Source organism: Aythya ferina (genome assembly GCF_964211825.1).
Source record: "Aythya ferina genome assembly, chromosome: 1".
NCBI classification, from domain to species: Eukaryota; Metazoa; Chordata; class Aves; order Anseriformes; family Anatidae; genus Aythya; species Aythya ferina.
Window position 1 is genome coordinate 177,541,370 of NC_140296.1, and position 144,179 is coordinate 177,685,548.

General features: G+C 36.9%; 1 protein-coding gene and 1 long non-coding RNA gene across 3 annotated transcripts; one reads left to right on the forward strand and one right to left on the reverse strand.

Moving 5' to 3' along the window:
• Positions 1 to 18,309: 18,309 nt before the first annotated feature.
• LOC311429848 lies at positions 18,310 to 79,251 on the reverse strand. Its single transcript, XR_014688408.1, has 3 exons — positions 79,052 to 79,251; positions 20,115 to 20,151; positions 18,310 to 19,600 (listed from the first exon to the last, which is right to left on the reverse strand). It is a non-coding gene; the product is annotated as an uncharacterized lncRNA (long non-coding RNA).
• Positions 56,325 to 70,093, forward strand: LOC311430064 (uncharacterized protein). Of its 2 annotated transcripts, XR_014688530.1 has the most exons (5): positions 56,325 to 57,148; positions 59,395 to 59,545; positions 62,520 to 62,742; positions 69,211 to 69,305; positions 69,758 to 70,093. XR_014688530.1 is itself a non-coding variant. In XM_084506447.1 (4 exons), the coding sequence occupies exons 2-4, from the start codon at positions 59,433 to 59,435 to the stop codon at positions 69,226 to 69,228; spliced, it is 354 nt and encodes a 117-aa protein (XP_084362573.1). In that variant the 5' UTR covers positions 56,325 to 57,148; positions 59,395 to 59,432; the 3' UTR covers positions 69,229 to 69,395. The 2 variants fall into 2 exon arrangements, 1 of the variants encoding a protein (XP_084362573.1); XM_084506447.1 differs by lacking the exon at positions 69,758 to 70,093 and having other exon boundaries at positions 69,211 to 69,395.
• Positions 79,252 to 144,179: the final 64,928 nt, after the last annotated feature.

The following is a 144,179-nucleotide window of genomic DNA, read 5'->3' on the forward strand; positions in this document are numbered from 1 at the left end:
AGTCATTTTAATAATTTATTTGCTGTACCATCTCACAGAAGCCATGATCTTTCTGTCAGCACCTTGTTTTTGTAACAGCATGTTGTGGTTTAACCTGACAGGCAGCTAAGCACCACACAGCCATCCACTCTGCCCCACTCAATGGGACGTGAGAGAATTGAGAAATAAAAATACATAAATAAATAAATAAATAAATAAATAAATAAATAAATAAAGTAAAAGTGCATGGGTTGAGATGAAGACAGTTTAATAGGACAGAAAATGAAGAGAAAATATCAACAGCAAAAGAATATACAAAGCAAGTGACGCACACTGCAATTGCTCACCACCTGCTGACTGATGTCTAGCCCAGCCCTGAGCAGTGCCCCACCTGGCCTGCCACCCCGGTCTTACTGTTCAGCCTGAAACCTTACATTATGTAATATCACTTTGGCCAGTCCAGGTCAACTGCCCTGCTTCTGTCCCTTCCCAGCTCCTTGTGCACCACCAGCCTCCTCATAGGCAGGGCACAACAAGAAACAGGAAAGGCCTTGGCTCTGTGTAAGACCAGCTCCACAAGACTCAAACAAACATCAGTGAGACATCAGCATTCTCATCCCAAATCCAAAACCCAGCACCATACCAACTACTAGGAAGAAAACTAACTCTATCCTAGCCAAAACCAGGACACAGTGTCTGTGAAATATAATGAAGTATTGTTTTTGTGGAGAAGATTCCACACCATCAGGACGAGGGGGAATGGGCTTAAATTGCGCCAGGGGAGTTTTAGGTTGGATCTTAGGAAGAACTTTTTACCGAAAGGGTTGTTAGACATTGGAACGGGCTGCCCAGGGAAGTGGTGGAGTCACCATCCCTGGAAGTCTTTAAAAGACGTTTAGATGTAGAGCTTAGGGATATGGTTTATTGGGGACTGTTAGTGTTAGGTCAGAGGTTGGACTCGATGATCTTGAGGTCTCTTCCAACCTAGAAATTCTGTGATTCTGTGATCTAATTGTAGGCTTTTATATTGCAGAGTAAATGTGGACTAATTTCCCTAAATTCCTCTGAAAAAGCGGGAATCCTTCTGCAAAGAAGTATTCAGAGGTGATAAATTAGATTTCCCTGGGAGACGTTTTTTTTTCTGTTACGCTTATCAGATAATGAACACATTGACACATTGAACTATATAAGACAAACACTAAAACACATAGTACCTAGTGGTAGGCAATGAAAATACCTTTCCTAACAATAGGCATACATAAAAGTGGAGCTGCAGTGAGCCTCTTGGGACTGTCAATTTCAGTTCCTTCCCATCAGATGCAAACATGCCATGCCTTTAACATATTGATCAGCTCCATTTTATAACTAATTTGTATTTTTACTCTGTTACTTATAGAAGCTTACTACAGTCATAAGAAACGTTCTTTGTGCAAGTTTGTGGTGGTGAAAATATGGAAAAAGTGACCTCATTTAAAACATCTGTGGAGAAAGTGTTTGGAATATATTGAAATTAGAAAGCTAAATTTGTAGGGAAAGATTCTCTTTTATGTAATACACTACTGAAACAAAGTAATATTACTGAGCATTCTGAGAGTGTTCTTCTTACTGGGACAGGACTATTTCACTTAACTTTAGACATCTATTTCACTTAACTTTAACTTTTCACTTAACTTTAACTTTTCATCTATTTTACTTAACTTTAGACATCTAAAAATTTGACATTTATTCTTAGCTGGCCAGTATGCTCCTTCAGTCACTATAGAGGTTATGTAAAGCAAAAATAAGTTGCATTTTTGCCTTTTAAATGTCTCCATAGTATCAACTTATATGGAAAGTCTCTCTCTTTACAAAAGAACATATATCTCTATACAGGAAAAATATATGAAGAGCCTTGTAGGCGCTCTTAGAAACCTGACTTTCAAACAATTGAAGTTAGATAAACCGAATGCCATTATCATATACCAAGACAATAGTGTCTTGGGGCAGGGGAAGGAGAGGCAAATATAACACAACTATTAGTGGTTAAGAGAGGTTTCTCAGCACATACCACAATCTCATTCCCTACTGCAATCTTCTCTCCAATAGCTTCCCACAGACAGTGGAATTTATTCCTAGATTTTGGAGGTGAGTTAATCACTCTGGGAGACATAATTTCAATTAATCCAAATATTGTCCTTAGACAGCAAAACCACAAAAGTTTATCAGTGGGTATTGCAACATGTAACAGTATTGGTCCTGGTATACCAGCGCAGAAATTCACCTTTTTAGGTGTATATGCTGTAGTAATGTGAGAAAAATGCTGCAGATCCTTATTAAATGTAGATTCCTTATTAAAGAATGAGGTATCAGGGCCCTGACAGCACCAAGAGGCCCCAGTGGCTGACCAGCCTCCCATAGAGAGTCCCACCTACACCCCTGTGCAGCAGGGGCTGCAGGGTACCAGCTTGCATGCCATAAGGGGCAGCCCCTGTGCCCTATCCCAGACATCCTAAAAGGTTCATTGCTCGTTTGTCATTTAGGTAAAAAACTTTAAATGCATAGGTTCTATGACAAGACTGTGTTTATTCATACGATGCTCATTTCCTTTGTCTACATTAAAATGAAACATTTCTGCAGTCATCAAGACACTGCAAGATTTAAAAACCCCATGAGTATCACTCTGCTCAGAACTTTGTTCTGCACTTGAATCCCTTGGGCAGTAGCATAACATTTCACATAAATGTTTTGTTTATTTACTTAATATAGAAGTACTTAGCAAAATAGACATAAATACCTTTGTGGTGAAAAATCACTGTCTAAAATGCCCTCTGGGTGGCTAGTAATAATTGCAGTTAAGAAGAGAAGCTGATCTGGGGCTGGTGTGGCAGGCAGCAAGGGTCTCAGGAGCTTCACCTTGCATCTAACTGCCATTTTCATTCTTCAGGAATGAGTAAGTGAGTGTATGTGCTCCAGGGAGCCATCTGTAATGAAATACTCCTCTACAGAAATTAACGGAGTATATTGAAACTAGCCACTGGAAGCTAAAATACTAGGGACTGTCTGATATTCTTGGGAGTCCACTTGCAAAAATTATCAGTTTTGGACCTCAAGGATACCCAGTAAATGGGCTTATGGAAGGATTACCTTATGTATTGCATTTTCGTGCCTAAAGGCAATCCTGTCTCAGGATCTTTGCTTTCACGTGGGTCCCTACTAACTACACCAAAGCCATATAAAGACTGTACATCATGAAACAGCATCAGACTGCATGTAAGCAGAAATGAGTAAATGCTTCAACAGGTGCCTGGACATGTGACTCTTGGTTTATGATACATTAGTGATCACAAACAGACCTGAAGGCTATATCTATGCTAGTGAATAAAATATGACAATTCTTGGACACTAGAACCAATGAGCACCGCATGACCCATGTCTGTGCCGTTAAAATCTCATTACCTACAGCACAGAATAGTCATGTGCAAAATAACCTCATCAGTGGTAATTCCTGAACAGTGCTGAGGAACTGCTGGGGAACAGGTTAGTTGACCTAAAACAAAGCTGTACAAGGGAACATCCTAAGAAAATCAAAGTGGCCAACAAGCAACCTGCTGCAAGAGGGGCTCCTCACCAGGACCAAGATACAGAAATGGATCTGTCAGCTGCGTCTTTTATTTGCTGTGGAAAGGGGGAGTTAGCATGCAGGTGTGGATTAAAAGAAAGAGAGGTGAATTTGACAGTCTGAAATGCATATATCAATGCATCATAGTTCACAGTCATGGCCTGGAAAGAGATCTGCAGAGGTCGCCATCCAATGAACCATGAGTATGTGTTCATTTAAGTCAGACCACTGCACCAGTTCATGTGTGAATCTGTTTACTGGCATAAGTACTGGAGTATAACTGAGACTCTTGTAACAGCTGCCAAATATCAAGGAGAAACATCCACACCACTACTGTGAGCCCAGGAGGTGCTGTTATACTGAATGATGGAGACAGTTACATGGCAAAATGGCACTAGTTTCTATGTTGTGTTTTTTTTTTTTCTTAAGTTACAAAGCAAGCTGGAAATAAAATTCCTCTCCGTTTTTTTGCAGTGACCATTAAAATCCCTTTTCCATGAAGTGCAGAATATTTTAAAAACTGTTTATAAAGATGTGTTTAAAATTATGTATTTCCTGTTTCTTCCATGTACATGTAAGTTTTTGACTTCATTCAATTATTCATACTCATATTGATATTTGAATAAGTTCCTTGAATTTTATGACCTTTTAAACTCTCACTTTCTTTTTAATTAGTAGCATTAAACCGATCACTATGGGTGGAACACTTTTCACCATTCAGTCTAGTGAGTGCAAATAAAACAGCAAGTAATTAAAACTACTTTTCTAAAATACTTTGCAAATTTGGTATGGGTTATTTCTGCCCAGCAATGGAGAAGGGATAAAGTCTGTTGTTTTTATGAAGGAAGTTAAAAATCACAGAATTTATGTAAGGGAATTGCAATTACTTAGAAGAGAGAGAGAGATTAACTTTCTTATTTTTAAGAATGAGTACTTTGAACTATTTACTAGAGTTCAATCTTATACATGGCTATAAGAAACTTCCTATATATATTTTTCAGCTACTTAAGGGGATTGGAATTTTAAACAATAAATAAACTATTTACTATAAACCCATAAACCTACTATTTACTATAATAGAGTTATCTTGTCACCCACTTGACTTCCTACCTGACTTCTAGCAATATAATTCAACTGCTTCTGATTTATTATTAGCATCACTTCTGAATTGATTGTATATTGCTATAAACACATACACACACACACACACACACACATAACTACACCAATAAAAGGTTTAATTATATAAAAGAGTAATTTGGATATAGAACTTGGATCATTTTCAACAAATGTTTTGTTGTTGTTGCCATTGAAGCAATGGTTGTCCTGCAGTAATGCATAAGAGGTATTTCAGAGGTATTTAGATTTAATAAGATGTTAATATAATTAAGGCCTAATCCCCCCTCCCCTCCCTTGCTGAAATCAGTTACAAAGTTTTCAATGAATCCTGAGGCTCATGCTTCAGTTGGATCATGACTCCTGAATCTCTCAGTTTTCCTTCAGCACGAAAAGGAGAGGCAACTTTATCTCTTCAGTAAGTTCTTTCTTCCTCCCTCTTTTCTTCCCACTCTCTCTCCCATTCTCTCTCACCTTCGTGAATATTATTTATATTCTTTCTTTGAGATCAAGTACAATCTAAAAGACCTTGAACACAGAGCTAAGGCTGGCCTGAGTCACTCTTCTGATATACTGAAAAGACTGACTATATGTAAAGCTTATTCTTCTGTATTTCATGAATGAGTAGCTTGTCCACCACCAGCCCTCAGTGTGATACTTATAGGAATGTACAACCTAAGAAATAAGAAAGTAATCTGTGTTTTGTTTGTAAACCAGACAATTGCAGTATCAATACCAATTATGTTTTCTATTCTGAAATCTCAGTAGAAATTAATTTAATATTATTAAACAACAGAAGATAGATTATGCGCAAATATCCTATGTTATTGTGCTATGTTTGCACAGATGCAGACATAATTCAGGAACTTGAGAACTTGTTTCACTGATAGATTATTATTATTAATTATTATTCTTATTATTATTTCTGTAATGACATAAAGCCTATTATAGGACTTTACATGGCACTTGTATGAAACAAGTTATTCCATCAACTGGCAGTATATTTTTTGTGCAATACTAAACTGTCGTCTTTTTGTTGCTGTTTATCCTAGATAGTTTTATATGTTTTGGTCAGCAGAAATGAAAAGGCATTTTCTTTGTACAAAACAGGTTTCTCAAAACCATGCATATTCTCAGCTGTACTCTTTGGAGCTTCTGAGCACCTTAAGTGAATAAATCCAGTATGCGCACAGAATTTTGGTAATAATAAAGTGAAGTTTAGACTAGAAATTTCAAACAATACTTACCAAGTCTGAACTACATTGCTTAAAATACTGAACCTGAATAAACCAGTCTACACTTTCTCCTTGACCTGAGGAACCTGGAAACTGTAGTGAAGCCTCAGGACAAGAGTAAACCAGGTTGATACAGGAAAGCCAAGAATTATTGAGTCCCAGAAGAGCAGGACCAGAGGTCACAGAAGTTGACAGCCCATGGACTTGCTTCTGCAGCCATTAGTGGCATTATGAAATTCAAAAGGAAATCAAAAAATGTTTGGTTTGCAATCAACAACTGGAAGAAATAATTCTTTCCCATTTCAATATTATCTACAGGTTTACTTTCAAGCAATGTTGTTACCTGTATTATCATACTACCTAGAAATACAAACGAAGAATTAGTTCCCAGTCTGCTGTTCTGCACAGGCACAAGACATGGATGACACAGCCTATGCTCTTCATGACTGACACACATAGTGGTCAGGACAAAACAGTAAGTCATCTTACACTCACAGTCTAATATATAATTCCATGCAGTTAAACTGAGCTTGCAGAATTTCATACAAGTCAAATACCAACATCATATGCAAGAGGCTACTAAAAGTTTCTTATACTTATTTGAGATATATCCCAACTGCACTGAATCTCTAGCTATAGATAATTACTAGCAAATATGCTTGCAAAATTCTTGTGAATCAACAGATTTTAAAAGATGAGTGTATCCACTTCATAGCTTTTGAACTTGCAAGTAGCTTCACATCAACTTCTATCAATTATTTTTTGTTATACAATGGTTACAAAAGCAGCTGCCATTCATAATGTATGATATTTGACATTTTAAGGAATATAGAATTGTTATAGAAGTGTATCTGTAAAAGCTGAGTGGGTACTTTGCATTATGTCTTTTTCTACTAGCTAATAATTCTAATAAAGAATAAAAAGCATGCCAAAGCACAGAAATCATGTACCTCCCATGAAAATTATTTTAATTGGTGGAATTTTGACATGTACTCCCTGATAGCTAACTTTATTTCTAGATTTCTGTATTTATTTTTTGAAAGGATTACTCTTTTTTATCATCTTATTCCTTACAATCTCTTTCTTATTCAGTCAAGAGTTCAAAATAGGAAAATTCAAAATAAGGTACAATTCTGCATAAAGATTAAAAGATAAATGGAAATAACTTCTTAATAGTGAAGTATATGTAATGAAGTCTTCGTGCAATCTTTCAGTTCAGTTTTATTTATATCATTGTTATTTGTGCAAAGCACGGATAGGTTGCAGGATGTCATACAGGTGTACTAGCGAGAATATTTTGCAGTCATCCATTTCCTCAAAACTACTGACTGAAATGCATGTATTGTTTCCTGTGAAAACATCAGTAAAAGCAGATTCCCAGGTAACTGATGAGACCAAGTAAAAAGAGGTAAACCATGTTTACAAGTCATCTGCTCATCATCAGCATTTTACATGCACTGTCACAGTGTTACTCAGTACAGAAGCAAGCACAGAGGTCAACTGGAAAACAGGGAAAACAAGAAGCTGCACAATAAAAACAAAAAACAAACAACAACAACAAAAAAAAACACACAAAGAAAATGTGATTATTCATTTTAAGAAGTTCTTTGTGATTTTATTCTCAAGAGAAGTTGCTTTCTGTGTGTTCATGTGTGTACATGCATGTATATTTGCATATGTGTGTGAGGATGCTGCATCAGATCATCTGGCACACTGTACTCATATGTTAGGACAAAGTGGGAATGAAGCTATCACATGATCACAGCTGTTTTTCTTTGGCCTCTGTTCCAATCAGCTTTGCAAATTAAACAGTACTGGGTCACATGCCTCTGAGTGGAAAACTTTGAAGGAAAACAGTGGGGAACTTTCTGGATTGAAGGCACCGATTTCTGATCCAAGAAGATTTCTACTTGTTCTCAGTTGCCTAGCTTTTCCTTCATGCCATATTGGGAACTTAGATACCTAACATAGGCTGTGTATTCCCATCCAGTTAATGGTAACCAAAAGTTAGGTGTTAAAATTTGAAATTTTAATGAGCCCCAGTTCTGTGCTGGAGCAGGTCTCAAAAGGTCTTTGATATTTTAATATCAAACTGAGATTACCCTACAAACCTTATGCATAAAATAGGCTTCAAGATACATAGCACAATTAAAACCAAGAGATTTCATCATGTTTCTGTGATTTTTGTGAGTTTTGGCCTTCTGATAACTTAGGAAATTCTTATCAGGTGAGAATTAGGGATCCCTGTGGATGCCTAGCTATACTTTATCACACTGCTCTCTCACTCCCCACACCTTAAAGGAACATGGGGAAAAATACGATGAAAAATGGCTCAACTGTTGAGATAAGGACAAGGAGATCATTGGAATCACCAATTACCATCATGAGCAAAACAGAATCACTTTAGGGAGATTAATTTAACTTATTACCTATCACTAACAGACTAGAGCAGTGAAAAATTAAAAGCAAAGAACATCTTCCCTCCATCCACCATCCTCTACCTCCTCCCCCTGAGTGGTGCAGGGGAACAGGCAATCAGGGCTGCAGTCAGTCTCTAACACTTCATCTCCACCACTCCTTCTCGGTCCCTCTCTGCCCCCGCTCCCCATGGGGTTCCTCCCATGGGATGCCATCCTTCCCGAACTGAGCCTGTGGGGGCTGTCCACAGGCAGCAGCTCTTCAAGAACTGCTCCCACATGGCTCCATACCACGGGGTCCATCCCCCACGAGCAAACTGCTCCAGCACAGGTCCCCAAAGTGTGGCAGCTCCCCCCAGACCCCTTGCTGCTGTGTGGGCTTGTCTCTACAGGCTGCAGCTCCGGCCCGGGCCCTGCTCCAGCGGGGGCTCTCCATGGGCCGCAGCCTCCTCCAGGCCACATCCACCTGCTCCACTGGGGGCTCCTCCACCCATGGGGGGGCTGCAGCGTGGAGATCTGCTCCATGTGGGACCCATGGGCTGCAGGGGGACAGCCTGCTCCACCAGAGGCCTCTGCACAGGCTGCAGGGAACTTTTTGCTGTGTGCCTGGAGCTCCTCCTGCCCTCTGCTGCACTGACCTTGGGGGCTGGAGGGCTGGTTCTCACTCCTCTCTCTACCAGTTGCAGTTGTGCAGCAGATTTTGTTTGTTTGTTTGTTTTCCCGTTTCTTAAATCTCCCAGAATCCCAACCAGCATCTCTAACTGGCTGCTCTGTCCAGCAGCAGATCCCTTTTGAAGCTGTCAAGAACTCTGTCTGATAAGACCTCGGGCTGATCCTGGGCTCTGCTCACAGAGGCCACCACTGCAGCTTCCCTGCTAGCAAAACCTTGCCAAGAAAGCCTGGTACAGTACCCAATAGTACACAGCAATTTCCAAGTGTATAGTTAGCAGATATAAGCATTTAATATGCAGCTGGGCTCCTAGTATGTGTAGATCTGGTTTTTCATTAGAAATATAATCTTAAATTGTTGCTGGAAGAGATTTCCTAAATTCTCCAATAATCAAGCAAAAACATAAGTCAGCTTCAGAAAGAAGAAACTTTCTCATTGTTGCAATATCAAGCCTATTACAGTTGTTAACATTTTCCAATGAGTTTTCCTGTGCTTGTATGAGATTTAAAAACACACTTTAAAAACATATATATACTAATTATTTTTCTCCACATGCACTTAAAGCAACTATTTTTGCATTGTCTTTATTAATAACCAGAAATGTTTAAGTGGTTTAACTTCCAATATGCAAATGAAAATACAGATACCTAAGACAGTCATTTTGGATTTATCGTTGTATATGTAAGTACATTTCAAATAACAATAAAATTAGAAAAATGTTAAGAGTTTTTAATAAAATACACCTCCTTTTAGAGAGTGTTCTACTTTCCCCTCAGGGAAAGTTTTAAAAAATCCCCTAAAATATTTTATTTGTTTCAGTGTAGTTAGACATTGCAAAATATAATTAAAATTCATTTACCTTATGTAAATGAAAGTTAAAGGAGATGGAGGGAAAAAGTCTACCTTCCTTAAGTTATTTATGCAGATATTTAAGATTTAGTCTTAAGTCTATACTTACCTTAAACACATTCTCAAATTCTGAACTAAATAAATGGTGACATTACCTTATTCCTCCACCTCCATTTCTATCAAAATTTTATTTGATTGTTACACTACTTTTGTGTACAGCTAAACCCAATGATTGTCCTAAATTGTATCTTTTCAGACTCTTTCTACTTGCCTGCCTTTGTGCTGTACAGGAGGAAGTTTTGTCTGCATCTGTCAGCTTTGTTGATAAATTATTATAGATTTTAGCTCCAAGGGGTAAAATAAGCTAAAACAGCATAGGTATCATGGTCACCATGATAAATAAATGTCCTGGAAATAGCTTGAAACATCAAAAATGTGTAATCTAGACCTTTCTTTTTCCTAATATTATAAAGAAAATGTAGTACTAAAAGTTTTCTCAACTTTTTCATTGCTGTATTTGCAATGATCTACATATAATATTCTCATTTGTTGATAAGCTTTCCGATAATTTTGGGAACTAAATTCTGTGCAGTTTATTGCTTTATTCATGATAAACCTACAAATAAATTCATTGTTCCAGTCACAGTTCTAATAGATCATTTAGGATTTATTTTTTTTCCTGCAGAATAATACAACCAGCTTGTGGAACTTAAGATTGTATTGTGGATTTTATTCTTTTTCTTGACATTTTACATTAAAAAATAATGTTTAGTTTAATGTAAATTTAAATTCTACTGACATGAGTGATTTCTAGGTTTTCCTTTCACGATTAAAATATCTTTCCAATTTTTCCTTCTTCCTTCCTTCCTTCCTTCCTTCCTTCCTTCCTTCCTTCCTTCCTTCCTTCCTTCCTTCCTTCCTTCCTTCCTTCCTTCCTTCCTTCCTTCCTTCCTTCCTTCCTTCCTTTCTTTCTTTCTTTCTTTCTTTCTTTCTTTCTTTCTTTTTCTTTTTCTTTTTTAAACTCTTGTGCCTACTTTTGCTTTACCTTAAGTCAGTCTTTTCTGCCCAATTTATTATTTATTTTCAGTATTTTTTAGTCACTTTTTAAGCACATCTGTCATTGTAACATGTCTCCCACTTTAATCTTACTTAATCTTATGTGCTTCAGGGCGTATACCTCTTACTTATGATTAGAATAAAAAATGAAATCATAATGGAAAGACATGAAGAAATAGCATGGACCATACTTCCCATTTATCATCTCTTTTGATTCCAATACATGCATTAACTGACAGGATGCAGAGATGCTCACTATATTGCAGCTCATACAGTGTCCAAGTGTGTTAGTACATAGTGGACCGTCTTTTGTAATATTCTCTCTGTTAGTGATAAAAAAGATGATTTGCCTCATTTGCAACAGCAAAATCAATACTATCTTATCTCTTGTATCACAGTTTGACATGAAGTGGGATGTAGTTCTTTCGCTTTAATGAATGTCACTGAAAGGTGTAAACAAGAAATCAAGTTATATATTTGGAGACAGAAGAGAAATATACATACAGTCTTCATTAGTTGTAAGAGATGGAAATCTTAACCAGGATGTTATAGAATCCAAATTGTCACATGATATGAGTTCGTATTTCTTCACTGGTTGCTATGTAGTCCCAAACATACAATTTACTTGTACATGTATACTTATTACTTGTGCATTTATTTCAAAGTTGAACTCTCCTATCAGTTATAGAAGGATGTATTTTCTCAGGGAATGTGAAGACATCCAATTGTACCATTTCACAAACAGCCTTTTCCTTAATGCTCATTTGTGCTCAGGGAGAATCTGTTTTAAATGTATAAAATATACATTTACTTTTGCATTGTCCTGGTTTCAGTTAGGATAGAGTTACTTTTCCTTATATTAGCTGGTATAGTGCTGTGTTTTGCGGTTAGGATGAGAATAATGTTGATAACGCACTGATGTTTGAGTTTTTGCAGAGCAGAGCTTACATAAAGTCAAAGACTTTTCAACTTCTCATGCTGCACTGCCAGCAAGGAGGCTGGGAGTGCACAAGGAGCTGGGAGGGGACAGAACCAGGACAGCTGACCCAGACTGGCAAAAGGTATGTCCCATACCATGTGGCATTGTGCTGAACAACTATATGGGGTGGCTAGACAGGGAGGGGGGATAGACCATGCAGGAATGGGCTAGGCATCAGTCAGCAGGTGGTGAGCAGTTGCATTTCACACCACTCCCTTTGCATATATTATTACTATTATTATTGTTATTATTTTGTTTCCTGATCTGTCCTATACCTGATTATGGTCCTATGGTATCCAAGCCATACTATGATTCTATGATTCTGAGATTCTGTGATTAAACTGTCTTTATCTCAATCCACCAACTTTTATTTTTCTTTCCTATTCTCTCCCCTGTCCCACTGGGGGAGGGAGGGCAGTGAGAGAACAGAAGTGTGGTGCTTAGCTGCCTGCCAGGTTAATCACAACCATATATTAAACCACAACATGTGTGTATAGTTTGTGATCTCATGTGTGTTGGTAGGAGTATAAAGATGCAGTAATATGTTTTTGAGATACTATGTGGGAGTGTAAGTGGAAAAATTACCAGCGAAACTTTGTCTGGTTTGCCCTCCCACTTAAATCCGTATTTTTGTAACACCTATAATTTCATGTTAGGAAATATATCTCTGATCCTACTAGAGTTAAAAGGGCTCTCCAAAAATGGAGAGCACTAAATGGACTCCTAAACATTCTGAATAACTGCAATTTAAAAACAAATTCTCTCCAATAACTGCTTTTCTTTCTGCTATAACAGATGGTGCACATTTCTGTTTGGACCAGAAAAATGTCTTGTTAAGGAGCATTTCCATGGTTTTTTTTTTTTTTTTTTTTTTTTTTGTTTGTTTGTTTGTTTGTTTTTATACTATTTGTAAATTAACCCCAATTGACTTGATGAGATGATTTATACTGATCAGCATTACACCCAGCACCTACCAATGGGATGGGCTAGGATGAAGACAATGTTTTGGGATTGTTATTTGTGAAGAAAGCCCATTTCATAAACACTCTAGTACCTTTCCAGCTTCCCCAACCCAAGTTCAAAATTTTTTTTTTTTTTCCCAAACATTAGTGTCCACAAGAGTCTGATAGAGAAAATTCTTCCTAAGGAACACTTTCAAGACAAATCGAACAGTCCATCAAATGATACATTATGTGGGTCAGCAGTAGGTAGGCTGAACTGCAGCCCAGAAACACACAGCACTATGATAATTTCTGTTCTTCAGTTGTCAGTTTGCTACACTGCAAACATCTAACTGGATGACAAAATAAGTATGCCCAAATAGACCAGAGGGAATGTCTCAAAAGCTGGCATACAATTTAAACCAAAACAACTGACTGTCCCAGTTGTTCCTAATTCACTTTTCATAATCATTCTTCTTTTAGTCTACTTAAACATTTTTTATAATGCTTGTATAGTACTACATGGGATGTACAGGTATTGTATATTAGGGAAAATTCTATTACAATATCTCTTCCATCCCTTTTATAGTGTTCCTTCTAGAAAAACTAAAAATATTTTCCGACTTTACAATTTTCTTCTCTGGAGGAAGAATGTTATTATGTAAGTTTGATACTTAAAAAAAAATAAATAAATATCTAAGTGATGAAAAACGCTCTGCTATTCCAGAGGAAGCAAATTAGTATGAAAGCATTATAATTCAGTTTTCTGTTTATCCAAGTATCAAAGGTGATGCTTTTGCCATTTATGAGCTTTATTTTGAAAGCACCATGGTATGAGTTGGTCAAATAGAAACAGATAGAGTAGCCTGACAGATAAGGGTGAAAGGTAAATTTGGGTATCATGTGACATGAGGGGAGCTATATTGCACCCAGTTCAATGGCATGGTAATGGTAATGCAAAAACCAGTTATAAATTCCTGAGGTTATTAAGACTTTCCACCAAAACCATATGTAGGACTGTATCTAGAGAAGATAACATCTCCAGTATGCCAATAACACTTCTTACTGCAGTTATGCTCTGTGTCTTTCACATTTTATTAACATAGCTTGCTGAGTAAACACCACGCCATCCTTTCTCTAATGTCAGTCCACTAATATTCCTCTACTCATGCCCCAGCCCTAAACCCACCCTAACTACCTATGAGTACTGTAGAAGTGGAGAAGGTGATTTAATTGTCTGTTTTTTAATTGTCTTCTTCCCAGTTTTTTTGAACAACTATCAATGCAATTCTCCGTTACGGGAGTACAATAACATCCTGAATACCTGTTCCCCAATTTCTTGAGCATTTCTGATTCATAAAATAAGTCTACAGTTGTTCAAGAAAGACATCAGTTGGAAAGTGAGGTATAGACATACTCTATGCCCACTAGAAGAACTTATGCAGACATAGATATCTGTATAACTGATTTGCTCCATTGAACGGGGAGCCTGCAATAGGATGAAACAGGCACAAATGTATCTTCTGGACTTACCATCTTGGCATAAGTACCTCATGGCCATTGGACCTATCTGAAGCAAAACAGCTTGAAGACCTCTGTCACTTGGGACTTCATTATCAGAAGGGGTGAAGGGCAGAACAATAAAGTATATTCCAAACCAAACAAGATTTCTTTTTATCCTTCCTTCCATAAGGATTAGTAGGTAGGCATACTATGTAAAGCACTCTTTTTTTTTTTTTTTTTTTTGGGGGGGGGGAGAAGGGGAGTCTCAGAAATAAGAAAAGAATAATGGAATAAAATAATACACTCCTGGTGATTCTACTTCCAGATATTTTACTTCCAGTAAAATATGAAAGCATGTCCTTGATATTATCTCTGTTTGGAGATTTGACCTTGCTTACTATACGCTTCCTTTGAAAGAAATAAGATTTTGTTTAATCATTCATCTGTTTTTTCCCACTTAAGGATGAATTACTAAAACAAAGTTTCAGGGGCAATGATATGAAAAAAAACGATTATTTAGAAGGAAAAAAAATGCACAGGATTCTAAAAAGAAACTATTCAAACATTTCTACATAAAGCCAGTTCAGAACATTACTGGGAAAATTCCTTATGCTGGCCAAGACTCAGTTCAGCATGACAAGTAATAAATCCTATATAATATTTGAGCTCTAACCTTCTGTTAAAGCCCCCCTCTAATTACCTAGATATGTCAGGCGGTAAGTCTTGCCACTCTGAATGAATCTGCCATCAACAGATTTCTCTTCTTAATTTTTATTTTAATAAGTAAGCCATACAGCAGCTGTGAAGTTGCTGATAATGAATGTTAGGAAATAGGATTACTCAAGTGAGTTAAATCCTTCTGTCTTTTCTTTATACACTATATAATACTCAAAACTCTTGTCCTGAATAGATAGAGAACAAGTAACTGGAACTTACATACTTGATCTGTAGGCCTCTAGCTGAGTCATTAAATAGTTCTCAGTTCACTTGAGAGTAGTCTGGTCTTGTTTTGACTTGATATGGGCTAGTTTTAAAATCCAGTCACCAGTTTGGTGACTCTAAATATCTACAGGCCCTGCAGAGCCCTGGAGTTTGCATGGGGCCACTTCAAACACTTTCTGAACTGCTAAGTTGGCTTCACTGTCAGTCCATTGTTGCGAGGACATTTGTTGTCGACGGAAGGAAGACACAGACGCTCAATATGAGTGATCAGTGAACTTCGATTTATTGGATAGCTCAGTTGTCTTTTATCTAATTCAATATAATTAGCTCATACATATTGCAAAAGCTAAGCTCATGATTGGTTAGTGCATTTCTCTATTTTATCAGCCAGTTTCTCACTCCCATCAACCGAAATAACACAGTTAGTACTTTCCCAAACCTCCAACGGATATCGTGTCCTTGTGCCTGATTAGCTCCCAGACATTACATACTTTCTCAGACTCATATGAGCTGCGTTCGATACTTTCTTAGTATCGAACCTCCTAGTTGCTCAACATTCACATGACCTACTTCACTTAACCATTCCTCCACAGTCCATCATGCTTTCTTCTGTTGGAGATATGCTGTTGTTGGCCCTTTCTTTCCAAGGCTGCTTGATAATGGCACTGGACTGGATCTACTGATACTGTCACTTCAAGTGACAGTAGATAAAGGAATCTTACATAGATAAAGGAATTTACAGAATTCACAGAAATTCACAGAATTTACAGAATTTACAGAAAGGCAATCTTATACAAATGAAAGCTGTGATTTCTTTTCTCTGTTATGTTATGCAGGGATAAGTTCTCTTTTTATCAGCAAAGAGATCATAGAAATATGACGTAAAGTTTGCATTCTTAACAGTAGCTAAAAGTAGAACAAGCATAAAATAAATGATATATAATTCAGTTTCATAAAAATTCCTTATTTATTTATTATCAAGAATCAGATAGTTTGGTAAAAATCTCTCCTTTGATAAAATGATCTTTGTTTCCATATTGACCATGTCCTGTTTAAAAATGGGTATTGAATCAACATAGCAAATAATAAATAACTTACAATTCACTTATTGACTGACCATGAAGGGTATTCTTTAGTGAAAAGATTTCAGTGAATGATGCTGTTTCTATTGAGATTTCACACATAGTACATTTTTACTGTCTGTATTAGATAAGGTTATGAAACCATACTAGATATATTTAGGAGAATTGTAACTAATAAGGAGGAAAAGTGGTCAGCTGAGTTATGAGTCACTCTGAAACAAATGGTCGCCACCTACCAAAATGTATTTTAGTACAGTTTTATAAGGGTAATACTAAAGGGAACAAAGAACTAGATATATCCCTACAAAAGAGGAGACTGCCTCAGAAAGCAGAAAATTCTTTCCATTCATAAAATGACTCAAAATCATCACTAGATGTCCTTAACATGGCCTTTCAGCCTCATACTGGAGCAAAAGGGCTAATACTATCCATGAATGCATAAAATAAAACTGATATGTCTACTTCCAGTGTCCACTTCCAAATATGGAAATACTGAAGATTGTTCAATGAAGGGACATAAAAATGCTCTGGGAACCAGAAAACCAGTCTATTATTAGACATAAAGAGCTCAATCAACTAAGCGTATCTGGAGAGAAGGTTAAAAGGTGATTTAATCAAAATACAGGTGTTCGTTCAAGTAAAAGAGATGTGATAGCAGGGTTGCTGTCTTGCAGACAAAGGCATAAAAAGCCCCAACACCTGGAAGCTGAACTTGGATGAATTCAGCTTTGGAAAAGAGATGAATTTTAGAGCAGTAAGAGTAATTAGTGTAAAAATAGATGTGAGAGACACACCTGCACATAGACTCTTTGAGGTGCAGTCTAAAGATTGTGCTTAAATCCATACAGCTTCTAGGAAAACCGAGAAAGAGACGGTATTTGTCCTTTCTGTGTTCCAAGTCAAAGATACTTCACTATTACTTAAGGGAAGAGTTAGATGTCTGTATTTTGAAAGAAACAGAGGGGAAAAAAATAATATTCCCAATATTGACACTTAGTCAGGGGAAAATTTTCTTGAAGACATATTCTCATTCTATTTCAGTCACAGATCTCAGGGAAGAAGAGATAGTAGTTATCCACCTTCTCCAGTGCATTTGATCAGTATTGAGAGATGTCAAGCTTACATTTAAGAATCTAGTTCACTACTTCTTTTCAACTTCATATTCCAGCCCCGGGAACTGGGAAGGCAACAACATCTTAAGCAAGGAGTGTGAACTGACGATGCATTTGGTCTGTTGAAAGCAACCAGGCAGCAGTAAGTGATGAAAGATTATGCTGGGGTGCTAACTTTTGAAAGCTTTTCATTGAAAGACAAGTTAAATGCCACCTCTTTTCTTCAGAGGACAGTTACATTGTTACCGTGCTGGCTTTGGCTGGGATGGAGTTAATTTTCCCCGCAGTAGCCTCATACTGATGTGATTTACACTTGTAGATAGAATGGTGTTGACATCTCACCAATATTTTTGCTATTTCTGAGCTTGCACAGCATCAAGACTGTCTCTCCAAACTCCCCTGCAATGACCAGTGGGCTGGGCAAGGTGGGCAAGAGGTTGAGAGGGCACATAGCTGGGAGAGCTGACCTAGAAGATATCCCATACTATATGATGCCATGCTCAACAATAAAAGATAAATGAAGTGGCAGGAATGAAGGGGGGGTTGTTTTTTCTTCTGAAGCAACTGCTACATATTCTGAGACCCTGTTTCCAAGGAAGGAGCTGGATTTTGCCTGCTGACGGGAAGTAGAGACAAAACTTTATTTTTTCATTTTATCTCAATTCATAAGTTTATTTTTTTAATCTAATTTTCTCACCCTGTCCTGCTGAGTAGAGAGAGTGAAGAGAGCAGCTTGGTGGGCACCTGGTGGGCACCAAGGCTAACCCACTGCAGTTATGAGCAGAGTATTTTCTAGTGGAAGGAACAGACAGATAGCATTCAGTCTAGCACAATAACTGGAAATTTCCTTAAGTTTCATCTATACCACAAATCTTAGTGCTGTTTTGATTTATTTTATTTGCTATTTAATTCAGAAGGACCAATGTGAGGGTATCTACCTTTGTTTATAGACTTTTTTCACTCCAGATTTGGGTGAATATTCACAAAAAAAGCAGGGATGTAACTGAGAGAAATGCAGATTAGCAATATTTATGTAATTTGAGCATTCATCCATTTCCTATATGCATAAAACAGATTAATTTACCTGTTCTGTTTTATTTTCATTATGCTACAGTTTTTTTGTACGGGACATAAGGTTTTGTTGCATAAATCGAATATGGGGGCACGTCATTAGACTCAGCATAGATATCTACATGTTCTCTCAATAAAAAGTAATACACAGAAATTAATAATGGCAAAAACAATAGTCCTGAGACTACTGGACTTCTCTGCAATCTTTACTAGCAGGTATTTCTTATATTCTGATATGGTATTGTTGGAGAAGATGGACCAACTCTACTATCTCCAGTTGCTCATACAGACCTCAGTGTGACAAAGATAATTGCTCCACTTCCTTGACCTCCCATCCCTACTGAATCCTGAAAGGATTTAGATATATGTTCTTCTTTATTTTGGAGAGTTTCACTCTCCAAACAGTATGAAATACCATGTACTTATCTGAATCCTGTTAAGTTTCTAATTATTACCTGATGAATTGGTACTATTGGTACTACACTGTAAAGTCCTAAAGCTGTCCAGTTGTCAGACTGGTAAAATAAGCTTCAAAACTTACTTTCTAACTATGCAGACTATCATCAGTCTCTGAAAGACCTGTTGCAGTCAAGCATATTTGGAAGCTTCGCCTTTTCTTCCTGGACAGAAACTAAGCACATCTTTCTGTGGGAAAATCTAAGCATTATTATTATTATTATTATTATTATTATTATTATTATTATTTTGTTTGTTTTAAGTTTGGGCTATAAAGCAGAGACAAGGTAACAAGCGTCAAAGATGACCATTATAGATGATGAAAGTGCCCCACTAATTCAAAGAAAGAAAGGAAACTTTAAACACAACAGCACATGATAAAACTTAAAAATACAGTAAAACTCATCTTTTGATTTCCACTGTGTCTGTGTCTTATGATTCACTGGCACAGACTGGGATCTGAGAAGATGGGAACTTTTCCCACTGCTGAAGAATTTATCCTTCATATGGATTCTGTCATGCCAAAGAGCGTATGAAATCTGCCTGTGACCTTTCAGTCAGTACTGCTGTCCTCTATCATTCCACTGAGTTTGGCTGAAATTTGCAAAAGGTCAAGAGTTATTGTTGAATGTTATGACACAGTAAAAGCGATGGCAGGAGGAAGAAGAGCACAAACATATTTTCATGTTTCTAAATGACAATATTCACAGAAATCTATGACAGATATTTTTTCCCTCCCAAAACCAAAAATATCAGAAACCCTGTGCAGTTTACTAGGGACTTTGATGTTGATTTAATTTGTGAAATATGAGAGTGATGGAAAGCTGTATAAAAGGCTAAAAATCATCAAATTTCTTTTTCTTCTTAAAGGCTGACATATTTCACAAGCAAACATATTTCCTTTACCAGAAATTGTTTTCCATTTCTCCCAACCACAATTACCAAAGTCTTTATTGTAATTTCTCCTTATGAGTGCTTTTCTCAAATTGAAAAATGTCAGATTTCACAGATTTGGAGATTACAATAAAATTGTTCTTGGTTTTACTGCTGTGGTGACTGTGTATTTCAGCTATTCAGTTGTTTGAATAATTATTTAAGAATTACTTACCTTATTTAGTTATGACAGACATCACTTTGTTGAGTTTCTGCAACAGAGAAGATGATGGTAAGAAAAGTAAATTTTCAGATATATACTACTTGAAACTAATGATTATTCATCTGAAAATAAGTAGCCTTTTTCAGCAACTGAAGATTATCCTGCTGTTAATATTTATTGATTCAAAATGAATCCAGTATTAGCAGTTGGACAGAAAATAAAGTTGTCTTCTCTGTGCAACAGCAAAGTTTTCACCTATTGTATGCTTAAAGAATTACAATTTTGATTTTGGAATTCTTCCAAAAGATAGTTAATTAGCATTACTTCTATTTGCATAATATTGCTCTCAGTCATATTGCTTTCTTACAGTGCTCGGATCTAAATTCAGAAGTTTACTCTAACAGAATATATTCAGTTTCTGCCTTTCAGAATGTGAGTTTTTGCCAACCATTTGCTTCAGTCATTTATTACTCATTTTTTATATGGTGTGGTAAGTCACATGACTGTTGTGATATTGTTTCTGCCTAGTAACACAGTGTTAGTAACTGCCTAGTAATTACCTAGTAACACAGAATGATTGATTGTTAGAGAAGGAATTTCATAAGAAAATCTACTATAATTTCTCAGTTAATTAATATTTTCAGAATCACCTGAATTCCAAGGAATTATATTCCAGGAATGAGATAGGACATGCCTAACAATTTCAGGAATCTAATATATAGCTAAATTGTTTTTTTTCTTCACATATACATAAATATACTATGATTAGCATATTTGTACATATTAAATCTATGAAATTCAACAACTTGTTTGTCAGTAAAAGATTACCCTGAAAAGCTTCTTAAATATAGCACTAGGCAAAATCCTTTATGCTTTGCCTAGAAACAAGATTCAGGAAGCATATAGCTGACATCCTCTTGTTTTTCTTCACAAGGGCAGGAAGGTGTTAATGACTGTATGTCATTCTTCTTTTTGTGCTGCATTTTTAGTTCATTTATTTTCTCTTAACCATGAAAAGCAATTATGTCCAAGTCTTAAAACTGTGTAGTAATCACTGTCACTGGTTCTAGGTTCTTTAGAAAGATCAGAGTGACAACATGTAATTTGCTGATTAAAAATAATTAAAAAATAATAAATTTCTGCTTCAAATGAAAATAAACATTGTGCTAGCACCAACTGTATACTGAAATAATTTTTTATAAATGGAATGTTTTTAAAACAGCTCAGGATCATGAAGAAAACCAGCATTTTTTCCTGAAAATACAGACAGTCATATACAAAGGAGTGAGAAAGAATACTTTTAACTTCATGTTTTTTTCATGTTGACATTCTGTATGCTAAAAAAAAAGATAGTGTTTTATGAAATATGGGCATGATTGTCCCCTTTAAAACATTCATTTTACTACACTGTACATTCAAAAAATCCTTGGAAATTAAAATCTGCCCAATACATCTCTAAGTCTTTCAAAAATAATTATAAAGAAAAGCTGTTTCAAAATGAATTAAGAATTTCTACTTCTGCTTTCAAAAATTTAACAGGTTGATATGAAACATTGTTTTAAGATATTTATATATATGTACAGATTTTTCAGCAAAGATGAGTCAAGGTAACAATGTGTCTCTAATTGTAAGTATGGAATTGTGCAAAATAAGGGCAAAGTTCCTCGCCAATACTAAGATTCTGATTTGATATCATTTTGCATTGGTTTTATACAGGACCAAGAGATTATATTATAATCATATCATTGGACCCAATGTCAAATTTTGTTGGTAAACTAAGATTTTATATGTACACAAGCATTAAGTCTGTCCATTAAAAGAACTGGATGCTGTGCATCTAAATGTAGCCTGTAGGGAAGTGGAAGAAAATAAGCTTTTTTATAGATATGCTCCTTTACAATTCAGAATATATCTTTTTAAGGTTTATCTACTTTTTATTTCACATCTATTTTTATTTTAAAATATGACGTTTGTAAATTTTAATTTTTAAGTCCAAGCAAATAAAACTTATAGAGCCATAATGTTATGTATCTGAATGTACAGATGCATTTCCGTTTGATCACATATTTTACCCCCTTTCTGATTTTGGAATACTGTTGAACATTTACAATCAGATTTGTCAGAGGAGTGCAGCTAAAAATTATTACATTTCCATGGAAAATATGTACAGGACCATGCTTTTTGGTCTGACATACCGGTGTCTGAGAGGTGAAGTGTTTTATAAATTTACACAGAGGTCAGCCAGGCAGCCATCACTGCATAGTAACTGGTTAAATTAGTATGAGAACAATTGGCAATCCAAAAAAAGAGTACAGAAGAAAGATTAAAACAGTGTTATAGGAGAATATAGGAAACTTGACACAGGAAAATGTAACATTGCAATATGAAATTCACAACCAAATGAAGGCATGCTTCATTATTTCTTTTATTCAAAAAGTTTCTTGTTCAGTTTGTAAGGTATTTTATTTCCTGAATTACAGGCAAATTACACTTCAGAAGCTTTTCTGGCAATATCAGTAAATGTATACAGAAAAAAAAGTATCTTTCTGATTACATACAACATTGCTTATTTCTAAAACTGCAATAACCTGTTAAAATGTTTTTTGTGAATTAATATTTGGAAAAGAAATGTTTACATGAGACTTGTTTAGCATGGAATTTTATTCATAAAAAGAGATAGAGAAGTATGAGGCAGCTAGTACATTAAGTCAAAACAGAAATGATAGATACACTCTCCTGAACTGTATTTCAAATGATAACCATTAATGAATTCCTTGATTCCTACTTCCCTTTCCCTTCATGTTCTTGTCCTGATGATGGTATAGGCAGGATACCTTGCCTCTTTGTCCTTGATATATTCCCCTGTAGTCATTTTTGTCTCATTTTAGTCAGTTATTGCATATTAATTTTTAAACCAAACTCATTCTGCATAGAAACCCCATCTGCTTCTGTGGCAGAAGATATTGTATTCATATGACACCTATGACAGATGAGAGAAAATACCAGGAGCTGGAAGGACCTAGAATAGCATATCCAGTCTATGTACATGGACATGTCTGAATATCTGTCCTTTAGAATAATATGATTCTGCATCTTTGTTTACAAGTTTTTCAAATTCTACAAGTATGGATTTGAAATATGTGAATGCAAGCTGTATAGATTCTTGCCAATGCTGAAATACTTTTCAAAAATAGCTAAAGAGCCCTTCTTGGAACTAGTCAGTAGTCTAGTGAGTTAATATTTGGAAGGAATCAGATCTGAGAAGAATAATATGTTGATGTAAAAAAGTTCAATGAGAGTAGTTATGCCTTAGGGAAGATTTAATGATGATTAATCATCATAAATTGTATTTAGTGTGCTATTGTCAGAAGAATATTCTGTAGAGGTGGAAATACAACTATCTGATGAACATGTTGTTTGTAAAGTCATTTTTACAATCAAGAGATCACTTGCTCTCCTATCCTACTTGCACATGCTCAAGAGAACAGAAGATCAATACCAACAAATAAGATTAAATATTGTCCAAACAAAACAAAACAAAACAAAACAAACAAACAAACAAAAAGATGCAATTCTTTTTTTACAGTATTTTTAACATGATAAAAGCAAGACAAATTTGGGCATATTAACTACTTTCCATAGGAAAGCAGCATTGAGATATTATATTTAAGAGAAAGATCTTTTTATTTATTTATTTTTATTTTTTAAATCAACTGATGGCCTTGTGTAGTCATTCTGCTGACCTTTTCTTAGGCTGGAAGGTCAGAAAATTATGACTCCATATTCCATTTAGTCATTTAATGGATAGCATGAGATATATAGATGGCCATTGGAAAGAGAAAATTTCTTTTGAGCTTGAAGATAGCCCAGATTTAATTTAATAGGAGAGCCACCCTGGGTATTGGATTTTTAAGTATGAAGAAAAAATCACTTCCAGATAAATTATTTTGAATTACAGTTTTGGCCCCAAAATGTTGTGTGGTTTTATATTATCAGTTGATAAATCTTGTGATAAAACATATCCTGGGCTTTAATAAAAAGTCCTAACCTAAATGAAATCCAGGACAAAACAACTTTAACCTCAAGAAAGAGAAATAAAATCCTACGGGTGACATGAAATTGAGTTGTTTATGTAAGGATTTTTATACGTGTCAACCTCTCTTTACAACAGATAGAGACGTAGGAATTTAATTTGCCTAATCATTGCCATCTAAAGACATATTAAATGCCCTAATGTATCTGAAATATTTCCACAGGACAGCCAGAAGACAGGATCTATGTCAGGACCAGGCTTTTATGGAAAGGCCTGGGCAAACATACGTGGACACAACTGAATTGAGTCTACAACTCCATTTATTGCAAAGTGATATGGCCCTGTAGGGCAACCCAACTGCAGGTGATTTAGTCTAGGACTGAATCTTACTCTGTATGTTTGCAACAGAATAAGATGCTTGTTCTCAAGAGAGGTACCTAAGCGTTCCTGAGACAATTTAGCTTCTCTGGAGTTAAGAAACAATGGAACACGTACCAAACAGGTAAACACCAAGAAGATAACGGTAAATGACTGCAGTTTAATTGATTGTCCTGACTTCAATGTGACAAAGCCAGCACTGGATTTTCATTAAAATTTACTAAAGAATCACAAAGGTTACAAAGAGTTCAGAGCAATAATACACTCTCATTACCAAATTCTTTTTATATGTTTAACTGTATTCATTTAGCATTCAGTTAAAAAGAACAGCAGGGTTCTCTTGAACCTGTCACTTGTGATTTATTAAGTTCATTTTCTATTCATTTGTTTATAGATCAAATACGGGAAGAAAGACTCAACAGTATTGAACACATTTAACAACAACAACAACAACAACAACAACAAAGAACTGGATATTTAACTTCACATTGTGCTATGTTAGATGTTTTTAGGAGGAAGACAATAATTAAATTTAAGCAACTGGTTTGATCAAGGATAAATGCTCTCTGCCTCTGAAATGTCTCTGAAATCAATATGCCTATTTAGAGCAAGATAATAGCCCCTGAAAAAAATATAGCATCATCTTGCTGTTGGACTGAGGTTTCTCTTTTTTTGTGGTTTGCAATAGTGAAAAGTTGAAATCAGTGCACATGCTGAAATTATCCCTTGGCTAAAGAAGCAAAAATAAGTGTTGAGTCTCACAGCTACCACCAAAGAACTTCTGTCTCTTACCAGAATTATTCGTAACTTCAGAGCAGTAGCTGGAAAGACTGCTAAACTACCATTTAAATAACAGTATAATTTATGAAAATTAATGAAAAGCTGTTCTTAATTTTTACAAGGATTTGTGTGTTAATGAAAAATACCCTTCCACAATGATTTAAAATTTTCATTACTATGAAAATATTTTGATATGGAAAAGTTTTTACACCTTGAAAAAAAAAGTCTACATTTGTATTTGAAATGTCTGAATATCTGGACATTCTATAAAGTTTTCATAAGAAAAAATATGTAAGATTTTTTTTTCTTTATTATTTCTTCATATGCTCACTTTCTCAGTGCTGCTTCTAACAGTGACTGGGTTGGAGAAGATGAACCTACAGGTACAAAGAATTAAACCCTCCAGCAGGCGAAGTTGACAGTGTAGACACACTATTACAGAAACATATCTGCAACTTTTCAGAAGGTTCAAACAGGCATTTATTGATTGGGTATTAACACACTGTATTTCTTTTGTTGTTCACTGGTAGACTTTTCTTTCTCTGGTTTGATCTTGGATATATGTTTCTTGGTTAAACTGGGACAGTAAAATAATGAGACGTCAGAGCAGGTGTTGTCATTATGAGATTATTCTGCCTGTATGAAGTATGTTTGCAATTTTCCCATGATTTCTCTGAACCATTATGGAAATGCAATCTTCTCAGCAATGACCAAACAACACTTTAAAACAAATACTTTTAGTAAGCAAAATAGTCTTAACATATCACCTTTATTATTGTCACGTCTTTATTTCCGCAGAGAACTAAATCCTGTATTCAATTAGAAAATAAGTACGTATTCTGTTATGATTATATGCTATTATATGACTAGTATAATAACAGATCATTAGAAATACCCTTCATAATAGGCTGCATTAAAACTAGAGTATGGGGGAACCTAGATTAAAAAAAAATAATAATTATATATATATATGTTTTTGCAAGTTCTGGGACTGTTGCCAACTTTTAACAATAATTTGAAGTATTATCAATTTTCCATGATAGACAAAATTAACTCACATTGGATGCCACAGACAATAAAATTCACCTGAAAATAAAGCAATCAAAATATCAAACTTTTCCCTTTAAAGCTAGATTTCGTTTAGTCATAAATAACAGAGATGGTTGTTGTATGTCAGCAACTCCAATATTAATTTCCACTTGACAATGGCTATGCATAGAGCATAGCTGCTATGAAGAAAAAAGGCAAGATATTAACTCAATTTATGTTCAATGTTTACATTGATGGCAATAACAACTTATGTACATGGGACTTATTGAACCTGCTTGCATTTCAGGGTTTAGCTCTGCAATTAATTTTGTTTCTGGAGCTCAGAAAGCATATTCTTTTATCAGTGACATGTTTGCTAAGCCTGTGACCTTCCATCATCTCATTGGGTTAAGACCTGACAGTGGGGCAATGCCATCACTTCCTGGCTAGCAAAAGTGGTTATTGTATTATATTATATTATATTACATTACATTACATTATTTAGTACACTCAGAACAAGACAGTAAGTTCATGCTATCAAAGGCAGAATATTTGAAGAAGATATTTGAGTTAACTGGAAAACACACACATGCACACAAAACAACCACCACAAAAAAAAAAAAAAAAACAACCAACCAAAAAAAAAAAACAACCAACCAAAAAAAAAAAACAAAAAAAACCTGCATTAAGTTTGCAGTAGATTTTGGTATATAGGTAGACTTTCTTTCCTGCACAATGTACCATAACAGAGAAAGATGGAAATTGCCTTACAGTCGGCGAACAAGTGATCACTTGTATATACACTGTTGACTAGTGTCTCCTCATGACACTTTGGATGTTATTGCTATCCCACCAACACACATCTCTATCCCTTCAGAAACTTCTACCTCCCATTATATTTATAGTATTTTATTATATTATATTATTACAGAATATATATATATATTCTACAGATATATATAGATATAGAGAGAGATTTATAGATATAGATAGATAGATATAGATACATAGATAATATTATAGATTGGATTGGATTGGATTGGATTGGATTGGATTGGATTAGATTAGATTAGATTAGATTAGATTAGATTATAGGCAACAATTTTCAACAGTCCATCCTTGCGGGCATTTTAAAGAATAAACTGAGTCACAATGTTGCTAACTCAACTACTCACACTTCGAGTCACATTTAGAATTATTCAGATATGTCTTTGTTTGAATGTATATTTGTGGCTTTTATTTCTCAATTTCCATGAGATTCATAGCTCACTGTACAGTCACATGTAGTGTAATGCTTTATTAGTGTTATAAATTTTGCAGACAGGGAAAAACGCTTCAAAGAGCAAGAGCTAACTGCACAGAAGTATAAAAAAAAATATGTTATGTAGTCTTGCTGTTTGTCTCAGTTTGAATTGCACTGTGACAGAAAAGAACACTCTGTGATTAATTTAAAAAGAATTAGTCTCCTGGGGAAGTTATATTTTTACTTACCAAATTGCAAAATATACAAAACAAAGAATGTGAATGTAAATACAAATGCAAAATGTACGGTCTTCAAAATACACAAAAATGCAGCGTGCAGTGCTGTGAAGATAAAAGAATTCTGTAAAAAAGTGAGAGTTCATGAAAATAAATAGTCTTCATGAAAAATGAGCAAGGGATGTATCATGTCTGAACAGTACATTCTGGTTCAGGTTCAGGTTATATGCAGTGATGAATATGCTGTTATTACAGATATTATGAAATTCAGTCATTAGAAATAACATGAACAGCAATACATTGGTTGGAGAGCTGCCTGGCAGAGAAGGACCTGGGAGTGATGGTTGATAGTCAGCTGAATATGAACCAGCAGTGTGCTCAGGTGGCCAAGAAGGCCAACGGCATCCTGGCTTGCATAAGAAACAGTGTGACCAGCAGGGTTAGGGAGGTGATCGTCCCCCTGTACTCGGCTCTGGTGAGGCCACACTTCGAGTACTGTGTTCAGTTTTGGGCCCCTCGCTACAAGAAGGACATCGAGGTGCTTGAGTGGGTGCAGAGAAGGGCGACGAAGCTGGTGAGGGGCCTGGAGAACAAGTCCTACGAGGAGCGGCTGAGGGAGCTGGGCTTGTTCAGCCTGGAGAAGAGGAGGCTCAGGGGTGACCTTATCGCTCTCTATAGGTACCTCAAGGGAGGCTGTAGCGAGGTGGGGGTTGGCCTGTTCTCCCACGTGCCTGGTGACAGGACGAGGGGGAATGGGCTAAAGTTGCGCCAGGGGAGTTTTAGGTTAGATGTTAGGAAGAACTTCTTTACCAAAAGGGTTGTTAGACATTGGAACAGGCTGCCCAGGGAAGTGGTGGAGTCACCATCCCTGGAAGTCTTTAAAAGACGTTTAGATGTAGAGCTTAGGGATATGGTTTAGTGGGGACTGTTAGCGTTAGGTCAGAGGTTGGACTCGATGACCTTGAGGTCTCTTCCAGCCTAGAAATTCTGTGAGATTACAAACTGAAATCCAAGGGGGGTAGTCACAAAATAACAGATAAGATTAAGCAAAAACATGAAATATAACAAATACGAGATTCACATTGGGTTACTGGATGAAATGTGGAGTATGGTTAGAATGTCTCAAACTGTCGAAAGATGTATGGAACAAGAAAAGGTAAAAAATCTTTAGTTGTTTTTACAGATGCTGCTAAAGTCAGTCAATGTTGTGTCTATCAGTTTCTGATTAAGGAAGACTAAAATTTCAGGGTAACTGCACTGGTCTTTACTACTGTAGCTGATATTATGTCAGCAGCAGGATGGTCATTTTAGTATTCAGTAAGTTTTGCTACATTTCTCACAGTATTCATAGGAAAGTTCCTTTCACTTGAGGAGTTAACAGTTTTGATTAATACTTCAGCAGCTTCTGACTGTGTGGTGACACCGTAATATATAATTATCTTTGAAATATGACTCAACTCCCGTAATGATATAAGTCAGAGTGCACAGTCCCCTTTTTGTATCTGCTAAATTGTCAATGGATAGTTAGGAACATTTCGGCTTGCATTAATTTCTCTTTTTCGTTTCAATAACTAAACATTGATGTGGTAATGACAAGAAATATTTTGCCCATTATCTTCAAGACTATATTAGGTCTCAAGTAACTTGCTTAATAGAAGGAATTCTCTGTTTCCTTGACTGTGTAATTCTATATTTTTGAATGTTGTGTCCATAGTATTTAAATCATTAACTCAAAAATAGTTAAAAGAGTTAAAAATGGGAATCCAGAGCATTGCTAAGTTTCAAGCTTACATTTATCCAGTTGGATTTAGCCTAAATAGTTTAGCATTTGTTAATTATTTTTTGTTAATTATTTTGTGTTGTTTACACTCAACTTCATTGCATAGGTAGTCTAGGTCATTCACATTAGACACTGAAACATAGAATAGCTTAGTTTCTGGTCAAGTATACATGCAACAAAATATGTTATTAGGTTGTCAATAATTTTGCATTCTCAGTGCCAGTTTTTACATCATGCTGTGGTGCTTTTCATTGCCATTTTTTGTTTGAAGATGTTTAGAAGTCTGTTAGTTCCTGGGTGAATTTACCTTTGTTTTTACTTTTAAAATGTTATATTTTAGCCCATATTAAACTGTGTATGGTTAAACCATGTACCCAGCATGTTAGCCTTGTCTGAGTTTTAAATAAAACAGATCCAAGGGCTTTAAAAATAAATAAATAAAAATGGTAGTAACAATAATGATAACAATAGTAACAATAATAAATTATTTAGGTTCTGTCCTGGCTGAAAGCTTGATTAAGCTTTGAAAAGTAATTTCTGTTCAAACTATAAACTAACTAATGGTGTCCTCAAATTTTCTAACCCAGTCTAGATTAGGTCTAAGACCTCTCTCTTTCCTCACATCTATGTATACAAACAAGGAATGAAATACAACCATTACAACCATTCTGTAAAAGCAGAAGAAAAGCATCTGATTCTTCTCACCTCCCTCCTTTCCCCTTTTTATTAATGATTATTTATTAATAATCATTAATAAAAATTAATGATTTATTTTTTTTTTTTTTTAGTCTCAAGAAAGAAAATTTCATAAACTCAGCAAAGAGAAACTCAACAGTAATGCCTTCTAAATTGGAATAATCAAGATAGGACAGCATATGGACTATAGTACCTAAAAAAATTAACAGTTTTAAAATTATGTTGACTGCTTTTAACTTGATGCCAGTAATGGCCAAGCACTCTCTGTTTAATGAACACATTTATTTGGAATTCAATCCTGTATCTTTGAAACCTTAATTCCTTTTTACAAAACATTAACCAAGATAGCAAAGACAGAAACAGTACAGAATCCCTTTAAAAAGAAATGTGGACATAGATGAGTAGGTGATTGTTACATTAAAGGTTAAAGTAATTGGGAGTGATGCCCAATTAGTTGTTGTAAGTCCAATCGTGTTTAGTGTACTGAACTATCATGATAACGGATTCACAAATAATGTAATACACCTTCAGTCTAATCACGTTCCATGAACTACCATGGCCACACTTAAAGGGTTTGGTCACGTTCAGTGAGAAATACCATGTCTAGATTTAATGAATAGTGCAATTTATTAAAGCAACAGGTACACAGGTTCTTTGGATTGCCAGTGATAAATTCACTACCTACAAAGCACATACAAATACCAAAAGTATAAGTAACTCAGCCTGGCTCTAAATGCATTAAATGGTATAAAATGACTGTATAGAGGTTTCTAAGTATCCCGGGAAGGGATCTGGCATAAACAAGTGTTCAAATCTTACCCAAAGTTATCCCAGTGCAGGGGAAGAGAGGCTCAGCCTGTCAACTGATCCCAGAAGTCAGAAGGTATCCTTCATGATGGTACCTCTTAAGCCAATTTACATTATTTTCTATCTTTTAGGTGGAGCTTGAGTGACTCTAGTCATGCATATCTTGGTCACGATTGGTGCATAATTTTCTCACTTTGGTTTAAAGGAATAGGCTCAGAGAAATTCAGAGTGTATGCTCAGTGAGGGGTGGTCACAGCTTGGAGTTGAGTAGCTTTAGGAACAGAGGTAGGTTTTGGTATTATAATGACACTATAATGACCAAAGTTCACCAAAGTAATTTTGTCAAAAATATGACAGGCAGGCATAAATATGCTATAAGACATAAATAAGGCAAAAATCGGGGTAGCAAATGTGCAATTTATCAGTTTCAGAGTGCACAAGAACAATCTAGTTCCCATCTTATCACAGAATCTAGCCTCAGTGTCACTACTCCACTCCACACTCTGTACTGTTCCTCTTAGCATCTGCACTCCAAGTTCCCCCAGTGTGATTAACATTTAAGGTTGGAGGCCTAGGGAACTTCTGTGTAATGTAGCTACACTTCCACCCTGGAGGCTTCTTCAGTGCTGTACCTTTTCTTTTAAATGTGAATATTAGTTTAATTTCCAATTCACCTTGGACAATTATTCCACAGTGATCTATTCACCTTATGTGGAATCTAATCTGATTTTCTTGTACTTGTTGAATTCCTATAGAAAAATTGGTCCAACCTGTCCTTGCTCCTCTGAATCTCAACCCTGTCCTCAAGCATCCTAATGCATCCATTGTTTAGTATCATCTGCATACCTGATAAAAGGTATAAAAGTTTGTTTTGTTTGGTTTGGTTTGGTTTGGTTTTAATCTTTCTTCCTTTGTATTCTGTCTGAAGATAAGTAAACAAAATAGGTCTGATGATAGATAACTCAGGAGCTTTAGCTCCTCAAGTGTGCATCTCTGGATACAGCTAAGCAGCCTCAGGATACAGCTCTGTCCCTTAGAGCTGCTTTTACATGATCCTACCTGTCAGTACCTTGGGAAAACTGAAGCCTGATGCCATCCTGGAAAGTAGAGACTGCTCTCCAATTTACCCTAACCATTCTGGTGACCTGATAAATACTTTTGTCAGAAATGTGGGAGAACCTCCATACAAAGGTATTTTCAATGTTTATTTTCTTTAAAGGAGTCTTGAGTCATAAGGCATTTTAACTAGGAAGTTTATCCTTCCGGTCATCTAAGCTACTGATGGATATACAGGAAAGTGTAAGCAACTGAGACCAGTCTTCTCATGCAACAAAAGATAGTGTGGAGTTCATGACTGGTACAGCAAAATCCTCCTCCCACCTCTAGTATGAAACTCAAACTCCATTCATGGGTCATTTAATATCTGTGTGCAGAGATAAATATATTTTAAGTACCACTGAGCCAAAATTTTATGTAACAAAATTTCCTTTCCATTTCAGACAGCCTCAATCTCTTGAAACTTGCATTATGCACATTTTATTCTGCTTAATAACTGCAGCTTCAGGTCACAAACGATTAAAATAAACCTCAGTAACTTCCAGTTCATTAAGGCAATCAAAGTACCAGAAAAATATTTGACTACTTCACAAGGCTTAGAAACTTATATTTTTATGTTGCATTTACTTTGAACACAAGTTAGTGAATGTTGAACATTTCACAATGAAAAAAAAAAAAAAGAAAAAAAGAAAAGTTAATTGTTCATTACTGATTTTTAAATAATAAAATATCCATGTTCTGATATGTACATACTCGTATGTACATATTTATGTTATGAACATAAAATATGTTCTGATATGTACATATTCACACACGCGCATTTAGCTTGGTAGCCCTCTTTTTAATTTGAAAGCTAGTCCATTGGAAGACAGCATTCCTTGTAATCTTGAACTTGGCTCAAAGGTTAAAGTAGCTTTATATATTCTGATGTTACCTGTGCTACCATCAGGTTCCTAAACTCACAGAATATTCTATTGTAAAGGAAAGAATAAGGGAAGTAGAAATACAAACTCAGAACACAAAGTATGCCTATGTAATTACTATAGTTAGACCATACAAATAATTCAATGTTAGTTAATAACTTCTCAGAAACTGTAACTGGCTAGAATCAAGTAAGGGTTTGTAGAACCTTTGCTTTCAGAGATACTAAAACATCTTTTTTTTTTTTTTTTCAAAAGTGTATGCAAAGGTTTGAAATAAATCTACCACGCAGGTAAGCACAGAACAATCCTTATGCCACAAAGTCATTTTTGCAAGCAGAAGGAAATTTGTTAGGTTCTTTTCTAAACACTAAGGTTAATCTTGCTATCACATGATTACAAACTTCCTCCTCTGTTACTACCAAATTCTCTGTTTAAATATCTTTTTCTCATAGGAGACAGTCACATATTGAAACATCAACCAAACATCCAAGAAAAAAGCAAAAGTAAAAACAACCAATCATAAAAATTATATCTTTAACCTCTATCTGATGAGTCATGAAAATTTCATTTGAATGTAAATCATGTCATAAAACTGTATTTTCAACATACATATTTAAATAAATAAGCACTTTATATCAATTGAGGTTATTTACCTCAGCACTTCAGAAAAACTGAAGTAAGTGTGGCTGTTCTACAGCAAGATGCTTTGGCAGTCTTGGTAAACCTATATATTGGAATATGGTGGTTTATTTTTAGAAAAATGCAATGGAGTTTAACAAATGCCCAGGACAACTATCGTGTACTGTGGTAATTTGAAGTAAATCTAGTGTTTAAATGGCTAAAGGAAATGAGAAGATGTATTTTCAAATAATTATCTAATAGAAAAGAATAAGCATATAAGAAGTCATTAAATCTTAAGAAATAAGTCTCAAATTTATTTCCATATACTACATCATTTCATCTTTGCAGAAGAAGGTATCTCTGTTCATCGTTTAAGTAATCTAACAGTGGCATAGGAGAAAAAGACAATATTATGCTGTATGCTGTTTTTATGTTTATTGCCAATTAATGCTGAACAGTGTCCTTCATTAATAAGTTTGTAAATGAAAGAACATAATCTGTTCTGAAATATTCATAGTAATATCAGAATTTGCAGCACTATGAAAATTAAGGTGATAGAACAAGCAATGTTTTCTCTTTCTCATTAAAGGTGAGTTTTCAAATTTAGGAGCAATCAGTTTGCCATAAGATGTCTGTGGTATACACAAACACAAGAAATCTGCTTATCAGCATTTGTATCATAGTGAAATATAGAATAATGATTTCAAGATAACACTTTTCACTTGTCTTTTGCAAGATCAGAAAAACCATTCAATGTGTTATTCTTTTCATTCTTATACTGAATATAAAAGATTCTTCAATTGTCTCTGAAAAAAAAGACAGGGATCTCCTGGAAAGAGTCCAGTGGAGACCCACAAAGATGATATGGGTCCTGGAGCATCTTTCCTATGACTATGAGGAAAGGCAGAGAGACCTTTGTCTGTTCAGCCTTGAGAAAACAAAAACAAAAACAAAAAAAAAAAATGAGAGGGGGGTTCTTATTAATGTTTACAAATATATTAAGTGTGGGAGACAGAGGAATTTGGCCAACCTCTTTTCAGTGGTTTGTGGGGACAGGACAAGGGGCAATGGCCACAAAATGAAGCACAGGAAGTTCTCCACCATGTCAAAGAACTTCACAGGGAGGGTGATGGAGCACTGGAACAGGCTTCCCAGGGAGGTTGTGTCCTTCTCTGGAGATATTCAAGGCCTACCTGGGCAACCTGCTCTAGGGAACCTGCTTTGGCAGGGGGCTTGGACCTGATGATCTCTTGAGGTCCCTTCCAACCCCTACAATTCTGTGATTCTGTGATTGTTCTCCATTAGCGTCTTCATTGAACATGAATATGGCAGTGTGATATGGCATCCACACTATACTGAAGCCTCATTCTAAAAGCTTCTTAGTTTTTCTAATGTAGGTCTCTATGAAGAAACCAAGGGGAATACTGTTTTATTTCCCTGTTTAACTTCCTCCTTTGTATATAGATCTTACCACCCATTTTCTCACTACTTTATCATCTCAAAAATTTTTGAGAAACTTACAAGACAAGTAAGTCTCTCTCTCTCTGTGTCTCTGTCTCTCTGTCAAACTATAAAAGACTAAAAAAACAGTTATTAAACAGCATGTTTCTGTACAGTCAATTATCTCTTTCCACCAGACAGGCTGTTCAGCTTTGAGTGAATTTATTAAGTTAAATGTAATTTCGAGCTCTAGTAACATTTATCAAAACAGGCACATTTATCAAACCTGGATCTCCTAAGTAACTGGACAGCTGCACTAAGCACTTTGTCAGACCTGTATCTGGTGGTTGAGGAAAAGGCTAACGTTTTTTTTACCCTTCCTCATGCACCACCATCTGCTGCTTCCCTGCTGTGGCACAGTGAATTCAAACATTCTCCATATAGCGTGAGGCTACTAGCCAACTTCTTAGCAATGTGTGTCATTGAAAGAGTAACAGAGAGAACATGGCACTGTGCAGCACACTCTTCATCCCGTTTGCAGCTCTGTCAGACAGTGGGATAGTTCAGCTCTTTCATTCTGCTGCATTCAGCCAGCCTTAGTAGTGAACACCTGGCAACTGGAAGAGCTAACTACCTTTTTGTCCTCTGTCTGTTTTGCCCTGTCATTAAAATGCTCATTTTTAATAATGACTTTGTGAATTTTTGGAACAGTTATTTTTACTTTCAAAACTGTTTTCCTTTTTTTACAAGAGTCCCGTTTTAACTCTAGATGAAAAATCAATTGTTCATCTTTCCTGTCTTTAACTTTTCCTTCAAGAGAAATAATAATGAATGCTAATGCCATTTGATAATAAATAAAAAAAAAAAAACTGGTAATATTTGCATTTTAATAATAACCCAATACTTTCCTGTAACATTAAACATTTATCCAATGCATTTTCTTTAATTTTCTTAGTGGAGTGAAGTTTCACATATTCTCCTCTGTCTCTGTGGAATAATTGCTACCAGTGGAACATATTCTGCAGTTTGTGAAACCCTCTAAGTGCCCTCAGTCACCATCTGACAGAGGAGAAATAAAGCCTAATTTGATAGCAAAGGATATCATGCCTGGTAGGCTACTTAAACTTGTTTTTCCTAATTTGATAACAGGAATTCTTTTTTTTTTTTTTTTTTTTTTTTTTTTTTAAGTGGCTAATGCTAATTTATTTAATTGTGGAAGAAAACGTGTTTTCCTTTCTTTTCTATTAAGTTTTACTTATGTTTTACTTCCACTAAGTTTTACTTTATTCATATAGGTTTCCAAATTTCTCCAATTTGATTTTTCAATCTGCCAATAAAAATAGGATAAGAAATATGAAAGTTTACTTAGCAGTGTTATTTTTTGTGGAGTTAATGACTCATCTGACAAAAGATTCAAAGCATTTCCAAAAATAAAAAACCTAAATTTTCACAAAGGAAAAATCTCAATGTAGGAAATAGCTTTTCAGTTATGGATGTTTAATCTTGCAGTAAGAGAGTGAGGTTAGACAAAATAGTAAAATTAATAAAGCACTTTGCAATGTCGTTCAAGTTCTTTCTATGCTGAAGTAAAACAGTTGCCTCTGAACTGTCATTGATCCTATGCTGCAAGTCGACTGAAGTCAACTGAAGTAAAAGAGTTTCTTATAATGTCTTCCAGTAGAAACCTTGGTCCATTTGTTTTCATTTGAGCATACTGGAAATTAAATTTTCACTAAGCATGTGTGTCAACCATTACTATCAGTTCCTGTGTGTCTGTAAAATATTGTAAATTGTATACGTACGTATTTGTATATTACATTTGTAATTTGTATTTCCTATTTGAAATAGAGTAAAAGGTCATGATATGTTACTATACACTACATGATAATGTATTCTAGATTTAATACTCATGTTGTGCTGTTCTACACCAGGCCAACACCACTGGTGAAATTTCTGACTTATTCTAACCTTAAGTTTAGATCAGAGGAAAATTAAATCCAGTGAAACTACTCTACATCTATTTTACCGATTGACTTGACAGAAGAAAAAGGGATATTTACAAATAGAGTACTTCTGAAGTCAGACAATGCTTCGATAAATCAGCTAGATCGTTGCAACCTTTTTTCTTACAAGTTTTCTTTCTGAGTTTTATCCAGTATTCTTTCAGATTTTCTGAAACAGTCCTGCATCCATTACTCTTTTTTCCTACCAATTGTCAGATTTGATCATTTGTTAGTGCTACTGTTTTTTATCACAGACTGCTATGTAGTGACAAGCACCAGTCTAGAGATGTGGTGGTTTTACTCGGGTGGGCAGTTGAGCTCCACCACAATCACTCTCTCACTCCTCTCCCCCTCCTCAAAGAGGAAGAGGGAGAAAATACAACACAAAGAGCTCAAGGTTTGAGATGAGAATTATTTAATTAAAGGGAAAAGGAATGGGAGAAGAAGAAACAAAAGAAACAATAAGGTTGTGGGGAAGCACAGAGAGAAAGAAAAAGAAAAAAATGTTATTCTCTACTTCCCATCTATGAGTGATGTTCGGCCACATCCTGGGAAGCAGGGCCTCAAAAGGTGTAGTGGTTGTTCAGGAGGACAGTCCCCACTCCCACAAGAGCCCCCCTTTTCATTGCTGAGCATGACATCAGGTGTTATGGAATATCCCTTTGGTTGGTTTAGGTCAGCTGCCCTGGCAATGTCCCCTCCCCATCACTTGCCCACCCTCAGCCTGCTGGCTCTTGGGGTCTTAGAGGGAGTCCTGATGCTGTGCAGCAATAGACACAACACTGGAGTGATACCAGTGCTGTTCCAGCTACAAGGGCAGAGCACAGCGCTGTGTGGGCTGCTGCAGGGAAAGATGACCATCCCAGACAGACACAACACAAAAGCATGCAATTAAAAAGTTGGCTTCTGTAAGATACAGAATGAAAGTCCATATTTTTAATTTTTTTTTAGAAACAAAATAATAGGTGAAAGAAAAGCAAGGCTGATTTTTATTTTTATTTTTTTGTCAACAAAAGTCTCTTCATGGTTTGAAGTTTGTGCAGTTACCATGAACCTTAGTTTAATAAATTATTCCATCTGTTTTCTCTTTCTTATAAGATTATAAAATCTTCAATTTGGTGCTTGTGCTTTCTAATAGTTATGTAGATGCTACTGCATGCAGTTAAGAAAAACAAAAAATTTAATTTCCCCCCAAAATTGTGAAGAGACCCTAAAGTTAGCCCCTAACTTCTTCCTTAGGTATTCAGTGTCCATTTCAGTTACATTGTAACTTCTCTTAATGTGATGTGCAATCTGAAAATATAAATATTGTCTATCAGTCTCTTACAGAAAATAATCTGGATAAACTAATTGCCTACTGCATCCTAGAAATGTAATCTACACTTCATTTCTATGGTGGCATTTAGGATGCTAGTTTTCATCTCACTATACTACAACTCAAAAAAAAAAAAAAACAATTCACAATCATCCATTACATCAAAAGAACAAAACACTTGTTCCAATGACTTAATTACATACAGATGTAAGTTAAAAATACTTGAACATAAATCTTCATCGGACCTGGAGTACTCCACAAAGAAATTGCAAGTGGGGGTAAATATAACCTCATCACATGCCTGGATGCACGCACACAGAAAATAAATAAATAAATAAATAAATAAATAAATAAATGAAGACCAGAACTACTATACTACAGTGTTCATAAAGTATTCCTAAGTAAAAGGGGAGATATTCAAGAATGAGTAAATAAATGTGGCCAAACCTTAAGAGGAAGCAAACAACTCAAAATTGAAACCCCAAACTACATTAAGAACAGGGAAGCATTTCCTAGCTTTAAATTGGGATTAATCAAAGAAGTATCAGAACACTTGCAGATCTGTTCAAAGTCCAAATCCAAATGCTGTGTCTCAGTCCCAGATAATTATATACAGTGGTTGATCAGCACAGTTTCCTGTAAATGTTATGAGCTAAAATATTGGTCAGGACTACAGTCATTGCCAAACCCATTGTATGAAAATACTGAGAGTATAAATATCTTTATGGCCTTTTATTTGAAGTCTATAAATACAAAAGAACTTTATAACAGAAATGATAATTAATTGCACAGTTACCTTTCTCCTGGGTAGGTTTCAAAAAAAAAAAAAAAAAGACAAAGCAACAGAAAGAAATCCTTAATGTCATTAAAAAGCTTTTCTCTCATGTTGCATATTGCCTTTCTGCCTGCCTCATAGCCTAGCAAGATTAAAAAAAAAAAAAAAAAAAAAAGAAAGTTTTAACAAAAGATTTTCCTTCAATTCATGTGCCCAGTTGTCCCTTCTGAATCTCACTGCTGAGACTTCTTAGCCAACCTTATGTCTTATGTGACAAAACTTACTTGAAGTCTTCAGCAAACAATACTAGAAATAACGGTTTGGTCTAAAAATTTCAGTTTATTCTGTTAGAATCCATAAGTTTTAAAAAATTTATTAGCTGCACTTTTGTCTTTCATATTGAAAAATTCAACATGTTCTCAAAGTTTCAGTTTCTTAATCTGTCAAATAATAATAATAGTAGTAATAGTGGTAGTTCTTATTTCAGTGATGCTGTGTCAGGGAGCAGTCAGGTAAGGCTGCTTCTCACAACTCTGCTCCAAAAGCATAGGGTGAGACCTAAGGTGGCAGGGCAGTGACCCCACCAATCAGGGTGTAGTCATGCAGCATACAGCAGAGTACAGCCAGCCCAGCGATCTCCTGGCAGGTCTGGGGTCACACTGGGAAGTCCAGTTCACCAGTCACATCCACCTCAGCAGGTTCATGGCCATGCACATGCATAGCTATAGCACAGGAGGACTAGGATTCAAGGCAGTTCCTGAGCAAAACTGGGGAGCTCCTGTCTCCCACAGTTCTTTCTCATAACATTGTGATCCAAAGACACACAGCTGCACCATTTGTCTATAACATAATTTTTCTTAGTCTTTCTTCTTCAGAATGTCCACCTTCTGTAAATGTACTCAACAGAAGTAGATGCCTATGCTTACTGAAGACTTACAGTACCATAAATCTTTACATATGCACTGATTCTCACAAAAATACATTTGCTTTAGGGGGAAACACTTTAGCGTACTTTTGAACCAAGAGTATTCACTGGGTTCCACACTATATCAGCCAAATTGTTTAAAGATCTAGAAAGAATATTACATTGCATATCTATTAGTTGTTCTCACCTAACAGATTACATTTGAGACATGAACTGAATAACCTATTAATGTATTGATATTTACATGACCAATTTCACGGAAAGAACATCACACTACACTGCAATAGACTTGCCTCATGCTAAAGGAATCATATATTTTGTTTTGTTTTTCTCAGAAATGTGCTTATTTATTTGTTCTCTGTGAGTTTGTGCAGTATTTAAAAGATGTTGCACAACATTCTTATCAAAGATTAATTCTATACAATTTCTTGCATTAACATAGTGATTGGAATTCTTGGAAACAATGTTTCCAAACAGATGTGTACCAGATCTAGTCTTAAGTTACTGTCTTAAGACTTACATTTACTGCTAATACAAACAGGGATGTATTCATTAAAGTTTTAAGTAATTATTCTTAGGCTGGATGTAGGCATCCTTCACCCAGCTGTTTCAAGAGATGAACAAGAATTTAGAGTGAGTAAAAAACGGAGTGAAAAATATATATACTCATTAATGAGTTAATATGGCATTTATATATGTGAAATATGTAAAAATGTTATATACAAAATTATATATATTTTATATATATATATATGAATTTCTCCATGAATAATGTAGAAACCCCTATGGAGATAAACTGAATTAAAAAAAAAAAAAAAAAAGTATTTAAATCAATGTTATATAAGCAATGTAATATAAGCATAAGGAGAAGAAAAGACTTAATGTTCAACCCAGTCATTTAAAACAGAAGCATAAGTAAACTTGGTATGTATTAACAAAGCACTTCACATCGTAAATAACATTAATTTGCCTTATTGAGATGTCACACCATTTTAAACGCTCCAGTGCATCCTGCCTCACTTCCAGCTGTTTCTCCAGAAGGGTGCACCCATTCTGTGGATGCCAGCTCCATATCTTTAAATTTAAGTACCCTAGTATGTTCCAAATGGCAATAGATACCTGTGACTGATGTAGTAAACATAACAAAGCAATCTCAAAAAATGTATTGAAAGAAAACTGAAAATAATGAAAGAAAGCCCCCTAAACTTCCTACTTAGTATTCAGGTGAATTTAATATATAATATTAATATAAGATTGTCACACAGACTTGTAGTCAATTTCCACTCATATAGAAGGATTTTCTAGCTTCCCCTGAAGTATCTAGCATTTGCTCATGTGATGGAACACACAGATGGACAAAGCTCAGATCATATCCAGAGCAAATACATGTATTTCCATATTCTGTTCTTGTTTTCTGTTTCTTCTCCTTGAGATGCCTTTTCTAATTCATCAGGTTATGGTTACAAAAATAAAAAATAATTTTAAAAAAATTGCCATAAGGGTGGGCAATTAGAAGTTCAGAGAAAAATTCTATGTGTGGGCTTGGACTCCGATACAGGCAGTACACCCCTATACTGAACAGTAGACAGCTGAAGAGTGACTTTAATCATCTCAATTAACCTCAGCAAAATCTCTGGGAAGTCTCTTATGGATGTTGGTAGCTAAAACAATTTTTTTCTCAGTGAGAACGAAACAATGCACAGAATGAAAAGAAACATTTTTTTCAGCTTCTTTTTCTGTTAACTTTTTTTTCTGTCACATGCTTTGAAATGATAAACCAACATAAACGTTGTTATGTCTGTTGGGAGAACACAGAGGTAGATGAAGGATATAATCAATCAACTTCTTTTCAGAAAGAGTAGTCAAGCACTGAAATGTGTTGCCCAGGGAAGTGGTGGTGTCACCATCCCTGGGGGTGTAAAGGGACGTGATTTAGTGGGTGACATGAGTAGTAGGGTGATGGTTGGACCAGAATCTTGAAGGTCTTTTCCAACCTTAGTGATTCTATGATTTTAGAATACCATATTATGTTGTTCATAGAATATCCTTCATGTTGAAATGTCAATTCCAAGCACAAAAATATGAATTTGCATCATAATGATGCTCTAAGATGTTCTTTGATCCACTGCCCTTCAATATAAATAAATTGGTTCCACTAAAACTAAATCATGAGATGCCTTAAGATATTCTTCACTATTGTTTCCATGAGGAAACGTAGGAAGTGATAATCCTAATGGACTTTGAGTAGACCTCAGAGGTGTCTTTCAATGATTTTTATGAAAAACTGTGTTCAGATTCTGCTGAGTTTGTTTTCCAAGAGGAAGGATCTCAGATACCGAGTATTCATACAAAGAAATTATTTGGTTAGGAATATGGAATCTCTACAGTATCTACTGCAATGCCCTGCATATAATTAGAATGTGAGTTGTTTGTTTGTTTGTTTGTTTTGTTTGTTTTTTTGTTTGTTTGTTTTTTAATGTGCAACTTATTACATAAATGTAATGTACACATGAACAGTGGAAAGAAACTACCATGTGCACTTTTAAAGATAACACACTTTTTATGGTTCTCAATCCTCTCCATTTTTATCCATAAATTTTAACTGTATTCTTAAGAAAGAAAAATATATTCCATATTTCAGAATCACCCATGAGAACACCCTATGCTGTATTGGAGTACAAGAAATTATCAAAACTTTGTTTTCAAAGCAAGTTTTAATAGAAAAACATAAAAAATAAAAAAATATATATATCAAATTATAATCAAATTATGTGGTGTCCTTTTCTTATATTGAGAGCTTGACAAACGCAGTTGCTATTTATTTCAGTTCTGTTTTACTGGTTTGGAGTGTACAATCTCTAGTGATGTTCTTGTTCTTTATCTCTCTTACCATTTACAGACGCTTTCTGTATTTCTCTTTTCCAAACAGTGATTTGTAAAATCTATCTGGACTTCACTGAAAGATAACAACAAGGTATCCTCTGTCTTTAGGGAAGTGTCTGTATAGATTTAGAAGCCTATATGTTCAAACAGTGTAAAAGCTGGTATAAAAGAGCCAATGGTGTCAAGCTAAATTATATTTAAATATTTTAAAATTTATTTCTGTGATAACATTTAGATGTGTATATAGTGCCATGAAATATGTTAGCTTTCAAGAGATTTGTAATATTTTAGATAGCATAGAGATGTTGACTTCTATCTTATACTACTATTAAACAGGAAAATTATTGTTGCAGTATTTAACTACTGTCAAAAGTAATTGTCAATAACAGAAATTGAAGTTGCCACTGAAGAGTTACTAAATAGCCTTTATACAATAGAATTTCATAGGTGGGTTTCACTGCAATATGTGCAGTACCTTAGTCTGGAGACCTTAGTCCAAACCTTAGTCTGGAGTAGCCACTGAAAGTTTCCTTTAGAAGCTGTGGAGAGAAATGAACAATTACAGGCTGCAGTGCATCTCATTAGAAAACTGAAATTTATGTCAGGTGAATTGCCAATTCCTCTTTATATTTCTTCAGAAACTATAAAGTATGAATGGCTCAATTGTAGACTACCCCAGGTAAGCATTTGGTGAGAGAAATTACAGTTGTGCTGGTTTACTGCTTTGGGCCTCTTTGGGACAGCTACAAATATCGGCATGGAAAGATTAGATTACATAAACCCAGAATCCAACCTGATTTTCCATACAATTTTAGTCAGTTGAACTTACTAGGATCACTCATATACATTAAATTAGGAAGATTTTGAAGAAGTTTTTAGCTCAGTAGAGTACAATATAGTATATGATTCTTATTTAAGGAGGAAAAATATTAACATTGTTGTGCTGGTGTGAGAAAATGAAGTTTAGTCCTAGTTAATTTCCTAGTCAGAAAAATATAAAGATCAGCTAGCTATTTTGTTCTATAAGCCTTTTATGCACTGCATCACAGGGAGCATGAGTTACATACTGTTTTGACACAAAGTTGTGTCAAACCTATTTAAACCTCTCCCTAAACAGGTCATCCATTCTTAACTCAATGCTAATTCTGTCTTTTAAAATATCAGATAAATTACATTTTCTGTCACATAGCATTAAGCTCACAGATTTTCAAATGCACAACAGATTCTGAAATCTAAAGATATTACACACGGAGGATAAAAAATCTGTTTTCCAGAATCCTAGATAGTGATGGTGGGACTTAGTTCAAGATTATGAAACCTAAACTTTCACATCTACTTTTGGGTGTCTAGGGGTGAAGTAAATTACATCAAAGTCTAGGGGCTCCCATTATAGTCTGTGGAGTTACACTCAGTAGCATCACTGAAGTACAGAGATACTCAGTTGACTGGTCACCAGATGTTTTCTTTCAGCTGAGGTGTGTCTTCTCAGCTGACTTGATTGTATTGACTAAAGAGGCAGTTTAGTTGCCTAAGATAGTGATAGGCTAGTGATATTTAAGATGTTTTGACTTGATGTGGTCTTTAGTTGCCACATCAGAAAAGCACAAGATTCCTATTAGTCCAGTCATATCTACCAACTCCATGCAAATATCTCAGGGCATCAAAAATGTCTCTAGCAGTGTATATTCATGAAATTAGGAAATGTTCTAGATCTTCACTGACCCCAATTGAAAATTAAACAATACCTCATATATTGACATCTACAACACAGTTAAGCTGCCCAGATACAAATATTTAACATTGTATTATTCGTCTTCAGATATCTGAGATATTGAACTATTGCTGGCAGATGACAAAAAGACCTACAAAAGACCTGTACTCTTCTGTAATGGTGGACAGAGGCCAGATAGGGTGCCCTGAAAATTCTCAGGCTGTACCTGTATCTCAGCTTTGTGATATTTCACCTTTAATATCCAGTAAAATCAATCTGTCATTCAAGACCGAGATGATATAAGATGGCAAAAACTAAAAGAGCATCATTTCAGTCATGAATCACACAGGTCTGGTTAATATAGTAAGGAGAAAGAGAGAGCACATTGTCCAAACAGTTATGACCAAGGATAAGCTATTAACGGAAAACACAGCTTCAGATTTTGTAGATTCACCAAGCATAAATAAGACCAACTATATATATGGAAACTGCAGTGATAGGTTGAGAGCTTCTCCACCATTTTCATATATACTTAGCTTAACTGATATCAGCTGTCCTGCCAGTCTGAGTCCTTTATGTCAAGGACACAAGCAAATGTTACAACACTGGGTAGTAGAAAATAAGATTACATCAACAGGTATATGATTGCCATGAGTTGATATAAAAATAAAATGGTTTAATGAGGTATATAAATGGGAAAGCTAAAGCATTTAGTGATGGGGACATGGAATAAGAAGGAAAGGTAGAAGGAAAGGAAGACCACAATAATCTGACACTGTCGTCATTCTTCTGCCATGGGCAACAGATGAAACTGTGAAGGTAGAAGCCAGGGCAGCTTTGTAATAATTATCTATTCACAATATTCCACTCCAGCACATGTTTACAATAAACCATACTAATCCAGAACATTGGATTTGCTATAATATTTTCCCTTGTCAAAAACAAACGAAACAAAACAAAACAATCAAACAAACAAAACAACATATATAAAAAAAAAAAATAATAAAAAAAAATGAGTTTTTGGAAAGTCAAGGCCATAAGAGATTCTGCAGATGTACAGAAAAATATTACATCTGAGAGTACCTCTGACATAACTCAACCCAAACCTATCACAACAAGCCAGGCTGAAGGTTTTGTTTTTACTGACTTGCAATTTAGAATTCTGAAGTGAAATAAAAAACTCCATAGCATCTTAGGTGTGTGTATATTTTGCAAGCAGGCTAATATGTAGGTGGCTGGATAGCTTACTTTACTGCATGGAGTATATTCTAGGCAAGAACTCAACTGGTAAGGTTTCCACACTAAATAGGTTTCAGTGATACCAAAAACTTCTTCACAGGAAAAATAACATTGGCTTCTCAGGGAGAAGTTACAGTACAGATCGACTACTACTCATACCCCCAGAAATTATAAAGTCAAACAAGAAATTGACACAGATGCAGAGCTAAGAGTTGGTTGAGAAACAGTATGTTAGAAGACTAAAGTTAATTCTCTTTAGAAATCCAGCAGGGTAATTTGAAGGTTTTTCAGTATGCATTAGATATAGATGAACTGTTTATAAATGCTTTTAAAGCAAAGGAGATTTTAAAAATAAAATAAGATGCATATGTTGTATAAAAACCATGCCAAATATTCTTGGTTATTCTGGCAATGAAGAACTAGCCTTTATCCCTAGGGGAGAAAGTCATTGGCTCGCACAAAAATCGAAGATATTGTTCCAAAAAATCTTCAAGAATTTATAGAAGGGAGATAAGGGAATACAAACAAACAAAAGCCAGATGCCAAGCCATATGCCAGATGTATTCCCTGCAAGATCTCAATCTTATATACCCATAATATGTAAAAAATAGAACTGATCTGGAAGTGACACTGTTAAATAAGAAGAAAAGATGGTCTCCAGTGATGCTCTGAATATCAATTAATGTTGAAAGAAAATGGTATTCATAGAAAATAATATTATTCCTAATAATATTTAATATATTATTAATATATTGGTAATTATAGTAATTATATTATTAATATATTAGTAATGATATTCCTAATTAATAGGAATTAATTTTCCCAAGTATACTCTCTACTACAGTGGTTAATCAACACATATCTTTTATTTGATTCTGACAAACAGAAATTACTGACTCTATTCTGGATTGGAACTCAAGAATACTGTCCATTGTTCAGATGCTGCTGACAGTAAAGTTGACTTAACTGGTAACTGGTAACTTAACTGGTAACTATTACAGATTTTTTTTTATGAACTCAACATATTTTAGGAAAAAAATAATCTTATTAGCAAGATTTTTTTTAGCTTTCCAAATTTGAATATTATTATATCTATTAAACATTTGAACTTTATAGTAAGCAGTTCAAATTTTGTTAAGCAAAATTCTAGCTGACTTAAAATATTTAATTTTTATTTTTTGCTGTACCTCTCAGTGGAACATAACTCCTCTCATGTATAAATGCAGATCATTGCAGATCTAATCAAGGGAAGTAGCAATTTTTGTTAAATAGTTTAGGTGCACAGTTTAGAATGCAGTGCACTCACTAAAATTTTGTAGTTTGGGTCAATTGAAAATAATTTGCAAATGTGGATAAAGTTCTGCAAATATTTTAGCTAAACAAAGATAACTTCTATGGTACTTTAATAGTTTTTTTTTTCTTTTTCCATTTCTTTTTCTTTTTCTTTTCTCATCACAGCCTACAGCTTCCTCACAAGGGGGAGTGGAGGGACAGCTGCTGATCTATTCTCTTAATGACCAGCGATAGGACCTGAGGTAATGGTGTCACGCCGCTACAGGGGAGGTTCAGTCTAGATATGAGAAAGAGGTTTTTCACTGAGAGGGTTGTCATGCACTGGAACAGGCTCCACAGGGACGTAGTCATGGCATCAAGCCTGTCGGAGTTTAAGTGTTTGGACTGTGCTGTTAGTCATATGGTCTGAATTTTTGGGCAGACCTGTGTTAGACTGAACAATCCTTATGGGTCCCTTCCAACTCAAGATATTCTATGATCCTGTGATTCTAACATAACAATCAGGCCCAGTCAACATGGATTCAAGAAAGTCCTGTCTCAGTAATTTGATCTTGTTCTATGATAAGACCTCTCACTTAGCGGATGAAGGCAGAGGATGTATTTCTTTCTTAATTTTAGCAAGGCTTTTGATACTGTCCCTCACAGTATTCTGGACAAATTGCTCATCTGTGATATAAACAGGTTCATGGTCAATGTTGCTCAATGGTAGAGCTCACATGGGTCTACATGTGGCTGACAGCTGATCGCTAGAAGTGTTCCCCAGGGCTCAATTCTAGTGCCAGTCCAGTTTAACGTTTTTATCAATGATCTGGATGTATTGTCACTAAAATTACTGATAATACTGAACTGGGAGTTGCAGTTGACTACTTCAGGTACAAGAAGCTTTCCAGAGGAATCTAGATTGGATCACTGGACAATCACCAATGGCATGAGATTTAACAAGAATAAATGTCAGATTCTGCACTTTCAGATAGAGTAATGCCAGATGTAAGTACAAACTGGGAGATGAGTAGCTGGAGAAAAGGACCCGAAGGTTCTGGTTGACAGCAGGCTCAACATGAGTAAGTGGTATTGCCCTGGCAGCCAAGAGGGCAAGCTGCATTTTGGGGTGTACTAAGCACAGCATAGCCAGCCAGTCAAAAGAGGTGACTTCCCCACTATATGAGGCCTTGGTGTAGCCTCACCTGGAATATTGTGTGCAGTTCTAGGCTTCAAAACATAAAAAACATGTTAAGATACTTGAATAGGCGAGAAAGCTGATAAAAGGCCTGGAAGGCATGTCCTCTGAGGAGCATCTGAGGACACAGTGTTTGTTAAACTTGGAGAAAAGAAGGTTAAGAGGTGACCTCATTGTTCTCTTCAGTTCCCAGAGGATAGGGGAGTGGAGACAGAGGTGCTCACCTTTTCTTCCTGGTATATAGCAATAGGATGCATGGGAATGGTTCAACACTGCGTCAGGGGAGGTTCAGACACTAGGAAAATCTACTTTACTGAAAGGTTATTTAGGCATTAGAACAGACATCCTAGAATGATGGCTCATGTCTGTCTGTGTTTAATAGGCACTTGGATAATGATCTTAATTATATGTTTTCAATTTTGGTCAGCTCCAAAATAGTCTGACAGTTGGACTCAATGATCTTTGTAGGTCCCTTCCATATTCTATTCTATTCTATTCTATTCTATTCTATTCTATTCTATTCTATTCTATTCTATTCTATTCTATTCTGTTCCGTTCTGTTCCGTTCTGTTCTGTTCTACTGAGAAAATGAGAAGAGATATTGATCCTGCACCAGACATTACAGCATGAGCCACAATTATACAACATGTAAGAGATCAAAAGTTAAAACCCTTATGGGATTGGGGGATAACTAATTATCTCACTTCCCAAGAGTGAGATAATACACTCCAGTGTACGTAGAGATGGTTTTCTTTCCTATCGCAGCCGTAGGCTTTGCTTTAAAATAATTAAATATTTTCTTCAAAAGGCATGGGAGTCAAAATATGCCATTTATAATAATAGATTACAATAACTATGTGATTATGGAAAAAATATTTTTTTCTTTCCAGTCTGGAAAACATTAAGGTATCCTGAAATACTGAAATGCATAGTAGTATTTATTTAGTATTTATTTTGCAAAGCATTTTTGCAGTATTTATTTAGTAAGCAAGTGCTAATGTTTTTCAACAGCTCTGACTGGTAATTCTTGTCGCAGAACATTAGTCTTTGGTCTTATACTTCTGTGGCAAAAAAAAAAAATATATATATATATATAAATTCAATTCTATCTCTGCACTAACTGGTGAAAAATAGAGAGTCATGAGTCATGACCCTGAATTTTTCAATGAGCTTGCTTCAGTTCGGTTTCTGCAAGGAAAGGAGATTTGAGGAAACCAACAGGAAAATAAATAAATAAATATATAGATAAAATAAATAAAACAAATAAAATAATTATTAAAAAAAAAAAAAAAAAAAAAACAACAGTTCTCCATACCAGCACACTTCAAAGCAGAAAAAAAAAAAAGAGCGAGGCATTTACAACCTGCTGTTAATATTAATTTCTGTACAAGGTATCAGTGTCTTGCAAATATTATAGAACCTTTTACTAAACATACAACTGACAGGTGGATGTGGAAACTTCTGAAATTTTGTGATTCATCCACAGAGTTTTAATGCAACCAACCTTGTACAGTATCTTTAGACTGCAATTTCACAATGATATATTAAATATGAGGTCAAAACAAGAGCTTAAATCTTTATTTTATTTTTTTTCTTTGAAGAAGCTGCGTTCTAGAAGATATAACTTAAAACACTTTTAAAAGTCCCAATTTTCAGTAAGTGATGAGAACTTACTTTAATAATCATCTGAGTGCCACAAAATTCAGGCCAGTTCTTAGAGTTCTTTTTATCAGTACTGAAAAGGCTAGCAAACTGTTTATAGGAGATTAAGTTTTCAGCATTTTTGAACTTACAGATGATACTATACTTGTCCAAAATATGCTACAAAGAACACAGAACTGGACAGCATCTCCCAGGCCAGCCAGTCTCTGGGTCTTGCATGGAGTTATATCTTTTTAATCCCTGAGTTACTTTATCATGATCCACTTAAAAATCAGCTAGTTTCCTCACTTCACTTTTCTGTTTGAAAGGCTGTTCCATAACTTTTTGCTATCACTGTTCTATTCTAAAGATACTTTGCCACAGATAAAGAGCTATTACTGAAAAGATTTTGTGAACAACAAGCTAGCTACCCTCATTTGGCTGCTACGTTCCTTACCAGGTATGACAATTTTCACTTTGTCTCACCTTAGCAGTTTATTTTATTATATTGGTTCGAAGACCTAGAAATATCATAGATTTCTTTTATGGACATTTGCAAGCAAAAGAAGATCACAGAATCCCAGAATCATCTAGGTTGGAAGAGACCTCCAAGATCACCGAGTCCAACCTCTGACCTAACATCTAAATGTCTTTTAAAGACCTCCAGGAATGATGACTCAACCACTTCCCTGGGCAGCCTATTCCAATGCCTAACAAACCTTTCAGTTAAGAAGTTCTTGCTAATATCCAACCTAAACCTCCCCTGTCACAACTATATTCCATTCCCCCTCATCCTGGCACCAGGCACGTGGGAAAATACACCAATCTCCACCTTGGTACAGCCTCCTTTAAGGTATCTATAGAGTGCGATAATGTTGCCCCTGAGCCTCCTGTTTTCCAGGCTGAACATTCCCAGCTCCCTCAGCCGCTCCTCGTAAGACTTGTTCTCCAGGCCCCTCACCAGCTTCGTTGCCCTTCTCTGGACTCTCTTGAGCACCACGATGTCTTTCTTGTAGCGAGGGGCCCAAAAGAACTGAACACAGTACTTGGGGTGCAGCCTCACCAGAGCCGAGTACAGGGGGACGATCACCTCCCTAGCCCTGCTGGCCACACTGTTTCTTGTACAAGCCAGGATGCCGTTGGCCTTCTTGGCCACCTGAGCACACTGCTGGCTCATATTCAGCGGACTATCCACCAATACTCCCAGGTCCTTCTCTGCCAGGCAGCTAAGGAAGATAATGAAGTAATTTCATAAAACTTATCTGTGTGGGTTTTATTGTTTGTTTGTTTATTTCCTCTTTTTGATATTGTGCCTAATGTGATGCTATCTGTTTAAGAAAACAGATGACATTTTCATGCTAAGACACTGAAAAGCATTTTAAATTAAAAATCTATGCTTTCTTGATAGCAGATTGTACAAGTTGTTTCCAGTTTTTACTCTTGTATGTAGATCTTTGTCCTTGACAACAAAGTTTGTTCCTCGGTGCTTAAGAAAGCAAACACAGAAAAAGCTTAGTAGATTCTGAATCTAAAAAAATGCTGGACTGGAACAACTTCTTGAACCAAGAAACAAATCCCTTAAAGAAAGCTTTCTTGGAGTAAAAAACTGAGAACTATGAAAAGATTTTTCCTTTATACACTATGTAAATTTAAGTTCAATTTGGTTAAGCCGGTACAAACAGAAAATTAATATGACATAAAACTTTTGAGGAAGAGTTATCTTCTACTATGATAACAGTGAAAATGAGAAATTCACTAAGGCAAATGACAATATGTTTCTCTACTGTTGGCTTTATCAGGCAAAGTAACACTGTGTGCTTCTTTGAGGTGAGTTGCTTTGGCAGATGGCAGCTCACTGAGATAGGGAAGATTACACCAGGGTAGGCCACACCGCATGTTCCCAGGCCTATCATACTCAGATTTATCTGATGAACCAGAAAAGTGTGCAGAGGCAACGTAGAAGAGAGCCTATAATATTATTCCATAATTTACTACTTTTTTTAAAAAATATTTTTAAATGTAAAGCACTGTTGTATTCTTATGTCACTAGGCCATTGAAGACTAGAGGTTGGGTTTGCTGTGTTATGGACTTGAGAAATTACAGAAATAAAAGGACAAAATTAAAATAGCTTCAGCTTAGTTTTCAGAACACCTGCACTATATAGCTGGTGATATAACAAAGAAATGCCTCCATCTACATATACATATGACATAATATATTTTTCTTTTGCAGTAGTGATATGTGATATTATGATAAACTCATCCTATGTTCATTAGGGCTAGAAATGAACAACATGTATTATGTTGTTAGTGCAGATGCTGCTTGAGAAGCTGTGAAGGAAAAATATGCCTTTTAATTTATATAATAGCATCATAATATTGTTAGCATTGCTTTCTATTCATTTTCCCTATAAAACCTAGGATTGTATATCTTCTTTTTGACTGACACTGTACATTAAGCAGACATTTTCATTCTGCTAACCTAAATGACACTCATTTATTTCTCCTTTGAGGTTACACTATATTTATTTCAGCATTTCTTCTATGTACAGATGGTCAGATTTTTTTTGATCAAACCGCAGAAAATGACAATACATTCAGAGAAATTTTAAGCACAAATGCTATCAGAGAAGTCCATGGGAGTTGGACTTATTAAGTAAACACTTAACATAAATAGTATTATGTGTGCCCTGCCAAAACAGGACTTCTTATGCTTTTTGTTTGTTTGTTTGATTGATTGTTTTTAATTAATTGAAAAATGTGGAGCATCATCATATTAGAAGTTCCAATTAAATACTCAGCCAAAGAAGTAATATAGTTTCCCTTAATTGTTTTAATTCTAACTAGCTGTTTTTTTGTTGTTGTTGTTGTTGTTTGGTTGGTTGGTTGGTTTGTTTTTTTGTTTTTTGTTTTTTCTGTTTGCTTGCTTTTCATACCTAGGTAGACTTCTGAGTCTTTCCAGAGTTTGTGTATGTTACACACACACAAACACACGTGTAGATATACATGTATATATACTATATATACTATATATATACGTATGTACACAGACACAAATACATACACGTTTATGTTTATCTTCACCTATGTCTGTGTGTGGAATAGTTGTTCTCTTCTGAGATTCATTAAATTCTATTAAATGCATTTAACACACCTCCTACTGTCTCCAAATAGGAATATCATAATTATGCCTTTGAAAGCAGATTTATTCCTATACTTCTGTGTCATCTTATCTCTCTTTTTGTGTTGCATATAAATTATGTTCCTTTCTTTGTTTCCATAGGGTTGGGTTGTTTGTCTCCTGAACAGTACTTCAGTGTGTTGTACTATACCCTCTACCATTCACAGACTAAAGTTGCATATGAAGAGGGAAGAATTTATTGATAATTAACATTATGACATTAATTACTTTATCTAATTAACATCTTCACAGAATCACAGAATTACTAAGCTTGGAATGAACCTCTGGAGATCATCTGGTCCAACTCCCCTATTCAAGAAGGGACACCCAGAGCAGGCTGCCCAAGAACCATGTCCAGACAGCCTTTGAAAGTCTCCAAGGAGGGAGACTCCACAACCTCTCTGGAGAATCTAATCAAAATTATGATTAGCCAATTAAATAGATGCTAATACTGATCGTCCAAATTATCCATTTGTTACAGCTAATTTATGTTAATAACACAGCTAATTATTATACACAAACACTCTGATATTCACCCTATTAACTGATTTTATTATCACCCTTCCAGTGTGTTGATAAAGCAAGATGCCAGTGTCCCAAGTCCAAAGGAGTATGATGGTAATTATGGATTTTCCTTTCTCCTTGATCTTGGGTACACCTGTGATTATTTTTGTATGCTTGTCCACATCATCAGCTTACTTGCTTTCTCGTCACTTGTGTGTAATGATTATTTATTTTTTTTTATTACATGTTGGATATTTCTTCTTTGCTCTCTTTGATATCCTAAAGCTGTTTTTGCCCAGCTGCTTATTGACAAGCAATTAAGCATTTGTGATTAGTGTTTACAGTCGAGGTTCTGGACTTATACTTTGAATGCCCCTGTGGTCACCCCATGTCTGCACTCCTTTACACTACAATCCTGTTCTAGTGTCATAGATTGATCTTTCTGCACATCATAGCTACTAGCTATTTTTAGTTATCATTTACATAAACATATGAGTACTATAGTAAGAGTAGGAATTGCCCCACACCATTGGAATGAGGTGAACTTTAATTAAACCATATAATGATTATGTGGTCATTCTCCAGCAGACCAAGGGAAGTGCAAAGAAAGCCTGATAGGTCCTGAGGCTTTCTCTGTTCATATAAAGCCTGTGGCCTGTTTACTAATAATTTCAAGACTATATTTACTGGGTTACAAAGTTACAAATGCTTCTAGAGTTTCATGAGGCCATTACTGATATCAAAATTTTTCTTTGGAATTGAGATGCCTTATGGGAATATGCTATGGCATTTAGCTCAATTAGTAGTCTCCTGCTTATATCAATTTTGATTTTAGGATATTGTAAAATAATTTTCTCAGCTTTTTCTTCCACTTTCTAGAACCTTCATACATAGTAATTGGCCAAAGTCCCTGAGAAGCTAATGTAGTTTCGTATAAAACTCACATTTAATTTTTGTTTCTACTTGGATTTAATAGTAAACCTATTACCAGTTCTGAGGCACTTAAATATTATGCTGATCGCTGCCAATTATAGTCCTAGGGACATATTTACATAGCAGGTGGAGAGATGCCTGTGTTTATTTTGTGTACTATGGCCAAAAGCAAATTCAAGCTGATTCCTTGGGCTGTAAAAGCAATGCAAAGGTCTTATGTCCTCCTTGGACATGATTACATTGTTGAAAGTTTTAAAGATCTCTCAGATAAAAAAGAAACCTGAATTAGGCCCAAGAGATACATGGAATCAAAATAAGCCTAGTGTAATATGTAACTATAAAATGCATCGAGAAAAAGAAAGTATCATTGGAATCAAAAAGCACTGTAATTTTGAAATGCTTTTCTGAAGAAATATAATGTAAAATTGTATTTCTAAAAAGTCTGTAAGAAAGTAAATATCAATTACTGGAAAGATTAAAAATAATACAAAAAAATGTTACCAGAAGTATGTCCTTTCACAAAAAATGTAAATAATGCAAGTCTTTTTTATTACAGTCTGGCACAACAGAATACTAGATTGTCTTATTTGACATTTACTGTTGTATCTACTTACATAATTTTATATTTCAAATACACAAAAAAAAATGTGACAAGAAGAGGAGAAAAGCATTGTTAAGATAGCCAAACATTACTAACAGGATCAGAAGCATGTTCACATAAGCAAGGATGAAAAGATACTTTACATTCCATTAAACAAAAAAATTGCACAGTGATATGCAGGTCTTGCCCATTGTGTGATCTTGAATTTATTGGTTTTAAATACAGTACTTAGTGGAGCCTGTTCATGTTAAATGTGATTTCTGGTTAATTTTGTTGATGCTACCAACAACATGTAATGGATAAATAAATGAGGACTGTGACAGGTATTGCACACCTTTGGCTGCACTAGACAATCAAAAAAGTATCTAATATTGGAAAAAATTTCCTTACTGGATATGATGAAGACCAATTTTTTCTCAGATAAGGAAATTTAATGCTGTCAAAAATCAAGGACAATTCAAGGACAAATGCTCCAGTAGAATAGAGGAAAAAGATAAGCATTGTAGAATCTGTTGTTAAATATCTGTTGTCTGAGTTTAAGGGAAACTCCTCAATTGCAAGTTTGAATAATCTGAAGATAGGAGGCTGCACTGTTAAGTAGAGAAATCCAGAGAGATAAGCAGAGAAAAGGCTTTGGATGCCATAAAAGACCTAATAAAACTCTATTAAATCTAAGCTAATTACTTCCAGCTTCTATCCTAACCACTTGACAAAAGCAGACACCTCTATAAAGTCAACAACATTTGACATTGTGGTGGTTTTACTCCGGTGGGCAGCTGAGCTCCACCACACCCGCTCTCTCACTCCCCCTCCTCAAAGTGAAAGGGGAAGAAAATATGATGCAAAGGGCTCAAAGGTTGAGATAAGGATGGGGAGATCACTCAACAATTATTGTGACAGGCAAAACAGATTCAGAGTAGGGAGATAGTAAGATTTATTGCCTATTACTAACAAGCTAGAGAAGTGAGAAACACTGAGAAGTGAGAAGTGAGAAACAAAGGAAAGAAACCAAAACCACCTTCCCCTCATCCACCCTACTCCACCCGAGTGGCACGGGGGAACAAGGAATGACGGTTGTGGTCAGTCCGTAGTCTCCGCCACTCCTTCTCTTCCCCTGCACTGTGGAGTCGTTCCCATGGGATGCCGTCCTTCCCGAACTGAGCCTGCAGGGGCTGCCCACAGGCAGCAGCTCTTCAAGAACTGCTCCCACATGGCTCCGTACCACAGGGTCCATCCCCCAGGAGCAAACTGCTCCAGTACAGGTCCCCCACGGGTGACAGCTCCCCCCAGGCCCCTTGCTCCTGCGTTGACTCCTCTCCATTGGCTGCAGCTCCAGCCTGGGGCCTGCTTCTGTGAGAGCCCTCCACAGGCTGCAGCCTCCATCAGTGCAGGTCCACCTGCTCCACCAGGGGCTCCTCCACAGGCTGCAGTGTGGAGATCTGCTCCACCATGGTACACCATGAGCTGCAGCGGGACAACCTGCTTGACCATGGTCCTCACCACAGGCCACAGGGACTTCTGCTGAGGTGCCTGGAGCACCTTGTCCCCTCCTTCTTCACTGACCTTGGCACCTGCAAAGCTGTTTCTCACTCCTCTCTCTCTCCCAGCTGCTGTGTGACAGCAGTTTTTTTGTTTGTTTTTCTTTTTTTCCCTTTCTTAAATATGCTCTCACAGCATGTTTATTGGCTTGGCTCTGGTCAGCAGTGGGGCCCTTATCTAACACGGGGCATCTTCTGAACTCTTCTCACAGAAACCAACCCTATTGCCCCCTTCCTACCAAAACCTCGCCACGTAAACCCACTATAGACATGCATCTCAGAAGTGAAATAGATCACATTTGTAGGTATTTCTTCCTCTCTATTTAATAGGAAGAAATTTTTATTTGCCTAAATAGATAACTTCTGTCAAAAGATTCTTCCTTCTGAAAGGCCAAATTCTAGATCTGATTTGTCTCCCATTTCAGGTTTAGTCGCACACCTTCAATGTTTATCACCAAATACAAGATGATTTTCTGGCTCAGTGTTGGTAACTAGTCTGTTTCTAGTTCCACACAAGAACACAAAAGCATTTTTCTGATAGTCTTTAGCTGTACCAAAACTTAACATTGCTGCAGACCTTTGTATGAACTGGACACCTTGGGGAATCTCTGAGCACAGCGATACAGCTGAACAGGCTTAGCTGCTAAAACACATCAGTGACATTCAGCTTGCTTATTGAAATGAACAACAACTCCCATGTCACACCTGAAAATTGTGTGGATGGAGCATGTTGTCCCCAGACAACTGGGCCAGGAAGCTTTTTTAACAAGTCATCAAGAAGCAAGTATCTGGCCTTGTCTTTTCCTTGGACCTCAGCCATTTTAGCCTTGTCTCTAGCACCTGTCTCCTGTCTGGTCCTTTGAGGGGTACCTAGACATGGTCCTGGGCTCTGGACACAGTGGCTATGACTGTGGCTATGCTGTGGCTATGACTGATGATGCACCCCATTACTGCTGCAGGGTTCAGTCCCTGTGGGACTATGCATTTTGGTGGAAGCAGTACCAGCACAGAGGTGATCTTGGCTCTTCCATGAGTGGAGCAGCCCAGCCCTTCCTTCTGCCAGGTATTTGATATCTGTGTCAACCTGACTGATGTGGAAATGGCTTAAATAGATGAAATTGGAATGATTCTGCAGTGATGAACCAGTGTTTATAAGGAGCAAGAATCTATGACTTATTACTTCTCTCCAGAGAGTAATTCTCATGTCTGCCTACAGTAATTTCTATGTTCTCTTTTCCCACATGACAGGAGTATAAGTCTCAAAGCGTATCAATAGATTTCGTAAGTATGTAAGCTGATCAGTTTGTAAGAATATAGAATTTTGTTCCTCCTGCTTCACGAATCACTCCTTAGATATCTAGGCTGCTTTAGAGCAAACTTAAATAACTGAGGAACTCTCATATCCTTGAAGCCTGCTTATCTTTTGCACTAAAATTGGGTCCAAAGTAAAAAATCATGCAGTTTTTCAGTCCCATACATTTTTTATGATCACACTGTTTTAGGTCAGAAGAATGTTGCTGTCAGCAGTGTCTCAAACAGAAGGACAATCTAACATCCAAAGTTCTGTATATAATGCTGATGCTTACAGGGGAAGCTGTTCCAAGTGTTCAGTCTATATTCATCTTTTATGGTTAACAGCTTTCTTTTAGTCTGGCTTCTTATCTTGTTTCAACAAGACACATATATGAAAAGAGAGCATGAATAAGATAACTTCCTCATTCCTGCAAAGAGATATCAGCCCAAAGATTGGAAGTAAAACTGTTAGATGTAAATTAAAAAAATAAACAAAGAGGGGGAGAGGGGGGGGAGGAAAGAAGGAAAAAGAGAAAAAAAGAAGTAAAGAAATAAGCCCTCCTCTACCTATTTCATGATGAAACTTTAACAGTTTAAGCCTCTGTTACTGCCTTTGACACTGTTACTGCCAGCAGATAGAACATTTCTAATATTACGTGAATCAAAACAGAGGGAGAAAGTGGATGCCTTTAACCTTAATCCATCAATTTGACAGCATTTAACATGTCTGTCAATCAAATTTATTCTGCAAAAGTCAGAATACAATATTCAAGGGAAAAAAAATAATAGTTCAAAGAGCAACTTGACAGTCACTGAAACAGGTTGCCCAGAAAAGCTGTGGATGTCCCAGCCCTGGAAGTGTTCAAGGCCAGGTTGGACAAGGCTTTGAGCAACCTGATGTAGTGGAAAATGTCCCTGATCACGGCAGAGGGGTTGGAACAAGATGATCTTTAAGGTCTTTTTCAACCCAAATCATTCTATGATTCTGTGAATTATAGTGTATAGGAAGCCTTGGTTCACCTGAGCTATTAATATATATTTGTTTATGCTTATGTTTTTAATAAAACAGAGATTATTAGAATGTCGTTATTTTATACATTTTGTGGTAGCTCCTTTTGTGTCATCTAAATATTTTTTTTCTAAAGAACGGTCACATGCCTACCTGAGTTATAAGACTGGATTTCCAATACTGACCATTCATATGGAATATCACCAAAAGACAAACTAATGTAACACTAAATTTTCTCTCTTCTAACAGGAGTTAAAAAGCCCATATTTCATGGTCATTTAGGAAACATGGTAACTAGCCTTCTGATTATCACAAGGGACCAAATAGGACTTATTCTTCAAAGATCCTCCTCCACAGACAATACAGGGAAACTTCAGATGCCTCGGCTAAGAGATTACAAGTAAGTGAGAAGTATGTGGCCAAGTCTCGACAAGACATGATAGTACAAAATAACTAGTCTCATAGTTCTTTATATCCTACCAAGACCTGTGTTTTTTCCAAGATTTTGGTGGTTGTATTCTGTTCCATGCAATACCAAATGATAAGGTCAAGAGTCTATGGCAGCTATTGTTATGAGCTTTTTAGTATTATCAGATGCCCTTAGCATTGTTGATGACATTACTGGCCTTGTCTGGTTAGTGGCAATATTTTTTTTTTTTTCTCTGTATTCTTAAATGTTATTTTGGCTTTTCCACAGATTTCTCTGAGGTTCCACATACTTCTGTGTTTAACAGTGTGCAACAGGTAGTTTGTAAATATTTGCAAATTCAGTATCACAGTGCAAAAAATCACTCATTGCTGAACTGAAATTGAAGCTGATTGCAATTTAAACTTTGTCATTCAGAATGATTGCATAAAAGGAGACAGAAAATACCAACAGGTGTATATAACTGCCTCTTGGACTTGGGCATGTGTCTGACTTCTGCTGCCAGAGCTGGACCTCAGAATGAGTCAAACATTCCATTCATAACATTAGCCATGATGATACTGTTCAATATATTGAATTTTGAAGTTGTGACAACTTCTCTCATGTAAAAGTCTGCAAATACCAGTGTTTGTGTTAAAATGTAAGGTAAAAACATATAAAATTACTGATAACTTGCCATGTGTGAGCATCTCAGTTTAAAAAATGACATACTGAAAGTTTGCTTTCCACAAGGTTTCTTTGGCTTGCAATGCACCCACTTTAGTATTTTGTTCCAGTCAGAAAATACTGTTTCACTTTTAGGAGACATAAAAAAAGCTTTTGTCCATATCCTTTGAAATGGGGTTTACTGGTCTGCACTTAGGAGAGTTGTACAATACTTCTGAATAACAAAGGCTGAATTTAAATTAATAGTTTGTTTATGATTGGTAAATTTCAGTTTAGATACTTCTTTTACTGCTATTTTAGTATTTTAAAGTTTATTTTATATGTAAGTCTGGTGCTATGGGACACATTTCTAATTTTGCCTATGCCATTATTCAAATCAGAAGAAATAAAGGAAAAATGGGATTATGATTTTGCATTATCTTGAGGGAAGGTCTTTTGAGATCATCCTTATTGTCCCTGTGAAACATGCAAGATTGCAAAAAACAGAATGCAACATTTAAAAAGCACCTCTGTTTCATGAAAGGTTTCTTACCTAAATGATTTAGTATCTCTACATAATTTGATTTAGCTATTGGATGTGTTCTGTTTTCTGGAGAAAAAAAAAAAAAAAAAAAAAAACACAAAAAAAAACACGAGGGCTTTTTTGTTTTCTACCATATTTGAATGCAAACAAAGTAGACTTGAGACTAATAGCAAATTATTTTTGCACTCATACTTGAAAGACATGCTGTTATTGTGAATATAATATTATTAAGATTCATTATGAAATTACCATAACAATTAAAGTCAGCTGTGAAATACCAGTTCAGGAGTAACTCTCTCATTTTAAAATAATATCATTAGTTCTTGTCATGCAGAGAAATGTAATTAATGTAAACTTCATTTGCATATTCCCTGTTTTTCTTTTCTTTCTTTAATCTTGTAATCACTGCAAGTAATTTTTTAAAAAGGTGACCTTAATAAGTGATTAACATTTTTCTTAAATTCAACCTAACAATTGTTAGTTTATTATTATTAACTGTAAACAAACAAAAACTCTGTTCTAAACAAAAGACTCAAAAAGCAACGAACCTGAAGATAATGCTAAAATGCGCATTCTTTCATTTAGAAGGTTTAGGATAATCACAAACACATTAAAATATACCTGTGCAAATACAACCACATAGTTCACACCTACTGTAATTCTCCTTAAATGGTTCTACTTGACAATTATGATCATGCTGCCTTAGATACTTTCACAAATAAAGCAGAAAACTCTGAGTCTGGGATTAATTATTTGTGTTAGACGTATGGGCTAATTTATCTTCCTTCTTGTGTATAAATTATGAATAATCTTTTTTCTCAAGTATTGTCATTATTCAGGGACTATTTTGTGCAGATCCTGGTGAATAGCATGTTCACAAATTTGTGATTGTAATTTATTGTCATTGTATTTTATAGACAAAATCAAATTTCTGATTTGCATCAGTGTAAAACTACAGAAAAAAAAAAAAATCTTGTACTAGGGAGTGGAAGACTGAACCAACTGAAGCAATTCGAACACACAAGGAATTCTCTGAAACACAAAGAATTTCCAAGGCCAGATAAGCCCAGAATTGACAGTATAAATATTTAAGTTGCCAAATTCATTTTATATGAATATTCTGTGATTGCTATAGAAAATTATTCTCATTCGTACAGTTGCCTTTCAACAACTCATTTGACAAAATATTCAGGAAAAGACTAACATAAAGCAGTGAGTAAAAGTGAAAGGATTCACTGAAAAGTAAATATTCACAGGAAATTATTTGCCCAGCTGGCAGAAAAACTGTGTGGTATCTAGAAGTAATTCCTGGATGTCTGAAGCAGATGTTTTAGCCTAGACCCAAAGGCTTTTTTAAATAAATGCTAATCATGGGGCTTGGGATATTTTAAATGAGTGTTTCCATGTTTCTTCAGTCATAGTTCCTGTGACATGTGGATCCATTACTAAACTAAAAGAAAAAAAATAATGTTTGGATCTAATTCTGCTCTTATATACATAAATGTTAAAGTTATTAATCTAGTAGGCTATATTCATAACTAACTACAAATACTCACATCAATACTTAATTTCACATCAATACTCAATTACTTACTGGCTACTGCCATTAAAGACAACGAAAAATCTTTTTACAAATACGTCAACGCAAAACAGAGGACTAAGGAGAATCTCCATGCTTCACTGGATGCAGGGGGAAACCCAGTTACAAAAGATGAGGAAAAGGCTGAGGTGCTTAATGCTTTCTTTGCCTGTCTTTAGCGGCAATACCGGTTGTTCTCTGGATACCCAGTACCCTGAGCTGGTGGAAGGGGATGGGGAGCAGGATGTGGCCCTCACTATCCACGAAGAAATGGTTGGTGACCTGCTACGGCACTTGGATGTGCGCAAGTCAATGGGGCCAGATGGGATCCACCCGAGGATACTGAGCAGAGGAGCTGGCCAAGCTGCTTACCATCATTTATCAGCAGTCCTGGCTATCAGGGTAGGTCCCAGTCAACTGGTGGCTAACAAACATAATGCCCATCTACAAGAAGGGCCAGAGAGCAGACCCGGGGAACTATAGGCCTGTCAGTTTGACCTCAGTGCCAGGGAAGCTCACGGAGCAGATTCTCTTGAGTGTCATCACGTAGCACTTGCAGGGCAAGCAGGCGATCAGGCCCAGTCAGCATGAGTTTATGAAAGGCAGGTCCTACATGATGAACCTGATCTCCTTCTATGACAAAGTGACATGCTGGGTGGATGAGGGAAAGGCTGTGGATGTGGTCTACCTTGACTTCAGCAAGGCCTTTGACATCGTTTCCCACAGCATTCTCCTCAAGAAACTGGCTGCTTGTGGCTTGGACTAGCGTACGCTTCGTTGGGTTAGAAACTGGCTGGATAGCTGGGCCCAAAGAGTCGTGGTGAATGGAGTCAAATCCAGTTGGAGTCCAGTCACTAGTGGCGTTCCCCAGGGCTCGGTGCTGGGGCCGGTCCTCTTTAATATCTTCATTGATGATCTGGACGAGGGCATTGAGTGCACCCTCAGTAAGTTCGCAGATGACACCAAGTTAGGTGCGTGTGTCAATCTGCTCGAGGGTAGGAAAGCTCTGCAGGAGGATCTGGATAGGCTGCACCGATGGGCTGAGGTCAACTGCATGAAGTTCAACAAGGCCAAGTGCCGGGTCCTCCACCTGGGATGCAATAACCCCAAGCAGAGCTACAGGCTGGGAGATGAGTGGTTGGAGAGCTGCCAAGCAGAGAAGGACCTGGGAGTGATGGTGGATAGTCGGCTGAATATGAGCCAGCAGTGTGCTCAGGTGGCCAAGAAGGCCAACGGCATCCTGGCTTGTATCAGAAACAGTGTGGCCAGCAGGGCTAGGGAGGTGATTGTTCCCCTGTACTCGGTTCTGGTGAGGCCGCACCTCGAGTACTGTGTTCAGTTCTGGCCCCCTCGCTACAAGAAAGACATCGAGATGCTCAAGCGAGTCCAGAGAAGGGCAACGAAGCTGGTGAGGGGCCTGGAGAACAAGTCTTATGAGGAGTGGCTGAGAGAGCTGGGCTTGTTCAGCCTGGAGAAGAGGAGGCTCAGGGGCGACCTTATCGCTCTCTACAGGTACCTTTAAGGAGGCTGTAGCGAGGTGGGGGTTGGTCTGTTCTCACATGTGCTTGGTGATAGGATGAGGGGGAATGGGCTTAAGTTGTGCCAGGGGAGTTTTAGGTTGGATGTTAGGAAGAACTTCTTTACCGAAAGGGTTGTTGGGCATTGGAACGGGCTGCCCAGGGAAGTGGTGGAGTAACCATCCCTGGAGGTCTTTAAAAGACGTTTAGATGTAGAGCTTAGTGATATGGTTTAGTGGAGGACTTGTTAGTGTTAGGTCAGAGGTTGGACTCGATGATCTTGAGGTCTCTTCCAACCTAGAAATTCTGTGATTCTGTGAAATAATTTAAACAGGTATTGTATTTCGATGATAGTTGATCTTTGAAGTCAAATGCTGCAGTCTTAAACTGCAGTCATATTTTATATATATATATATTCTGCAACAGTATTAGATTATTTCTTAATCCTATTGGACTTTTAACAAAGATCTAAGTGGAGAAAAAGCTTTTGAATGGGTTGACCGGTTATACTTGAAAAAGTAGTATATAATTGCTTCCATGTTTTAGAATGAGATGTTTTTTGTGCTTGTGTTCAATATATATGTATATATATATAATTGAAAGTGTAGTAACATAGCTTGTTTAAATTTATACTGAATTACAGAAGACTTTCCCACAGGTCCTGCTGGCTTAGTGTAACAGATGTCACTAAATTATCTCCAACAAAAATAGGTAAAGATTTATCCACTGAACAGCATAGACACAAAAACAAGGAAAGAAATCAGAGTTTGACATGCTCAAGTAATTCAGACTATTAAGAGATTATCGGTTTTTCTCTTTGCTATCATTTTTATTTTGAAGCCTTTTCTACAGAGGAATCTTAATTTTAAACCCAATGACATTGCTTAATTTACCATTATTTCCAATGTTTACATAATGACAAAAATGTATGTCATGCACAAGGGCTTCTATATGCATTAAGAGAAATTATGTTTCTGGTAAGTCTGTTAGCAGCAAGAAATGTGTTAACCAAGGTGAATGCTAGAGAGCTGTAAACTACTGTATGCTCTCTAGCTTAATACTCTGGCTGATGAAAAGCTGATATTGTTGCCTACTATGGAAATGAAGTTTCCCTTGACATTGAAAAAGCTGTGACATGCTGTTCTCCAAAATGGATTGGGTATAAAAAGCCGAGTGTGGTGTTTCTCACTGGGTGTTGTGACAGTGTGCTCACCATACATACAACCCAACCTTTCACCTGACCCTTCGCAAGTGATAACCAGCCATGATGGATGCACCTAGTCCAGGCACAAGGTGGATTCAGGCAAGACATATAGCAACACAATAGCCAAGGGCTAACTGAGCATGCACTCACTAAATACATCTGGTATGCGAATATGACTATAATTCAGTCATCTTACTCCATTAATAGGGGACAGCCCAGAGGCCATTAATCTCTCCTGCACAGCAGCAGGATGCATGCTAGGATCTTCGCCTTGAGCAGAGATTCCTCTCAAGGTTATTCCTTGACGTTGAGAGATCCCTTACCTGCAACAGATATTCAGTATGTGACTAACAGTACAGTTTGTAATCTTAGCTAAGTGATATAAAGGATTGATTGTACATATAATCTTTTAGACTTAAGCCATTGACCAAGGGTCTATTCTGAACCTCATGGCTCAGTGGGAGGGATCTCCCTTACAGTTTTGTCTGACCTTGTCTTTTATGCAATATATAATCAAATGACCTTGCCATTTGAATACAGTTGAGTCACTGTCTCATTTATGATTAAACTTTGCTAGATCACTACATTATATCAATACATTGCTGCATAATTCTGTTCATGACAGGTGAGGGGAATTTCCAGACAATTTTGAACTATGACTGTTGTGAAATTTTCCATTTCTTGGTGCGATTCCACACTGTGCAGCTGGTCTTTAACGTTCTGATGCCATATTATGAACACATTTTTGTTCCCTCCAATAATTAAATGGCCTAAATACAGAGCCTGTGACAGAGGTTCAGTCACAGCAGAAGAAGAATAGTCATAACATAATCTTCCTATCCTAAACAAATAATTATTAACATATCAGGTACTCTACTAAGCTCACCCTAGAATCCACACAAGAATTACTTCTCTCCTGTGTAATCAGCAACAAGAGCATTCTTCAGTTTCTGTGAAACACGTATGAGAAGTTACTAGGCAATCATAGTGTTTATTGAAGGGTAGGTTTCTGCCTCACTTTTTCCTTTTTTTTAATTTTTTTATTTTAGAATTTAGAATTTTTTTAGAATTCTAGGTGCAAACAGTGAGAACTTTCCTGATAGGACTCACTATAAACTTACTGAGCAAAGGTTTTATTGACTTGAATAAGCATTGCCTCTACAGAGGATATACAATCAAGTTTTATGTTGAAAATCATGAAAAATTATTTTGCTTTCAACAAATTCAGAATAGTTATTGATTAATAGCTCTGAAAAATGTAAGCTTATAAGTGTTTTTAAGTACACCTAAACAAGTTAAACTTTTCAGAAAAAGAATCTTTAGTCTTTTAAAAGAAGTCCTTAGCATTTTCAAGCAGTGTCATTGAAAATGATTCCTTCTGCAATGATCAGGTATCTCAGGAATAGATTTGGCCATATGCTCACTAACAGACCAGTCAATTAATCACACTTTGACATGAATCTGAGAATTATGGTGGGAAGGGAAGGGAAGGGAAGGGAAGGGAAGGGAAGGGAAGGGAAGGGAAGGGAAGGGAAGGGAAGGGAAGGGAAGGGAAGGGAAGGGAAGGGAAGGGAAGGGAAGGGAAGGGAAGGGAAGGGAAGGGAAGGGAAGGGAAGGGAAGGGAAGGGAAGGGAAGGGAAGGGAAAAGCAACAAAATACATTACAGATAGAATTATTTGGTTCTTGTTCATCACCTCACTGGACAATTTTCCTTGTGCAACACCAGCGGAGTTTCTGTAATCTACAGAGTCAAGTTCCCACTTTGCCTGACCACCACCTCTGTTTTGTATATCCATATTACACTAATATATACGTTAAATTGACTGTGTCTAAATATGTCCTGTTATAAATCAGTCTGAGTAAACTTATTTCCTGATAACTTTCTGCCTTTCTACCTTTTTTTTTTTTTTTTTTTTTTTTTTTTTTACTACCATGGCTTTGTTTCACTTGTCAAGCGATCTTTTATGCCTTTACCTTTCACTGTCTCACACCTATTGAAGTACAGTATCAGATCAACAGTGATCAAGCATCTGGTAAAATTTACATCTCTTAGTATGCTACTATAGAGTAAGAAAGAGAGAAGGTGCAATACATGCCTTACTCACTTAAACAAAATGCATACACAAGCATTGTTTCATCCATAGTCAGACCCAAAGAAATTATTGTTTCCCTACATCTCTAGAAAGTACGTTTACGGATACACATCAAATTATAGAATCATAGAATATTTTGAGTTGGAAGGGACCTTAACGATTACCCTGTACCAACCCCAAGCCATGGGCAGGGACACCTCACTCTAGATCAAGTTGCTCAAAGCCCCATCAAGCCTGGCCTTAAACATTTCCATGGATGAGGTATCCACAGCTTCTCTGGGCAGCTTGTGCCAGTGTCTCACCACCCTCATAGTAAAGAATTTCTTCTTTATATCTAATCTAAACCTACCTTCTTTTATTTTAAAGCCATTTCCCCTTGACAAAGAGTCCCTCCCCAGCTTTTCTGTAGGCCCTCTTAATGTACTAGAAGGCTGCTATAAGGTCTCCTCAGAGCCTTCTCTTCTCCAGGCTGAACAACCGCAACTCCCACAGAATCACAGAATCACAGAATCACAGAATTTTCTAGGTTGGAAGAGACCTCAAGGTCATCGAGTCCAACCTCCAACCTAACGCTAACAGCCCTCCACTAAACCATATCCCTAAGCTCTACATCTAAGCGTCTTTTGAAGACTTCCAGGGATGGTGACTCCACCACTTCCCTGGGCAGCCTGTTCCAATGCCTCACAACCCTTTCTGTAAAGAAGTTCTTTCTAACATCTAACCTAAAACTCCCCTGGCTCAACTTAAGCCCATTCCCCCTCGTCCTGTCACCACGCACGTCAGTCCCTCAGCCTGTCTTCATAGGAAAAGTGCTCCAGCGCCTTGATCATCCTAATGACCCTCCTCTGGACTCATTCTAATACTACCATGTCCTTGTTCTTCTGGGGGCCCCAGAGCTGAACACAGTACTGCAGGTGGGGTCTAAGAAGAGGAGGAGAATCACCTCCCTTGACTTGCTGCTACAGTTCTTTTGATGCAGCCCATGATATGGTTGGCTTTCTGGGCTTCAGGTGCATATTGCCAGATCATGCTGAGTTTCTTATCATCCAATATCCCCAGGTCCTTCTCACCAGGGCTGCTTTCAATCCATTCTCCACCCAACCTGTATTTGTGCTTGGCATTACCCCAAACTAAGTGCAGGACCTTGCACTTGAACTTGTTGATCCTCATGAGGTTCAAACAGGCCCACATCTCAAGCCTGTCAAGATCCCTGTAGATGGGATCTGTTTCATCCAGAGTGTCAACTGCATTGCACAACTTGGTGTCATTGGAAAACTTGCTGAGGGTACACTCAATTTCATTGTCATGTCCCCCACAAAGATGTTAAACAGTGCCAGTCCCAGTACTGAACCCTGAGGAATGCCACTTGATACTGATCTCCACCTGGATATTGAGCCTTTCACCCCAACTCTTTGAATGCAACCATCCAGCCAATTGCTTACCCATTGAGTAGTCTATCCATCAAATCCAAGTCTCTCCAATTTACAGACAAGATTATCATGGGAGACATTGACAAATGCTTTGCACAAGTCCAGGTAGATAATGTCAGTTACTCTTCCCCTATCCACCAATACTGTAAATCTCATAATCAGTTTCAAATGTTAAAAGGTAGAAGTTAGAAATTTAAGATTATTGACTGAAACTTCATGGATTCAGTCATCACTAGTTATAAGGAGATTAACAGTATTCCTTCTGCCCCTTCCTTGGAGCAAGGTTTATTGATGTAGATACAGGGAAACAATTTTGTCTCCTACACATTATGTATGCAATTACTCATCACTCCTGATGGCTCATTTTATGGAAATTTTAGTGGACTCAGTATAATATATATACATGTATATATATTTCCAAGATACTCAGATATTATGTAGAAGAACATCATATAAAAATCTAGAGAGAGATGAGTCTACAAAATCTATGTTAAGAAATTCATCTATCACTTCCCTTGTTCTTCATTTTACATCATATCTGCTCTGCTACAACTCTATTATTATTCCAGGCTGCAGCTATGTTCCTGCATTCCTAATGGTATATCAACATTTGTTTGCATTTTCAGGCAGTTATTTTGGAGTGATTAATTTGGGTGTCAGAAAACAAACTGCGGTCTTCCAGATACTATTCTGATCAGATTAACTGTGTCATTATCCACAGGTATGAGGAATTTTGATTCTAGCCCATTGCTCTGTCTAGAAAATTAAGTTGTCACTCCTTTAAGCAATTTATTACAATACAGTATGCAATTGTTTTATTATACATGAAAGCCTGTAATGGGCAGGTTCCCATCAGTGGTTTGCAACTTGATTATGTGCATGACTGTCAAAATAATAAAATAAAATACATGTCACTAGGAAAAAGAAAGGGAAGAAAAAAGTTAAAAAGCTATGGCATAGTATCACTAGGTTTTTGTTTTTGTTGTTTTTATGTTTTCAAGAATTATATCTTCAGCTAATCCATTTTACTGAGATCTGTTTATACACCTCTGAGCAGATAATTTAATATAATTGTATATTTAACAAGTAAATTTGTATTGATTAAATAACTAATGAATAACAAAATATTCAAAAACACATCTACTTGTTTTGAGTGAGACCTCTTTCCTTCAGCTAATGATTCATGAGAGAAGAGAGACAAGAAGAAAGAAAATGTTTGCATGACAGAAACTATTATCTGAATGTACTGTGTTCAAGAATTAAAGATTTGCCCAAGAATATGGGCAAAGGACACTTTGTACTCTAGAACTAGTCCAAATGCATATTCGGTTGTGTTTGAATATCAACCTCCTCAACTTCCTTGGTCAGTGGTATTCTGGTAATCAGGTGGTGATTTAGTAATCAGGAGCTGATTTTGTAGCTGAGGATCTGGAAGGTCATTTTATAGCTGCCTATTTCAGGTTTTTTTCCTCCACAGCAAATGCATGTTGTCATTGCTACAGCCAACAATATTATCCACTATAATGCTAACCTCCTTGCTTTCTAATGTTATGTTAAAGTGGGTTGTTCTTTGATTACTTTTGTTTGTTCATTTTGTGCAAGACTGCAAGTCATTCTTTAGTTCAATAACAATTTCAAACATTTTATTATGCCTAGGAATAATCAAAAATTTTTAGTTTCATAAATAAAATCCTGTTAGAAAGAAGTATTTGTGTTTTTATTATTATTATTATATTATTTTCATACATTATCAACCACATAACGAGTGTCATTTGTTTATATCACTTTGGAGGTTGATCCCCTTTCTATGTAATAGTCTCCAGTATCCACACAGCTTTTCAATAAGAGAGAACATCAAGGATGAAGTATTTGAAATGTGTACTACTTTAATGACCTAAATTCTCCACAATGTCTACCAAAAACAGACAAGTATATAAAAAAAATATTAAAAATATACATTTGTGGACACACGGAACTGTATATATGTATATGTATGATATAGATAAACACAAATGGCATTTGTCATATAAGCGATCTTATTGTGACCTTAGGGTGACCTCCTGAGTGTCAAAGGCTTTTAAATCAGTAAGGGGTCAAAAAGTGGAAAGAAGCAAATGCATTAGAAAAGACTGAAGTTTGAAAATAAATAAATAAATAAATAAATGTCAGGAATGAAAACAAGTTAGAACTACCATGGGACCAAACAAAACAATGAAGAGATTCCTACATCCACATTAGAACTAAGAGAAAGACAAAGTTTACTGCTAGTATTTATTTGAGAGAAATATAAACAGAATGGTGTACAGAAAGCTGATGTATTCAATGCTGTCTCACTTCACTCTCCTCCAAAAGAAAAAAAAATAAATTAATTGTTACCAGACTCGAAGGAAAATTAATTTTAACGTGGTGGCTGGCATAGGCAGAATTTGTAAAACATAGCTTTAAAAGTGTGCATAGATCAGATGTACTCAAATCCACAGGCTCAGATAAAACTCTCCCCAAAGTGCTTAAGGAGCTAACTAATACAATCCTGTAATCATTAGTCATTCTCTTTGAGAAACCAGTGAGCATTGAGAAAGTCCCAGGGTACTGAAGAAGGCCAAACATAGTATTTAGTCTTAAAAGGGAGGTGAAAGAAGAATCAGAAGTTAAAAATATCAATCTGGTTTCAACACATAGAAACAGTCTGTACTGTTTTTTATATCAATCATTTTGTAAGCTCCTGGCTGAAAATAAGATCTGAAACAAAGAGCCAACATAATCATGTCAATAACTGTTTCATTTCCATCTTTGTCAGAATGATAAAGATACTCTGGTGGACAATGTGAAATAGTATGTGATTTATTGTTTGACTTTTGACACTGCCTGTATAGGATATTCTCATAAGAAAATGAGGGACATGTTGTTCATATTAAAAGAAAATACTCCTTAAAAAAGCAGGGCCTTTTCTCAATTCTTCAGTAAAAAAAAAAGTTGGGGGGAGAGGGGGTTGGAGGCATTCAAATGAGAATTATGGGGCTGTTTCAGTGGTGTTTCATTCCATGCCACTAACTTAGGTAAGGTAATAAAAGTATGTGCACTTGAGTCACCCCAAAATAGAAGAAATAATAATATACTTCAGGTGAGGATCAGAATTCAAAATGATCGTTGCAGATTGGAGTGATAGCAAAAATCATTAGGAGACAATTCAGTCAAGAAAACTGAAAAGTACCATTTACAAGAAGGAAAAATCAAAAGTGTCATTGTAAGATAGAGACAAACTGGCTACAAACAGTCATATGGCAGGAAAAGTATCTGTAGGTCAAAGCTAGTCAGAGTCAAAGCTATGATACTGTATCATAATGATTCTCTGAGAAATGTTCTGTATAAAACTCAAGAAATTATTTCCCATAGTGCTGAGAAAGCTTCATCTGCAATACTATATACAATTTGGGAAACTGAACTGATGCAGACAGACTGGTCAGTCTAAAGCTGAGAAAGAAATTTAGAAGATATGATCTATGTTTTGCACAGGACTTTTAATTCTAAAGTAGAAGACCGTGTGGTGAACTTGATAATTGCCTTTTGTTCTGTTCTAAGCAAGATTTTGATCAAGGGTTTTCCATTTCTCTTGTGGCAAGGACAAAAGGACAATCTCTTTGATTATAAGAAAAAAGACATTGCTGGATACCAAAAAACTTTTCTAATACTGATAAGCACTGAAATTGTCAAACTAGGGGAAAATTTAAAATTTGCCTTCCTTGGAGATTTTTAACAGTGGGTTAAAGGATTTAGGAGGTAGATCCATAGATCTAAGAATGGCTGAAAAGGGTTATTCCAGAGTTCCCGCTTTCCCAGATTCCTAAGAGGGAGGACAGCATGATCAGTGAGATGGTTTTCCTGGACTGAGTGGGGAACTGTGTTCACATGGTCCTCAAGAGGCAGTGAGTGTGAGACACTGGAAACAAGCATCTTCTGTAAAACACAGAACAAACTTCCAGTAGTTTCTAACTCATGGAATCATAAACTAGGAGCAGTTTTCTCATGTTTAATACACTTGGGTAATTTTTTCTTCTCTGGATTTTGTGTGTGAACGTCCTTATAGTTTTCAGCTTATACAATATCCAGTGTGAATACATTTCAGAGAGTTGGTTGAAGAACCTCTTAATGATCTTTTTGAGCCTGCCACCTGGCAATTCCATTTAATGTCTCTCAGTTCCTCTCCTGAAAAAGACAACTAACTGTGTTTCCCTGTTCACCATCACAGTGCCACTCTCAGCCATTTCTGACATCTTCTTTCAGTCATTCCTTTTTAGCCTGAAAAGGTCAGTCATGTTGGATAAGTGTTTGTTAGGGATAGCCTAAATTATACTGAAACCTCTCATAGGAGAGAGGATTAGAATAGATTGTTGAAGTTTTTGAAGCCGTTTTTGACATCATCATGTAATGACCTTCCAGTTGCTGGTTCTTATATGCTCTCTTTACGGCAGTCCAAACAATCATTTAACTGGAATGTAAATAAGCTCTTTACTGGGATGTGATTAAGAAAAACAAAATGTTACACAACAGCAAACCGGTGTAAATGGCACATAAATGTCTGTATTTGAACCAGAAGTATAAAATATAACGGAAATTTAGATATTTTAGGACATTCATCCAAATTTCTCTTCTGTGGAAAACAGCCTGTTTGAGATATGATTTTATAATAAGATAGCAAAATATATATATATAATTTCAACAAGAGTTATAATTTTGATAGTTATAAAAAGCTCCCTTCTAATTTTTCCTTCAATACTAAAAAAAAATATATCTTATTCTTGCAAAATTCAGAACTTCAAAAGAATTTTATATTTCATCAAAAAAAAAATTTACAAAATGTTAAGTCCTTTAAATTGTCAGCTGTAAGCTGAATAGAAGCAAGGGATCAGTTTCATGTATAGTAATAACCTATTCAGCCTGCATTTCTGGCATGTGAATTTGCAATATTTGTTACATTATTTGTTAATTTGTTATGTATCTGAAGATGAATATTCTTAATTGCTTAATGAGATATATAACACAAGAATCTCTTTTTCTCCTTTTTCCATATTCTTTTACTGCTAAACTGCATCATTTACATACAGTAAACTTAATGCATTCTGACACGTGGTTATAATACCCTTTATTCAATTAAATGAATGGATTTTGAACAGATATTGGCCATAGTACAATAATCGTACTACTGTCTTTGTCTTAGAAAGAGTAAAAGATACTGGTGCATTAAAACACAAAGATGAACCAGAAAACACCTCTATTTATAGTTTGTCTTGAAAAGAATTGGTCTTAACTGACAAAATGTAGATATTGGCAATAGCATTTAGAGTTTCCCATTGGACTTAAAACACCCAACACAAAACACATTTTTCTCTTGGAAAAAAAAAAAAATCAATCATGGATTGATTGTCTAGAGGGTCTTTCACATGCTCTGTAAATCTTGTCATTCTGGAAAACATAATATTGTCTTGTTATAGCTCTTTGGTTGTTAGACATGGAGAGAGGTATAGAAGAGCCTGTTAGTGCTCCACAACCAAAACTGAGCTGTAGTTACTACTACTGGCTGTAGTTTTGCATATAAGCTTTGAAGTCTTAGGAGTATCTGTAGGCTAAGCTGTATTTAGAGAGAATGAAGATAAAATGGTTTGATCATCATGCAGGATATTGATGTGGTTAAGGCAGCTTTGCAGAGCAAGTTGTTCATGCTTCCACAGGGAAAAAATAAAATAAAATAAAATAAAATAAAATAAAATAAAATAAAATAAAATAAAATAAAATAAAATAAAATAAAATAAAATTAAATTAAATTAAATTAAATTAAATTAAATTAAATTAAAATAAAAAAGGAAATGTTCCCCAATGAACAGATTGTAAAATAGTCACAAAGTAAAGCTTTGCTTCTTACAAAGCAAAGCTTACTTTCTCTACATTAAAAAAATAATAATAATTATTATTATTATTATTATTATGTTAAAATAGCCTTTAAAAAGTTTATAGTTCCTCTGTGCTCCAAGAAGTACAATATCACAACTGCTCGCAGTTACTCTTGAGCAGGTCTAAACTGGTACTGTAATGAGGCTGATAAGTCACTTATTTGTTCAATTCACTACATGTTTTATTGTGCATATGTGAGAGACATCATAAAGCTTACATACAGGCATTAAACTGTGTTAAACTGATAGACTGAATCTGTGTTTACTAGGCTTATCTTTTTATACATTTTCTTGATAAGCTCTTAATAAAAAATACTCATTTAAAAAAAAACTTGAAAAATAATCATGGCTAAGCACCTCATACTCATTAGATATTTAGTTAACATACTTATCTGTTAACGTATCAGATGATAATAAAAGTTATTTTACAAAAAACCTACAATAAGAATTATTTTTAAAGCTCTGTTAGGAAAATGTCTGCAACACTTTTAATTCCCCTCATTACTTTCATTATTTAAATTATACATATAAATGTTTGTTTTTATTGGAAAACTATATTCCTGTAAAATGAGAATCAAATTTTAAACACTTTCTGCATCTTCTCTCTCATTATTACTCCTTTAAGAAATTCAGCCTACTTTACATTTATGTTTTCATTTAAGAAACTTTGTTCTCATTTATTTTGTTTGAAATCTCAACTTTGAAACAATGCAAATGAGATCAGAATGTGACCCAGTGAAAATGCTATGCCATCAAAGGATTCACATTTCATGCTGTGTTATGTAGCTTTCCAAAAGTGACATCTGGCTTCTTGGCAGGTTCCTGAGGCAGCTGTGCTGGTGGCTCAGAAACTGCTGATGGGTCTGCCATATGCAGTACCTGCAGTTTGGCTGCTTCAGGCTTGCTCCAATTCATTGCCCTACTGAATAAAATTTGCTTTGAATTATCTTCTATCTGAAGGTACTGGCATACTATTCCTCTTTTTTTTTTTTTTTTTTAATCAGTGATTTGGTCAGAAAATAGGAGGGTTCCAAGTTCTGCTACATTGGCTTAGCTAGAGAAAACAACCCTTTGATCTAAGAATATCCCTACACTGCCAGGTGCTGTTAAACTGATCTCAAGAACCTGACCAACAGGACTGCACAACTCGCCTACTACTGTTGACTATCCAGACTAATGTGTTTCTCTCTAATCTGATTCTATATAGCTCTGGAGAGGCCCAGAACCATCCTTTTATTTATTTTTTTTTTATTTTATTTTTTTCCCTAAGATAGAATTCCATGTATCTATTCTATCATTTTATGAAATTTTGAAAATAATTAAATGTCAATAACACTGAAAGTATTTATAAACATGAGTTGCATTCAGGGAATATTTGACTGTTTGGAATGTTAATAAGATGAAAAATGGGACAAAAGTTACAAAGACTAAGAGGCATGAGATGACAGAGAGAGTTATGTGTTCCTTAACAGAATGATTTACTCAGACTGTTTTTCCACTGGGAACACACAATGGAACTAAACAGGTACAAGTCTATGGGACCCAATGACATGCTTCCCAGGGTCTGAGGGCTGATGGAGTTGCCAAGCCACTCTCCATCTCTGGAGATGAAGTCATGAAAAGTCATGGCAGTTAAGCAAAGTCACCGGTGACTGAAGATAGGGAAATATCACTAAGATGATCAGAGGGATGAAGCACCTCTCCTACAAAGATAGGCTGAGAGAGCTGGGACTGTTCAGCCTACAGAAGAGAAGGCTCCAGGGTACAACCCTGCAGAGAAAGACTTGGAGGTTCCATTCAACAAAAATTTCAAAATGAGCCAGCAATGTGCACAAGACAGACATCAAGAACAATGAGGCTGAAAGGACACAGCCTCAAAAGGCATATACACAGATACACACAACCTGAGAAACAACAGATATATTTATTGTCTCCAAACTGCACCATTGTTGCAGTAATTGAGCTGTGGTGGGACATCTTGCATGGCTGAACTGCTGTGATGGATTATTTAAGCTACAGATATCTGGATTTTAAAGATCTTTTAGAGCAGCCTCCTGTATTTACAACTACTGTCCATATATGTGTTTGTTTAACATATGTCCATTCTAACATGTTAAAAAGGGAAACATTCAGATTGGATGTAGGTAGAAACTCTCTCCCCATGAGGACATTCAGGCAGTGGAATAGGATGCCTGGAGAGGTTCTACAGTCTCTATCCTTTGAGATTGCAGAGACCTAACTGCATGAAACTCCGAGCAACTTGGTAACTAGCCTTGTTTTGAGCAGAATGATGGACGTGAGACCACCTGAGGACCCTTCCAGCCTGAATTAACTAGTGATCTTGTTATTCTGTAGAGACCATCAAAATACAAGGAGCCACTCAAAACGACTGTGTAGAAAAGCAAAACTGGATCAGCAAGACTTCAGTGAATTGGAAAGGAGCAATACTTCTTTATTGTTTTGTTTGTTTGTTTGTTTGGTTTTTAACTTCTCTCACTTTTCAAACCTGAGTTTTCTCTTTAAAATGTTTTTATTTGTTTGTTTGGCTGTTTTTATTTGTTTTGTTTGCTTGGTTCATTGGTTGTCTTTTTTGTTTCTTTGTTTATGTTCATGTTTCAATAAAATTTATCATTAAAGACTGAACACCCTTTTGATGGTTTCGGTGTGATCATTTCAAGAAATCACAGATAGAAACACCTAAAAGAATTTAATGTCACTGGGCTCTACCATATCCTAACAGAGGTATAATGAATTACCTATAATATTTTTCTGTCCTGTGCATTCATAAGGGTCAACTAGAGTGGGTTTTTTGTCCTCCTTTCTGCTCCTGCAATTGTGCTAGGGAATTATTACCAATAAAATATTCCTTTAGAAAACAGCTAAAACGCCTAAGCCAGGAGTATAGTTAGAGGAGAGAACATATTTTTTTCCTGAAACTAAGAGAAAAGCAGTTTTCTTGTAGTGTTACTGCTTCGATACACATGTCCATTACCTTACAAGTCTTGCCAGGAATTAAACTATGCATCAGAGCTTATTTTCTTTGACACACCTAAGCAGACCATTTGCCTTACCTTTTACTTTTGGTGCAAGGTCCTCTTAATATTTAAATTAACTTTTTTCTGTCTGAAGCCACATATTGTAATTTGCTTGTTTTTTTTTTTTTTTTTTTGTTGTTGTTGTTTATATATATATATATATATAATTCAGCTTTCTTTTATCACAATACCAGAGATGAAGAGAAGTTTAATACCTGTATCCATGGGACTATAAAATCTGCCTGATTGCTTGTGATTGCAGGGGAAATGGACTTGATGAGTCTGACAGCACCTGGCACCATTGCACTCTATGTTTGTGCTTCTTCACCTCAATGACAAATACACTGCTTGAATGCCTATAACATGGCTTTCTTCCTTAAGTCTAGGCAGCCTTATAGAGCAGGGGACAATACTCTCAGCTGGATGAGGTAATAATATATCTTATTTACCTACAAAACTCACAATTTTATTCTATGCTACTTGGAGTTAAAATACAACTTGTGGTGTAGGTAAAACATATATATTTTAAATATGTGTAGGTAAAATACACTGTGGATAAACTTTCATACGACCACCTTTCCTGTACTCCGCTCGCTCCAATGTCAGTATTCAACATCTGAATATGCTATGCTTTTATCTAACACTCTGGAAAATTATGAGACAATATATTATTTTAAATTATTTAGTAGTAATAACGGCTATAAAAATAAATAAATAAGTATATATACTCATTTTTAATATGCAGTATATGTGAATAGTTTTTCCCCTGTTTTAAACTGACTCCTGGTCAAGATAATGGATTTAGGGTTTTTTTTGGAGTTACTTTATATAAACTAAGTCATGTAACTAAGCATCTAGTCTAAGCTAGTCTAAAAGACTCGATTGACAACAACTTAATAGCAGGAGATAGAAAGAAGATGAATAGCATAGTATAGCATAGCAGAATAGAATATCCTGAGTTTGACCCACAATGATCAAGTCCAGTTCCTGGCTCCATGCAAGACCACCCAAAAATATCCAGACCCTATGTCTGAGAGCACTGTACGAACACTTCCTGAACCGCAGCAGGCTTGGTGCTGTGACCACTGCCCTGGGGAGCCTGTCCCAGCGCCCGTGCAGAACCTTTCCCTAACAGCCAGCCTGACCCTCCGTGCCGTTCCCTCGGGTCCTGTCGCTGTCCTCAGAGAGCAGAGCTCAGTGCCTTGCGCTCAGCTCCCCTCCTGAGGAAGCTGCAGGCTGCCATGAGGCCTCCCCTCAGCCTGCTTTGCTCTGGGCTGAACAAACTAAGGGACCTCAGCCGCTCCTCATATGTTTTGCCCTCCACACCCTTCACCATCTTTGTAGCCGTCCTTTGGACACACACAAATAAATTTATATCCTTCTTATATCGTGGTGATTGTTAATTAATCTATTTATTTATTTATTATTCTATAATGCATAATATATACAATAAGTGACAAATATATTACGTTTTATATATTACTTACCTTACATTGTACATGATATGTTGTACTGGGTCTGGCTGGAATGTTAACTTTCCCAGCAGCAGCCCATACAGTGCCGTACTCTGTACTTGTAGCTGGAACAGCAGTGTTATCACACCAGTGTTGTGTCTACTGCTGAGCAGCAGTGGCACAGCATTGGGCCTTTCTCTAACCCTCCTAGGGGGTGGGCAAAAAGTGAGGAGAGAAACATCACCAGGGCAGCTGACCTAAACCGATCAAAGGGATATTCCATACCATGTGATGTCACACTCAGCAATAAAAGGTGGAAACAGGAAGAAGAGGGGAGGGGTGGGCTCTCATTGTGAAAACGTCGGTCCTCCTCTCAAACACCGGCTACGTGCGTTGAGGCCCTGCTTCAAGGACGTGGTCAATCATCGCTCATTTGTGGGAAGTAGAGAGTAATTTCCTCTGCACTTCCATATAGCCTTCATTTATTTTGTTTGTTTTCCTCCCTTCTTTTTATTTTTCCCTTTCCCTCTCCCTTTTCCCCTTCCCCTTTTTATTTCCCTTTAGTTAAATTGTTTAGTTCATAATAATCTTTATTTAATTATTATTATTATTTCCCTTTAATTAAATTATCCTTATCTCAACCCGTGAGTTGTTCTTTGCTTTACTTCCCCTCCTCATCTAAAAGAGGGGGAGTGAGAGAGCGGTTGTGGGGTTTAGCTGCCCAGCACGGTAAAACCACCACATATGTATACATAGTTGTATGCATACATGTCTGGTTATATGGAAATAGGGACTGGAAGAGACAGAATGACCCCTAGAACTCCCTCACAACTACCTGTCTGCAGAGGAGACAGCTTGCCTCCTTGAGGAGACTGCCTAACTGGTCATTGTCTCATTGATTGTAGAGGAAGCCTATATGTCTAACTTGTACATAACTAAAATAAGGCAAGTTGAATCCTACCATTATTTTCCACTTATTCACATAGAGCATTTGTTTCCTAGGAGGGCTGACTTCAGAATCTAAATTCATACTTCTGATGCAAATGATTTACCCCTAACCTGGTGCCAACATAGAGGCACTATTGATTATCTCAGTGTGAAATATAACATATTATGGATATACAGACCTGTCCTTTCTTTAAATGATGTATTTCTAGTTTGCAAGGAACATCTTAGAAGCAAATATGACAGATGGCAGCAAAAGCAAGTAGCCATGCTAAACCTGAAGTCTCATTATTTTTAAACAACTCTAGCAACTCCAAACTGTGGAGTTGTTTTCAAGAAGCTCTTGCAATACAAGAGAAAAACAATTCTTTAAGACTGAAGAATAGGATTCTTTCTTAGCTAAGAACTTTGGCTTTGTTACTGAGGTTTTTTTAGTTTTCATTCTGAGGAAGCCACATCCTCAGCAAGGACAACTCTCTGCCAACATTTATGCTGATCTAAACTGTCTGATGATCTTTCTGGATGCTAGTAAGTGCAGCGTGTTTCAGGACAAGTTTTCTGTCACAGTAAACAACAAGCCTTTTGGCCCAGAAAATTATTGCCAAAATTTAAATTTTTTTATTGACAGTTGTGACACTGCAGTTCATTTCAGCAAGTTATGACATTTCTTGCATAGAGAGTATTCTCCTCAAAGAAACTAACAGTTGGTGGGTAACAAGCATAAAGCCAAGACATGAAGTAGTGTGAATAGTAATCTGATAGAGTCTGATATTATACATCATAAATCACACCCAAAGCTGTTACAGTCACAGGTTATCTTAGACTTTTTGCTGTCTGGGTTTCATAATTAAGAGGTAGTGATTCTTCAAGTAAGGCTTTGTCTTCCCTAAGACTACTTTAAATGAGGAAATGAGATAGGCTCAATGTACAGGAAATAATCAAAAGCTAATGACACATTAGATCAAATGTTGTTTCATGTTTCATTTTCTATGAATGGATATAGTGACAGGTCCACAGAGTCAGTGATACCATGAAAATGATTAATTTCTGTAGCTTCCAATAACTTCCAATAAATGAATATTCCAACAAATAGAAACATAAACATCAAAGAATTATTATTTATGTCTTCAACTGTGAAAAAAAAGACAAGCAAAAACAGTTATCTGAGTGCCAGAAATATATATATATAATAGTTACAGTGTGCATACCCACCTCCACGTTTAATACACATGTACTTTCAGATAGCAGTAAAATCTCTTTTTTTAATAAAGATGCACATAATTACATTGAGAGCTTTCAAGCTATTGTAATAACAATCTACAAGCCAAGCTCTATCTGAAATATAGTAATGACAGTTACCTGTAGCTTGATATATGGCTCTTTAATACAAGACTAGTTATAGTATCTTCAAATAATCTGAACTTTAACAAGTATTCTCACCTAAATTGCCTTGTCATTGAAAAAAAAAAAAAAATCAAACTGCTAATTTCAACAAGGACACATAGAAGCATAGAATCATTTAGGTTAGAAAATACTTCTAAGATCATCAATTCCAACAATTAACCTAGTTCTGCCAAGTCTACCACTAATGTATATCCCTAAGCACTACATATACACAGCTGTTAAATACCTCCAGCAATGGTGGCTCAACAACTACTCTGGGCAGCCTGTTCCAACCTCCCTTGAAACACGTTCAATTAAGAAACTTTTACTAATATGCAACCTAAACCTCCCCCGGTACAACTTGAGGCCATTTCCTCTTGCCCTATCACTTTTTGCTGTGGAGAAGAAACCAACTCCCAACCCACTGCAACCACCTTTGAGGTAGTTGTAGAGACTGATAAGGTCTCCCCTGAGCCTCTTCTCCAGTTGTTTCAGTTCCCTCAGCCACTCCTCATAAAACTTTTCTTTACACCCTTCACCAGCTTCATAGCCCTTCTTTGGACATTCTCCAGCACCTCAATGTCCTTCTTGTAGTGAGGGACCCAAAACTGAACACAGTATTCCAGGTACAGACTCCAAATACAGAGAGACAATCAATTCCCTAGTCCTGCTGGCCAGGCTATTTCTGATACAGGATGCTGTTGGCCTTCTTGGCCACCTGAGCACACTGCTGGCTCCTATTCAGCCAACTGTTGACCAGTACTCCTGGGTTCTTTTCCACCAGGCAGCTTTTCAGAAACTCTTCCCTCAGCCTGTAGCGTTGCTTGGGGTCGTTGTGCCCCAAGTGCAGGACCCGGCACTTAGCTTGTTGAACCTCATATATTTCATCTCTGCCACTCCTTCATGATCACTCTCTGCCCCTGCTCCCCATGGGGTCCCTCCCATGGGATGCCATCCTTCCCAAACTGAAATGCAGGGGCTGCCCACAGGAAGCAGCTCTTCAAGAACTGCTCCCACATGGCTCCATACCACGGGGTCCATCCCCCACGAGCAAACTGCTCCAGCACAGGTCCCCAAAGTGTGGCAGCTCCCCCCAGACCCCTTGCTGCTGTGTGGGCTTGTCTCTACAGGCTGCAGCTCCGGCCCGGGCCCTGCTCCAGCGGGGGCTCTCCATGGGCCGCAGCCTCCTCCAGGCCACATCCACCTGCTCCACTGGGGGCTCCTCCACCCATGGGGGGGCTGCAGCGTGGAGATCTGCTCCATGTGGGACCCATGGGCTGCAGGGGGACAGCCTGCTCCACCAGAGGCCTCTGCACAGGCTGCAGGGAACTTTTTGCTGTGTGCCTGGAGCTCCTCCTGCCCTCTGCTGCACTGACCTTGGGGGCTGGAGGGCTGGTTCTCACTCCTCTCTCTACCAGTTGCAGTTGTGCAGCAGATTTTGTTTGTTTGTTTGTTTTCCCGTTTCTTAAATCTCCCAGAATCCCAACCAGCATCTCTAACTGGCTGCTCTGTCCAGCAGCAGATCCCTTTTGAAGCTGTCAAGAACTCTGTCTGATAAGACCTCGGGCTGATCCTGGGCTCTGCTCACAGAGGCCACCACTGCAGCTTCCCTGCTAGCAAAACCTTGCCAAGAAAGCCTGGTACAGTACCCAATAGTACACAGCAATTTCCAAGTGTATAGTTAGCAGATATAAGCATTTAATATGCAGCTGGGCTCCTAGTATGTGTAGATCTGGTTTTTCATTAGAAATATAATCTTAAATTGTTGCTGGAAGAGATTTCCTAAATTCTCCAATAATCAAGCAAAAACTTAAGTCAGCTTCAGAAAGAAGAAACTTTCTCATTGTTGCAATATCAAGCCTATTACAGTTGTTAACATTTTCCAATGAGTTTTCCTGTGCTTGTATGAGATTTAAAAACACACTTTAAAAACATATATATACTAATTATTTTTCTCCACATGCACTTAAAGCAACTATTTTTGCATTGTCTTTATTAATAACCAGAAATGTTTAAGTGGTTTAACTTCCAATATGCAAATGAAAATACAGATACCTAAGACAGTCATTTTGGATTTATCGTTGTATATGTAAGTACATTTCAAATAACAATAAAATTAGAAAAATGTTAAGAGTTTTTAATAAAATACACCTCCTTTTAGAGAGTGTTCTACTTTCCCCTCAGGGAAAGTTTTAAAAAATCCCCTAAAATATTTTATTTGTTTCAGTGTAGTTAGACATTGCAAAATATAATTAAAATTCATTTACCTTATTATGGCATAAGCATGCTTTGGATTCATACTTTGAGGAAAGTTAAAGGAGATGGAGGGAAAAAGTCTACCTTCCTTAAGTTATTTATGCAGATATTTAAGATTTAGTCTTAAGTCTATACTTACCTTAAACACATTCTCAAATTCTGAACTAAATAAATGGTGACATTACCTTATTCTTCCACATCCATTTCTGTCAAAAATGTGTTTGATTGTTACACGCTTTTTTGTACAGCTAAACCCAACGATTGTCCTAAATTGTATCTTGTTAGACTCTTTCTACTTGGCTGCCTTTGTGCTGTACAGGAGGATGTTTTGCTCCACCGGGGGCTCCTCCACAGGCTGCAGCATGGAGTTCTGCTCCATGTGGGACCCATGGGCGGCAGGGGGACAGCCTACTCCACCACGGGCATCTCCACAGGCCACACGGGAACTTTTGCTGCATGCCTGGAGCACCTCCTGCCCTCCTTCTTCACTCACCCTTGGGGGCTGCAGGGCTGCTTCTCACTCCTTGCTCTCCCAGCTTCTGTTGTGCAGCAGGTTTTGTTGTTGTTGTTTGTTTGTTTGTTTTTCCTTTTCTTAAATATGCTCGCAAAAAGGTGCAGACATTGCTTGTTGGCTCAGCTCTGACAAGTGGAGGGTCTATTTGGAGCCACCTGGAGCTGGCTGTGATCTGACATGGGGCAGCTGCTGGGCTCTGCTCATAGAGGCCACTCCAGCAGCATCCCTGCTACCAAAACCTTGCCATGTAAACCTAATACGGCATCCATGGACCTGGGACCACAGAGAAGCACAGAAATTAATCCCCCGTTTTTACAGCCAGAGCAATCACTATAGATGTACCCACTGAGTTAACCATGTAATTGAAGTGCTCAGTGCTTTTCTTTTTACTGTACTGTAGTGAAGTGTAAATATTAATGGTCTATTAATTTATTGTTACACTTTCAAATAAAGTTAAGTGAATAACTTAACATTATGGTCTTTGTCTTAATAATTAGCATTGACTTATTTTTAACATTTCCTTTTTCTTTCTTTCTTGGAGCAATTCGAGATCTACAAAATGAAAAATAAATTTTTTGAATTAGTCATCAGTAGTTCACATATCATTCTTCCAGAATAGTCACTATATAATAATCGCACTAAATATGTTAACAGAGAGACTGTTTAAACATTTCAAGGTGGAAAATAAGGGCAAAGATGTACAGCCTCACAACACTTTGCAGAGGTTCAACAAAAAAAAAATCCAGCACAGTTTTAAAAAAATATACTAAAGCACACAAATACTGGCAAAGAAAAAAAATATATATATCCTTTTCCCATTCAAATGAGAAAGTAGAAATTGCTATGCACACTAAGGCAAACAAAACACTAAAGCATGACAAAAATGCTTTGAGAAGCAACTAAAAGCAAAAGATTACCCAATACACTTTTAAAATAAAGTATGCTTTTAAAACAAAATGACTGAAGGGTAAAAGGAGATCCTGAGTAAAGGTCATTTCATATCTGCCTCATTTTTAACTGAGCATTTGTGTATACCAAACAAAATCAGATTAGTGGACCTCTAGCCAGGCCCATTGTAGTTTTTGAATCTTAGGTTAGACCATTATGTGGTAAAGTCCTCAAAACCTCCTGAAGGGGAAAGGGAAAGATGATGATCAGGGTGAGAAACAGCCAAATCAAAAGCTCTACAACTCAGCATCGGGTTGAGCACCCAGCAAACTAAAACACCCTAACTCAGAAAAGTATCACTAGTACTATAGAATCTTAATAACTGTACTGAGAACACAACAAATTGTGTTTATAGCACACTAGAGCCAACAAAACATTTTCTGGAATTCCTGTGTTGGGAACTAGCCTTTATCATCATACAGTCGTTAGATCGATTTCCAAGAAATCACTTCTTGCTTAAGAAATCAGTTTGTGTCCATTACCATAAAAAACAATGCTTCAGTTCCTAGAATATGCTCATTTTGACTGAGTAGCTGAATGGCTCAGAGGGTTTTGAACACCTAATTGAAAGAATATTTCATACAAATTCCCTGTGTTACAATAATTTCTCCTGCTAGCTACCTAGTACTCCAAAGCAAATGCTGTTTTTACAGATGTGCAGAGCTGGCAAAAAATGGTATTGACATGTTTTAAAAAATATTTAACTACGGCCTCTTTCAAGACTTCTCTTAATTATTTTTATTTATTTATTTATTTATTTTCCATATAAAATGTCTTTAAATAATCTAATTAAACATAACTTTTTTTGTTGTTGTTTTGTTTTTCTGATGAAGCACATTTTTGCGTAAGAACTCTGTTTTTTTGAACCATTACAGTTTTACACCTTTTAGAATCGTTCCACACAGTTGTTAAGGTAATCAATTTATTTTTTAGGGAAACAGTGAGTGTAGTACAGTCTGGGCATTATATACATTAAATTGATAAAATGTCTTTATGTTGCAGAAGTAACACAAGGTCTTTTGGTCCAGTTCTCATTGGAACTGTTATCAAACTGTGTCCAACTTTGTTCCTTTAAGCATAAGTGTATTTTTCAGATTTATTTTAGCCTCTTTGTGCTCAAATATTTCAAATATTTACATGCATGAATGTAAATATTCATTTAATCTCTGAAGCTATTACTTATTTAATCTCTAAACCTCTGAAGCTATCACTTAGCTCTTTTCTTGCCAAATACAGGCATCATAGAATATATTCAGTATATAATATATATATATATACTTGACATACTGAAACACCCACTGCACTCTGATTGTTCATGTGAATAGATAAATTTTGCATTCCAATTTTGTTCCTTAATTTTATGACATAAATAAACCTAAGTAATTATGTCTTACTGGTACTGTAAATGTTAATACATTCTTTATAGTAACAAATTTTACTGTCATTAGCTGTTGAATGGATTCATTTTGGCAACTAATTGGTTTAGGTTTACTTATATCACATGAAGGTATCAGTACTCAGCATAAGTTCAAAATTGTTTTTCATTTGGATGTTGTGTACCCAAAAGCTCAGATATTAGGAAAATGTAGTGGAAATTAAGTTCAGTAACTCAGATGCAAAGTAGGTGCTATTTAGTTATGTTTTTCGTATATTATTTTCAGTGAAATTAATTGGAGTTATGCAGTATTTGTAGGGACCACTCTGGTCCTTGGAGCTGATGTACATACCAAATGCTTTGATCACAAAATGTGTCTGAAGTACAGCTAGTCTAGCCAAAAGAAACTGTTGATTGCCAAACAGAATTTGATCTTAGGAGACCAAGAACAAAAGCCTTCCAGCACCAGATCTTTGACATTCTTGGCTCTTCTGTTTAAAGAAAATGAAGGCTGAATGCCAACTATTTTCTTCATCATCCTTTTCTTCTTGGAAGCTCATGTTCAACCACAGAGGAAAATGTGTGTCTGGGGTTTAAACAAATTTGTATTCAGATTTTTCAGGTAAGATTTTTAGCATGTTTCTCTGTCTTTTAAAAGCTAGGAAATTATATTGCCCACTTAGGTAATAGAATATGAGGCACAGAAATTTACATTTATATTTTCACTACATTTTTCACCATATACAAGAAATCTGAGAAAAACTGGGGAGACATGAAGTTAATGTATGCATTTGCATGTGTGTTTATCTGTATACATGTATTTTTGACTGTGTAAGCAATTTGGTTACACAAATCAGTTACCTTTTATCTCACTTGAACAGAGCCTTCATTTAAGAACATTACATCTTTTAGACTTACTAAAGTTCTTACATGCCATTAAGACACAAATGGCACCTAAATAAATAAATAAATAAATAAATGTTAGTGCATGCCATCATTTCTGTGCATAAAATTTAGCTTTAAAATGTTGATTTCATCTTAAAATTTTAAAGGAAATACAAAAATAGAATTCATATCAGAGTGGTTTGCAGGTAATGCAATACACTTAAACTAAAGATGGAAGTTGAAGCAAGGTGGAAAACAACCACCTTCATCTAGGAAATTAAAGAAATTGAGAGTATATAAAATAATCATCTGAAAAAAAAAAAAAAAAGTATCAAATTCTGCAGTCCAGCCAAAAACCGAATAAAAACCATTGTTGGCAGTATGTGGAGGGAGAAAATAGTAAGAATGCTATGGAGCTTCCCCAAATTCACGTCCCAGAAGGAATGCCTGACCAGACTGGACCAAGGAGATACTTTCATGAAGCTGAATAAGACATAGTTGTGACTGAAAAGCAGAAACTAGAACTTAATGCCTAAGTGACATTAGTCATTAAATAGACATGCTTATATGGAGGATTAATTAACTCAAAAGAAAGATGGAATGAGAATCCAGCAACACCAAAGCAGGCAGTAAGAATGAAGAAAGTGAGAAAAATAGCACTGGCCAGCTTTTCAGAGGAGGGCTCTCTTTCTAAGGAAGTTTCAAGACAGTAAATAAATGTAATGTGTATGAAATACTGGTGTGCACTCTTCTTTTCCTCTCCTCATGACTGTTTCACAGAATTACGCAGTGTAATATTAAGTGGCAGTAGGTATCACCACAAGCCTCTATGTGGCAGAAGCAAACAGCTGGGTGTTAGTAACAGCATATCAGCAGCTGATCTGTAATGGGAAGTTCCCTAGAGTACCCACTTCCCAGCATTGTAAATGCAGCAATTTACATGTTGCTCAATTACAATGTTATCCCTTATTTATGCATGCAGTCTTTACATGTTTTACATCCATGACTGATTATTTAGATACAACACTACAATAAACATATTAAGAATACCACATGGGTGGGTAGATTAGATTAGATTATAATTGCTGTCATCGCCATCAAAGATCAACCACATAGACTTTGATCAAACAAGAAATCTACTTCCACTTAATTAGCATATCCTCATTCTTCTGTAGTTTATTGGGAGGTCTCCTAGTGCAATTTATAGTTCTTAAGATTTAACACTATGATGAAACCCTGAGAGTGCAGGCTTCATCTGTTCTTCTTTTAATATGCTTCTCAGGACGGTCAGACAGATATCATTATGTTCTTTTTGTCTGGGTTTTGTTTGGTTGGTTGGTTGGATTTTGTTTGGTTGCTTGTGATTTTGTTTTGTTTTGTTTTGTCCAGGATAGTCTGTCTCTGAATCAAAATCTATCAAACAACTGATCTGTCTCAGTGATGGCTTCCATCAATACAAAATTCCCCTCACCCCAAAAAAGAATACTCTCCCAAAAACAACCAAACCACACACCAAACAGGAAAATAAACTCTAGCTTCATCTCAGACGCTTGCAGATGTGAAAGACTTCCTTAGAAGTCTTCTTTCATTAGAAGAAATAATTCAAAATTAATATCAAGTAGTGTCTTTTACACAGAGGTTTGCATGATTATTCTAGCTAGCATGTTAAATCTTTTGGGTCCTTCAAAGTCAGTAACCTCAGCATCTAGGTTTTTTGTTATAAAGTAACTGTCTTCTAGTGGTTCCTTGCTGGACCACTAACCATGTCAAAGAAGTGTTTGCAGAGTTGTCTATAAAAGCCTTGATGAAATTATATAATGTTCTAGCACAAGACCATGTCATACTTCCAAATCTAAATCTTGTCAACTGTTCTAAAAGTTGGCAAAAATATACAATCATTTCTCAGGATGTGTCATATTTTTTCTTCATGAAACCTTATTTTTTAACTCTATGGCTATGGATATAAGCTAGGCATAGAGATTTCTTTAATAGAGATTTACGTGATTCCTCTAATGCTTTTATCTTTGCTTCCATGGTTTCCTCTCTATCACATCCTCCTGTTAGAAAACTATCAAATAGTCTCATTCATTTCATTCTCACATTCCCTATGATGTGTTATGATCCTATGTATGTTTAATAAATTGGTTGTATAGGAGTGAGATATCTCCTCAGAAGGGATGGAAGAGAGCTTTCATATCAGGCTAAAGATAATTTCTGTCTGTCTCTACCGTCACAAACATATACCCTTCATTTTTAACTAATACATCTAGGTAATGTATTTGCTTCATACTAAATGACGCAGTAAATTTGCATCAAATATTCTGTGAAACTTTCCATCTTTACTCCTTCCCTTTCTGTCATAAATATTGATGCATCAACTTGTCTGAACCACAGACCTACCTTGAGCCAAAACTTTCAAGCTGCAATAGTTCATTTAACTGAAGATTTCTGCATTAAAAGATATATATTTTTGATTTTTTTTTTTTTTTTTTTTTTTTTTTTTTTTTTTTTTTTGCTTTGCACTGGTTCTTTGTGTGTTATAATGCATTTAATAGTGTCTACGTTTGTGTAAATATATTGGTCAGATATATTTCAGAAGTATCTGCCTCTTCCTCAGACTCCTATACATGAACTGTTTTTGTGTTAGAAAACACTGAGAAGGTATGGATTTGATAATTTGAATAATGAATATATGCCAGGCTAGAAATTTAATGCTAGATCTAGTGGACTTGATCAGAGCACCAGCTGTATGCTATTGAACTGATTAAGCAGGACTTGCACGCATCTCTCTAGAAATCAATAGAGGAAAAAACATGTAGAGAAAGGCAGTACTATTATTTTCAGAGCAACGTGAAAATTAGTGAAAAGTACAGGAAACTATCAACAGAAAAAGAATCATATTTCTAATATTTTTGGAAAGGACTTTCTTTTTGTTATATCTCTAGAATATTGAAGGTGATGAAACTCTAATAAGGAAATGGGCTTTTTAGATTTTCTAGGGAAGATGTAGTACCAAAACATTTTCAACATTTACATTAGCTAAGCCAGCAAGAGAACTGTACTGTAAAACTGCTCAATAACTTTTGCACAATGCACACAACTCTTTCATGGGCTTAAAGAGATAGATTTATAACTACCATGTGTTAAAATTGCTACAAGTGAGAACTAATAAAATAAATACCAACATCAATAAAGAAAGGTAGGTTCCTGTTGATGTAACACAAAATGATATTTATTCTTTCTAAGTAAAGGTACTTCTTCAACAGTTCACTGTAATGAATTAATTTCCTTTGCTAAATACAGAAGCTTCCCAAGGCTGCTTACTGAAGTAATACAAAGGCCCTCACTATTGCTGAAAAGCAACACATAGAATTACCAGTTTCACCTACACACTATATTGATGACCCTAGCCTAATCCATGTTACATGTTTATTCCCCTAAAAAATTCTGAATATCAAAAACTTGATGTAATCAATCTTATTTTACTTCCTTTGAAATCCAAATACCCAGGGGTTTAAGAGAAAGTTGAGTATGACAGCTAGAAAACCCAAAGAATTAAAACCCTATTGCTCACCAATGTTTTTTCAGTCTTGGGTATCCAATCTTCTTTCTAACCATAGCAATTGGTAAATGTGATACTGCTGGTATTTTAGTTAAGTTAATATGAGAGGCTCAGGATTTTAAAATATGAATATTCATTAGAAGCTGAGATAACCACATATGATAAACTTTGAAGCCTTACTATAATTTTATTCCTGAAAACAATAAAAATTGTAGTACTACCTACCACTCGACACAATAAATTATAACTTCTAGGGGCCTCTGCTTTTCCAAATTAATGGTTTTGTTTTCATAGCATTTTTCATTCAGTTGTTCAAATTCTTCTTCTTAGATATATCTACAGTTGTTTTTTATGATAAATATGTGAATCTCCTACTGTGAAATCATTCTTTTTCTCACTCTCTCTTTTTGAAGATAGCATAATTTTTTTCTGCCCAGAAGCAGACAATAAATGGAGGAAAAACAATGCCCTAAATTCATTGTTTCTCTTTCCTCATTCCAAAATTCAATGGAATAGTATTAGGCTCTGAATTCTTTTGCCTTTATTCTATATTTCAGTTACAACTTTCCTACATATAAATTCTTTTCTCCACACCAACTATATAAACTTGTATGGAAATTTTAATAAATTGTATAAAAACCTTAATTTCAATAACAAAAATAAAGATATTGGTGATAACGCAGCAGACACTGTCCTACCACTTGCTAACTCCGCACAGATAAATGCAATAATAGATAAGAACCCAAACTCTATCCTATCCACAACAGCATACTACACAAATGCTCATTAAATAAATAAATAATCCCTTTAACAAATAAGCACAGGATGCTGACAAATACAGCGGAAGTCTGTCACTTCTCAGTGACTACAGATTGAAGCAAAGGCTTTTAGCACGCACTTTAGGACAATTAACATTGTACAGCAGTAGAAATGAATACAGCTGAAACATTCAAAATACGCATTTTATGCTTTATGAGCTAATTGAAAGTCATCTATGCATGGTTCCTCAGCTCTTTTTCAGTGTTTGTGAAAAGATAAATAACTAATTAAATGTGCTGGTAAACAAGACCAGTAGCTGGCATTGTTATGTAGTGGTTAGTAAGATATGATTAAAAAATCTGGATTTCTAATTTCAGTTCTTGGCTTGGTCACTGACATTTAATGATACGTCATTTGCTTTGGTTCAGATTATCTACCTCTGAACAAGTAAAATAATATTTCCCAAGGCATAGTGCTTCAGAACAGATCAGGGAATTAACTTATTGACATGTATGGTGTGTTACAATCCTTGTAAGTATACAGTATACTGTTAGTGTGAAATATTATTATTCTAGCGAGGGATTCCATTGACTGATGGAAGGATGCACAGCCATGGAGAGCTCTTCAAGTCAATGCCTCCCATGGGTAACTATGTGGCCACAGTGATCATTAATAACTTTTTGTTTGTTTGTTTGTTTTTAATCTCTACTTGGTGAAATAATTCTGTATTTTTCTTTTGCTTGCATTCATGATTGAGATCTTTATTATTTCTAGAGTGGACGGCCCCAGAAATCACTGTCACTGTGCACATAACAGTCAAAGCCATGGTGTAATAGGCAAAATTATCACTTAGTGTTCATCACTTAAGGGAGAAGAGAATGATTATGAAAATGTTTAAGAACTGAACTACAGTCAGGAGTAATCAAATCAAGCCAAACAGCATAAAAAAAATACCAGTATAAGTCAACATTTTGGAAGTACTCCTGATTTCTCTTTGCTTGGAACAGTGGTAGTTTCCCAATGCAGTTTTATATACAGCAAATTCTGACTATTTGAAGTTTTGTGAAAGGTGGTTGTTGACACAGGCCTTTTGCCTTTTCCAAAACCACACACTGATCTTCTGGCCAATGATATCTGTAACACTCCAAACAAACAAGAACATAAGAACACTAAATAAGCCTTTAAAAAGGAAAAGAAAAAGAAAAAAAAAAAAAAGAAAGAAAGAAAAACTAGAAGCTTTACCTTTGAAGTGTATCTAAACTGTACTGTCTACATGGTGCAACGCTGTGTAGTGTTGAAATACCACAGAGGTTTCCAAATCCTTTGACTCTGATATAAAAATAGCTCCAGACGGATTTATTTGTGGAACAGAAACTTCTTTGAAGCCAACAACCCATAAATAGCTCTTTATTACCCACAGAAGGATTCTGTTGCTTAATCTGTCTTTAATGAGGAAGTTCAGGTATCTCCAAGAGTTATGTAATTTTGACAGACTTCTAGACAAACCCAGTATTTGGGGTCTTATTTTCTGGATATATATCAGGATGTATGATCCTGATACACATGTATGTAAATATTACAACATCTATGTATTTACATATTGCAAGTATACTGTTGACTGAATTTTTACACCATGTCGCTTATTGAAATTTTAGGAATGTAAACAATTTGTTACTTATGCAAAAGTGCTTAATATTATAATGCCTATTAATACATTCCTAATATCATCACTCAAAAGCTGCTTAGTTATAATTTTCAGCATTTTGATCTTATGCTAAATGGAGCCCTTCATAACAAAGTAGATCACAGGTGATCACAGTAGATCAAAGGTGATCTTCACCATTACTGCTGAGTGTTCAGACCATAGGTTATTCTTTCCATCATTCCTGTGTTGTGTTGTTTGAAAGTGTTCAAGGTTACCAGAAGGAAGTAATGTTTTTCTAAATTATCAGGTAATGGAATCGGTTTTGCTGTCTGCACAGATTTTCTCTTCTTTGACCAATGGGGTATGGATTACCTTCAGCCCACTAGCTAGAGTGAGAAGATAAAACAAAATCCTCATCTTGCTCAGAAAAGCCTGGTAGAAAAGGCACATCAGAAATGATGTGCAAACACACAGAAGTGCGAGTACCGGAAAGGGACTGTCTCTCCTCAGTAGGCAATTTGTGCACCAAGAGATGCAATACTTTAAAAAGAGTTATCGAGATGGTGTATGCTCGATTCCTTTGTATTACAGAAAGTGTGCAGTACCTAAGAAAATGAGATTTGGTCTTTTCAACATACAAGGATTGCAGAGAATTTTATACTTTCATAATTATTGTATTTCTAGGAGAGACAAAAAAAATAAAAATTTTCCCATTACACTTTCAGTTTACCTCTTTCAGGGATACAAATCAATGGCATACATACTTGTTATGTGTCGCGTATCATTGCTGCAGTTGCTTTACTTACAGAGTTTTACTGAAATAGGAATTATTGTGCACAGAATATATCAACAGAGTTTGAGATCAGGTCCACAGACAAAGATAAGATTTTGTTTTGTTTTGTTTTTGTTGTTGTTGTTTTTGTTGTTTTTTGTTTTTTTTTTTTTTTCCTGAAAGAAACTACTTTCCTGTCAACAACCCTTTTAGGATTGTTTTGTACTGTGAGAAGAGGGAAAACGGAAAGTATTTTAAAATAAGAATATGGAAATACATTTATAAATAGGAAAAGGGGGAAAAATAGGAAAATGTAATCAAAAATCTATGAAGTTGTCAGGGATTTTTTCAGTGATTTCCCTGGTCATTAGTTCAAGCCCCGGACAAACAAAACAGAATTAAAAACAAACAGACAAACAAACACAACAACAAATGTAGAAAGGAATTAGTGACGTAAATGACAAGGCAAACTAATAATTCTAACAATGTAATGTGGACACTTTCTTACAGTCATATGTTTATCTGTAACAGGTAGGAAATACAAGTAAAAGAAAGCTTTGGTCTGTAAAGAAAAACATAAAAATTAGCTCACGACTTATTCAACTACTTGCTAAAAATATCAGAGAAGGGTTTTTGGACAATTCATCACTAGAAAATTGGTTGTCAGTGAATACAATAATCTCTTTCAACAAGAACAATATGCTTATTAAAAAGTGTAAATTGCTTCTACAACACACAGTTTTATCCATGTTAGTTTGAAAATACTAATCTTTCATGGGCACTTTTCTAACAATTACTAAATTAACTTTACATAATATATTCCAGACTATAAAGATTTTTAGAATTATTTTTTTTAAGTGAACAAATATATATTAATTTATAGTAGACAGTATTTGCTTTAAGAAGTAAAACTCACAAAATGCATTAATCCTTCCTGTCTGTGGTTCATGCCTTCAAAATTGCAAGAACTTTATTTAATTATTCAAAATCTACATTAAAAATCAGCATGGCCTGTTTAAAATTATAAACTCTTCCAGTGTAAATAAGAGGATAACAAGACTTCCTCAAAAGGCAGCAAGAGACAAGTTTTCTCTTCTATGTTTTCACCCAGCTACATGGAAAGGCAGAAGCTAGCACAGGTGAAGCCAGCATTTTAGGTGTGGGAGACAGTTTCCAACAGTAGCTGAAACTAGCCAGAGCAGCAGGGACAATCCAGGCTCATTTTAGGATCCTACACTCCCTCCACAACTACCACCCACAAACAGAAATTGTAGCTTGCTGTTGGCAACTGAATCTCTGCAAATTATTTTCCCTCCACTGATCCCTTACCTTGTACCACTTCCTCCTTCACCCCCTGGATCGTCTCTTCCTTCCTTAAGATGCCCTTTGTGTTACTACCTACAGCGTGCATGATTAGTAGTTATTCACAAAGCATTATTAAGATAATTCACTTTCCCCCAAGAGATACCCTGAACTAGAAATACAGGGAGGGGATGGGAGGGGAGGGGAGAGGGGCTTTTATTTGAAGCTGTAGTAGTTAAGACTGACTGTATTTATCACCTGGGCCTGATGCTGTCATATGCACTGTGATTTGTAGCTGTGTATTGATTGATCTACTGAGCTGTGACCTGTAGAGTTAATATGTATATTTTTGTACTGAAACAGCACAAAGCCTCTGAACATATGTGGGACTTTAATGCAGTTCTGTGATGATAGTTCATGGCATTTCTGTTCTTCTGAGAAGTCTACTATTTCTGGTGAGTGTGTCTGGTAGAACTGTACTAGTTATAGGTCTACAAAGTACCTGTTCTTAAAACAGATCTGTGCTTCCCTGAGCAGATTAACTACTATGTATCCTTACAATTTATGCTCTTCTGGGTAAAAATCCTTGTACTCATTCACATAAGATAAGGTTCAGTCACTCTATTCATCACATTTTCTTGTCTTCCATGTTTTGGCTTCTTTCTTTATATGCTGAATTTGAAGGTTTTAGTATCTTATTTATGTGCTTATTAACCAGCACAACACGTGGGGATTCTGAGCATTATTAGAATAAGAATGGAAGTAAAAAGGAATATCTTGCAATCCTGGACAGAAACCTTTAATTTCTTTATGATTTATATCCATTTCATGTCTGGTTCCATTAGGCACATCTGGAAATTCTTCTTTTAAAGTATTTCTGTACTAAGAAATCAAAGGTACTTGTCCAGCAAGCAGCTAAATGCATACCATGAGCAGGCTATGGATAAGAAACTGGTAATTAAATAGTATAGGTGATACAAAATGAATATATAAAGCACTTAGTGGTTCATCAGACATACAAACTAATGTGTATCATTTGCATTAAATGCCACACTTCTAATAGGTTTAGTGTTAAGTTCCAAGCTGATTTACTGGTAATACTTATTACCAAGAGATTTACTGGTAATATTCCAATGTTTGTTTTATATCAATGGGATTGTGTCAAAGGAAAAAAAAAAAAAAAAGAGGCAATTTTTCAAGGCTTTACAGGCTAGTTTAGTTTTACATGGGACTAAGCAAAGGACTGTAGTCTGGTGTTAATTCCTTTGAATTGCAAACTTCCTCTTTGGAGGAAGTATTTTTCTGTATGATGGCTGACTTTTTGCAATAATTTCAATCGAAAAGATGCTTAAGCCTCTCAATGCTTGTTTGGTTACTTCCCAGCAGTGTTCATGCAGACACCATTGTATTCATATTCAAGCTCTTTGTGACTTAAATCTTAAATTTTGTGTCTAAGCTACAGAAATGTTTTCAACTAAGGAAATGTCTTATTGTTCCTTGTTTTAATTTTTTGAAGACAAACAATTTATGGAACTTAAGTTTCTGAAGACAAAATGCTGGAGCCCCTTATTTTGTAAATATTACTGGCACAGAAACCCTAGAGAACTGTATACAAAGATTAAATGAAAGAAGCTAACATTCTGTTTCAGGAAGGAAAGACTGTTATATGTTTAATTAGAGAACAGAAAGTAAAGAACAATATTGTTTCTCTTTCTCATGGTCCTGCCCAAAGATATGGAAAAGATGGAGTCATACTTTGGTTTTGTTTTAAAGCCTATGAACAGTGAGTGTCACAACTCCATGGCAAATAGAGGTTTTGCTTGTAGCACTGGTTTTCTACCAGGTTGGACTTGAATCAGGTCCAGCTACTGCAAATACCAGTAGAGAGGAGTGTTGCAGGATGAATTTTCCTTCTTCAGTTCCTTGAGCTCTATAGCAGACACTGGACAGAGCCTGTAATGCCATTTTACTACTTTGCGCATCCATATAGCTTTAAAAAAATAAAAAATAATTAAAAAAAAAAAAAAAAGTGAGAAGGGGGACTGGATTAAATACATGGAGATCAAATCTTTTGGACAGTTGCCCATTTTGTCCCTCTCTAGCACTAAAACAGAGGCCTTGAAGAGATGGTATTTGGAGGTAGTCTGTTTTCTCTCTTTTAGCAATCCTTTCTGACACCTGTCATCAGCTAAGGAACATCAGCTGCCTCCAGTGAAAGCTATGTAAAATACTGGTTAACCTGAAACATAAATCCAAACTGGAAAAGACATAAAGAAGGGTTATTAAGATGATCAAGGGACAAAAAAGCCCTCTGAGAGAAGACTAAAAAATGTGTTTGTTTTGCTTAGCCAAATGTGAAGACAGAAAGTATGTTATGCACATTACAGTGTAATCACCATGTAAATTAAACAACAGTGTGGGAAGCTGGGAACAAAATGACCATATGCAATTTAAAAGAAAGGTTCTAAAACTCAGAGGGAAGAGGTTTTCATCTGAAACAATTTGACAGCATGGGAACAAAAATATTCCTGCTGAATTTTAAAGGCGAGTTTATGACTAAGATCATAAAAATGCTTCTGTTACTAGAAGACTGGGTTTGGCAATCCAGAAGAGTCCTTCTAGTCCTCTTCTTTATGTTTCTGTGACTCAAAGGAAAAAATGTTTCACAGAAACTGAGAGACCACAATGTGAACAGCAGCTCTCACCTTTCACCATTACTGCTATGGAGAAGAAAAGTAGTAGTAGTACTGGGGGATTGTTCAGCCACCAGGTCTGGCAATGTAAGCACATTTGCTTAGATAATAACAGACTCAGCTAAAGTATATCTCCCTCAAACTTTAAATCTCTGCTTGGCAGATTATAAGCTTCGTGGCATTTTTGAGAGGCAACAAGCAATTCCAGTTACTTAATATTTTATCAAATGAAGAGAGACGTTTCTTTAAGAGAGATACTTTTAAAGTATTGCCTGTGTATAATTGTCCATACATCAGAGATAGCAACTTGTTATTACAGCCAATGGCACACTAATCATTTTCTGGTAGCAAGGAAAAGCAAAAGCCCTTCAAACAGACCTTTCATGAGAAGACTTAATACAGCAATAAATACAGACAGAGGAAAATGTAGCAGATCAGACAATAACATTTAAGTGTAATCTTATGCAAACTTGAATTCTGCTCTGCACTAAAAACCTCCCAGTAAGCATACTTTCCTACTAGGTAGAAGGAAAGAGTCTTAAGCAATAATCAGGGTTATGTGAGATCCATATTCCCAGTAAAGAAGGTGATAGACTTTTGTGATTATTGCAAAGCATAAGAAAACAAATGGAAGGTTCCTTCTGCAGAATTTGTATATCTTACCCTCTTTCCATTCATTATTAGTTACTCTCAGCATTATGTCACTAGACAAGAAGGAAATGGTCCAAACCAACATAGAATATGAATTCTAATTTTAAGTTGGTAGAATTCTAATTCTACCAACATTTAATATGAATTATTAAATTAAAGGAGATATAATTAATCCATTTAAAAGGATGATGGAATATTTTTTTTTCTAAAATATATTTCCTGAAGCATTCTGGGCATTCAAAAGTGTTTTTTTTTTTCTTTTTGCTTGTTTTTTTGTTGTTGTTGTTGTTGTTGTTGTTGTTGTGTTTTTACCCCTATTTTGTTGTTGTTTCTGTTTTGTTCTGAATAGAGATATTACAGGTTTTCAGTCCCAGGCAGAGGCAATTCCAGCTTCTAAATCAACATTTCCCTAGATTTCCCCCTCTGTACTCATTGTCCCCTTATTGTTCTCTGTTATATGCTGATAATTCTGTTTTTAAACTTATCTTTGTCTGCATTTAATGTGCCTTCACTGCAGGGAGTACTTATCATATTTATCATACCACTGGAATCAAAGATTATAAGGGTAAATGCCTGTAAGGGACATGCTACGATTTAAACATTGGCTGTCCCGTTATTTAATGACAAGCTTAGGAGCAATGTGTGCTGTATAGCTTAGGTCCCTTAATGATCACTGCTCTAACAATGTGAAACTGCCTCCTAAATAGGCGTAAAATGTGCCCAATTGGAGGCCCTTCAATCCAAGGGGAGGCCTTCATAATCATTCAAGTCAGTGCCAAAACCTAATAGATTCAGTGGAATACAAATGGATCCTTGAAATTTTTGTGAAGACTGAAACTAAAAATAAAACATGCCTAGGGGTATGAATGAATTAAAACAGAAGAAAATATTTGCAGAAAGATAACAGAAGACTTCTCTTGTATTGGGAGCTAACAAGGACTGCTCAGCCTAGACTTTGCCTTACAGATGAGAGCTATTAACTGGCTGAGTCTGATGACTCTGACCACTCAAGGTAGAATAATTTTCAGTTAAGATTTTTCACCCTAATTCTCATGGGATCACTTACCCTACTTACATGCTTTTACTGAAATATGAAAACAAACAGATTTCTTTTTTTTTAATGTAACCTTTTACAAAATTATTTTTTTCTGAACAGAAAAAGAGATAAATTAGATGTTTCTGAAAGCATTTTCAGACATGATACAATCAAAGCAAGCAATTTATAATAAGAGTGGGAACTGGAACTGAAGGATAGCCTATGGCAGACTGCACAAAAAATGAAACAAAACTTTTCCAAGTTTAAATTTTCTTCACAGTTCAACATAATTAAATCCTTCAAGATTTCCTAGGCTATAGTCTACTGGATGTTGCCATCTTCCACTTGCTAAAATATTTCAATAGAAGTACTTCAGGAAACCTCTTTCAGTAAGTATTTAATTAAATTGTAACATGAGGGTACCAAGAGGTATTACCAATAGGATGTTCTTTTAGTTTATTAAAAAATATAATGGGCAGCACATATAACAAACTTCAGTGATTTCTCTACATTAAGACTTTCCCATTATGCTCTCATGCTTCCAAAGTCCTTCACTGAAAATAATGTAGTCTTCTTTTAGTCTGAGACATGCAGCAGTTGCTGAAGTCTGACATTCATAGGTCAGATCACCAGAAAAACACTGAGTGTTACTGACTTTGTTTGCTAAGAACACAAAACAAACCAAAATGAAATTAAAAAAATAAATAGAAACATTACCAATCATACCACATTTTAAAAAGTATATATTTTTATGCCTCTTTAATATATTAAACAAATGAAAAAATATTTGTGTTTACTCTTATTAAACGTTATTAAACAAAAAGTGTTCACTTCTAAAATTAAAAAAAAAAAAAAGAAAAAAAAGAAAAACACTATCTGAAGTTTCGAATACCTGAAATAACACATGAAAGAGAAATACCTTGCTGCTGACATGACATGGACAATCAGTAATTTCTTTCACATTGTGCAATGGTCTCATTGTGTTTGCTTCATTGCTGTCCTACACTGCCAGTGCATGCATTTACACCTGCTCAAGGGGGATGATAGACCATAACCTTGCACATGAAAGAATTTCTACAGACAGAATAGACACCTGGAAATACCAAGAAAATATCTTGGCCTTTCTCACATTGTGTATGCCATTTCCATCTCCTTTTGAGTCCCAAATGATGCCAGTCCTTTGTGTTCTCTCCCATTCTCCAGCAACCAACTCCTTCCTACTTCTGATAACACTGTTGTTTTTGTCAGCAAATTGTAGCTCTTAGCAGAAATCCAGCAGATTTCTAGATATTTAAAAAATAAATAAATAAATAGGCAAATGGCCTGGAACCATATTTCTGCCAACAGTGGCAGCTGTACCTATGCATTCCCCAGATTCTCCAGACTCCCATTTCCTATGTGATTTTTTTTCCATGTGATTTTCACATTTACTACTTCTCTGGGTCTTATGTCCCTCTCTGTCTTTATGTGGTCACCTCCCCAGACACATTAGGAATTAATAGTGTAGACTGGAGGTGTTCCCACCTTCAGTTCTCATTCTCCTTGCAGCCTGAGCATAACTGATCAAGAAGCAGAAATGCTGATGCAGCTTATGCTTGCTTGAAAAGGGAGAAAGCAGCCAAGTGTTTCAAGTCCATATTAGCTACTAAGAGGAAACAGAGCTACTCATCAGACAAAATTAGAAGGAATATCTAGCCATGAAGGAAAAAATGTGTAAACCAAAGACCCTTGGAAAAAAAGACCTATTGTCTAGTCTCATTTCCTATAGAGATGCCTGCATTTCACATGAATTAAAAAATGCAAAGTCAAACATCATGGACATTACAGGCAGAGAAGAGCACGTTACAAAATTATTTTGTGTTGTGGAGAAAAGGTGGAATTGTTCTTCTGCTTGTGAAGTTTTAAACAAAATACTGTAGATAAATATACATATATATATATATATATATATATATATACACAAATGGGGGGAGGGGGAGGTTCTGTGGAATTTATACTCTTCAGAGAATATATGGCAGCTGTGCAAAATTTTTGAAAATCACTTTATCAAATTAGATACCTAATGCAGAAGGTGGGTAAAACATAACTTTATCTCCATGCATGGATCACAACGTCACTCATTCTTTCTCTTTAGCAGGGTTGCTTTTTCCTTTCTTCCAAGGTTATTTTCCTACAGAAGACAGCTTGAAGGAAGAAACCAGTTCATGGTTCCATTCCCACCAGAGACTCCTCAGAATGACTGCTATGAGAACCAATGATGGTTGTCCTATCCTTATTTTTGATACTTATGAAAGACACTTGTGATCCATAAATATCCTGGTTTCCTGCCAAGAAGCCATGAAATAAGGATTGTTCAGCCTGTCATGAGCATTTAGGCTTTCTCCCACTATATGATAGGAACTTCTGTTCTAAACAGGGATTTTCTGTTCTGACAGTGGATGTAGCTCTGCAGGTCTCGGGTTGCTACGAGTGCCTGGGTCCTCCCATGAAGCTTGAGCTGACAGTCATCTCTTCTGCAGAAGGTGTATTGCTGTTGATGAGATATGTCACCAGGTCAAAGAGTTATGGGAGGAAATAAGCAGGCTGTGAAGCGGTCATGAAGATGAGCGAGAGATAGATAGCATATTCCCAGAGACCTTGCAGCTTCAGGAGTCTCACACACACGTATACAACATTGTGGTGGAGATGCAGGTGGGCTCTGTGCCATGTGAATAAAAAAAAAAAAAGGTCTAGTCTATAGATGATGAAGGCTGGAATGTGTCACTACTTGTACAAGGAGAAAGGCTTTTGTTCCTCTTGAAGACTTGGAGTCGATGAAGCTTGGGAAGTATGGACTGGACAAGAGATGGTGAGGTGGACTGAGAACTGGCTGAATGGCAGGTCTGAGAGGGTTGTGATCACAGAATCTAATGGGAGACTTGTGTAGTGGGTTTATGTGGCAAGGTTTTGGTAGCGGGGGGCCAATGGAGGTGGCTTCTGTGAGAAGGATCTAAAAGCTGCCCCATGTTTTGGAAGGGCCTCACTGCTGACCAGAGCTAAGCTAATAAGCGATGTTGTTTTGCACCTCTGTGAGAGCATATTTAAGACAGGGAAAAAATGCTGCGCCACACAGCAGCTGGGAGAGTGAGAGGAGTGAGGAACAGCCTCGCAGGCGTCAAGGTCATTGAAGAAGGAGGGGGAGAGATGCTCCAGGCACCGGAGCAGAAGTCCCCTGCGGCCTGTGGTGAGGACCGTGGTGAAGCAGGCTGTCCCCCTGGAGCTCATGGAGTACCATGGTGGAGCAGGGTTCCATGCTGCAACCCGTGGAGGAGATCATGGTGGAGCAGGTGGACCCGCACTGACGGAGGCTGCTGCCTGTGGAAGACCCCTGCCTGAGCAGATCCCAGGCTGGACCTGTAGCCCATGGAGAGGAGCCCATGCAGGAGCAGGTGACCTGGCAGGATCTGCTGCCCATGGGGAACCCAGGTTGGAGCAGTTTTCTCCTGAGGGATGGACCTTGTGGTACGGACCCATATCTAGAGCAGTTCTGGAAGACCTGCTGCCTGTGGGAAGCCCATGCTGGATCAGTTCATCAAGGACTGTATCCCGTGGGTGGGACCCCACAGCACAGGGGACGAGAGTGACCGAGAAGGAGCGGCAGAGAAGAAGTGCTGTAGACTGACCATAACCCCCAGTCCCCCGCTCCCCTGCGCCACTCGGGGGGAGGAGATGGAAGAGGGTGGATGGAGGGGGAAGGTGCTTTTGGTTTCTTTCCTTTGTTTCTCACTTCTTTAGGTTGTTAGTAATAAGCAATAAATCTTACTGTCTCCCTATGCCGAGTCTGTTTTGCCCATTACAATAATTACTGTGTGATCTCCTTGTCCTTATCTCAACCTTTGAGCTCTTTTCATCGTATTTTCTCCCTGTTCCTCTTTGAGGAGGGGGAGTGAGAGAGCAGTTGTGGTGGAGCTCAGCTGCCCACTCGAGCAGAACCACCACAACTGGTAAATAGCAGTGACCCCCAGAGGTCAATATTAGGTCCAGTATTGTTTAACTTATTCATCAGTGACTTGGATGAAGGGATAGAGTGTCTCCTCAGCAAGTTTGATGATGATACACAACTGGAAAGAGTGTTTGATACCCCAGAGTGTTGTGCTACCATTCAGAAGAATCTCAAAAAGCTGGAGAGAGTGGACCCTCCTGAAATTCAATGAAGGCAAGTGCAGGGTCCTGCACCTGGGGAGTAATAACCCCATGTACCAGAAGAGGCTGGAGGCTGACCTGCTGGAAAGTAGCTCTGCAAAGAAGGACCGTGGGGTCCTGGTGGACAATGGGTTCACCATGAGCTAGCAATGTGCCCTTGTGGCCAAGAAGGGCCATGGTACCCTGGGCTGCATGAGGAAGAGTATTGCTAGCAGGTTGAAGGAGGTAATCCACCCACTCTACTTAGCCACGGTGAGGCCTCACCCAGAGTGCTGTGTCCAGTTCTGGGGTCCCCAGTACAAGAGACATAGAGCTCCTACAGCCAGTCCAGCAAAGGGTTACTAGAATGATTAAGGGACTGAAGCCTCTCTCACATGAGGAGCGGCTGAGGGAGCTGGGTCTGTTTAGCCTGGAAAAGAGAAGGGTTGGGTGGGATCTGATCAATGTGTACAAGTATCTGAAGGGAGGGTGTCAAGTGGATGGGGACAGACTGTTCTCAGTGATGCCCAGCAATAGGATGAGAAGCAACCAGCACAAACTGCAGCACAGGAAGTTCTGTGTGAACATTAGGAAAAAAATTCTTTACTATGAGATTGACTGAGCACTTAATCAGGTTTCTCAGACAGGTTTTGGAGTCTTCTTCCCTGGAGATATTCAAAAGTTATCTGGACACAATCCTATGCTCTAGCTGACCCTGTTAGAGCAGGAAGGTTGGGTCAGATGATCTCCAGCGGTCCCTTCCAACCTCAACCATTCTGTAATTCTGTGAAACCTATATCTCTTACAAAGCATATGAAAAAATGTAATTTTCTCACTAAGTTAATGTTCTATTGAAAATACCCTAAACTGTTCCATATTAATAAATTATGTTACTGAATAAAAAAGGCTATCTGAAATGAAGCTTGACACAAATAAATCTATTAATATCTACTGTGTGCAGGTAGGTGCAAGAAATAAATGTTATATCACCTCATTTGTGATTGGCAATCAAAAGTAAGATTAAATCAAAGTGTCAAAAGTTAAAATTAACCTTCCTAAAGGATTCAGTTATGCATCCTTTATACTGTCAACATCTAAGCAAGATTCACCTCTCCCATGTACAAAGAAAAAGTACAAAACCAGAAAACCACTCATTTAACAACTACTTTTATGTAAATGTATATCAGCACATGCAGTCATGCACAAGAACATACACACCCAGTGATAACAGCATCTATTCCTGTCACAAAGACAAAAATGATGTCATTATTAACCATCTGCACTTAAAGTGCATTTTCCATTCATACACAGAAGTTATTTGTACTGACAATTACAGTACAGCCCTTCTAAAAGCTTCTAATAATTTCTAAAGGTTTATAAGAAACCAGACATTCAAGGGAGTCGTGTTCTCAACATCTGATTTCTGAAAATTCTTCCCAAACTTAAGGCTACCTTGAGAACTTAAAAGAGGCAAAGATCTATTTGGCTAAAATATTATTATTTACACTGTTGTGTAAATTTTATTGGAGTATCATTTTGCATAGATCAAATAGGATTTTTTATTATTATTATTCTCTTCAGTGGTATTAGGGAGTTTAATGAAGATTCAAGAAAAGATTACCTAAATCCTACTGAATTTGATTGTAGCAACTTGTGTGACATCCTAGCACTTCTTGACATTCATCACTTTGCTTTTCTGTATTTCAAACCAACAGCTGTATCCAGACAAATATATATATATATATAAATAAATATATATATATATATAAACCAAAGTCAGGAGAATTGTTATAAACATAAAAGTTACACTATATTATGTCAATTTGCATGGCAAAAGGGTGTACAAGCACTATCACAAAGTCAGGAATAGGGCTCGTTAAGTATTGCAAAATGTTATCTCTGAATATTAATTGATTTTTAAAATTAATCTACATAGTTTCATATCCTTTTCAAGCATGCTTCCTATTAATATTCTAGCAATGAAGTTTGCTGCAGGTTAGAAATTCTTTGTAGATCAATGTTTTTCCTATTCAAGGTCTGAATAAATAAATTGTACTAGGTGAAATATTCATGGGAAGACTTTTAGAATTCTATTATAAAAATCAGTTTGTTATTCTGAACACACATAGAGAAAACCTAGATTTGGATCCTTTATTGTTATGCCAATCACTCTATAGTATTCAACCTATATACATGTAGTGAACAGACAGTGCCGAACAGCAAAAGCATCACTTTCAGGAAAGTCACTCATGATGCATCCACTAATTTTTTTTTTCCCCATCTTAGGAACTGCAGCCACCACACAGGCTCTGAACAAATCCTGGTGACAGTACCCAAAAGCCTACCCACGTAGATAAAGGATACCTCACTGTATGTACCCAGATGGAACTGATTAGATTAATTAATTAGAAGCTAGATAATAAGTTAACACTTAACTCAGAAAGCAATGAAGAGCCCCTCAGAAGAAAGATGTTACTCTGATCTCTAAGACCATGTCGATGCTGTGGTCTGAGGTGAGGAATTACGATGTGTAGAAACTGTTATACATGAAGTCTCAACTCAATCTGAATTTAGTAATATTTATACTTATAAAAGGTATAAAAGCTATAAAAGCTATAAAAGCTATAAAAGGCAAGTAAACAGTGCTGGGTGTGCGGGGAGTCTACACTCCACCAACATGCACACACGAACATCAAACATTCTAAATATATAGAACATTGTTTTACATACTAAACCCGAGTATGCCTATACATACGTACAATCAGGAAAGGTAACAAACAATCCTTTAAGTTCCATGACTTAACAGTCTCCATTTTCCATTCCTTTTGAACAACATTTATCGCTTTAAGTTGTCAAGCAACTCGGTCTTCAGGCCTTATGTATCCTGTTCTTCCCGGATCAAAGTAAAAGCATATCCATCTTGTTTTCAAAGCCAATGAGGCCTGGGTCAAAAGGCACGTTCAGGTCAACAGGGGGCGTAACAGCAAAAGCTTTTGATGGCTGTAGCAGCAGAGGGGCCGATGGCGTAGCAGTTGGATCAGTAAAGGAGCCTGCAGCTCCCTCACTGTCTGGCAAACCACACGTTTCTGACTGTGGCCCCACATGGCTCTTTAAGGCCTCAGAGATTGCTCGCCAGGTGCCGAACAATCCCACTGCAACCTTGTCGTTTTTAGTTGCAGAGTCCCACGCCTGGACCTCAGTTTGGTCCCATATTTCAGGCTCATAAATTGTCCAATTGTTAATAAGGAGAATAAGCTGTAAGGTTACCAGGACAGTCTTTGTTCCTAAGGATGTATAATTCCCCATAATGCGCAACTGCTGACCAGCGAGAGGCAGCTGTGTGCACGGGTCCGCTTCTCTCAGCTTGAGCTTCTCTCCAGCTCCAGTGCACCTATTTCCAGAGACTTTCTGTATGAGCTTCTCTGAGCAGTTTGCTGAGTTTGGCCGAACCTATCTTCATGAGGCAATCAAAGTGCCTGTTCCCGTCCTGGTCTCCATTCTGCCAACCTGTTCCTCTTCACTCCTTTTTCCTGCTTCTTTATTGATCATATCTTCATCACATCATGTTGCCTTCCTTTTTTATCTTGAGGGCAGGCTCCCCTCTTATACCCTTGTCTCCACAGCAGTTCTTTTCAAAACAACTTTTCATTGGTTAAACAACTTTGAATATAACAACAGCAAACACCCAGAAACTTCCATGCCTTAATGACTGGAGAACAAGAAACCCCAGACTGTATGGAGTCTCCTGAATCACCCTTCTTTGTTCCCTCTAAACTCTTTTATATTACTGATGGCCTCATTGTTAAGAGTCTAATGTTATCTCAAACCCATGGCCACACGCCCAAATCTCCCCCTTCTTTATTAATATCAACCATTTTCTCGACACGAATTACCACTCCATATATAACAAAACTGAGCTGTCAGCCACACTCAGGGTGAGCCTCTTGTTCTCAGGGGTCATCTGGACAGGCTGGTGTAAAGCGCACCAGAGTGGCTGAGCTGTGATTTTTGCCTGGTCTGTGTTTGCAGGGCAGAAGTCATCATCCACCTGCTGTATTTGTCCTGCCAAGCAGATCAAGTTTAGATTGTGTGTCAGCAACAGCACTGATTGTGCTTGAGCAGCTGTCTGCTGTACTATCCAGAAAACTGTTTCATGACAGAAGAGCAGGTGAAACACAGATAAGGTCTGCAAAACTGGACTAAGTGTCTCAGTCCACAAAAGGCTTAAGAGAATTCTTTTGTCCCTAAGCCAACAGGGACCCAAATCCAAAATACCAGAAGAAAATCCTAGTTTATTGCTCATAGGAGACTGTAACCAAGATTAAGGAATCAGAAGGGCCTAATCCATCACTATAATGGATTACATGTTGCTAAACTGGCAGCGTCTCCCTACATTATTGTGGAAAATGTGTAGACTCAAACTTGCCATTTAGCACAAGGACTCATGAAATCCAGTCTTAAAACTTTACTCAATTGCATACTCAGCAAAGCTTTAGATGGTTCATTTGAGGTAAAAGCACAAAACAATGCAGGTATCTGAGCTCTGCCTGTCTTCCTTTGTAGGCCCACAGTTCAGACCTTGATATCCTTAAGAGACCAGCTTAACTGATGTGGACTTCATCAGACTACACCTAGGTCTTTTCAGAGTAGTTCAAATCTGAACTAGTCACTCTCAGACCTCTTTTAGTCCAGCAAAATTTGTTTTGAAAGTGTCTGTTTCTATCCAGTGACTAGCATAGGATGTCTAACTAACTAGGGCCAGTTACACTTAGTAACCTGCTAAATTACAGGAACCATCATCTCTTAATGCTTTTGCTACCTACCTTAAGCAGTTTCCTGTTCAGTATGCATCTGTTGAAGGCGTTACTCTTTAGTGACAAAATAAGAACAAAGACAGGCAACAAAGATCCTTGACATCAGGAGGGGGTTCTTCACAGAGAGGGTGGTTGCACACTGGAACAGGCTCCCCAGGGAAGTGGTCACTGCACCAAGCCTGTCTGAATTTAAGAAGAGATTGGACTGTGCACTTAGTCACATGGTCTGAACTTTTGGGTAGACCTGTGCAGTGTCAAGAGTTGGACTTGATGATCCTTAAGGGTCCCTTCCAACTCAGGATATTCTATGATTCTATGATTCTAAGATGCTGAATGTAGGACTGAAATCACAAAGCAGCTTTGCATATAAAGGCAGGTGGTTAAAACACGGCTGTTAAAATGCCCCTTTGTTTCCATATTTCTCAGTTCATGATCTGTAAAACAGTCATGATGCACTTCTCTACCTTTCAGGAACCTTGCCAGTATAAATATTGTAAAGAAAGCAATGCCATCAAGCAAGAAAAACTCTGATAGACATGGTAAGTGGAGACAGACAGTTAGTAACAAGCCATTCTCTATCAATAAGTCTGTCTGCATTTCATAAATTAAAATTAAAAGCCTTTTCAGTCTTCAGTAATTTGAACAGTCCTTAAGAGGATAACAAAAAAAAAATAAAATCTTTTGTATTTTTTTTCCATTTTAGTGAGTTCAATCTAAAAAATCATTCAAGCCCAGGTCCCTAGAAGTATTTAAGGGTGTAATGCATCCTGAATCAGACAGAGCTTCCTTTGAGGAAAAAGGTCCAAGTTATTTTTTAGACATGTTCAGCAGAAAAGTAACTTAATAATTAGCAATGTGTTACTTATCTAACTGTAATGCATTGCATTGAAAAAAAAAAAAAAAAAAGTGTTAGCCATTTTGCAGTTAGCCATTTTTCTGGGCATGATTAGATTCACTAAATGTTTATATTAAATGTTGCAATATATTCATATTTACCAAGCTGAAGGCATGCTGTCAAGGGTTGCTGCAATATCAGTTGTCTAAATGCCTTCTCTGAAGCATGTAACAGAGATGGAGAGGCTGAGTGATTTGCCAAAGGTCACAGCATGGTCAATCCATTTTGAGCTCTTACACAAACAGACTTTTTCCAAAGGCAGAACAGTGCAGTTTTCTTACAATATACATTATTTTCCCAATTTGCCAGAAATGTGTTAGAAATCAGGATCAAGTAAACAGTTTTTGCCTAGTTTCAGAAAATGGCTAAAGGATATGTAGGCAAAATGCTACACTGGAAATGAGTAACTGCATGGCAGTGTGGATACGGGAAGTGAAGACACTCCTGGGACCACAGAGGTCAGGCCAGTGGCTATTGCTGGGGTGAGAGAGACAAGAAGAATTTAGGAGAAGGGAGAGAGTGAACTCCCACCAAAGCAGGTCATATCTCTAACAACATGAGAATAAGACCTCCAACTGTGTGTGCCTAATCTTAATGTATAGAATAAAAGTATACTCCTTAAATCCTCCCAGTAAGTTTGCAGCACTTGTTTCAGTAAGAGCACTTTACACCTACAGCGTTTTGAGGTGTTGTATTCCTGCCTACTTTCAGTTGCCTCGTCCATTGTATTGTAAGTTTTCTGTCCTGTGTGTAATCTCATCTTCTGGCATTAATGCTTCCTTTTGAGAAGACGCAGAATTCTGGAATATTCCCTCTCTCTGGAGCTGCCAAAAGTTGCGGAGCAGTAGACTTTAAGGGAAAAGGTAAGTGACTCTGAATTTCTCCAGTACATGATCAAACAGAGCTTGTCAGGAAAAAATCAAAATGAAAGCTCCATGAGAGAAAGAAGATAGGTAAAATATATTCATAAAATGAGTTACATATTTTACAAAACTTCACAAATCATTCAGAAGTTTCTACAGTGAAAAGGAACTCTGATTCATCTCAACAATGTTGGCAAGTTCTTTTCTTTTCTTTTATTTTTTTTACTTTTCATTAAGATTCTGTTAATTTTACTGCTTTACATATTTCAAAAGCAAAAAGGGCTGTTTGAGGCCTTTCCCTCTTTTATAGCTCAAAGAGAATCAGGAGTACCAGAGGTTTTCTCAGAGATTTTCTTGTCTTAATTGACCTCACAGGTCAATTCCATTCACCTCTAGAGTTTAAAAACCCTGAAGACTGAAGAAAAAGAAAAACAGAATTCTTCAATTCTGTGATATCATGCAGGAATCACAGTTTCATGTTCAGACATAACTAGGTAATTTTCTTCCAAAAGAAAGCAGTTCAGCATATCATGCTTTCCAAAATAAGTCCACTGCTTTATTCGCTAGTAACTGCTCTTTTTGTTTTATCATTGGCAGTTGCAATGCCAAATGATTTCAAGAGCTACAAAGCACAGATGTGTTAGAAGAAAACATAGGATGGCCTCTTCATGTGGTCCAAATGCAAAAGGTTTGCTTTGAAATAACATTACTTATGCAACTTCTTCAACAGCAGAAATTAAAACCAGCTTGTAATGTACCCATTACACTTACCAACAATTCCTGTCCTAAATTACTCCCTTTCAATGTCAGTCAAGTCAGTTAAATTCTAACTCACAACATTAAGTCATTTATAATGCTAACCCAAGATTTTTGCTTTCAGGAGGGTAGCTGATTCTGCAAAGCATTAAAAAGCTCTACAGAAACCATGAAGATCTTTTCTGGCTGTTGTACCTACTGCAGTAAGTACCTCTTGATCTTTTTACACATACAACAGTCTACTCTCCTCCCTCTACCAGAAGGGTCCCATAAAAGAAATCGTGTCTTCATTAGTCCCTGTTAAGATATTGAAACAGATGGCAAACCTAACAGGAATTAAGTATACTTTGAAGGGCTAGGCTCCTTACTTTATTCTTACTCACATCCAAAAGTGTCAGAAAATAAAACACAAAATTTTGGTGGCAAGCACTCTATTGTAGCAGACCGAAAAATTGTCTCTTGTGTTACATTGTACTGGTTGTGATTAAGAAAAACTGAGCCCAAGCTGCAGCTGGTGTTTGACAGAGTTGCCAAAGTGCAGTGTCTGGCCCATTGAAAAATAAATATTGCTGATAGGTCCCCACACAGTAATCTGAAATTATTGCCCTGAAAATTTTGGAGATGATAATGTGAAGTGAGCAAAAAATGCTTGGCTGAAACCAAAGCACAGTGAATTTTCTCAGGAGAAGAAATCAGAAAAGGGGCCACAGCTTCATTCGTTAATCTGACTGCACCAAGCCACTTGGTACAGTCACAGCCAAACTGTCTCTTCAGCCTTTTCCTTTTCTCTCCCTTTCCCATCCAGGTAGCTTGTGAAGTTTCACACCCAGAGAAATGGATTGGAGAATGACCAATGAAATTAGTAATGTCATTTGGTGCTTATTGTCACAGAAGAGACAGCATGGTGTTGGCTTCTTCTGTGTCGACAGCAAACAAAATTCAATTACTGTTTGGGTATGATCAATTATTGCCAAACTACCTGCCAAGTCTATTTGCTCTGTTGGCACAAAAAGAGCAATTCCTCCAGAAAGGATGTCAAGTATTCCCGTGGTAAAGAGAGAAGGCAGGAAGAGGAGAAATAGAGTGTTAAGAAAAGGTACTGAGTGACAATAAGACCATTTTAGGCCATGGTTTTGCTATGTATAGCCCCTAAAGTGTGACAAGGAAGGCAGTGTCAGAACAGATCCCAGATGGAACTGAAAAGGCTATCAGCTGTGCTTCACAGGCGCTCCACAGCACCCAGATAAAAAAATGCCTTGCAGCTGGTCAGTTGAAAAATCACTGCAGTGCTCAGCATAAAAATGTCACTGATACTCTATCACTACCACTACAATTTGCATACACAACAAACTTTCTCTGAGCCTTTTCAATTAAACCAGGAAAGATAAGCCAACTGCCTGTAGAAAAAGGCATTCATGTGTACTGATGCTTTTAAGAGTCTGACTATTTCTCTATTCACTATCACAGGGCTACCAGTCTACTCTACTTACCTATGCAAATATCTTTAATCTTTATTTGTTAAATGACATAAAGTAGCAAACATCTAGTAGGGATATAATTATATGTGAATATATTTTAGTAATCTTGCAAGTGGTGATTGCCATGTAGATCCTGCAGATTGAGAGAGTGACTTTGTTACAGGATTGATGAATAAAGATACCAGTGAGAGTACAGACAAAGATGGGAAAATACAGGTACTTGCCTATTTCTCAATTTGAAATCAATGAAGGGTTTTGATTCTGTATTATTTTAAGGTAATAAAACCTGTAGAACATAAGCTAATCCATACTTTCTCAGGTCATTATATGCAAATTATTATAGTAGAAGATCCCCAATCTGAGAACTAGTTCTATTGCAGTTGATGCTCATCTGTGTTTTCTGTGTGCTTACCAAGTATGAAAAATTATGTGAAAATTGTAGGCATGTAATCATGCTATATCGTCTGATTTCAACCTGTGACATATAGACTTTAGAAAATGTCAAGGTGTATAAGTTAAAACCCAGAAAAATATTATTTATTGTACTGAAACTCTGCAGAGCATAATGCAAGAAAAAATGAGCTGAAAGCATCATTAAGCAAGTAGTAAATAAAAAGGCAATTTAGCAAGATCAATTATGTAGTAAGTGGAAATAGACCTACTGTTCCTTTCACTTTCAGTTTCTCACCAGCCCCAAAGTTGTCCTTCCTGTGTTCTTGCTTCTGCCAGGCAATTATTGGAAAGATACTAATGCTGCGAGGCCTGGAACAGGCACGGATGCAGTGATATTAGGGTGGGTGATCTGTAAAGTCCACGTTTTCTTCCACAAGCCAATGACACCTTTCCCACCTTTCTGACTGCAGAAACAGGTTTGACACTCGTGGTGTGGCCATAACAACAGGTTTTGCTTTTCTGATGTAGACTACAGTGTTCAAATGCAAGTTGTGGTGGTTTTACTCATCTGAGCAGCTGAGCTCCACCACAATCACCCTTTCACTCCCCCTGTTCAAAGGGAAAGGGGGAGAAAATGCAATGAAAAGAGCTCAAGGGTTGAGATAAGGAGATCACTCAAAAATTCACTCATGGGCAAAACAGTCTCACCACAGGAAGATTAATATAATTTATTACCTATTACTAAAAAGTTGGAGCAGTGAGAAACTAAAAACACCTTCCTCCCATCCACCCTCTACTACCTCCTCCTCCTGAGCAATGCAGGAGAAGGGGGGCTGCAGGCATCCCTCCTATGTTATTCTGTCCTTCCCGAACTGATCTGCTGGGGCTGCCCACAGGCAGGGTTTGTCTCCCACAGCTCCCCAGCATACAACCTCATGGCACTACTTGTATCTTTTGTCAGGTTTTCACAGGTAATGTCATATCCATCACTTTCTTAAACTATGTCCAGTGTTTTTCTACAATCCATTCAGTTACCTTAGACATAGCACTAAAGAATTCAAACACTAGGTATGGAATTACATGTGAACATTACATTGTCTGTATTGTGTTGTATATGTATATTGTATAATGTATTTCTGTTTGCAGAGGATCTCAAACTCCTCTACTGTATTGAGCAGAGAACTCCAGTTTGTATTCCTGTTGTGTGTTTTATTTCCATTAAACTTCTAGGTCAGGCTTTATGTCAGTTAAACAAAAATACAGGATAAACTATAATATAGGAGCTACTGAGAATTTATTCAACTGTACTAAAGTATAACCTCATCCATTGGTGCTATTATTATGGTACATGAGTTAATTGCATTTGCAAAAGGTAATAAAGAAAACAAGCTAATGCTTTAACAAAGCAATGACTTTTATGGAAATATGTTTCAGATAATCAGACCCCACTGTAAATCTTTTAAGATTGAAATAATTCAATTTCCACTGTAGTGCCTTGAAAAAGAAAATGATAATATGCAACAATGTAATGCACTTACCAAAATAGCAGAACATCCATGCTGGGCCAAACAAAATATCTGTAGATGTAGAAATTTTAAAATGTAGATATTTTATATAGACTTTAATAGTAGACAAATTATGGTTGCCTTTGCAAAGTAAGTATGAAAACAGCACAAACAAATGACAATTCCTCATTTTCAGCAATTTAAAGCTTAGGGATTTCCTGGATCCAACCTTGTATCTTTGTTTCTGTGTATGTTTATGTCAACAGGCATTGATTAATTTATTTTTTTTCCCATGAACTAACTCTTTAGGGGGTAGGATCAAATACTTTCACTATTGCAGCTTGTGCATAATATGATAATGTCATGTTTACGAACTTCTGCAGAGTCTAAAGGGATCCTGAATCCGGGGGAAAATAATACAGTACGTTACTGCATATAGTAAGTCATTTTAAAAGAAAAAGGCCTCAGAGTAATACCAACAGTAAAGGGAAATTTTTCAATTGCCTTTTCAGTTCCAAAATGTTTGTTAAATTTTTAGTTGCATAACCGATAACACACAACTTAATCTAACATTTTATGCTGCTTGCACAATGTAAAATAACTATTCATTGTCTTTATTAATTCATCATATGGTGACAGAAGGAAAAAATAGTTCATTTGAAGTTATTTTTAAAACTCCTACAGTAATGGTAGTAATTTCTTCCCTCCCCCCCCCCAAAAAAAAAAAAATAAAATACATATATATATATTTTATATATATTATATATGAGTCACTAAATGAAAGATCTTTATCCCAGAGATCATTTGCATTGGAAAAGGCTTCTAAGATCATCAACTCCAACAATTAACCTAGCACTGCCAAGTCTACCACTAATGTATATCCCTAAGCACTACATATACACAGCTGTTAAATACCTCCAGCAATGATGACTCAGCAACTACTCTGGGCAGCCTGTTCCAACCTGCCTTGCAACTCTTTCAATGAAGAAACTTTTACTAATATGCAACCTAAACCTCCCCCGGTACAACTTGAGGCCATTTCCTCTTGTCCTATCACTTTTTGCTGTGGAGAAGAAACCAACCCCCAACCCACTGCAACCACCTTTGAGGTAGTTGTAGAGACTGATAAGGTCTCCCCTGAGCCTCCTTTTCTCCAGTTGTTTCAGTTCCCTCAGCCACTCCTCATAAAACTTTTCTTTACACCCTTTATACCCAGCTTCATAGCCCTTCTTTGGACATTCTCCAGCACCTCAATGTCCTTCTTGTAATGAGGGACCAAAAACTGAACACAGTATTCCAGGTATGGCCTCACCAGAGCTGAGTACAGAGGGACAATCACTTCTTTAGACCTGCTGGCCATGCTATTCTGATACAATAGGATGCTGTTGGCCTTCTTTGCCACCTGAGCACACTGCTGCCTCATATTCAGCCAGCTATTGACCAATAATCCCACGTTCTTTTCAACTTGACAGCTTTCCAGCCACTCATCCCCCAACCTGTAGTGTTGCATAGGGTTGTTGTGCCCCATGTGCAGGACACAGCATATAGCCTTGTTGAAGCTCATATGGTTGGCCTTGGCCTCCAGCCTACCCAGATCCCTCTGTAGAGCCTTTGTACCCTCAAGCAGATCAATACTCCTGCCTAATGTGGTGTTGTCTGCAAACTTACTGAGGGTATACTCAATCCCCTCATCCAGATAATTGATAAAGATATTAAAGATAAGTGGCCCCAGTACTGAACCCTGGGAGTGGCACTAATGGTGATGATCTTCCAACTGGATTTAACTCCCTTTACCACAACTTTTGGGGCTCAGTCATACAGCCATTTTTTTTACCCAGTGAAGCATATGCATGTCCAAGCCATGAGTAGCCAGTTCCTCCAGGAGAGTGATGCTGGAAACAGTGTCAAAGCTTTACTAAAGTCTAAGTAGACAACATCCACAACCTTTCCCTCATTCACTACATAGGTCACCTTGTCACAGAAGGAGATAAATACCTTAGAATAAGAAAACAAATAATCTGGGATAACATGGAAAAGAGGAACAAAATTAAGTGAAATAAACAGGAGACACTGAGCCCCTCCATGATGGCAGAGTTATAAAGTGATGGCTTGTGGGTTAAAAGTCATTACATACACCCCCTACATGCATACACACTTGAAGAAATACAGAGAAAGAGAAAGAGAGATGCTGAATATAATACAATAATATTCTTAACATTATTAAGAATACAGATGTAAACATTCAAACATGAAGATATTTACAGTGTTATGGTGAGTTTTACTTATTTATACCTCTTGTTTTTTTCTAAAATAATAGAAAAATATTAGAAAGAAAAAAAAAAAAGTGGGAGGTAAATGTTTAGTTGTAGGATCCTTTCCTGTTTATCGTAAAATAATAACTTTGCAAATAGAGGCAGAAGTCTGTGGTGATAAGAAAGATGTTTTCACAATTAGGGCAGCCAAATAGTTCTTGTTAGACTTGTAATAGGTAAGTAGTAATTATCAGGTCCTCTTTACCAATGGTTTGACTTGAAAATTGGATCCGAAGTGCTCAGCTCTCACAACTCTGACAAAGTTGAAGGCAACCCTGCTTTACGTAGAGCTCTAACAAGTCAGGTCCTATCTGGTATCTGGGATGACTTGCTTAGGGAAGAGCTTGAAGTTGTCCTGTGTGCAATAACAAAGCTGGTTAATTGAGGTCCCTGACCTTCCCTCACTCCAACTGTTTGAAACCTCCCCCATAACACATTTTATTACCCACTCAGTTAAGCTTATTCAGCTGTGCGTGTGTATTCATGCTGTGAGCCATACCAATGAAATCATGGGTATTAAATAATAATAACACCTTTTTGGTGGGCATTCAGTTTTATCTCTTTGTTTCTCACCCTGCTCATTTCCATCAGCAAGCTTGCAGTGCAGCTTCACAAACTGCTGAAGGTCGGGGGCTGTGATTGACTGAGTGCACTGGGGTGGGAGGCAAACCAGTATAATAGTTGAGCCACTGGAGAAACTGCACAGCTTAGAGACACCTCACAGCCCAGCTCTGGCAGGGATGTTATTGACACTGGAGCCAATTAGCCCTGCTGGGCTCCAAGCAGTCAGATGTGGTGCCAGGTTAGCAACTTCTCCTTCACACCCACCAGTGCTCCTGCTTCTAAGGAGACAGTTCAGAACAGTTCAGAGACACCCACACCAATATCCTGCATCACTAGCGCACACAATGCAGGGTTGGCTTTCATGTTTTTCACTCTGCAAGTGAAAGTTGTTGGTTTTTTTTTTTTGTTTTTTTTTTTTTTTTTTTTTTTTTACCCTGTAAAAAAAAGTTTTTTTTACAACTGTGCTGCCAAGCCTGAGCTTGCCATGGAGTCAGTGCAGCTCGGCCATGAGGTGCTCTGCCTGCTACAGACAGAGCCTACTTGGATCCATGCTGGCTCTTACACATCTCCACACCCATGAAATGCTTAATCTGCAACCCTGATAATCCATCCATGGAGAAGTGGAAGCTGAAACTTGGTTAACTTTTTTAAAGCACAAGCACTTAGTAACACTGTAGAGATGGATGCATCATGGGAGATTATGGTCAGCCACACTAAGAAAACTGAAATGAAGAAAGAGTTTCAAAAGCAATACAGAAAACAAAACATACCTTCATTTAAAACATGCATGAAGAACATGTTAGGGTTGCTTGTGCTGGCTGAACAGAGAACAAGGGAAACAGATATGAAAAAAAATGTCTAAGCACAAGGACAAACTGTTTAAATTGATGGACTACAGTCAGAGTGACATAAGTCATAATGACAGATAAAAAAGATATTCACCCTGGAGAACAAGTACAAGAGAATGTTTTAAGGCAGAGACATCAGGATTTGTAAATGGGTTATTTCTGATGGGGAAAAAAGTGTAGACCTGTGAGACAGTAGTAACACCCAAGGAGAACGGGACAGAACGATTGGAGATGCTGGCAGTTTCTAAACTGGTTCACTAGAAGTTAGTTAGTTAGAAGCTAGTGTGTCTAAATAGCCTTTAAAATTAAAACAGCCCGATTCTGAAGGTAGTGAGCAGTGGACATTCCTACAGATTCTGACTGAACTAGCCAATATCTGGGACTTCTGCATCTGGCTAGGCCAAGATATCAGTAAGAAAATTTTGAAGCCTTTCTCAGGTTTATATATTTTTGTTCCTAAGCTTCAGTCATGTTTGCATAGAGAAAATTTTATGTGGTCTTAAGAACAGATTCTTCTATCCAATAGGCAGCCAGAACTTCTCTTTCCATTAAATCAGTACAGTATCTACATTTAAGATTTCTATGGTTATAGAAAGTTCATCAAGTATTGTGCCAGATGTTGAAAGTTATGGACTAGTATTTTGAGGAGATACATTATTCTCATGCTTAAGGATCTCTTGAACCAACAAATGAAAAATATGTGGTCAGTGGTACTAGAGGCCATCTTGCCAGTTATTAATGGGATTTTGTTTAAAGCCGTGTGTATCCATGGCCAACAGTATGCAACTCCCTTTGGTAATAATCTGAGATTATTTTTTTCTGTGATATCTGTTTTAAATGTGCTTGAATATAATTTGATATTTTGCTTTGGGGTAAAAAAAAAAAAAAAAAAAAAAGTTACTGAATGTAAGAATATGATCAAATGGTATTCTTGTCAGAAATAACGAAGTATCATACTAAATACTTCCGAAAGGCCCCATGATACATTCTGCTCCCATGTACATTCACTCTACCATCACAAGCACAAAAAGCTCACACATGGTGAGTCACTCTATATTTCTATGATCACAGAGAAAATTTTCTACAGATATTCAAAAACCTTCCAAATTACTTATTTCACAGAAGTAGGTCAAAATAAGTAGAGATCGAAGACTAACATTTCTGCAAGTATCTAGCCATTCAGATTTTATCAAGATAATACCAAAGAGAAACATTCTGCATATTAAGAATGGGTTATCTTTTTGTAATAAAGATCTTAACATTGCTATGTGTAAAGCAAAGTCCTTTTCTCTGGTGACCTCTTTTTAAGTGTCTGCTCTTGCTGTCTTCAGTTCCTGTTAACTCATGTTGTACAAGATCAGTATAGGATCTTCTGAGTCAGTGAAAATGTTCATCAGATCTGCATTAAGGTGAGAGGAAAACAGTGAGAGGAATGAACTTCCTCTGCATGTTGAACCCTCTGCACATTTCTTCCCTGTCTCAAAAATATACTAATACTGTGCAGCTAGGCGATATCAAAGAGTCTAATAGTCAATCTGCCTTTGGATGGCAGATTGGTATCTATTCTTCATTTCTTGCTTCTCTTAAGAGACTTGATTTTCAGGGGTTTGCTTTTTTGATTGTTCTTTTTCATTTGGTTCATTGGTTGGTTTTTATTGTTTGCTTTTTGTTGTTGTTTGTTTGTTTGTTTGTTTCTGGTGCATGAGATCACAGGAATATATACTGCAGATTTGTGTCTACCTTTAATTTACATTACATTATTCGTTGACTGTTTCATTCCCCATTCACATTTTCTTATAGAGCTAAACCAGTCCACAGTTAGTAAAACCAGTTAATAGTAGATTTTCCTTGAATGCACTCACCTTGGAAAGATGATATTCCTTGCTTCAAATAGATATCACTGCTGGTCAGACACAATCCTCATGTCAGAACAAGAATTTGATGTCCCAGGCAGATCCAGCTGTGGCTGCATCATGTGACTCAGACACAGTACCTACAGAGGAAGACTCCAGTATGAGAGGTTTTATTTATTTATTGTTAACTCTAAGGCATTCAGATAGCTTCATGATCAGTGTTTCATAAAGTACACAGAGACATTTAGAATCAAAAAAGCCAGCAATTTGTCTTTTGGCAGGTGTGCACTTAGCAATGAAAATAAGTTTTGGTTTCAGTACAGTGATACTAAATTTAAATGGAATCACAGTTAAATTAATTACAATTTATTACAAAAGTGATTAAAATTTTGTTTTTATGTGTTCTTGCATTTATATTTTCACAGTAGTGCTTATGGAAATTTACCTATACAACTCCTGTTACTGCACTGAAAATTTATTCCTTGGTGTATTATCCAGTGGTTTCACTAAATAAATCCTTGAGTTTTATGGGCTTTGGTATTTATTTATTTTTTTCTGCTCTGTATCCATTTTATTTTTGGCTGCTGGGAATTAATTTATAAAAGAAAAACTACATGGACAATACCTCTTTTGCCCTGTAGCATGCTTGGATGTTGAAAGTCTTTTACTGCAGATTTCATTGTTTCAGTGGGTTTAAAAAATAAATAAATAAATAAATAAATAAATAAATAAAATTTAGCATTCCATTGAAGGAAAATCACAAGATACAAGAGACGGAAAGACAGAAATCTGGCTCTCCTAAAAGCTTAAGCAATACACTTTGTTAAGGCCCCTGGTGCCCTCTCCCAGGTTTATTATTGATCTGATAAAGTGGTGAGGGTCCATAGGATTCTTGGATGAACTGATCTGGAGCAGCATGTGTGTGCATGCACACAGGGAATATTGTTTACTCTATTGCTGGGTGCTGGGCAGCATCCCTACTGAGTCTGTGTGTGGCCCACATCCCACAGGCAAGCCTTCATACATTCTGTGAGAGCTGGCTGTAAAGTTTCAGGCGCAGTCCTTGGATATTACAGTCTTATGTGGACTGTCTGGTGTTTATTCGAAATAAATAAATAAATAAATAAAATAAAAGTGTACTCAATAAATAATAACATTATACTCAAGAACTCCATTTAATTAGATATGGAATTGAATAAAATCAACATAGCAGCCTCCACAGTATTTGTTTTGTTAATAAATTCCATTTGTTTTATTCTATTCTTCTCATTTTCAGCTTCAGTGTAGTACTGAATGCCTTTTGTTGGGTCTCACTTGTGACCTAACTCATTTAATTTCCTGAATAAGCTACCAAATGAGACACCTCAGGCAGCTCAGAGCTATTTTTACCAGCCTGTCTAGAGATGCACACACACAGAGCACTTCACCAGTTACTTTTCAGTGGCAATTTCAGAGAGTTTTTGTATCCATAAAGGCCATACGTGTGATTCAATTTTAAAAAGATTTCAGAGCACTGATCTTGTTATGACCATCAAGATGCAGGCAAGCATCTGTTGTAACTACACCTTAAACTGACTTTGCTTCCTTTGTAACTCTCACCAGTTTTTTTTCTCGTGACATCTCCTTGGATCTCTGGGAAGGGACTCCTCTGCCAGGAGTAACAATGCCATGACTGACATGCTCCTGACAGTGGGGAGGATCTCCCCTGTGGTGAGGGGGCTTATAGACACCTTTACCCTTTCACTTTTTCTTCCCTGCCTACACATCTGCCAGCAAGTTTCCTTCAGACTGCATCCCCACGCTGAACAAAGCAGGGAAGCAGCCAGGCCAGGCCTGCATTTGCTTGTGGCCTTTTCTCTCTCTTGTCTCTGCTCTGAACTCTCAGCCACCTCGATGTATTTCAACACTAGAAGTCTCATTTACATGCATGTTTCACAGCAGCTCAGCATCACCCTTGCATTTCTCCAGTTTCCAGTGCTGAAACTGAATGTGTTTGCTTAAGGAGCAGAGAGCAAGCGTTTCCAACAAGGTTATCGTTCTCCACACAGGTCCTGGTGCTCCTTGTTAGAGACAGGCAGACAATAACGCACTCTCTGGTTCCCCGTCTCACACAAATACGTGTCTCTTGGTACTGTCACATGCCATTTGAAGCAGTGAATTTTCTCCATGGTTCTCTTGAAAAAAAATATTTTCACTGATTTGTTTTATCTTATTTATCTTATTTTCACTTATTTGTTTTAATTAAAACTAAATTGTTTTATCTGGCACGTTTTTAGAGATTTTCTCATTTAAGGCTTACCTTTATGTGGAACTCCTGTCCTGTGTTATCATTTCTGACTGTTTTATAATAAATGGACAGCATATTACCAAATTCATCCTTCAGGACAGTGTCTCCATTTTCTTTAAATCCCACTCAGTGCAGCCTGGATAATAAAATCAGCTTATATTGCTATACAGTGCATAACTATAACATTTATTAATCCCAAATATTAATTTTACTATTATAACACTAGATATCAGCATCCTAAGCAATTACACCTGAATTTTTAAACTATTATTTTTCCAGACAACATAATTATTCACAGGTTATTACATAGTACAGAGGATTTGTCTTTGTCAAATACATTTTTATTTGCTAGCTTTAACCACTGTCAGTAGATCTGATCGCTACCATGCAGAAGAATAGAAAAAAGTAGATAAGTGAATGAATTTCCTTTTCATCCTGAGCTTGAAAATTCTTCAGGCAAAGCTATTCAAAGTACAGATAAATTAAAACATAATTTGCTCTTTTCTTTCACTTCCACATTAATGCCTGTGTTCTTTGTTTAGCCCCTATTATTCATATAATGGCAGGTTCTAGGTCACTGCATATAGGCAGCTGATATTCAGCAACTGATCTTAGTGGGGTTTAATTGGTTGTCTGTGAAAATTGTATGTTTCTTGAATAAAGAACAAAATACATTCCTACCAGCGAATCCTTGTTTTCCAGAAAAGCAGCTAGGGTGAATTTCAACAAACACAATGATCAGTCGTGTTGTTTCTAATTTAATTTTTCTTTAGATTTAACTCAATTTTTAATAAAATTTATGGAAATAGCTGCCATGGACCTCAGGGATGAATGCATACAATCTCTATTGCTTTACTTGGAACTTGTTTGTCAGATTTTTTTTTCAGGTGTTTAGATTCTCTACTATGATATGATCTCTTGAAAACTCCAGTCTAAAGCTGGTATAACAAAACAAAACCAAAAAGGTCTATACAAAGCACAGGGGTAATTTAATTGCAAAAAGCCAGCATAAGCATATTTATCTTTCCTGACTCCATATTCTGGAACGCCTCTGGAAGAGATAGTATCTCGATAGGATAGACTTTTTTTGATGGCAGGGCAGCACAGGAATAAGAATAAGAATAAGAATAAGAATAAGAATAAGAATAAGAATAAGAATAAGAATAAGAATAAGAATAAGAATAAGAATAAGAATAAGAATAAGAATAAGAATAAGAATAAGAATAAGAATAAGAATAAGAATAAGAATAAGAATAAGAATAAGAATAAGAATAAGAATAAGAATAAGAATAAGAATAAGAATATAATACAATATTAAACAATAATAATAAATAATAATTAATTTCCCCACATTCTTTTTTTGTTTGTTTGTTTTTGATTTATGTTTAACCAAACATTAGGCATTTTAACCAACTTTATTTATAAATGTGTCATCATTATCACAGAATTTCTAAGTTGGAAGAGACCTCAAGATCATCGAGTCCAACCTCTGACCTAACACTAACAGTCCCCACTAAACCATATCCCTAAGCTCTACATCTAAATGTCTTTTAAAGACTTCCAGGGATGGTGACTCCACCACTTCCCTGGGCAGCCTGTTCCAATGTCTAACAACCCTTTCGGTAAAGAAGTTCTTCCTAAGATCCAACCTAAAACTCCCCTGGCACAACTTAAGCCCATTCCCCCTCGTCCTGTCACCAGGCACGTGGGAGAATAGACCAACCCCCACCTCGCTACAGCCTCCTTTAAGGTATTTGTAAAGAGCAGTAAGGTCGCCCCTGAGCCTCCTTTTCTCAAAGCTGAACAAGCCCAGCTCCCTCAGCCACTCCTCGTAGGACTTGTTCTCCAGGCCCCTCACCAGCTTCATCGCCCTTCTCTGGACTTTTTTTTTTTTTTTTTTTTTTAAATTTTGGCCCCTGGGCAGGCGCTGGGCTGCGGGGGGTTAGTGGGGACAACGTGAGTGAGGGGGATAAATGAACTCTGAAAAGCTGCAGGCTCGATACGAAAGAAATTTAAAAGTTATAAAAAATACTGAGAGTCTCAGAAAATAACGCAGGTACTTGGGAAGGAGGAGGAGGAGGAAGGCAGAGCTGGCTGGGAGGGCGGGGAGGAAGGGCCCCAGGGAGAGGTGACGAGGTTGGGGGAGAGCAGCTCTGGGGCAAAGCCATCTCGTGCCCGCCCCGAGCAGAGGCACTGCGGTGGTGCGAGGATGCTCTGGGGAGGCTCGGTGCCTCCCGGGGATGCTGAGGAGGAAGAGGGGCGGGTGGTTCAGCCAGCAGTAAGGCAATAGAGGTGAAAGGCGGCTCCGTGCAAGAGCGTTAGCAAGAGGAAGGTGCAGAGCTGCTCCTTGCAGCCCACGGCACAGGACAGGGCGAGACACCAGCCTCCCCCCCGTCCCGCCTGGAGGAAGGAGAAGAAGAAGAAAGGAGCGAGAGGGAGGGCGACAAAGGCACGAGAAGAAAAAAATAAAAATCCTGAAAGGGTTTAGAGGGCTGGACACACCGCAGGAGGAAGCCCTCCGGCCCTCTTCAATGAGGCTTAGCAGCGGGGTCACCCCGGGCTGGTCTAGGACAGGCTCCCACAACCGGCAGCCCCCCTAGGGGCGCGGGGAGGCGGGCTGGGCGAAGAAGCGGAGGTGCTGGTGCGGCGCCTGCTCGGGGCGGTGCTGCGCGGTGTCTGGGTTAGTCCCGGCGCGCCGGTGGTGGTGCAGGCAGGGCTGTGGGGTACCCGAGGGCAGCCCGGCGTTGCTCGAGGTGGGGGTGTCTTAAATAGGAGCCGGCGGCAGCAGTCTGTGCAGTGAGTGGCGGCAGGGCTCTGCCCGGGCGCAGAGAGGCGGGGCGCGCGGGGCTCAGTTCTGCTCCTCGTCCCGCAGCTCGCAGGGCAGGAACTTGTACTGCTGCTGCCGGATCATGGCCAGCTTCTTGCGCGCCTCCTCCAGCTCACGCTCCTTGTGCAGCATCTCCTCCTGGGCGGCGATGATCTGTGCGATCCCCCCCACCATCTTCTCCTTCACCATCACCGTCTCGTCGTGGTCCTGGAAGGCGGCTGCCTTCTGCGCTGCCTTCACCAGGTTGTCCGACACTCTCTTCACCGCGTTCCCAGCCGCCTGGAGCCTCTTCATGGCCTCCGAGTCATGGTCAGCCTTCACCTTGCAGGCCACCAGGAGCTGCGCCGTGGAGGCAGCCACCTGCTTGGCGGACGAGATGAGCTTCTCCTCGCTGGCGTGGCCCTGCACCGCCGCGTTGGCAGCTTCACACAGGTTGTTGGTGGCCGCAGCCACCATGCGTGTGGCTGAAATCAGTCCCTGGGACCACTGCCCGTCATCCACCGCGTTGGCTGGGATGGCTCCCACCATTCCTCGGGCCACCAACTCCCGCTGGGCAGCCGAGGCTGCCTTCACCAGGGCGCTGGTAGCTGCTGCGATGGATTTGGCAGCTTCCAGGATCTGCTCCTCGAGGTCCAGGCTCTCATCTGCTTGCTTGGGCTTGGCCCTCGGCTTCAGCTGCTCCAGCTTCTTGGCCGCAGCCTCGATGGCAGCCGCTGACCCCAGCAGCTCGTTCTTGGCGATGACCGTGGGATCTTCTGGGTCAACCCACTCCGTCCCTTTCATGGCCTCGGCTGCCTGGATGAGCTCGGTGACAGAGCTGGCCACCCGCTTGGAGTACCTGGCCAGCTGCTGCTTCAGCTCGTGGGTTGGCTTCTGCAGGATCACCAGCACGTGCTCCAGCAGCTCCAAGTATCCATCGGCACACTCCCTGCCGAAGCTAGGGAGTCAATTTTATAGCTAAATTGACTCCTTCATTTCAGTTGAAGTACATTTCTTGCCACCTCTTCTATTGAGAGCTGCAGGTCCTTACCCTGTATATCATCAGCAGCAGAAACCATTCTCTCATTCTGTATCCATTCTATATCCTTAAGACCTGCAGCCTGAGTGACAGATCTAAGAGACAGCCTGTCCTAACCATTTACAAAGATAAAACCCTTATGTTTTGATTGGATTTTTTATTCTGTATAAGATAGTTTTCCCTACTAATAACCATAGAGATGCTGCTACAAAGATTTTCTTTCTACTCTGTCAAATATTAACCATTACACATCTCTTCATCTATTTTCCCTCTCTGTTCTCCTTTTGTACTGTGTTAAATATATCTCCCTTCATTGTCACCAGTCTGTATCCAGTCTTGCCTGTAATTTTTTCCTTCACTGGACCACAATCGCATTTACGTCACACACCTGGGCAAATTTTCAAGAGAAATCTCTGTGTTTATCTTGATGCTCCCCTTTTTTGCTTGAGAGGAGTTACATGTACAAAACCGTATTTGCCTTTGCCCTCTTTTAGTAAATCTTATTTATTTATTTATTTTTAATCCAATTGCCTGAAAAGAAAAAAAAAAAAAAAAAAAAAAAAAAAAGAGAGAGAGAGAGAGAAAGAGAGAGGAAAAAAAAAAATAACAGCAAAAGTCAGGCAACAGATATGGTAGCAAGACCGGTAGTAGTACTGACGTGCACGGTCTTATTCGGGTGTTTGTAGCTATCTGATGTTTCATCCTTTGCATTTAGAATACTGATTCTTTGCAGAAGAGACCTTTTGATATTTTTTATTAGCTTCTAACAGTGCCATGCTAGCTTGTGAGCAGAACTGATGCTAATATAGATAATAACAATAACAGCATCAACAACTTGCTCTGGGAAATAATCGTGCACAGAATGCTCCTATGATTGAAGAACTGCAAAAATAAACTTTTTGCTCTCTTTTCCTTTACAGTTAACACTGTTCTGTCCCCAGTTTGCACTATATGTACCACAAAATTAGCTAAGGTGTTGGTCTAGCACTTACATATTGGTAACAATCACACTATGAAACTACTATGAGTTACACACATTTTTCAGGCTGTCTCATCTACATCCCATTGATCTTGTGTACAGTAATGAGACATTGCAACCAGTCACCTGTATCACACTGAATGATGAGCTGGAGAGTCTGCACTACAGGGAAGTCCAGCACAAAGAATAAATAGCTCCAGCAGATCAGTAAGCCACAAGCAATAACCAATGAGCTCTTCCAGTGTACATGTATGTTTGCAATTATTTCAAATGACTCTCCAAGGTAATGTGAAATGTGTCAATCGTCACATAACAAGCTGCAAGCATTTCGGTGAAGTGCTTCTTTACAGTGCTACTACTGACTTATTTCTTTGCAATTGGTGCAACTGACTGTGAATAAAATAATAAAAATGGGAGAAATCTGTGGTCTTAGGTTGCTTTCCAGGATAGTTAAATACAAGATGGGAAGAAGGCACTAGATTCACAAGATGGACTAAAACCATAAAAACATAAGGAAAACCTGGTAACTGTAGTACCAAGATGCCTGAAACAGGCAGAGATTTAGAAATATAGATGTCACTTTTCTTTAGTAAATATAAAGAGCATTTTACCACCAAAAGCAAAACAAGACAAAAAACCTTTAAATTTAAGCAAAATTCATTTTCTTTTTTAATGCTAATTTTAACCAGGAACACAGCCTTCAAGAAACTACACCTATTTTATGCTTAACCTACACCAAAGCACACAATTAACAAGATAGTCAGGATATTTAAGGGCACGATCTCACTTTCAGTGAGACTGACAACATACATTTTTCTTTATGCCCAACTTCAGTTTCTTTTTTCAGTCTAATGAGGTAAGAGAAATATAAATCAAGGTGTGGGTATTCTTCCAAAAACTCACATTCTCACAAAGTGTCTTATGTCTCCATTGCATGGTAAAAGGTTACCTCTGAGCAATTCCCTTGCATTTATTAAGGACAGTCTATCAAGAAAAATCATTACAGTATACACAGTGTGTTTTAAGTAGAATTTAGAAATCTTAATCCAAATGAGACATCTGTAAGAACACTGATTAACTTAAGAATGTGTAATTGTCCATGAGTCCATGCAGAATTCATGATCTAGATACCTTGATATCGAAAGTGTCCATAAAGGTTTCATCATATATAGGTTGGATCTACATGTACAGTGCCAATATTTGCTGGTCAAATCTGTTTATGATCAATGACCAAGAATACAGAGGGTACAGTTCACTTAAACTGTTTTAGGCATTAACATTAGGATGAGATCTATTATGTCATAGAAGAATTCACTTCACTGACCATCCACTGTATGCTTACATACAGTGTAAATATGCTTACATACTTTGCTCTGACGACTCAGACTCCTATAGGTCCACATTTTTATTAGGAAACTTAATTTGATGCCTGTTGCATGTGCCCTAATTCACCTTCTTGGAGTGGTTAATCAGTTTTGAGTGTCTCACTTGTACTTTAGGTGTTTTTTAGTTCAGCATCAGACCTACATTCCTCAGGTGAGTAATCTAGTAAGCACAGTCTGAAACCATCTATGCTACCTGGACAGCAACGAGCAGACTGCTGAGGATAGAAATTTGTGTTGGGTCATGTTAATTCCAAGGTATAATTAGTGTGCATAAGTAGAGAAAACTGTTTCACATTCTGAAGTTTTCTCAAATTTAGGAAAAGAATTTTTTGATGGATTAGTACAGTGCTTCCTTACCATGATGACAGATGTGAATACCCTCTGAATCACTGCATTTGTTCTAGATAACCACATATTTCATGCTCATTTGTGACATCCATACCCAAAGCATGGCATCAAGGAATGGTAACACTGAAGCTAATACTTGTTCTGGATTTTGGTGCTGAAAACTCAGAGCTCAATATTTTGTGATGGGAGGGCTCATCTACTACAAACAAACTTAGTCATGATCAGGGTTATGGAACAGATTAAATTGTCTGAGAGAGCAGAAAAGCCCTCATGTGAAACTAACATAAGGCAGTACACTTTTTGAACCTATTAGGAACAAAAAAAATTATGATGCCATGTGCCGATATGCTTATAAATATATGTTACATCTGTGTAGAATTATCTTTATTTTGAAAGCATTTATTCAATAAAACTGTTCTCATTACAGTGTGCCCACTTTCTCTATATAGATTGCCATAGTTGTAGTACTGTCTGGTATATTATTTTGAAACTACAGATGCTCTAATGGCAAAAATAGTTTTTTGGGACACCAGAAAGCTGATACAAAGTCAGACCTAACAGCATACATTTCATTTTTTAAAAATGATGATGTCTCCTGTGAAGATTTCAGGAATTCCAATGTTTTTGGTTTTTATTTTTTGTTCATATTGGAACAATCAAGAGATAGTGGGTCAGATACTACAACAGTAAAGTAAACAGAACATACCTTATTACTGGGAGAACAAATATTGTGTAGGATTTACATTCACACTTTCAGAGACAGCTTTTGCCTGAGGGAACTCTCAATTACTCAAGCTGTATTAGCTTCAAGGATCTAAAATGAAAGCTAGAGATGGGACTAGCATGAGAAAGTATGCACCACTTCTTCCTGTACCCAATGATGGTAGTGTGGAAATAGTAGCAAGACTGTTGAAAATAAGCACTTGCTTTGCACCACTATTTAGTTTACTATGTGATTACTAAATATGGGGGACAGATGCATTTACATTTACAACTAGCTTGCATCAGCACAAAGCACTGCCAACAGATTATTCTGACTAGGAAAATAACTCCATCTTTATCACTCACCTCCTAGAATTTAGTTTTGCATTTAGAGAAATGGGAAATAATCTGTTCATGCTCACTTTTCAAAAAATGAATCAAACATATTGGAAAATACAAAATATGTTGTTCTCAAAAGTAATACAGCATATTTCATCTGCTATTTTAGGATCAGATCATTGCCCCAGGGAATTAGTGCTTACAGAGGGGAGTCTAAATATCATTTCCCTGCGATACTTCTGCTCTGAGAGTGATACTTTCTCCTGTGCAACTGAAATAAAAATTCCAGTGGAAAAAGGATGTCACACAGGAAGCCTCTTCATTACTCATCATAAATGTCAAAGATTCCTGTTAAGCTACAGGGGACCAGAACCCTGGGAAGAAAAAAAAAAAAAAAAAAAAAAGAAAGACTTGAGGGGAAGGGGGAGGCGGGCAGGGCATGGAAGGGCAGGGCAAGGCAGGGCAAAGCAAGGTGAGGCAAGGCAGGGAAAGGCAAAGAAAGGGAAATGGAAAGGACAGGCAAGGCAAGGCAAGATGTAACAGGCGAGGAGAAATAAAATGAGACTGAAGAAGTAGAATATTGACTATAAAGGTGCAATGATTTGAGAGGAAGTGAAAATTAATGACTAGCTAGATATTCCTCATTATAGCAAACTTGCAGGTGTCTTCCATCTACTATAAAATTCCTGAGAATAATGTCTAGTGATAGCATGTGCTTATTGAGTTGCCCCACCACATAAGATTATCAGACTAAAACAGACAAACTTCTGACTGGCACAGGAAACTGGCTAATAAAGGAAGAATGTCATTAATCACAAGCAAAATACTCTTCAGCAGAGTGATTTTTGAAATCATTCATTTTAGTGAAAGTACTGAAAGCTTTAGATTGAAAGCCTGTCAAAACACAGTCTTGTAAGATCTGTGAATCTCACAAAAAGGTTGTCTACAAAAAATATGGAGGGGGAAAGGTAGAGGTGAAGGGGAGTTAACTAGATTTGTGCCTTCTTTCATTGGGATTTCATTCTTTCTGTGGGATACTCAATAAATCTTCATGTTTATTAATTTCATCAGAATGGTCTGCATTAAGTAATTCGGTCTTCTCTCTTTTTATCAGAGGAGATGTTGATGCTCATGTCTCAGATCCTTGCCATTTGTTGTCACAACCAGAACATCTATTTTCTGACTGGATTTTTCACCTTTTGTTTAAATCACTTAATAATCGGATATATATTGTCTCTGGCATGGAGGTGGTCTGGGTGATCCCTGTCATTAGTTTTCAACTGAAAGAAACAAATCAAGTAGAGAGCAATGTAATAGGCTCCCTGACAGCTACAGTCTTATTTCAGCAGCTCATATCCTTTGCATTTTACTCACAAGGTCCTATTTGAATTCATTAGTGAACAGCCATGCATTCAAGTACAGTTTGTTGTCTAAGGCATATAATTTCTTTAAGTTCCTACTGAGATCATTTTCTATTTTGGTAGACCACAGAGGGTATAACCTCCAGATAGGAAGCTTGCCTTAGGAATGACATTGTGCTTATACCTACAGGAAACAAACTTTTCTCTGAATTGAATAGCAGGGTTACAGTCCCAGTTTTCATTACTAAATATTGACCATTAATGCTTAAAAAATGCTATTTTCTATGTATCTTCTCATTGTATGCAAAGATCCAGCCACAAAATAATTATGTCCTTCATTAATCATTTTCAAGAAAACTCAGCAACAACAGACAAGAAACATTTGAAAAATTTTATTTTATTAAAAAACTGAATTTAGTTCAGACCAGAAAGACCTGGGTGATATACAGATTCAGATGTTTAACATCCTGAATCCTACAGTAAATTTAACATTTTATATGTACCTGGGATATATATGAATGTGAGACTCTTGGATCATTCAGTCCAGTAATACACTACTGAAGGCAATAATGTCATGACATATACTATAGTAATCTAAATACAGCATGATATTTTTGCATCCCTTAGGGATGCAGATTCCAGGGGTTATTCTACATTTGCCCGTTAGGAAGTTATCCTGGAAAGATAAATTGTAGATTCTCTGTCCTCTGCTCAGAGGTCACTCAAAACTGACTCACTGATGTCCTACAGCTAACCCCTCTTCCACTATATGAAAAGCTAGCTCACTTTGTTTCGATTCTGCCAAGGGAATGAGCCTACATGTGTTCATGGACTGTGAGTAAGTCAGTGAGTGAGTAAGTGAGTGAGTGACTCCTTGTATACATGGGGTGATAAAAGCCAAGTTACCTTCTGTGGAAGGAGAGCAAGTTATCTCATGTTTACCACTGGTAAGGAGTGGCTTGTTAGCACTGTAAAGATATCCATGATATAACAGTAAAGATATCCAAGATACAACTCATTAACTGAGGATGATTCAAAGTAGCTTATCTTGAATTTATTTAAAATATTTTTAATAATCTGACCTTTTGAATTTACAGACTTGTTTCAGATTTGGGTCCTTTTCAGTTGGGTTAAGCACAATGGAATCATCAAATCGTAGAATATCATGAGTTGGAAGGGAGACAGGGAGGATGATTAAGTCCAACTTCTGACTCCACGCAGAGCAAACTAAGAGTTAAACAATATATTTAAGAGCATTGTCCAAACACTTTTTTGAATGCTGACAGGATTGGAGCAATGACCACTTCCCTGGGAACCTTGTTCCGGTGCTTGGCCACCCTTTCAATGAAGAACTTTTTCCTAATATCCAATTTGAACTACCCCTGAAAAATTTTAAGCCATTTCTCCTTGCATCCTAGAACTAGTAACAAGAGATCAGCACCTGTCTCTCCACTCCACATCACAAAGAAGCTGTGGACAGCAATGAGGTTAACCCTCAGTCTCCTCTAATCTGAATAAATCAAGTATCCACAGCTGTTCCTCATAAGTCATGCCCTCTAGTCCTTTCACCATCTTTGTTGCCCTGCTTTGGACATATTCAGTATTTTTATATTGTGGGTCCCAAAGCTGCACACAGAGCTCAAGATGAGAACTCAGTGCTGAGTATAGTGGGACAATCACTTATTTCAATCAGTTAGCTAAAGTGTGCTTAATGCACCCCAGGTATGGCTGGCCCTTTTGATCCCCATGGTACATCATTGACTCAGATTAAATTTAGGATCAGCGATCTGGTATCTACCTTAAAGTGGTGGATTGTGTTACTTTATAGGGATTTTTTTTTTCTTTTTTTTTTTTTTTTTTTTTTTTTTTTTTCCAGAAACCAGCTCTCTGATGGTTAGACATTTGTTTTCAAATTTCCACTTAAATTTATTCATGATGAGTTATCCTTGTTTGTTCTTTGGCTAACATTTCCCTTCAGATTAAGTAATGTTTATTCCCCAGTGCATTTACAGATAGCAGTCTTGTCCTTTCACATCTTCTGTTTTACTAAACAAGATGAAACTCATTTAGTCTCCCCTTGTGTACTAGATTTCCTTCTCTGATAGAGCTAGTAGCTATTCTTTGCATCTGCATTCCAAATTCATCTGCCTTGGACATGTATACAAAGTGTATGTTATTCCTGGTGAAAGTTCAATATGGTCTTTTAAGAAGGAATTACAAGCCCTATACGTGGTAGAATATCCTTCCTAAAGCAACTTCAGATAGACTGTTTCAGAACCACACTATTAGTAGTTCATAAAATTCTTGTGACTTTTTAATATACCTAGGTGATTGTCTCCCTGTGTTGCTTCTGCTGACTGATCTCGCAGCTAAATGCAAAAAGTCATAATTTTATTTTTTCTTCATGAATTTCAATTAATTTCTACTAGCTCAAGAATATCTAACTTTTCTCATACAATAATCCACTCCTTCTATATTGACAGTGTCCTTGAATTTGTGTCATTGTCAAATGTCAGTAATGCAAATCAGTTTTGACGTCAATATTTTGAGCTGAGAAATGAACTACTCACATTTCCTCACTTTATGCCCTCTTTTCATTGCAAACCACTATTTTTTTGTCTTTAACTAGTTTCATATTAATTCAGCAATTTTTCTACCAACCACCATAATCTCATATTTAACTGCTTTTCTACAATACTGCATGAACTTTTTTTTTATATATCCTACAAGAACAGGTATTGCATTAAAATAAATAATAATAATAATAATAAAAAGATAAGCTTGGCACTCCTACCCTGGAAATCTAATTTCTTTTATCCTATTTTCTGTTCATGCAGGTGCTTCAGTAAATTCATCCTTCAATTCCTCCTGTTCTGTAGTCCAGTACACTATGACATCAAACTAATGGAGCCATGATCATCACAGGCGTATCTGGTGATAATAAGATTTATTATTGTTGTTATTATTATTATTATTATTATTATTATTATTGAAGACATAATTTCTATTTTCTCCCCTTTTTATAAGTGATAAGAAACTGAATTTGGTCTTCCTTAGCTTAGCAAGAATACCATACTAAATGTCTCAAAAATGTTGAAGTTCATTTTTTACCTGAAGAGGCTCCACTGTTGACATTTTAACAAAGATTTTGTGTCAGACAAGTGTGTGTAAAGTACTAGAGCTAAATAGATGTTAACTAAACTCCAAACAGTTAAGTCAATATGACTTTTACTTTCTCAGTCATGCAAGACTCTTCTGTCTTGTAATTACCAAGATAACTCCAAAACTTACAAGATCTGAATATATAAAAAGAAGATATCCAATTTAGTGCACCTAAATAAATAAATAAATAAATAAGTTTATTTTTCATATCACCAGAAGTAATAAATTTGAATAACAAATTATGAGATAATATTACATATTAACAACAACAACAACAAAATAAAATAAAATAAAATAAAATAACCTCCATCATACATGCCATGATCAGGCAACACTGAAAAATTGCATCCAAATAATCCAAGATTTGTTAGATCTTTTAAACTATGAAGAGGCATTCAGGTTAACAAAGATACTTTGAGTTCATTATTTACATGAGGTTTATAATTGAAAAGAACTTTGATGGCCTGACTTTTTATCTAACAGATACCAGATTTTGCAATCAAAATCAAACTCATACAAGTCCCCGTCATCAGTGTTTTTAAGGATAAAATGAAAACACAAGTCAAGCAATCACTCCATGTAAAGAAAGATGTAGAAGAGCCTAGGGGAAAAAAAAAAAAAAAAAAAAAAAGAGAGAGAAAGAGAGAATCTGAGTTTTATATTTTAACTGACTGGTCATATTAAACATGAACTTAGTGTATATGTTGAAAGGTGTAGTAAGATTACTACTAGACACAGAAGAGGTGATTTTAGAGAGTTTTGAAAGTATAGACTGAGTTTATGCTGTGCTACAATTCTAAGAAATGAAGTCACTATTTGCCTGGTATAGAAAAGCCTCTGATGGAGTAACTGCCACCAGACCATCATTTCTTTTGTCATCTGAACCACACAGACTATGTCAAGATATAATGGCCCTATCATCCTCTTCATTTAATTTGGTTTACATCAAGACAATAAAGCAAAAATTTCCAGTGCTAACTTGCTCAGCACAGTCCATTCAGCTATATGTGGAGGCTGCTTATTGCCTGTACTTTTATATTACTTTTATATTAATATCATATTATTATATTATAAATTAAAATTTATATTTTATATTTTATATTACTACTTTTATATTACTGGCATAGATAATACAAATAGGAATGAAATCATAGAATCATGGAATCATAGAATCATAGAATCATAGAATCATAGAACAGTTTGGGTTGGAAGGGACCTTAAAGATCATTTAATTCTAACCCCCCTGCCATGGGCAGGGACACAAAGCCCTATCCAGACTGGCCTTGAACCCTTCCAGAGATGGGACATCCACAGTTCTCTGGGCAGCCTCACATTGCCTCACCACCGTCTGAGTGAAGAATTTCCTCCTAAGATCTCATTTAATCTCCTCTTTTTTAGTTTAAAGCCATTACCCTTTGTCCTATCACTACACTCCCTGACACAGAGTCCCTCCCCAGCTTTCCTGCAGGCCTCCGTTATGTACCAGAAGGCCACTATAAGGTCTCCCCAAAGCCTTCTCCAGGCTGAACAACCCCGACTCTCTCAACCTGTCTTCATAGGAGAGGTGCTCCAGCCACAAATGTACCAGAGTGATGATGTATTCCTCAGTCATGCCCAGGAAATAGTGCAATGTTTCAGTATTAGTCCTATAAATATGCCCTATAAAGCTTGGAGCAGCCATGATCCTCCTCAATATGTATTAGTGAGTTGATGTGTTTGCTCCATCCTTGCTCCATCCAAAGATCCTTGCTCCATCTTTCCATGTGGAATCACCTGGTTCCACTTTGTGTGGTGTACCCCTTGGTTATACCATGAATATACCAGAATATTAGAATTTAATAGAATATAATTAGAATATAATAATTAGAATATTGGAATATAATAGAATATTATGGTTGTCAGCAGTATCTCAGTAAAAACCTATGTCAGTTAGATGTGTCTATTGTCAAAGTCCCTAGTACAGACAAATATATACTTTAATTTCTTGGAAGTTACATATCAGAAAATACTTTATAGATGAATAAAGTCATCATTCTCAAGGCATATAGAAGAGAAATGAGATAATTTTGTTTCCATCAAATAATAAGAGTATAAAAATGCATAGTAGTATTTATGTCCAGAAAGACATTTCAATATTAAAAAAAAAAAAAAAAAAAAAAAAAAAAAAAAAATTTGGAAAATCTATAGGCGTGGAATATATGAAATGGGAGAGAATTACACTAAATTGAACATCAAATTTAACTTTCCATTAGCTTATGTTGATGATTAAATTATGCTGATGTGAGGGTTATTGTGCCCTTGAGCCAAAGTTTAACAGTCCACTTACAGTCTAGTAATAGAGATTTTAAGAAATGATGACTCCGTCATACTGCTGGTGCTATAATAGGTATATTTGGATGGCTGTTCACATACAAATGTATTTAATTTAAATGAACATCATATCAGTCATGATCTGCAACATCTCTGATTTTTCTGGTACTTTATCAGGTCAAATTATGTATAAATTATAAATACCGTGAATATCAACAGTCAAAGCATTATTAGTATAACAACAGAGACAGATAGCAGAACTATTTTGTTAGTTCACTGTGACCTGTAACACCATTGCATTTTGGGATATTAATGCCAGAGCTTGCCTTTCCATTTTCACTTTTTAGAAATTTTTGCATCATTCTTAAAATGCAATATAATGCAGAACCACTGATCTTTGTTGAGAGCTGACATATCATGTCCCTCAAAACATATAGTTACTGACTGCATGGTCTATAAGGTCCTGAAATAAGGTGCTCAATGTTAGTAATTGTCATATACTAATAATTAATTTTTTTATTAGAAGGTTTTTTAAGGTTTTTTAACACCCTAGATCTGAGACCTTTCATTCAATTCACTTGGTTTGACACCTTACATGCTTGTGTCCCACCCTAGTTATGGTTCCCTAAAAAAAACCTCTGAGGCAAAACAACAATGACTAAATTCAAAACTACATCCAGCAGCAGGTACACATCTTAAAATAAAATCTATTTTCCTACAGACATTTTCTGCTTTCTCCTGTTTCCAAAATTATATATATATATGTATATATATATATATATATAAAAGGTCCATCAACTCATAGTCTTTAATAACAAAACTGTAGATAAGTAACAATGATTCCTTGCCTAAGCTTTTGCAAAATTTGTCAGACATTAAATATAAGAAAAGTGCTTCTGCATAAGAAAAATCACAAAGTTTTCAGAGTAAGCCAAAATGTTCCTTTTATTGAGTGCAACATTTGCTATGATCTGCCAGTACATCAGGGAAAATAGGGCTAATGTAATGTTCTAAGTGTGCTGAATAGCAAAGTATATATGTGGAAATATAGTATTTTTAGGTTTCTGATCTGCACACCTCCTTTATCTGAGAATAAATAAATATATGGAAGAACAGCTGTGGATCCCAAAGTACTTCAATTAATTAAAATATCCTAAAAACATTAAAGCAACATGTTAGCTCATCTCAATATTCTCCCTCTGCCAATGGCTAGATGAGAATTCCTGGAGTACAGGAAACACAACCTGTACAAAGTGATCATTTCTAGAAAAAAAAGTAATTTAGTACCTTCAGCCAGAGGTTGTGGTTGAACCATGATGTTAAATGTTCTCCAGTGGAGCTCTACTTTATGAATTTCTTTTTGAACCCATTTATACTTTGACCTCCTTGAAACCTGTGGCAATGAGATCCACAGTTTAATAATGGTGAAATAGCGACAAATTGTTCCCAGTTTACCTTCTCCACACAATATATGCTCTTATAAACTTCCATTGTCTTTCCCTTCGGCTCTTTCTTTCCAATCTGAAGTCTCCTAAACTACTTTGTCTTTCTTTACTCTTAAGCTTTTACAGCACCTTGTGGCAATGAGTTCCACAGTTTTATAAATGAGAAAATAAATATTTTTTTCCCAGCTTTCTTTTCTATACAATTTAAAAATTTGTAGACCCTTTTGTTATCATGCTTTAAATTGTCTTTTCTAATCTAAAGAGTTCTGGCCCTTTCATAGCCAATTTTCCTTTTTAATAGGAAGTTGCTTCAAATTTTTTTTAAACTTAGCTACACTTGTCTGTGCTTTTCTTAGTTCTTTTTGATAAAGGAAGACCTTTAAAAACCTGCAGAGGTTTTTAACTTAAAGGCACACCACGAGTTTTTAGTGGCATAATGATTGTTTTATTTGCCTTCCATTCTTTTTTAAATAATCCTAACCAGTCTATTTACATCTCTAACCACGGTGCTGAGCTTTTCAGGGAACTAAAAAGATATTTTTATTTTTATTTTTGTTTTTGTTTTTATTATTATTATTACTTATTTATTTTTCTGAGTGGTTTTAAGTAATTTAAAGCCTGTCATTACACATACATTTTCCCCCATGTCCATTGCTTCCCACTTACCCACACTGAATTTCATTTGCTATTTTTTCACCTAATCATTCAGTATTGTGAGACTGCCCTGTCTCTCTAGGCAACCAATTTCAATTTCTACTGTAAGAATATTGTTTCAGAGACAGGTAACAAGGGTCAATCATGCATACACATTGTCATATGAGAGGAGCCAGTTATTTTCTTGTTTGACATCACTCAAGAACCAATTATAAGGTGCATACATTTATGCTCTTTAGATCTTTGTACGTACCTTTATGTCAAGGGTGATATAAAATACAGCTTGATATAAACATTTATTTTTTTATTATTCATACAATCAAATATACACAACAAGTTACCAAAACTGGTATGAAGAGGAAGGACTTACCTCTTACTGCAGCAAAGTTTATTTGGTAGCAAAGTAGATGAAATGACATCTGATTTAACAAAAACACATTAGCATTTCCAAGGCTGTGGATTAATCCACTTCTTTGGATTAAGAGATGTGACAAGCTGTCTGCCTCTTCTCGAAGGAAGAATTAAAAATGTTTTGGGGAAAGAGATTACATGTCTGGAGCCTTAGAGTATTTCAAAGGAGAGATTGGCTATAAAACCTAATATGCATCACCAAGACAGGGTATCCTCTAATAATGCAACACAAGGAGAATGATAAGCAAAACCAGAAAATCCCTAACAATTATCTTGTCTGAGCAATTCATCACAAATCACCCAAATGGGAAAAAAAAATAAAAATAAAAAAGTAATAAAAAAAAGAGAGACAGAGAGAGAGAGAGAGAGAGAAAGTGAAAGAAAAAGAGAAGGAGAAGGAGAAGGAGAAAGAGAAGGAGAAGGAGAAGGAGAAGGAGAAGGAGAAGGAGAAGGAGAAGGAGAAGGAGAAGGAGAAGGAGAAGGAGAAGGAGAAGGAGAAGGAGAAGGAGAAGGAGAAGGAGATACTTGTTTCTCCCCTTAACATTAAACCAAAAAAAACAAGTAGGTTAAGCATAGTTTTTCTTTTATTTATTTTCCTCTTTCTTTTGTAAACTTAGCAGCTGTTTTGCCTCTTTTGCATGTTGTAAACAAAATCATTTGTTCTTCATTTTAGTTACCATGGTTTGAGTTTGTTTTATGGTAGTGTGAAATACATCTGGTAATTGGGTAATAAGGTATTCCGCCCATAAAAGTGCAATAAATCTATAGACTAGCTTCCTAAAAATGCTCATGGTAGGCAAAAGTCTGGACCTCCAGGATATTATTCCAGGTATCTGAAACACAAAAAAGTGTGCCCATTTTCAGCCATTTAAAGCAGATAGAGGAATAGCAACTGGGGAATCAGGAGAGGGATAACTGTGTCTTGTAACTAGAGGAAACCAGGGTGGTTTCCTGTTCCTGGGATTCTAACTGTACCCTGAGAATGTTTGTTAATTTCTTCAGCTGTCCTTTATGATCATGTATGAGAAATGCTTCTTGTGGGAGAAAGCTATTTGCCATTACGTTTTCAGAACAAACTTCTGTTACGAGGGGAATAATGCAAAGTTTCTGTATAAAATAACTTTCCTGTTTCTTCCCATATAATTTCATACTTCCCCTCTCTAAAGAAGAAATTGAGTATAAATATATTCTATACGTAGTGGTTTAGAATCATAGAAACATAGAATCATAGAATATCCTGAGTTGGAAGGGACCTACAAGGATCATTGAGTCCAACACCTGGGTGCACACAGGACCACCCAAAGTCAGACCCTATATCTGAGAGTGTTGTGCAAACACTTCTTGAACTCCAACAGGCTCGATGCTGTGACCACTTCCCTGGGGAACCTATCCCCGTGCCCAACCACCCTACTGGTGAAGAACTTTTTCCTAACACCCAGCCTGACCTTCCCCTGATACAGCTCCATGCTTGGAGCCATCCCTTGAGTCCTACCACTGATGACCAGAGAAAAGAGCTCAGTGCCTGCCCCTCCACTCCCTGCGTGAGGAAGCTGTAGGCCACCATGAGGCCTCCCCTCTTCTCTGGGCTGAACAATCCTCATGACTTCAACCACTCCTCATATGTCTTCCCCTCTAGACCCTTTGTAGCTCTCATTCAAACACTCAAACATTTTTGTGTCCTTTTCATACTGTGATTTAGCCATTGACTCTCGTTTTATCCACCACTGCAAATCTAATTTTTCCAGCTGAAAAGCTACCCTTTTCTTGCGATCCTTGCACTTTGTTCACTTATCTCCACCTGTGCCCTCCCATGTTCCCTCAGTCTCTTACCATTACATCTACAAAGATATGGAGACTGTAGCTGAAGAGGGGATAGGAACACATTTATACTAAACGTTCAGTACAACTGGTATTTGGAAATTGACTGCAGCTTGTAGGAGAATGAGGTAGATCAAATTGGCTTGACGTTATAGAGTGATATTTTTATATTTTAATTAACTGAGACTTGCAACTAGGAAAGAATAGGAGCAGGGTGGATGAGAAAAGAAAGGAAATAAAATACCAGTTTGCAGGAAAATATGAATAAATAACATTACTTTTCAGATTCTGTATTGTAACGCAGGGGATTATAACAAGATGAATTTGAAGCTAACAGGAAACATAAACAAGACCTCAATTATAATATATTTGAAGTGACCCTTTTATTCTGGAGTCTGCAACAGAGAGTAATTTGTCAATCAACAAAGCTAATTTTAAGAGGATATTCTAAGTATTACTATTATTTAATGTACCTTGTTTAATATCCGTGTTTTTCATCAGAACTAATATATCATGGGTCAGATTCCATTTCACTGCACATGCTGAGTAATCATTCCTTACTTACTGAGTAGTCACACTAATTTCAAGGGGGCTACTTAGCAAGATGATAGCCAGTATAGCTCAGACCTGACTAAATATTTTTATCTTTCCATCTAGCTAAGAGGTTAAATTTAATACAGCAAAATAGTTATGATTATGCTCAAAAACCTGCCAGTACTGTTAGGATGTTTTATACAAAGAGACACTGGCATATTTCAAGGTTAAATTGTGGAGATCACAGACCAGATTATTTCCATCCAAATTTAAGCATGTACAGGAGATGATTAAATGTAAAACCTGACAATCCACAGCTTCTATTTTAGTCACTGTGGGATGATTTAAAAAGGGGCTGATTCAGATCCAGTGTAGTTGTCTCTCTTTACATCTTTTTCAGTGAGATAGTACACATTCCCAGCTATATCAAATGACGCCTGCTAAAATCCATAGAGGCACATTCTTTCTCTTTAGCATATTAAGGTTTTGTGTTGTTTTTAATAAAAAACATTTCTCATATATCACCATTTTCAGTATCATAAGGTAATATTAAACCTTAACCATAATATTAACAGTGAAATATTCTAATTGCTTAACTGGTTTGTTACACGAAGTTCCACTACTTTTAATTCATGTTTACAACAAATTTTGCACTTGACATTTGAAGGAAAAAATTCCTTCAAGATGTGTTCACAGTCATGACCCAAAGAAGAAGCTTAGATAACCCATTTTGTTTTAGTATCTAACCTGTATATGTTTAATTTTCTGGGTTGAATCATTGATCATCCCTCTGACCAAAGAGGTACTGAAAGTGACAACCTTGTTCTTTTATTTTTCTGGGCTTTTCCACACCTTCCTCTTCCCTAAAATTTTTGATTTCTTTTTGTGGTTTGAATCTTAAATTTAGACATTCCGATTTCATTAGAAGATGTGTTAATTATGAGTCAAGTTAAAGCAAAGTTATCATAATGTTTTCTTTGCAAACTCCACTAATTAGACTGTAAACACATTAAACTTTTCTTTGTAGTTTTATTGTATATGCTAAGTGCAGAGACAGAAAGTAATCTTTTCTACCAATACTGAGATATTTCAGGGACTTTTATCTGAATATTTTCTGAAAAAAAAAAAAAAAAAAAAAACAACAACAAAAAAAACATTTTTATTAACAAGATTATTACTCTTTGTTTTTCAGATGATTTTGAATATTATTGTCATGAGGTGGAAGGAATGGCAAATATAAAAAGGCATAACTATTCATCATGCTTTACCTCTATATTTTCAAAGACTCCTCAAATCTAGCAAATCAACATAAGCCTGACTGCTTAAAGCAAAATGTATTTATTAAGAAGATATGGTCTTGATTCATTGACTCTGAAGTTTCCCAAAGCAGTGAAAAGTAATATTGTTTTAATGAACTTAAATAAAGACATAAAAACATGCTGTTAATATTCACAAGTATAAAAGAATTTGTGACTACAGACTAATGGTGGCAATTTTTGTTTGTTTATTTGTGTTTTCTGGAGTTTCTGGTAGATGAAAATCTTGACATGAGCCAGCCATGCTTTCTTGAAGCCCAGAAATCCAACTGCATCCTGGGCTGCATCAAGTGGCAAACAGGTCAAGGGGCGTAATTGTACTCTGTACTCTGCCCTTGTGTGGCCCCACCTGGAGTCCTGCATCTGAGAACCCCCAGCACAAGAAGGATGTGGACATGTTAGAGAGGGTCCAAAGGAGGGCCGCAAAGACAATCAGAAGGCTTGACCACCTTTCCTATGGAGAAAGGTTGAAAGAGCTGGGGCTGTATGGCCTGAAGAAGAGAAGGTTCCAGGGTGATCTTATTGCAGCCTTTCAATACTTAAAGTGGGTTTATAAAAAAGATGGAGAGCAACTTTTTGCTGGGGCATATAATGATAGATGAAGATGGGAGAGTTTAAAACTTAGGGAGGGAAGATTTAGATTAGATGTTAGGAGGAAATCCTTCACTCTGTGGGTGATGAGACACTGGAACTGGTTGCCCCAAGAAACTGTGGATGTCCCATTCCTGGAGGTGCTCAAGACCAAGTTGGATGAGGCCCTGGGCAACTTGATATAGCAGGTGGCATCCCTGAGCATGGCAGGGGGGATAGTACTAGATAACCTTTAACATCCTTTCTATGATTCAATGATGTTTTCCAAGCTCTTTTCTTTTTCTTTTTCTTTTTCTTTTTCTTTTTCTTTTTCTTTTTCTTTTTCTTTTTCTTTTTCTTTTTCTTTTTCTTTTTCTTTTTCTTTTTCTTTTTCTTTTTCTTTTTCTTTTTCTTTTTCTTTTTCTTTTTCTTTTTCTTTTTCTTTTTCTTTTTCTTTTTCTTTTTCTTTTCCTTTTCCTTTTCCTTTTCCTTTTCCTTTTCCTTTTTCTTTTTCTTTTCCTTTTCCT

What these genes read in the sequence shown, in the direction of transcription:
- LOC311430064 (XM_084506447.1), top strand. Translation starts at nt 59,433, where the DNA reads ATGGTAACTAGCCTTCTGATTATCACAAGGGACCAAATAGGACTTATT. An exon ending in CCTCGGCTAAGAGATTACAA is followed by an intron (nt 59,546 to 62,519) that starts GTAAGTGAGAAG and finishes GCCTGTCTTTAG; the next exon opens with CGGCAATACCGGTTGTTCTC.